We start from the raw sequence: 141821 nt of genomic DNA, 5'->3' as shown, positions 1-141821 counted from the left end.
TACTGTGTTTTGGACGCTTCTCATTAAACACATTTTCCACTCGAGGAGAACTAATGTTTTGGAAAACACTGTTAGATGAAACACACATCATGCCAACACTTGGCACATGTGGCTCATTAATTAAGAGACCTGCCCTCTGCAGGATAAAACAGGGAACTGCAGAGACTTCACTACTGACATGCACTCACAGGAGTTTCACAGGTAGGGTTTTATCAGCTGCTCGTTTTTCCTCCCAAATCTTTAGACGTGCAGTGACTGAATTTTTTGGCCACTCAGGGGACCATCTGAAACAAACTGTAAACACAACACTGACATATTATCACATTTGAAGTTGATATGGTCTATCGTCTATTCACACATCCAGCAATCAGTCGGCCTCATCTTGACTACATTTTTACTTGATCTCGGTCTCAGACAAAGAGGACTTGGGATTATATTTCAAAACCAGTCAAGAGCACAGCTGCAGGGATATCACTAAATCGCCTGTCAAAACAGGAGTGTTGAATAAACATGGTTAAAATACTTTTAGCTCCTTAGTGTTTGTTTGTACCTGTTTGCACATAAAAAAAAACAAATAAAAATTCCCAAAATACATTCACCTCTGCAATGCCTTTTCTCATGGCACACTTACATGCACACATAAGCATAAATGGCACTAAAAGAGGCGAGTGAAGAAAAATCTATTTGTTTTCTGTGGGTGTTTTTTATGGGAATGTGGATCTTTCATATCACCTTGAGGACTGCCTATGGTTAGCATGTTCCACATTTTATTGTAATTGTGTCCTGCAGTGTGAGACTTACACTGGTCTGGTCTTGGTCATGACTTGGTCTCAGTTTAGGCCGTCCTGACTAACACTGCAACTAATACATACCAATATTAACATTCATCTGAAGCTGGGTTTCTGGTCACCTGATGAATATGAGTGAAATATTCACTGTTTTTACACTCCCTGATCTCCTGAGAGAAATTTGGTTGTAGCTGCTAGGGATTTTTAGAGCATCATAGCTGAAAACAGCTGCCTGCTGTTGACGAAAATGACGCTATGGCTCTGTTTACACCTGGTGTTACCTTGCGTCTTAGGTGATCAGATCACAAGTGGACAGCTCTAACAACAGGTGTAAAGGCACCAAATGCATCCTCAATGCATTCTAACATGCAGTCGCTCAGACCATATTCGGAGCTGGTCTAGGCCCATGAACACATAGCTACCGTAATGTCACCCATTGGTTTGTGGACTCCTGTTTTGAAGCCTCAAGTTCTGCATTACAGCTGTCGCCATCTTGATCTTCTGGAGCCAGAAGTTACCATATTTTAGCGAGAGGCTTGCTGTGAAGGAGGGAGGGGTGGATCTTACTGAGAAGCCGAGGGCACTATTGGCAGACAGCCTGTCACTCAAAGCAACCTGCTCTCAATTATGCATAACTTTAGAGCTTCGTAAAATGTAAACCAGTGAGTTATATAAAAATTCAACCCCTGCACAGTTCTCATGAAGGGGGAAATTAGCTACAGAGGCCAAACCATATTTGTACCAGGCTTTAAACATGTTGTAAAGTTGGGCATTGTAACATGGGGGTCTTTGAGGATTGACTGGCTTCTGGAGCCAGCCTCAAGTAGTCGTTGTCACTTCTGTGTTGGCTTCATTTTTCAGCCCCGGGGGGTAGCCAGTTGTCTTGGCCGCAAATGGCCACATCCTTTTCGTGTGTCCTGGGCTATATTGAAGGACCATGTCCTCAGCTGACGTCCTCTATGTAGGCAGAAGTATTTACACATTTGCATGCCAACGGCTATGGATTATGTCACACCAGCGGGAGAAGGTTGTCATTCTTAGCTTGATCAAAACAACAATGCATTTGATCTTTGCAAACAGAAATGGCGTAAGTGTTTCTTTGCATACAGAGCAGGAAAGCAAGATCTGATCACAGGTATCCGATGTAAACAGACAGACTGAGAGCTGTCCACTTATGGTACCCTCACTGGCGCATGTTACACCACATGTAAACGGGGCCTATGAGCAGTGAGAATGAACCAAAATCGTAAAGTTGCAGGCCAGAAAACCAGAATAATGAGCCTGAACTTGGTATAAAGCTCCACACAGCTGTTCACATACTAATGTCATCCACTGTCAACATAAATATCTTGATTATAGCCTTTTTACTTTAAGAGACACAGAGATCTATACAATGCTATGTACATTTTTCAGCTACTTCTAACATCTGAGAAAAGTGATTTATGCCAGAAGGGGAAAAGAAGGGTGGAGTACATTGAACAATATATAAAGAGGAACAACATCAGCCTCCTCCCCTCCTCATCCTCCCCCTCTCCCCCTCCTGCTCCAGCCACTGAATGCCTCCTCACTGGAGTCCACTGCGGCCCTGGCTGCCAGCTGGAGTACCCCTAACCTTTAACCTCTGACCCCCAGCATCACAGAATTCATCAGAGCCGTCAGCTCAATGCACTCAGCGGGGAGCACATCCTGCGAAACACTGTCATGACGACAGAGAGGAGCAACACTCAGTGCAGGTGTTAACAGTGAGTACAGGTGTTACAGATGTTCTTCACTGCTGCCCCTTCCCTTGGTATTCACAGCACACTGTATCTGTAAGATCACAGAAATCCTCTCACTGTCGGTCACGCTCCAAATTTGTGTCTGTGTGTGTTTGAGTTTGCGTGTCACAGTCCCATCTGTCCTGATGCTCCTGGGTTAAAGAGAGGATCCTGCTGTTCCTTGATGGAAAGCTGCCTGCTACAGAGAGATCCGGTTACAAGAGCGCCGCGCTTTCATCCTTATTAAAGAAACATGTGCCCGCTCTGTGCAGTTATGTCGGCAGATGAAACTTTTTACTCTCCTCTCTGCTTTTAGTTTTTGCTCACTACAGATAGATACGATCTGTTGGCAGTACTCTGGTATTCTGAGGTTCATACACTCCTTTATGTTGAGAAGAAACAAGATCAGCCTATAAGAATATGTAAAGATTAATAAAAGTTATTTGTATGTCAGTTATGCCTCCTTTTTGTGCATCTTCATACTTTGAATACCAATAGCTTCTTTGTTACACACTGAAAGGATAATTACAGGCACCCTGGTGACAAAGAATGTGAAACCCAGGGGATTCATTTAAAAAGATTACTTAATCTTTGGTCTTCATCATTTATCCACGACTAATCGGAGCACTGCTTCAAGGGTTGCTCTCATATACAGACGTGGTATTAGAACAATGCTGTTTTCCACCATAGAAGAACAAAATTGTTTTAAAATCTTAACTTCCTGAAAAATCTAATCTAATGTAAGTTTTCCAGCAACTTGAAAATCTTATGTGTCATCATAAAAGCAATTCCCAGCATCAACATACTGTCGAAGAGTTTCCCTAACAGAGGGACAATGATAAGTACCACCACTCATAATGTTAAGACAACTGTGTGTTAAGTTTAAAACACAAAGAAATTATTATCAAGCCGTCCCAATGTCAAGACGAGGACAGGAAGTGGACATTGACTCATCATTAGAGATACGGATAAAAAGATGTGTTTGATGTGTTTCCAGTCAGTATGGTCTGAATGTGAAGTTTTCAAACTTTATTTAGGTATGTTTCAGTGCTGCTTAAGAGCAAATGTGAGGCAAATGTTGGGAATATTTTGGACCTCTGTTCCAAGTTATATAAGAAAGTGCTACAGCTTGATTGATTTTAAATTCAAGATGAAATCATGGCTAAAATTAACCCAATCATGTACCCATCATTCATAAATGCTAAACACTTAATACTGTGAAATCTTGTTGCTGATGTAGTTGTTAGGGAAGCGAAGAAACAAACTACTGTCTTGTAATTGTGACTTTATAATGCAATTTTAATTTTTTTAACAGAGATGTTATTCTCTGTTTATTCTCTGACTCCAGATGTAAATTAGCTCATGGGCGTAGATTTCGGGTGGATGCAAGGGAAACATGCCTCTCAATATTTTAAAAAAAAATGCATTTTTCCGCCCAATAAAAACATAAAAGTAGTAGAAGATTTAACAGATTTTTTTCTAAATATAAATAAATACATTTACACCATAAATTAATGCCACAAATGCACAAATTAGTGCAGAAAATTTAGCAGGAAATTAAGTGTTTGAATGCTGAAATTAAACCCACACCACTGAATTAGCTTATAGCTAACTCTGCTGCAGCTAAGAAGCTTTGCATTGTTAATGTCAAATAAACAAATAAAATGAAAAACAAAATTAGAGTTGAAATGTCTCTATCTTAATTCCAGATATTATTTTTGTTATTATATTAGATAACTACATCAAACGATGTATCAACATTTATTTTAAGAAAAGGTGTCTCAATAATTTTATAAAATGCCTCCATTTATCAAGGAGTGCTATTTCCAGTATTTAATATAATTAAATTGTCTGTTTGACCATTTGTATTATTTCTACGTGTTCTCATGTTCAGTAACTGCGGTGCATCAAAATGACAAATTGTAATCGGATTTGAGGAATCCTGTTACGTGTAATGCATCGTTTCATCAACTATAGCCACTAAACAACCTCTATTCATGTCAGATTGCAAAGTTGGTCATTACACATCATTTAGTGCCACGTAAACTATCCTGGGCACAGTCAGAAGATGTGAGTCAGACCTCTGAATCGACCCCACTAACAGACTTGAGGATGATGACTGTCTCTAGATGTCTGTCTCCGTGGCTGCCGTGCAGCCGCTGCGCTCCCTGACCTCACCTCCCAGACCCTGCTTTGTTCCCACGCTGTGCCCAGTGGAAAGTCTGGCTCCAACCTTTTCAAACCATAATTACATACCTGCAGAACGCAGACAACAGGGGAGCAAAGACAGACGCAGCATGAAAGGGAAAGGGCTTACCACCACTGATATATGATAACTTGTTGCTGTGGTCTCGCTGCTGTATCTAATTTGAGTTAAAGGACAGATCTAAAAATAAGTCTATTGAATGCATTGCTTATTGGTTTACTGTCAAACTAAACTAAAATAACAGTAATGCTGATTCTCTCCTGAGTTCCTCTGAATCCCACCAGCCCAATGTATAAAATAAGCACCACTGTTACATATGTCTCTAGTGATCAGATTGTTTCTGTTGGACATGTTTAGATGGCTTGGATGAAAACTATACAGATACTGTACAGTCAAACAGCGAGATAAGAAAGAGATAAAAATGGAGTGGAAGTAGAAGGAAAAACAGACTCCATAAAAGGAGACATGCAGCAGTGATGTTTATACCAACCCATTCTCATCCCAGGTCGTCAAAATACCAATGAATTGTCTCACCCCTCGTTGTTTTATGGTGCCACACATGCCACACAGCTGAAACACATTGTAACACATGGTAAGTGTTGTGAAACGGTCACAGTTAGTTTCAGAATAAGGATCATAATTTGGGTTAAAATAAGTACACTTGTAAGGTAGCCTCACATAAATATGTCATCTGAGCGGCATCAGTGCACGACGACCATTTGTAAATTGTGTAATATTATGTCAAAACAGCATTGACTTATGGTTGAACTGTGGTCTCCTGGCTGAAAGTCCGTGTTTGTTTGACCCATCTACCTCTTCTCTCTACTGCTCTACCAACACGTTTTCATCCCAGCTCATTAGACATCCTTTTTGTCAGTGGACTTTCACGGCTACATATGACGCGCAAGGTATCCTGTCTGTTGTTGACATTCCAGGACAACTCAGTCTTACTCTGAAGTCGTCAAAATCTGGCGCGGTGAATTGGAGCAACAGACGCTGACGAAAAAAGCCGCCCCTTAACGTCAGCATGATACACGGCCGGCCGGTCGCTGTTATGGTTTAATTGCGCTCGTGACAGGACAAGAACGAAAGTTAAGGTACCGAAACTCCAAATACGGCGGGCAGGAGGGTTGGTGGATGGGTCCAACAAACACTGCCCTTCACCCGGGAAGGCGACGTTTGCATCCCTTAAGATCATAAAGCCAAACCCTGTTCTTTTTACCTGAACCTAACTACGTGCTTCCGTTGCCTAAACCCAACCACATGCGTTAGTTGTTGGAGGAATAAAAATGTCAGTTTGTATTATTGTACTGACGCAGTGTTTTTATTTTGAAAGAGACTGTATGTTAACTGTAAATTTCCTGTGAAAACGGAAGTGTATTCTGAAAGAAGACAATTCCTATAACAGGCAGAACTTGACACGGCATCCCAGAACGTCACCAACCAACCAACCAGGGTACCTTTCATGTCGTATCTTGACCTGGAAGATCCATGACCAAAAGTCGATATGTGACAAGGTCAGAGTGAGAATGTGTTGTCCAGGAAGCCGTGTCAAGTTATGCTTATTCCAGGCATTGTGTCTTTTCAAAATACACTTCTATTTTCACAGGAAATGTACAGTTTCTGCTCGTTAAATGCACTATTTTTTAAAAATAAACTTACAACATTGGTAAAACACCTCGTATTTATACGCATACTGCTGCAAAAGACGTGTTTTTGCATTTATGTCTGACAATGAAATCACCAACAAAATGGCAGTATTTGAATTTCATTTCAAAATGAGAACAGGTTAGCCCCACATGGACTCTCACTCTTTATATCACATCAGTCGCTCTCAGCGTTAAGTATTACAGCAGACTGGTTTACATTGGATTTAGCTGAAAGCCCAGTGTGTCTTATAAAGGTGTGTCTGCCTTTGGGGTTGATATCACACACCGAGAGCTGTAACAAAGTGGCGGTATCTTACAGTGTACGCCCTGGGAATGAGAATGGTCTGTTTACAGATCTTCTGCACTATTTAGAGATTATGAGATGAGATGAGATGAGATGAGATGAGATGAGATGAGATGAGATGAGATTATGAGAATAAGATTGCTGAGGTTAAACTAAACAGTGGAGATTATAGAATTTAATTATAATGCAAGTTTCATTACTTTAGTTCCTCATGTTACTTGGGAAGAGCCTAATAAAAATCACACACTTGTTTAAATTGATTTCTGGTTTTAAATTTCTCACTAAGCTCAGATTGCTTTTTGATGACATAATCAGTGACTCATTGCTCTAATTATTTGGATACTTAGGCATGCATTTACAAGCTCTCATAAAGTGCAACGTGACAACATAGCATAACTTCAAGAAGTTGATAATGTACGAGTGTCAGGTGTGTTTTTTAGATTTACATTTTATTCAGCAGCTGGTTCGGGAGGAGAGAATTTTGATTGTGTGTCTAGTGGAAGACATAAGGTCTGAGAGTCATTTTTAATCTCTTCTCCCCTGGTCTCTTCATCATTAGTTATGAGATGTGATGAAAGTCAGAGATAAAGTACTCAAACAAGGTGCTGAGGGGTGCACAGACCAGTTAATACTTACAGACATGCTATACTAGCCTGCAGGCACACAGCAGGAGCTTTTTCACAGCTCACATGAGCAAAAGTGTGATTTCTGTGCAATAATACAAACATAGCCCACTGAGTGGAGGGCACTGTACTGAATATTGTATGTAAGCACTGCATTGTACTGTGTTTCAGGATCTATTAATACATGTCAGCAAAGAGACAGACAGAGGTTAAACTCAAAAGTCACAGCAATCTTTGCAAATTAAACTAACACAATAATGATGCCCACTGTGTCCTCTCCAAACAAGCCAACACAAGATGAGTCTCAGTAAAGAGGGTTACTGTTACATTATGGTTTATATAGCCCTATGAACTTATCCCCGAGGAAAGACGCTTGCCAGAGCGGGATTTTACTAATGTCACTAAATCACTCCCAGCTGGCCTGACTGCAGGAAATGCTTCTTTCTTCTCAAAACCTCAGAGCAAATAGTACATGAAGCGTGGTGCATTCATGAGCATGTCTGTCCTCGGAACTTGTGTTGAACTGTCTGTCCTGGATTTCATAGCGTTTAAAGTTCTGCAGGGCTGCGGTCACAGTCTGTCTGTCTGCTCAGCCCTCTGCGCTGCCATGAGAGCCCCTATTCACCACTTAACCTTTCAAAAGTGGTCGACTAACATCAGAGGGGAAAAACTATTCCTGGTTTAAGAAGGTGAGAGAAACGTCAGATCAGCGAGCACTGATTCCATAATGATGGAAACAACCGCCGTAAGGTCAGCCTCACAGTGACTGCGGGTCTAACGGGTCTAATAGACATTTGAGGAGGCTTTGGTGTCATGCTTGTGAAAGCAGTTTAGCAGAGAGGTAAACAGCCCGGGGCCAGCAATAACAGAGTGGAACTGATTAGAGGAGGAGAAGGATGGAGGGAGAGGGAAAGAAAAGAGAGGAAAAATGAGACAGGGACTGATAGCATCTTCTTACCCAACTTAATTATATTAGCTAAAGGCTCCGTAATCTCTCAGACGACTGTGTGTTTAAAATCTCATGTGAATTTAAACAATAACAAAAGAATATGCAGTAGAAATATTTCCGTATTTTGAAGCAGGGGCGGGTAATATGGGCAGAAATTAAAATTACCATCATTACTTTGATAGAAATTTGACGTAAGTGTTCCTAAACACATGGAAAAGATTTAACCTCGTGCTCATGCTATTAAGTCACGAGGGTTTTAGTGTTTTACCAGAACAAAATCACAAAAGTTTCAGAAGAAATATTTATCTTGAAGTATTAAGATTTCATCATGAGATCGGTCTGCCACTCTTCAAAAATGTCCAACAAATTCAAACACATAATTTGTTCTGATTAATTAAAACACAACCCATGTAGCCAGCTTTAAAACACCTTATTGAGGCAATGGTTATATCAGATTTTGCTCCCCATACATTTCTGGACAGAAAGGAGATTAATGCCAAAATAAAGTTTGATACAATGCTGTATAAATTTTTAACTCATTCTTCTTCTTGTTAGACAAACAGCCACTAACACTTTATAGCCTCATAAGTGACCTCAGCATGTATTTTTGTGATCGCACAGGTGTCAACTGACAACGTCTTTGCTTGAAATCAACATTTAAATCCAGTATTTTCACAAATTGTGCACGACAGAAACAAAAACATGGCCTCTAAGCACTCCTATCTAGCAGTTGCATCACACTTTCCTTCTCTGATCTCCAAATGCTTGCTAACGTGCAACAGACATCAAGAAATTCCCCCCAAAATCTGTGTTTGGTAAAAGTTGTGCCTCTGAGAGTATTAATGAGACTCTTGATGAAATTTGTAGACATAGCTTTCAGCAACAAAGAGAACAGTGGGGTCATGTTTGGAGTTCTGTTTCTTTCGCTGGGAAAATTCATTTGGCGAGCTAATGCTACAAGGCAGCTGCATTTTACAAAGTCAACAAATAATCAGGCTGCATTTTACTATGCTTGAGAGTCTTGTGCTCAAAATTCAAATGAACTAGAAAAGACGGGATCACACCAGCCACGATACAGCAATCCACGACTCAAAGCAAACGGCGATCAGGGGTGTGAAATCAGGGGACCAGTGGCCCCTTCCCTACTTCCTAACCTCCTAATTACGGCCCCCTTGCTCGGATCCACACATCTTCAAACTTGAGCTTCATTTTGATCTTTTCACACCTGTAAAGTTCCATGACTGCATAAGGTTATCACGTTGACAAAATCTGTCCACAGACAGACATATAAACACCTGACAAAATACTCAAAACTGCTTATGTGGTAGTTTCCACTATAACTGGTGTCACCAGCATAACATTTTGCCATGAGGACACACACACACACAGACTCATGAGATGGAAGACCAGCCGTCTCGATGTTGTTGCAGTCAGTAAAAGTGACAAATTTTTATACAAGTTTAGTTTACTATTATATATTTAGACCTCAGCACTCCAGACGTTACACTAGGATTCTGTCACATAGCGTTTAACCTGTATTCAGCAGCACTTTGTATCTTTCAAGCATTTTTTTGTAATCTTAAATATTTCAACTTTCTGCACCGAATAATCAAATGTTTGGGGCAAAACCTGTGCAGGAATGAACGGACATATGTTCCAATGAAGGCACACAGCAGGACACAGTCTGTGGAAGTGTTGGCTTTAAACGTCTCGCCCTGAGCAAACATTGTATCAGTCCAGGCAGACAGTCTGTGAGATAAAAAAAATAGCTTTGAAGACACAATTTGCTGCTACATAACAGGGAAGACATTTTGAGTTTGACCCTAAGGTTTGCAGTCTATGTGATCAAATCACAGAGTAAGCATATGGACTGCTAAGGTCTCAGATCGCTTAAATTAACCTTAAGAAACCATTAGATATGGAAGAATTTTCTCACAATATGATTAATTGTATTCCTGTTTTTTTGTTTTAGATTGACAGGATGTGGACATGCTGCAATCACTGACAAAGAGAAAGGAAAACCCTCTTTTCTGTTCCTTCATCGCTCCTTTCTATCTCCACACTTTTAAACCCCCTCTCCATCTCTCATCCCCTCCCTCGCCGTGTCTCTCCGTTGCCAACTCTTCATATGTCAGTTAAAGCTGTTGCTAATAAAAGTTAAAAAAGCAAACTATGAAAAGGAGGTGAGAGGGAGCAGAGGGAGGTGCATTCCTTCCTGCCTGTATGGGAAGAGTTTTGCCGAGTTCCAGCGGTCTGAGATGGGAGGGGTGGAAAGAGGGGAGATGTGGATAGGAGCTGAGTGTCACCCCTGTCACCCCAGGACATGGAAAAAACATTTTGTTTCATCAGGTTTCAAAGGCACAGCAATTACACCAGAGATGCAGGATGACAGGACACCCCTGCTCTGCAGTGGCAGAGAGTTACGCAGGAGAAAGAACCACGCCTTCAGAAAACTTAACAGGGGGAACTCATCCTCTCCTCTCTTCTCTCATCACCTCTCCTCGACATGGCTATAAGCAACACTAAAGCAGGACCCCAATAGCTCATCTCCATCTTCTCTGTGTCTAGAGAAGGCGGCCATTGTGTGCCCGTTCCTCTCTCCCCAAGTCAGTTTCCTATTGAGGCTCTGAAAGGGCCTTTGAGGGGCCCTGTTTTGGCTGTGCAGCTCACCTGCAGAGGGGAAACTATGGGTCTATTCTAAAGCCCAGCAGCTGCCAGGGCAGAGAGGCTGGCACCCAGTGGGAGAGAGAATAGCGGCCGCAGAGCCTTTCAATATGAAGCCACTTAGTAACAGAAGGCATGTGCCAAGCCTGCAAAGCCAGAATGAAGAGTCACCCTTTGGAGTTCACTAAATATCAGAAAAGAGTGAGACCCATCTCCTCTTTGCTCCCGTTCTCCCTTATGCACAATGTTGCATCTTCGTCTGTCTGTTGTTTGTCTGGCCTGTCTGTTTATGGAATAAGAATCAGGTAGCAGGACACAGAGAAATATAAAAACCCGTAGGTCAGGAGGATGAAGGGAAATAAGGTTTTTGGCACATCTTATAATCTTACCTTGATTTTTTAACACAAATCAACAGGTAAGATCGGGAATCACATCAGCAAACGCCACACAGTTCCCAGCTCGTCCATGTTTAAGAGTAACCGCCGAGCTCCATGTCGTGCGACGGATCGAGCCATGACACCGCTGTGAGGATCCCAGTGGCTGCAGGCCTGTGAAGAAGCCTTCGCCACACAAAGCCCCTTTTCTGTCAGCAGGCTAGCTCCCACACTGGCGCTAATTTACGATGCCCTCACAGCAATTTCCACAGTCAGAGAAGTTCAATTGTGTTTTCCAGCTCATTAAGCATCAGCACAACAAAGCTTTCATCTTCTCCTTCATCCCCCTCTTCTCTCCCTCCACCCATCGTCCTCGCTTTATCTGGCTGTCCACTAATCTGCCTCTTTTTCCAAGCATCCAATCTAAAAAAGATTAAGTAGTAAAGGTAAAATGGGCGTCCTCATTCAAACAATTTTCTCTTTCTCTACATTTGAGTCTGTGTCTTTGTGGTCTCTCGTTTTGGTTTGTTTAAAGCACAGCCCCGAATCTGAAGGTTCTCCTCATACAGGCGCAGGGAGAATTTAATGGTTGTTTATTCAGGGGCCTCTGCAGTGCCCTCCCATCTCTTTCAGAGCTTCATGAGACGACGTGGAATCTATTGTAATCTCAGAAGAATCAACTCAGCGTATTTGTTCAGGTTGTCACTGCGCTGAGATCACAGGCGCACACTCACATTCTCACAGAAACCCTAAATATACTTTAATTAAACAATATTTTTTATGCAGAATCAGTCCTCACATGTGAGATTAATAGACAGTTAAAGTATTTAAAGTTAAAGAAGCGGGAGTGTGATGGCCTGAGACATCTGTGCGAGGGTTAGCAGATGCAAAGGGATGTTCCCACCATCAAGAGCTAGCACAAAATGCCCCTGAGCAAGTCATGTGACCCTAATTTGTTCCAGTTTTGGCTCCTCTGTGGTCAACATTATCAGAGCCATGGGTATAATTAATGACTGTAATTTATTGACATCATCGACATGCCTAGAACATCTTTTGAAGTCGGCGTGAGTCACAAGCTTTGAGTAAATATGTATTAGAAATACAGACAAGTCCTCGCTTAAACTGTGTGATACTGCTTTAAAACAAGTCAGTCTCTCATCATTAAGTCATTTGTTCTGAGAAGGAGGAGTATTATGCTCTAACAAAGACTGAAAATGCACAGCAAGTTCTCATAAATGTCAAATGAATTGTTTTTGGCCCACAGTTTTGCTCTGGTGGATAATAGAATAAGACATCTTGTACTTAATATCTTATTTGGATTTAGATTTACAAAGAAGTAGAAAGCATTAGAACATGGTGCCTTTATCTGCCATCCATTAAAGGAGTAGTTTGATATTTTGAGAAATATGTTTTTGCTTTCTGTCTCGAGATAAGATCAAAAGCACTCGCATGCACTGATGAACTAAAGCTACAGCCAGCAGGTTTCAGCTTAGATTAGAGCAAAGACTGAAAACAGGGGAAACAGCTAGCTTGGCTCTGCCTAACTATTGTTGCTCAAAGTGTGACCCGCATGACAGCAGCGGCCTTTAGAAACATTCTGTGCGGCCCGCAAACATGACATAAAATGCATGCATTATATTTTAAACTGCAGTCCAATTCAATACTTTCACTTTCAATAGTGTTGTGCAGGAATGAGTCCTTTTGGTGAGATGACTAAGATAAGGTGATTCACGCAAGCTTAAGAGACTTTCACGTTTTGTTCTACAACATGAAATACATCAGTAAATACCCAACTTGTGAATTTTGAAGCCTTTTTGTGTCTTTAAAAAAGGGGTTGCTAGCAAGTGGTTAAATGAGTCTAGAGAATGTCATCATGCCGAACACAGCTTTACAGCCTCGTTGTGATGGGGACTTTAAGTCATGCACCAGTAGTGTAGTTCGGTTGTAGCCTAATGTTACTTTTTAACGTCAGGCGATTGCATTTATGCTTCAAAACTCATAAAAGTGGTGCTAATTTGTGAAGATTATCTTGCCGAACAAAACTTGTTAGCATCATAAACGTTTGTTTGCCACAGAACTTATTTTCTGCAATAATCCAAAATCCAATGGAAAAATCCCATTGGCTTTTTGACAAGGGAACCAGGGTGACACTAACTTCCATATCAGCCTACAAAAAATATCCCTGGAGCACTCTATGACTTACATTTAATAAACCACTAGGAGACTGCATCAAACTGCACTGTCCATGAAAGTTAGCTGTTTTGGTGTTTTGGGGCTCTTAATCATTTGCAGGCTAGATTGGCACTCAGTTATCAACACTTTAAGCCCGCCTGGTCTAAAGGCAACAAAATCCCCCTACCAGCCCTCTGAAGCTCAACACAATATATATTGTTTGTTTATTCTGTAGAAAAATTGAAGTATAAAAATGACACATTATGGTAGGCATGGTGAAAAATGTCCCATTGGACCAAAAGCCCAGTTGTTGGAAAGCCTGTTATCCTGAAAACAAACTGCCATTGCTCTGAAAAAACACATTCTCAAACAGATAATTGGACCTTTTCTGGGTACCAATTTTTTCCTATGAGGGCGACGGTATGACCTTTCCCACTCTGCCTTTGACTATTACTCATTGCCTTAATCACTGGGATTGGTTGGGTGTAGACATTTGGAAAAAGACTGGTTAGGGTAAGAATATCAGGGTACATCAGGTCCACTGTAGGAAAAAAAAAAGATTGCGGCAGGGCCAACTGATTACAGGCCATGAACCTTTCTAATGACCTGGAGAGTTTGTATTTTTAGAGTAATGGGCATTTGTTTTCAGGATAACAGGTTGTTGGACAAATCAGCTTTTGGTCAATTGGGACATTTTTCTAAACATAGCGTCTTTGGAGTAATGGGTCGTCAGAACAATGGCATGGCACTGAACCAGGCTAGCTGTTTTTCCAGGTTTCCAATCGTTGTATTAAGTATTAATTAAAATGTGTACCTTTATGTAGTCATAACTTTTCAGACTTAGTTAACACAATCCAGTTTTCAGCTCCATATTAGATAGTGTCACGCTGTAGTATTCCAATATATTGTGCCAGGACATATTGTTACACTTATTAGCTTCTTAACTCAAAGAGGTGTAATAAAATTAAAAAGCATGCATGATGAGTTGACTTCTTTGTGTCTCAGTGGACCAGTCATCTCCCAACAGGTGCTGCTGTGTGATTTGTCACAGTTAAATTGTCACAGCATGTTGCAGTGCAGCTGCCATCACTTGAGCGGTTTCGGGGAAGTCAATTGTCATATTGTTGGGAAATGTTTAACCTAATTTGCAAATAGTCAATCGGTAACAGCTGTCACAAACAGCTTGACACAAATCAGTGCGCCTTTCTCAGCTTCCAGTGGGCCTACATCAAACTGTGCTCAGTACAGTCTCCCAGTGTGCTGCGGTCTGACCTCATTCTGCAATTCATTGAGAGGCAAAGTGGGAAACTGATGCTGTGGCAGAGACATTTGTGAGATCTAATTCACTGTAAATCTGCAGTCTGTGGGGGGAAACTGGGGAACTGAGACAGATAAGAAACAGAGAGTGAAGACGATACAGTATTATATGTCGTGGTAAAATTCTCTACTAGTTCATCTGACCACAAAATAGCTACAAACAGTGCAAGGCCATCCCAGTCCTCTGTATCCCACTGTAAACCACTGGAATGCTGCTCTTATTACACTCAGAGTTGTTCAGTAGTTTACAGTTTAGCTTCTCTATATTTCAAGGCTCAGACACTGCATGGGTTACCGAGTGTGTGAGTGTTTATGTGAGTGAGTGTGTCAGGTTTCCCTTGCCTCCATTAGTCCTGTGATGTCCCCTGCTCCTCTGCTGTCATCACCCTCAAACTAACGACGCCTACATCTGCCATCATGGCCAGACAATAAAGGGCCTATGATAATTTGACATCCCTAGCCTCTGTTAGTGGGTCACTCTCCAACATCATCATCATCGTCGTTATCATCGCTGTGTGCAGGCTACCATCTGAGGTCCCCCCCTGCTGTCAGCACCGTCACTGAGCTCACCCTAACCCCCGGCTCGCTCCAAGTCCAGAGAGGGTGTCCGGTTCCCTTTGTCCCCCTACGTAACCAAACCGCAACAATACAGCAACAATATCTCTGTGTTCGCCTGTTAGCACCTGGCACCGCGTGCAAGACTCACTGCCGAGTCCCCGTCAGCCAACCACTCAGCTCGTCTCTGTCAGACGCCATGTGGAACGCGCCTTCCTGTCACCAAACCCAATATCCTACATACAAAACACACAGAGGCATAATAACCCGCTCGCTGCTCGCCTGTCAACGCTTTCCCCCGGCAGCCGAGTCATGCTAACATATAAAGGATAAATGGAAAGCACTTAACCAATCAACATCCCATCACGTAATTACAAAGGTTTCAGGCATCATCTGCCATGTGAGTCCCCAATATGTCATTTGAAAGAAGGAAATTACTGAGATATCCTCATAATAAATGCTTCAAGCAGACAACATCAGCTTAGGCTGTTGAAAAATTAAAATTGGAGTTAATGGCTGTGGCAGAACTGTAATTTGTGTTTCAACTGTCTGAATTTGCACCATTCTTGATCAGATAATTGCTTTATAAACAAGTGCAACACCATGAATTCATTCAAGGGCAGACTGTCTGAAAGAAGACCCCATTATTCCAGTACGTACAATTATTGTGTCTCAACTGTCTTTATGAAAGAGGGCTTTTTTTTTTCTTCAGACATGGTTGTTTTCATAGAGCAACAGCTTATCGTAACTGAGGCTTATATTGTTTTGGGAATTTGGGGCAAATATTGCATAGTTTGATCCTGCCTTAAAACTACAGCCCAGTAATGCCCATATAGCTTATTTGCAATCACGTGACTATTATGACACGCAAAATTGAGATGGAGGGCAGGAAGTAATAAACCCATACTGTACGAATTGGAAATAGAGGAATTGACTACATGAAAGGTCTGGATGAACCTGCAGGCAGAGGGTATCATCAGAACATGGAGACATGTTGGATATGATCAATACAAACTTTTCCCACAACTTGACCGATTTCCCCTGGGTGGATGCAGTCATCATTACAACTGACCTCATCCTCCAGATTTCCCACCACAAAGCAAGCCAGATAAAAGTGAAGGCTACAAGAGGCTAATGGCCTTTAATTATTTTGCGTGGGTCCACAACCTCGGCACCAAAGTTGAATGACTGGCATCTTGTTTTTGGTATGTCTTTTTTCATTTTAGTTCTGTATGTGAATGCACCGCTGTCAGGCTAACTGATTGACATTAGCTACTATTTTCTACTTACTAGGTCAACAGTTGCCAGAGAAACCTGGGCTGTGGCTAAAAAACACAGAGAAGTTTTCACAGCACATTATAATTGCATTGTAATACCAACTCAAGACAAGGTTTTTTTATCCCCATCTACTGCTGTTTCTCTGTACTTTCTTTTTAACTTCTAATTTCTTTATGTGCTACAAGTTTCAGCACTTAAAAGAAATGTTTTCTTCCAATCATAGGCATGTGTGCAGTGTCAGCAGATGATGCCACCAGTTGTCTGCCCTCCATCTGGAAAGCACGCAAATGTATGACATATGCAAACAAGCTATTGGCTGTAATAAGTGAAGGCATGGGTATCAGATAGGTAAAGCCATAAGTATCAAGGTAGGCAGAGTGGAAAGTGTGCTGTTACAAAGAGGGGCTTGATCTGATGATCACATGGTGTTCAATGGTGCATTTTTTTGAGTCTTTCCTGAAAGGCATTCCTGCCCTTGTACACACAAAAGTGACGGCAATTGTGTGAGGACTGAAAAAAGAAAGCTTGAGAGAGAAGTCCAAACATCAGAAAAGCACTTTTCATTGAAGCATAGTGACGCCTTAAGTATTTCTCAGTAACTCCTGTCACATTTTACTTCGTGACCCCCTGAGAAGGCAGGTTGGAGGAGAAAATGTAAGTGTGTCACGGTGGTGAGCAGGTAATATGATTGACCTTTTTTGCAGTTGTCAAGTGAGACCTGACCTTGAGTGGCAGCTCACATGACACGATGTGCTGACGGTGGGAAAGATGAAACAGCTAATCAAAGCTGACGTGTTGTTGCAGTTCCCTTCGAGCTCAGATCAGATAAGGAGAGACATCACTGGGAAGACCTCAGGCCTTCCACATCCTCTGAGGCATGATTGGCATGACTGGGCCTGAGTGAAGCTGAGCTGGAGCCAAGTGAGCTTGTATGCTTGACTTTATTATTCCAGTAATTAATGTAACAGTCATATCAGTCATGCCAATTTATAGTGTGAAGGCTGCAAGCATGGTGTATAAGCGATAACTGGTGCTTTATAAGAATAAATAGTCCTGAAAATCTATAGTAAGTCTCATGGAAGCATGTTCGAATTAGCTTTGCTCATATTAAAGTCCTCACTATGTCCCCATTTTGCCTTGTGACACAGTCATCATGTGACGGCAGGAAATTAACCAGTCACAGAAAAAGAGAGTTAATATTCCTCAGTGATGGTGTCATGATATGCAAACTAGATGAGGCTCTGCAGTGACCTGAACTCAAGTCAGACTGCAATCCCAGTTGTACAAGGATTTTCCTTGGGTGGTGTATAAAATGAGGATGACACAGAAAAGCTTTGATTCTTTTCACAACATGATATACCATTAAAATGTCAAGATATGTTTTATTACTGGACACTAATGATATTTACATTTGAATATGAGACTTGAGAGAACGATTTGAGGACACGCGCAGAGCTGACTTGGTCACATCTCTGCATGAAATGAGCCGAATCGCAAATATGATACTTGTGCATACAGAGATCAGCACTTCATTCTGTCTGTGAGGATGAGGAGAATTCATAGAATGTGAGTGATTGTAAATGTCAGTGTGGAAAGGAAAGTTTGTGATCTCACATCCATTGACATTTTGACATACCAATGTTGGCAGGTCCACTCAGACACAGGATAATGTTCTGTTATGCTTCACCGGGCAGGCCTCCTGTCTCTTTTAAAGACGATACACTTTCACCACAAAGTTCCCCGCTGTGTGTTTCATAAATGTTTATCCCACATGACTCCGGCCCCCCTCCCCAAAGTTTGCTTAGCAGAGCTGTAAGCTGTGCCAACTTTCATGAAAGAGACAGATTTTTTTTTTTAAAAATGAAATATATAAAGCCTGCTTCAACATGTTTGGTTCGAAAGGAAAACTCTTTTGGAAACCGCAATTACCTCCTTAAATGGTTCTCCACTTCTCCACAAAGCAGCAGGGTTCACAAAGGTGTGTGTTAATGTGTGTGTACAAGAGACAGACAGATAGATAGGTCTGTCGCTCCACCACATTTAAAGACTGAAATATATCTATATATCTGTTGGATGGAATGCCATTCAGTTTTTTCAGAGTCATGCTGGCCAGAGGATGAATCCTAAAGACTTAAAGGTCCAGTGTGCAAGATCTAGGGGGATATACTGGCAGAACTGGAGTGCAATAAGTATGTTTTCTTTAGTGTGTAATCACCTGAAAATAACAATTGTGTTGTCATCATCTTATAAAACTTTCTCATGCCAACCTCATCACATATCGTTGCTTGGTCGTGGACTTTCCACATTGATATATGATGTGCAAGGTAGCCTGGGTGCATCTGTTGCTGACGCTCTAGGACTCCGTGTCAACTTTAGCCTGTCACATGCATTGAGTCTTTTCAAAATACACTTATGTTTTCACAGGAAATGTACTGTTTGCATACTGCCTCTTTCAAAATAAACATATTATATCGGTACAACACCACAATTTGACTTTGTTTTCCTCCAACAAACACATGAGGTTACCTTTAGCCAACACACACATGTGGTTAGGTTTAGAGAAAAAACAACAGGGTTTGGTCTCACATTTATATGGGAAGTGAACACCAGCATCCCAGGTGAAAGTTTGTGATTGTTAACCCCTTCTACCCACCCTACTTGGACATTTCGCCCCCTTAACTTTCATTGTTGTCCAGCCGCGTTTCCCCCTGACACTGTCAGGTGCCATTACACACTGACAGCAGCCTTGTACATGGGGGCACCTGCTCTACCACCAAGCCACCGACGCCCCGGGACTGGCTTGGTTTATATCTACATGGAGCAGGTCCTTGTCCACAGAGTCCGCCATGTTGCACTGCCATGTTTCTACAGTAGCCCAGAACAGACAAACCAAACACTGACTCTAGACAGGGCTATTTGTGTTTGCACATCGTTTAACGCTAATGACTTTGGTGACTAATCAGCTTGTGCTGTCACCAGGTCAATGTTTTCATTTATCTGCGGGATGAACTGGCGTAAAAATGTAAAATAAATAACATCATGTTGTTTTTCTGTATTGAAAAGCAATTGTAATGACAGTGATACTTTGTTATAGAAAAAAAACTGTAGTGCAGCTACTGCTCTATATATAGGTTTTACTTTCTCAAACCAAAACACTCATTGTTGACTCTTCTGGCATGTGCGTGCTACTTCGAGAGAAGTAGGAAATATAATTTACTCACTCATTATGAAACAATGGAAGAGAAACAAAACATTACAGTCAGCCCTACATCCCTTCTCAAACAGGAGCAGAGCGAGAGTGGTAATATTCACAGTAAGTAGAGGAGAATGTAATGTTGTTGGGCGCTAAATTACAGTCATTGAAAGCTTGTATGGTTACCCAGCGATCTATCACTGTCACACAGAGAGGGAGAGGGGGAGAGAGAGCAGACAGGCGCCAGGCGCAGCAGGATCAAAGCAGAAATGTACCTCGGGGAGAGCAACAGTTAATTCCATTTAACCAATTGTCCTACAGACAGGCAGTCAGTGTGCTGCTGCTGCTGCTGCTGCTGCTGCTGCAGGCACTGCAACAGTTCCCATAAGAGAGAAGAACTCTAACATATTGGGTTTCACTGAAAATGATTTGACTTGATTTGAAGAGCTGCAAAACCAGGCCAATTTGGACGGGCCTCTTCGACGGGCCTCTGCAACATTAGTTGGGGTTTTACTGTCTCTCAAAGGGATTACAGACAATGAACACAATAGGTTGAAATATGGGCAATACACAGCCATAGATAATTGGATTACAGGACACAGGATGGAAATTTATGGTGATAATAACTCTTAAGACTATAAAAAGTACTGTGAAGCACAGCCTGTCTTACTGCTTTAATGAAACATAAACTACTGCAACATATTCTCAAGCACAACTTTTCAGACAAGGTCCTACAACAATAATGGCACTATAATTTTGGCAGCACAATGAAAAGATTTCACACTATAAAACTTTTGTAAACTCTTTCATTAAGCCCTCATCCACCGATTTTTTTCACCACTTGGGGGCAAGCCTTAAACAACATTTATGAACATATAATCATCTTATAAAGTTGATATTGTGAACACATTAGGAATTAGTTGTTTATTTACACTTTCAGATGACACAAAGCAACATAAGTATTCATTTTGAGTGATGCTTTTGATCACCTGATGAATGTGAATATTCAGTCGCCTTTTAGCTTTATTTTGGTCTGCTCCAACTCCCGAGAAAAATATCTGCCCCTTCAGCTGCTAAATGTTCCACTATGTTCACCAGCTAGTTGCAAACATTGGGTGCTGGGCAGGTAGACCACAGCGGGTTTTTGGGGCTTAAAGGAATACTTCACCTGCAAATCTGCATGTTAGTTACTGTTTTTGTTTTTACTATCATTGTTTTTCTTGCATGCCTCCATGGTAAACGGAGAATCCAAGAAAAGCGAATATTCTCTATGAACTGAAGTAAACTGGGACCCTGTTTAACAACAGCAGAACTATAACAAATCTGTTTACAATCTCTCATGCAACTCGAGTAGTATAATCCAAGTGTCATACTCGGTTGTGCGCTCAGGTCTTGCCATACACATGCAGTTTCATTAATCATTATGATTTAAAATCCGTCAGTACAAACAATCTCATGTAAACCGAAAATGCATGTGTATGGGAAGTACCGAGCATACGGCTAGATAAATGAGGCTGCGTGGGTCTTGTGAGAGTTTGTAAATTGATGGTTTGATAAAGTTTTGCTGTTGTTAAACGTGGTGCCCACGAGGGGACCCGAGGGGAACTAGTCGGGTGATAATTCTCTGTGAGTTCTTTAACACATGAAACACTTTTGACACTACAGTTTGATTCACTGATATAAATATTGATTCAAGCATCTTTATAAACAGAGTCAGGTATTTAATAAAGAGTTTGAGAAGGTTATGGTATACCTTACCATACATATGATTAACATGTCATGACATAAAAGTTTTGATAATGAAAATAACAAATAAATGTTTAATATTATTCATATTATTGATATGAGACTATAAAATAAATGTTTCAGGTGATATTAAGACTGGGCAAATAAGTTTGTCCACTCGAATACATCCATGCAGTAACTGATGTCATCCTGCGATGTTTAAGTGTGCCCAAATTAAACCCATTGATCCCGGTGCATCAGCACTGTGGAGGAAGATGGTGCTCATGTAGGAGCCCACAGCTGGAGAGGGGCAATAAGAGAAAATCCCTGTATGAATGGAGAGGGGGACAAGGCAGCATGGAGGGGGGCGTTGGGTATTTCACTTTTGGGGACTCCGAACTTAGCGCCACGCCCCTGATCGGAGGTTTACATATGTCAAATGGACCGCAACGCTGTCATTACAAGCCTGACCTATCAGAAACCGCTTTAACAGAGTCACGTGGGAACATCGACAGACTGATAGGCAGGCGGAAAGATGAGAGAGGAACTTATGGCACTTCACTGAAGGAGAGGCAAGTCCGTGCGTAAAAACTGAAGTGTACCACGCAGCTGCGCCACACTGGCGGACCCTGGGCAATAACACAAATTTCCTCGAGTAAAAGAAGGGAGAAGCAAAAAAACAGCAACGGAGAGAGCGGCAGGAAAATTGGTTGTATGGCACCTCAGTCGTGCGTAATGAATCCTGCGCAGGGATCACCGCCCTCGGCTGCTTCGGGGGAGACCTCACCAGAGGACCGAGTCGCTGGCGGGATGGGAACTGACGAGCTGGACCTGTCATCTGTCAGAAGGTGTAAAAGCAAAAGTTTAGAGCTGCCTTTCAGTGTGGAGTCGCTCATATCAGAGAGGACGCCGGACAGGAGCCTCCACTCCCCGGAGCCTGGGTCTGGATGCCTCCGGACAGAGGAGACCGAGTGTGCGTCACCGAGGGGACTTTATCGATCCAGAGGAGAGGCGGTGGACCTCAGCGACAAGGAGACGAGCACCTGGTATCAGACTCCTTACGCATCCCCTCCAAGTGAGTGTAGGATACTCTTTCTTTCTTAATTTTAAGCCACAGCTATTTTTCAACTTTGCAACAGTTTAACTGTCTCCAAATGAAAGCCTGGGTATGGATGTACTTTTGTACTATTTGGAGAACCTTGCAAAATAATGAATAGGTCTTTTACAGATGTTAAAAGCCATCTTCCCTTATTGGTTTTATCTTTAAAGAAATCTTGAGATGATGGAGATGGATTTTTAAACTTTAAAATGTTGCCAATAACAGCTCAGACTGCCTAAATAATCTTTGATATTTCTTTAATTTGGCTTTACTTTTATCCGTGCATGATGTTAAATGGAAACATATGAGTAGATCGGTGAGTAATATCGATCACATATTTTCTATTCCAGTTATCTGACTCTCTAAATATGCTTCCAGGACTTCCCAGCCCGTCCGCCTGCAATCTACGGAAACACAAGAACAACAGGAAACCCAGAACTCCATTTACAACCTCTCAGCTTCTCTCTTTGGAGAGGAAGTTCCGTCAGAAACAGTACCTCTCCATCGCAGAGAGAGCGGAGTTCTCCAGCTCCCTCAGCCTCACAGAGACCCAGGTCAAGATCTGGTTTCAGAACCGCAGGGCCAAGGCCAAGAGACTGCAGGAGGCCGAGCTGGAGAAGTTCAAGCTGGCCGCGAAGCCGCTGCTGCCGGCCTTCGCCTTTCCCTTCCCTCTGAGCGCACCCATGGGCGCACCGTCCCTCTACGGGGCCCTGAACGGGCCGCGGCCCGCCTTCCCCGTGCCGGGACTATTCAGTGGACCTTATGGGATGTACTACTTGTCTTAACCCTCGCTAACTTTGAACTGCACCGTTGGGACAGCTGCCTTTTTAAAATGCCTTCATTCAGCAAATAACCAAGACTGAAACAATGTTATGAGTCAACATGTCTCATGAGATCTTATGCAATTTTTTTCCACGCAAATATGTTCGTAGGCTATAAAAATCTGTTTTAATTTTGAAATAGTCGCTTCATTCAAGGAGCACGGGGACAGAAACAAGTTTTTGGCTTTTGTCATCAATTTTCCATTAATAATAATTAGATTTATTTCACAGTAAACTATCTGTGCATTCTCATTTTTGCAGCTTAATCACTAAAATCCTTATTTTTGAATTTTAAATTTGACTTTTTTGGACTTAATTTCCAGATTTAATGTGTATTGTGAGCTTTTCAATTTCAGTAAGTATTTTAGTAAACGATATTCTAAAGTTCTAAGACAATACATGATTATTTAAAGGCCCGTAGCTTTGGGTTTAAAGCAATAACTCGTGATGACTCACTAAAGTGACCAAGTGAATGTTTTATTTCCATTCCAGAGGCCTTTGAATATTTCTCACCTTTAAGGGACAGTTTGAAATCTGTGGTTAGGAAACACTGAAGGCCATCAACATTTAATCATCCACATTCAGTCAGAGCAGCGATATTTTAAAACTTGATATTATAGCTTGCAGACTTTTTTTTTTAAGCTAAAAATGGAAAGGAAAAGTTACCAAACGAGTCTGATTGGTATGTAAAATTATGATCAGAGGCTATATAGAGGAACTTTAAAAAATAAATAAATAAAACACACACACACACACACACAATTAGTCCAAAAGTATAACCATGTATAGTTATAATATATGTGGGTTATTTGTAATAGCTTATATTCAGTAACAAGAACCATCATGAACAGACTATGAAGTGCTCATTAGTGCCTTTTCATCACTGCTGTAGTAAAATCAAATGCCCATAAAAATGTTTAGAAGTTTTATCTTCCAAAATATGTTTACCTTTGGCATTTTAACGTGGAGCTGACATATTGCACAGTGACTTTTTTCATTTTAACTACGAGATCTTTCTACCATATCTAAACCACACAGCTTGTTTCTAACTTTTTAATCATTCTTGGTTTCAAAAATACGAATCAGCTATGAGATAAATCTGCTTTACTTTTCTCATCTAAAAAAAATTGTATTATCTTTTTACATTACCTCAAGAGGAGAACTTTTTTGCACAGATGTTCAAAGAGCTCTTAAAAGTCCAGTTTCATTATTAAATGTAAATAAAAGTCATCAGCTATTTTTGCAAACACTCAAAACGCTAAACGTGACTAGTCGACTCGCGTCAGTCATCACAGTGTATTTTATATCTGATGGGTGAAAAGATGTTTTGTACAATTATTAAAGATCTATTGTTATTTCTGATATCCGTCTTATTTTTCTCTTCAAAAACATCCTTATCACATGTTGTTTGAACTTTGCCTTGACAAACGTCTACAGACATCATATTTTTTTCTTCTTATAAAAACATTTTATTTTAAGTCATGGACACATATGATAGCAAATAAATTCTTTTACAAGACACTGCTTTCATTTCCTCCTTCCCCGTCGCCCTCTGAAGCCTCGGACGGAGCCGTGACCAAAGCACACAGTTGTGGGGACCCTGAGAGACAAGAACACGGCTGTTGCTTCGTATCTCAGATTGTTAATTGTCTAAATAAGAAAAACTGGATAATGGAAATATCAAATCACACACATTTTAACTATATAATATTGCATGTAAATGATTAAAAAAATCCTACAGTTTGCTTTACCCAGACTAAACTACATAATTGCTTAAGTTTAACGTTAAAACATCCCAAACATGGCTGACTTTGTCTCTTATAGTAGCAGGCTACACTGTTTAACTTGTTTAAGACTAACCTGTAGGTGTATCGTGGTTTTAGTGGCTCTGTGCTTGTGTTCTCTGTGCTGTGAGCTGCAGCAGAAAGATCCACAGGCTCCTCAGCAGAGACAGACTTCGCCATGCGATCAAGTTCTTCCTCGGACACATGCGTCTCCATGGATTCTCCCTGCTCGGGCTGGTCGGACGGGACATCACACATCACCTCACACACACCCTCAGACTCACACACGTCATCCACAACCTCCATGGCTGTGTCTTTCTGCGGCTGTCTCTTCGTCTGCCGGGTTCTATTAACAAAGATGATGATGATATTAGAAATGCACATACAGGATTATTTACTGATGATATGATTGAGCACTCATTTAAGCCAGTTTACTGTTTGCTGCATCAGAAAAATAACACAAAAATAAGCATTTAAATTCATTTACACTGTAGCTGAGCTTTTATAGGAAAGTTTACCAAAAGTTATACAACGGTTTTAATTAACCAGCAAAGTAATCATAGTGTCTAACTTGCCTTGTCATGTTAACAGAAGATAATTAAATAGCCAAGTAAAAATAGAAACACTGCATCAACCATGAGAAAATTGAATTTAAGAGGCATAAATCATGTTTACTAAAACAAACATGGACTCTCTCAGACCTAAACCATGCCTCTACTGAGGTTTTGCTGCCATCTGCTGGACAAAGTATGCGGTCTCACCCTCTGTCCTTTTTGGTTTTGTCAAATCTGAAGTCTGGAGGATACTTGTGAATTCTGATTAGATGGTCCTTCCTGTGTTTACTCGTCCTGAACTTCTGTCCACAGCCCTCCACCAAACACTGGTACTGAAAAATGTAAAGGAAGCATCAGGAAAACCCTTTAAAGACTTAATATTCATCTTCAAAGACTGTTAAAAAAATAGAAGTTACAGCCAAGGACACAACCTGAGACTCTGCCTTACCATGTCTTGCCTCTCGGCGAGGATAGTGAAGAGAGAGTCGTGCCACTCCTGAATGTGAATGTCCAGTAGCCGGGCACTTGGCAGGGAGCGACGGCAGGTGCAGCACACGTTTCTGTGTAGGGAGTTGTAGTGGTGCTCATACTCCTCCAAAGTGCTGAAGACTGCACTGCAGCCAGAAATGTGACAGGCGAACTCGGACACACTGAGAAAAGACAAGAGGAGGAAGGTGACTGACAGCCTGACCCACACTGACATTACAATGGGCTGCAGTTAAAGAGGAAAGAAATGATAATTCCTGGGGCCAGTTTGTTGTTTGGTTGTTTATTTGTTGTTTGTTAGTAAACCATGTCTGCAGTGTCAGGGGGCTACTTTAAAAGTGTAGCTTTGCAAGCTACCAAGTAATTCACACTGGAAGAACTACAGCTAAGCTCCTAGGGAGGATGTTAGTGAACATTCTCAGTCATCCAGGACATGGTAATCTTAAGTGCTATATCGTAGACAACTGGACATCCTTGAGTTTCTTGGAGACGTTTCAGCTCTCATCCAAGAAGCTTCTTCTGTTCTAACGGACAGCTTTTGTCTAGGTGTTTTGTCCTTCGTTTGGACAAGCCTCTGCCTCAGTGTATTGCCGGGTTTGAAGTGCACAGGGATGTGATGTTTGTTGAGGATCCTCCTAACTCTGTAAGGGTTCACACTCACACAGAGTTTAAAGCCTGGTACTCCACACCTGTCCTTAAGTACTTTAGAGAAATGTAGTTTGGTTAGCTAAGGCTGCTTAGACAAAGTAGTTCAAACTACTAAGTAAAGAAAAAAAAAGACAGACAGAAAAAAAAATCAAAGTGACAATGTAGCCTACATATGATAAAGGGATGCACGATAATGTCGGCACGTCATAGGTATCGGCCTTTAAAGTGAACTAAATATTACAACATACATTAAAAAGCATTGTATTTAATATCTCCATCTGCCAGTGTGCCATCATGACAAGAGTATGCATGCATAATATGATGTTAACAGTTATTCAGTCTACAGAAGAGACCTGATAATCACTAAAAATGAGGTGGGGAAAAGAAGTGGATATATTGCGGGATATCGCCAGAAAAAAATCCAATATTGTGCATCCTTAATGTGATACAAAATCATAACGAGATAAAAAGAAAAAAAAAATCACTTGCCAGTAAAAAAAAATGCCACTCAATTGACTGTACTGGAAAAAAACCCTACTTGTTCACAGGTAATATTTGGTTCTGTACACAATGTCCATCGGTCACACACCTGCCTTCAGAAGCTAGAGTCCAGGTTGGGATGATCCACAAAGCACGACATCTCTGTTGGCCAGATAACTTCTAAAATAACACCCAACAACTTCTCTGAACATTTGTTGATGTTTGTTTGTTTTAAGAAAAATAAAAAATAAGTCTTGCTCTTTATGGCCCCAAATATTTGGAGTTTCAGTCATTAACTGCACAAGAAATGATGGCAAAAAGTAATTTAACTACTTTAATAACTATGTAAATATGACTACAATTGAACTAGCAGCAAGCTAATGTAGCTAGTTATATAAATGTAGTTAAATTACTAGTTTAATTACATGTAAGTAACTACTCCCCAACACATGCATGTGCAAACTTTTAATGTGCTTTGCCTTTTACTGAGGAACATTATCTGACCTAATATACTGTCATTGGCACAAGTTACTTAAGTGAATGCAGAAGTCTGTACCACAGCCACACACAGGATTACATTACTCACCTTTCTAAAGCTGTATTTTGTTCACTGATATGACGTCAGCTGACTGTGTGTCCATACCTGAGTGTTGGTTTGTCCTCAGTCTCTGAGATGTAGAGGTCCTGCAGGTACATGTGTCTGTGGATGTCTCCGTCCTGTGAATAATATCCACATGCTGTATGTTAGGTTAATTAATGTAACAGTAAAGTAATGTTACTTTATCCAGGTGCTTCATGTTGTCACCTCAAACAGCTCGTGGTCCTTGTGCAGGTGGATGAGCTGCGGGGTGAAGCTGAACAGGTTTCCCTCATCTTCCTCACCCTGCCTCGGCTCCTGTGTGTTTCCTGACGGAGTATCTTCATCACAGCTTTTAACTAACAGGTGTCCCTCTGTGAGGAGTCGGACCCAGTCTGTGTGCGACATGTTGTCCAGGTTTTCATGTGAAGAAGTTTAACTGCCGCCAACAGTCTGTTTTGATTGGAGCTGTCGCGGAATGACGACGTCATCAAATAGTGCTGGTCGGTGCTCTGCCGCCACCTACTGGCCAGGCCAATGACTGCATTATGTATATTTATAGTGATGGATGAGGTACCTGAAAGGCATGCATGAGTGAAAGTACAGATTTCTTTCCAGAAAAAGGCTTTGGTGGAAGTTAAAGTCCCCCTTTGTTTATATTATTTGAGTAAAAGTCTTAATGTATCTAATAATTACTGTACTTAAGCATCAAAAGCAATTGTGTGATGTTAAATGTATGTAAGTATTGAAAGTAAAAGTAGAAAAAAATGTTGATTAAAAAGCAGGCAGTCAGAATTTTGAGAATTATTTCTTTGTAAATACACCAATTTTTTTTTTTTTTTAAGGACCGTACATTACCCTTGAAGAAAAACACGTCTTTCTCACAACTTAAAAAAATTTAAAGAATAAAATCCATTTTTTTCCTGTCTCCCATTCCTTCATTCGTCCATCCATCTATCCCCCTCTCCTTCCTTGCCATTTTTTCCCCCAGGTATTGTTAGGGACTGTTTGTCACTTATGAGGGGGGATGGGGTGGTACAAAATGGGGTATGCATGTCAAATAAATCAAAAGAAATTATTGTTGGAATTTCAAATTTCAAAATCATATAACTTAACTATGGTGGAGGGATGGCCATGCATTTTCCACCAGTCACTCAGAGTGACTCAAGTAAAAGTATCTGTGGCTCTGGGGACAGTTAAAATTGAAAAAATAAATAAATATATAAATCATGCTAGATTTCTCAACAGGCCAAAAAAAAATTCAACCTGAACTGACCCATATGAGCTAAAGGTCAAACTCGGCCCATCTGAGATCACCATATATAATACTGAACTGCCCGACTAAGCCTGACCCCCCAAAAAGCACTAGTTGACTTCTAATGCCCAGGACACACTGGCTGTGTGGTGGCACAAACCACTCGTGTCTCCGGCGGAAAGTGAACCAGCTTGGTGGATCACCGACTCTCCACATTGTATCACCCCAGCAGAAAAGCTCCCTGCTCCAGCTGAGAGGAAGGACAGGGCCTGGCACGGTGCCTGGCTGCTCCCTCTCCTTCTCACTGCCTACAGGGCGAGAACTGACACTGACAGTTCTCTCACCCAACTTCCTCTGTTTTTTCACGTGGCCGGTCATTGGTCAAAAACCACCAGGCTACAGCAAAAGAAACGAGAGATTATAGGCGTTGCTCAGTCTGCGTTCTTGCCTGTACTTGTGTTCTTGCAGACTTGTGAAACGTCATCAGTCGCAGCCCAAGTACTGCTCCAATTCAAAGTCCGCATCCAGCCAAGTACAGTCCAAATGAACTTGCTCTGCCCGTTCCATTGGGGATGCATTGGGAGGTGACTTGTGTGGACTTTTGATAGCCAGGTATCCCAGAATGCATTTCTCACAGACCAGTGGCAATGGCAGCCATCCTTGGGAGTTTGTACTCCCGAGCCGAACTTGCCAAGTCTGAACTCCCAAGTGCGCAAGTCCGAACTTGGCGTACTTGGAATTGAAAAACACTTTATATCAATCAATCATTCAATCAATCAATCAATCAATCAATCAATCAATCAATCAATCAATCAATCAGTATATATCTATAATATATATTGGACTGACATTTAAATAAATAAGCACAGAGTGCTCACTTTTAATATTATTTATCTATTTTATTTCATTTTTTACTTATTTATTTATTTTTCCCCACAGCCCAGTCCAGCTATAATCAGTGCACATTTTCGATGTGTTGGGCTTTTCGGGACCCGTCGGGCTCAGGTTGAGATTGAGTCAAGTCACACCCCAGCCACTCCCCTTCTCTCACAAGTATAGAACAGTCCCCAAACGGCAAATAACTGTTAAGCAGGACTCTTTCTTTACAATATGAAAACACCAGCTCCGCCATCACACCAGTAGATGGCGACAAAGGCAAGCAAAGGGCTTTGCTGGGTTTGCTGTCTGCTCATGTGGAGGAGGCTGTTTGATATATTAGGTACTGGGCGTTTTTTAAAAAAATAAGGAGGTTCCCATAATTTCGTACTATTAATCTCCCCAGTAAAATCTGTCCACATGCATCTGTACTACTTCAGTGTTATTCTAGATTTCATAGAAATATGTGTGATGGGGGAAAACAATATCTGAGAGGCAGAAAAAGTTTCAAATGGGCCTAGAGGATCCTAACATTTTTATAACAATGAGAGAACGAAACTGAGGGCTGAGCCGACTTTAATTTTTCAATAAACTGCTAAATTAACTTTCACACATTGTCTGAGCGCGGTTGATCACAGTGTGTGTGTAATCCCACGTAAAACAATGCTGGCGCACTCAGCACCTCAACACAATTCATTCTCATTTTGTAAAGAACAACGTTTAACTTTTTTTACAGGCTCGAGTTGTGACTCATGTGGTTTGTCAACCTCAAATGGTAATTTTCAGGATATTACACAGCAGAGAGGGGCGGAGAGCTGAGGAGCCTATTTCCTTCAGACTGCCAAGCACACAATGACAGAGTCGGTCCGGTAGAGCAACATGCCAGATACTGGATATTTGATATGGATTTTCTTCTCCTCATGGGGTACGACTTTTCTTTCTTTCTTTCTTTCTTTCTTTCTTTCTTTTTCTTTCTTTCTTTGTCTCATGAAGCATCTCTGATACTTGCAGGAATAATTGCGGGCAGTGTGAGGACTCTACCTCATGTGAAGAAGTACCAAACTGTGATACCTCAGAGGCTGAAGGATTCATCTCTCATCAATGATGCTGCTACACATCAGGTAATACACACCTCACTGTACCATCTTTTAAAATCATTTTCAACTTTATGAACAATGCATTAAAGTCTCCTCTTTGTGTGTGTGTGTGTGTGTGTGTGTGTGTGTGTGTGTGTGTGTGTGTGTGTGTGTGTGTGTAGACATTCCCCGATGTACTCCAGTACTCTTTGACGGTTGCAGGGCAAAACTACACACTGCACCTGGAAAAGAACAAGTGAGAAACACTTTTTTTTTGTAGTGTATTTTTTCTGACTGTGCCGGATCATCACATACTGTACTCTCTGTCTCACTGTGTCAATATTATTGACATAAAAAAAACTGTGCTCTTTGCAGGGATCTTGTCGGGAAAAACTTCTATGTGACACACTATTCTGATCAGGGCACCCAAGTCACAACTACTCCAGATCTTAGGGTATGTTGCATCCTTTCACTAGTATTTCTCCAACAGTTATCTGATCCCTGTATTCATAATTAGCTTGCATTATAATGAGGTGTATCAGAAACAGATGCCTGTGTTACAAAAATGATATTGTCATAGAGTATAGTAGCCTGGCAATCAGACAGCAGTGCCATTTTGTTCCACTTCATTTTTTTAATCACTGAATAAACCAAAGATGTGGGCGATTCAGAGGTCTGGAACCCAGCTAGTGTAACACTACCAATGAATTTCTAACTGTATACGCGTGAACGAATGAAGTACAGGATATCCTGTGTCACCTGCCCGCCCAGTTTCAGTGGTTTTAATGCACTTGCTCTCCTGTGTTTGCTCTTTTCTGTAAAACACAAGTATTATCATTTTATCGTCAGTCTAAAGGAAGTCAGCTCTGGACTTTTAAGATAAGAAACAGTGCCGGTAAAATGCAGGTCTTTCTGCACGTATGCGCAGCCGTTCCAAAATACAACAAGTTTTATATTCTTACCAGATAATTTTTTAAACAGTGGCACCCCCTGAAAGCTTTTATAGGGGTGACCAGGTGGGGCCACTGGAAATCTTGGAGTGGCGCATTGAAACAAAGACATTACTGAATTTCAGGAATTTGATTGTTGAAGTGTCCAGGCTAGTTGAAAACTATGCCAGTGCTGGTACAATTAACATTTTGAGGTCCACAATCCTGTTTCAATGTGTTAAGTATCTGCATGTGTGAGGTGATTCATTGTTCTTCAGATAGACTGGATGTTCTTTTCCTGAAAAAGACAAACATGCAGCTTCAAGGAACAGAACGTTTACTGGAAACAAGCCTTCTCAAGTTTATGGGAGACTCATGGGTCCCCATTCATTCAGTTATCTTGAGGTGGGAGTTCAAGGGACCCCTTTGAAAATGGCCATGCCAGTTGTTCCCTTCCCAAAATTTAAGTTGACTTTGGAGCATTACTTAACCAACACATTCTCATCCCAACTTGTCAAATACTGCCGCTTTGTTAGTGGACATACATGTGAAAATATGATGCGCTAGGTACGCTCCTGCGTCTGTTTTGGACATTCATAGATGGCATGTCAATTGTAACGCCTGTCACATACATTGTGTCTTTTCAAAATATGCTTCTGTTTTCAAGGACATGTTTCTGTTCGTTACATGCATACATCAAATTAAACTTACTAAGTAGGTAAAATATTTTGTTTTTAAGTTGATTTCCTTAGGTTTAGGCTACAAAAGCATATAGTTACGTTTAGAAAAAAGCATCATGGTTTGTTTGGCTTAGATTCACATGGGAACTGAACAATGGGCTCCTGGGTGAAAGTCCAGAGTATGTTTGACCTGTCCGCCTCCACTCCCACCCACCCTATACAGACTTTGTCGCTCTTTATATAATGGTAGTTGCCAGCGGTGTTACAAACTGCCGCTGACCAGAGCATACTGTACCACCGTGAAGGGTGTCTTTCTACATCCTTGTCTCATGCTGTGATCCATTAATGAAGTGGAGGTATTTGACAAGTTTAGAATGAGAACATGCTGATTAAGCCTCCTTCCTGACAAGCTATGCCAACACGGTTGACGATTTCAGTTGTTGCCACTGCCTCTAAAACTGACACACCCGGTGCATATCATACCGCCACGAAAGGTGCCCCTCTGCGTCGATCTCTGATGCCGAAATCACTGATAAAGTAGCGGTATTTGACAAGTTTGAAGTGAGAACGGGCTGATTTAGCACCCTTTTCTGTCAAGCTATGTCAACGTGGTTGGTACCAATGGATGCCTTTGGTTATCTAGTTTCACAAGATACCACTACCTGAAACTCTGTTTTTAGATGCTGTGCAACACAAATACCAAAACACATGCAAGCAGTTAAACCTCACCTTCAACACTGTCACCTAAAAACGTCATTTTAACTGAAATTTTATGCAATACTTGCTGGTAATTTCTGATTTCAAAATCTCAAATGACATACTTAAACTTAAGTTTCTCAACCATGAAGTTCCTCAATATGAGAGGTGACACCACCCACTGCAATCCTTGAATCAGAGGTGGAAGAGGAATTGACATATAAGGTTTTCATCTGACCATGACACATCCAGTACAACATTAACTTCTGCAAATTAGGCCGTTACTGTTTTTGCACTGTGCTTAAGAATCAAAGTAATTGTGGGCTGAAATCTCTCCTTTGAGTCTGTGACGAATAATGGATGTCTGTTCAGGTTCACTGCTACTATCATGGGCACATTGTGGGAGTCGAGGACTCGTCTGCTAGCGTGGGACTGTGCTCAGGAATAAAGTGAGTAATGCTGGATGTCAATTCTTTTTCATCCTCTTTCTCTAATTACAAAAAAGTTATTGTTTCTCAACGTGCCAGATTTAATTTAGCCCGTGGTGATAAGAGACTGCGAGTTTCCCGCTGTGACTCATGACCTGTGTGTGCAATCCAAAGAGAGGATCAGTCTCTTAGCATCCATTTCCTCCATCACGAAGACCATTAAGACTGCATGTAGCTCTGTGTCTGAAAACCTATAACCCAATCAACAAAGGCCATGTAAAGCTGCCTTCTGTCTGCTATATAGGACACGACTGTATCTGTGCAAACTTTAAAGCATGATAAACAAAGACAGGTCTTGTAATCAGTTTAGTTGAGATCTGTTTTAGAGTTAGACATCCTGACGTCTTCTCCTGTGTCCACTCTGAAATTCCTGTTTTGCTCTTCAGGGGGTTTGTGCGTCTCCAGGACCAAATGTACCTTATCGAACCTCTGGCCAGCGGTGAGGCGGGACAGGAGGAAGACAGACAGAGCTCAGAAGCTGACGGTGATGAGGGCCTTCATGCTGTTTACAACTACAAACACCTGAGGAGGAAGAGGAGCTCCTGTTCCCATGGAAACACAACCACTTTCTATGATCACGGAGCTCGTCCGTCTGGACTGTTCCAGCTCGGCAGCCTGGTAAAGACACACAGCGTGTGGACACGTACAGAAATACACCAGGGTTACCAAGCCTGCAGCTGATATCCAATACTTTGTGCTAGATTCTTACATTTCACAATTTTATGCAACACTAGAAAAAAAGAACAGGGATATGAAGCATATACACAGTTCTTTTATCAGCTTTTTATTTAAAAAAACACACTTCCATCTTGATAGTTAAAAAATCTAACAATATAAGAGGCAAAAAAGGAGTTGATATTATTAAATAATTGCAAAATTGTTGCACTTCACATTAGCATTCAGCTCAATATAACAAATCATGATACAACAAAGGGACGGAACAAAGGGGAAAATAGACAGGAGATCAATAAAATGAGGAAGACACACTTAATAGATCCTAATATATTTGGAAAACATTCCTTGGCTTGATGTGCAAACATTATTTTGCATATTTTAATAGATCAAAATTAGCATCTAATTCATCCTACAGGATGATCCGGATCTGTAAATAATCTGGACTGTGAAACACTAAAACTTTATTGGGCTATATTAAATATCCTAAATAGATTTTATTCACTGTACTTGTGTTTGCTGTGTCCTTTTTATAGTAACGCAGATTTGTTTGATCTTAGTTTTTCAACAGCTTATTAGTTGAGATTTAACAATTAAACTGAATTGCTTTATTCTGTAGTTGTTAAACAGATTAACTATAGAGCATATGTGACAGCTCAGGATATGGAGCCTATGATGTCTTGAAACAGGCCGTATCACACCCTGTTGTTCTGGATGGGCTGGAGTTAACAGAAGAAGAGAGGAGCATGCTGATAGATAACATCAAAAGGCGACTCACTCCACAGGCAGCCAGTGGTTAAACTCGCCTGCTTGAAAGAAAGGTAGAGCGGGAAGGCCAATGTCAACTGTGGGCTGAGATATTTTGGACCCATTGCAGGAACTGGAAGACTCTTCCATGGGAGCCAAACAGGAGCAACATTCCATGAATCCACACTGGGCATATCTGGAGACGGGCTGGAGCTCTCTGGATGGGTTCCAGGACTAGATTACACCCCTTCCCCCTCCAGTTGATATGGGAATGAGACAGCAGGATAACTCACATGGCAAGGATGTGCATGAGCACCTTGGGAAATACCTGAACCATGAATGTACCAACATAATGTCAGAATGATTTAGCTGAACCGGAACTTGTCACTCAACCTATGCAGCACAGGTTGAGTGCGAGGAGGCGGGAGCCAGCATGATCCTCATGAGGACAGTTCCTCTAACATGGAGGTGCACCCTGGCTTCCATTATGGCTCATCCCAAGGTGCTCATGCACAGCCTTGCAGTGCGAGTTATCCCTCTGTCTCATTTCCGTATCAATCAGAGGGGGAAGGGGTGTAATCTAGTACTGGAACCTATCCAGAAAGCTCCAGCCCTGCTCCAGATATGAGTAGTGTGGATTCATGGAATGCTGCTCCTGTTTGGCTCCTAAAGAAGAGTCTACGACTTCCTACACTGGGTCCAGAACATCTCAGCAAACACTTGACATTGGCCTTCCCGCTGCACCTTTCTTCCAAGCTGGCAAGTTTAACGACTGGCTGCCTGTGGAGTGAGTCGGCTGTTGATGTTATGCATCAGCAGGTTCCTCTCTTCCTCTGTTAACTCCAGCTCATCCAGAACAACAGGGTGTGATACGGCCTGTTTGAAGACATCATATGCTCCATATCCTGAACTGTCACATATACTCTACAGATAATCTTTCAAACATCTGCAGACAAAGCAAAACAGTTTAATTGTTTAATCTCAACTAATAAGCTGCTGAAATGTTACAAACACTCTGTAAACTGTAGGGGGACTATCCAAATAATGTGTTACCTTCTTTTATTAAGCCCTTTTATAATTGTTTTGAAAGGTGCTGTGTAAAAAAAAAAAAAGAAGCTTATCGTGATACAAAACCTGTGTCCAACGATAACACACACATTCAGTAATATCTTTCATATTTTGTGTTATTCAGAAAAGCCGAGCCCAAACCAAAGACCGCACAGGAAAACCCAAGACAGTGGAGCTGGTAGTGGTGGTCGACCACACAGAGGTTTGTAAATGTAGCGTATTAATGATAATGAATTTCCCTTGATTATTTTCTATATTTGAGATGCTGTTGATTGTATTTCTAATTTAAGTAATAATTTCTTTCTAGTATAAGAAGTTTGGCAGTAAGAGGACAATAGAGGCCAGAGCACTTGAAATAGCAAACCACGTGGACAAGGTATGTTTGTTTCTTAAAATGATACAACCCTGAAATGCTTTTGCTCAGCACAAAAAAACACTGATCTCAGGAAAAAATAAGCCAAGATTGAAAAATAAGTGTGTACTACTGTTCAAATGAGCGTAAAAGCTTAATTTTGTGTAATTTTGTGCAATTTGTCTTGTGGACTTAAAGCACTCCTACTTTTACCAGTAATTTAGTAATTAAGTGCATTTTCATTGGCGGCTGATAAGACTTTAAGCTTATTTCTTACAATGCAGCAAACCAACGTGTGCGGCACGTCTTCAGCCTTCATTTTCACTCTGAATTTAATACAGAAATCTGTCCTGCTACTATCTGCTCTCAACTGACTGGAATCTGACCAATAAAAGGAAGGGAAAGTTCTCTCACTGTGAAAATCTAACTTTAACTGTGAATCTTCACACCAAAGCTGATATGTTTCACACATATCACACACTCCTTACTGCATACTCTGAGAGAGTAGGGCCAACTGAGTGCCTCATCAGACGGCAGTAGACCCAACAGTGATTTCCTGTGACAGCATTAAAGACAACCTTTGGTTCTGTCATTTGTAGCGTCACATGTTTGACTCCTTCGCATTCAGAAATTTGACTTGACCTATTTGCTTGGCAATTCATGCAGTTTCAGGTTAATTTCCACTTTCCAGTTTGTGCTAACATGTCGCTCTGTTTCAGCTGTATCGCCCTGTGGGTGTTCGCGTGATGCTGGTCGGTCTGGATATCTGGTCATACAGAGATCAGATACAGGTCAGCAGCAACCCTGAGGTCACCCTCGGTCGCTTCCTCGAGTGGCGTCAGCGGAACCTGCTGCCGAAGACCAAGCACGACAACGCACAGTTCATCACGTAAGACGCAGATGTTTTTAACTCCCCACTAAAAAGGTGATGCCAAGATGATGTGTTGAGCTGTTAGAGCTGGCATCTAAACATTTTTTTCTCATCTTCACTCAGAGGTGTGGATTTTGATGGTTCCACTGTCGGCTTGGCCAACACCAATGCAATGTGCACGTCTAACTCTGGAGCAGTCAACGAGGTAATATATTTTTTTTTTAATCAAATGTAACAATATAAAAAATAAAATGAAATATGGGAGTTGCATGATATTATATATCTACTGCACACACAGGACCATAACTCTAACGCAATAGGAGTGGCCTCTACTATTGCACATGAAATGGGTCACAACCTGGGCTTGTCCCATGACTCTGAAAACTGTGTCTGCGGCACCTTAACATCCAAAAGAGGCTGCATCATGGCTGAAAGTGTTGGGTAATCTCCGTTTCTTACTTGCACATAAACTCCCTCCAAATTTTTTACCCTTAATTAATTTTTCCTTTGTTCTTGTGATCTCTTCGCTAGCCTTGTGTATCCAGAGCTGTTCAGTAGCTGCAGTCAGCAGCAGCTCAGCAGGTTCTTGGAGGAGGTCAACCCTGCCTGTCTGCTGGATACACCCTCGACTAATCGCATCTATGGAGGGCCAGTGTGTGGAAATGCCTTCCTGGAGCCTGGAGAGGAGTGTGACTGTGGCACTGTAGAGGTTTGTGCACGCCGTGCTGACACAGGTTGCAGACACATTATCACACAACCAAAGCAGAAGAAAGGTGATTGTAATATTCTGCACTCCTCTTTCTGTCTCATAGGAGTGCAAGAATCCCTGCTGCAATGCCACTACGTGCAAACTTAACGCTGGAGCCCAGTGTGCAGAGGGGCAGTGCTGCCACAACTGCCAAGTAAGTAATACTCACTATGTCCGCTCTACTGTAGATGAGCGAAGTCACACCGGTACTAATTGTGTTACCATATAGCCAGACACTGTCTGACTCTGCCTTCTGGCTCGTTATGTGTGAGTGTTATTTCAGTAGTCGGTACATCGCCATCTGTGTCTCTCTCTGCTCTGCAGCTGAAAGCGACAGGCAGCGTCTGCCGACCGAAGACAGGAGAGTGTGACCTGGCAGAATACTGCACTGGCTTCTCTGCCACCTGTCCGACTGACGCCTACACCCAGAATGGCCTGTCCTGCAACCGTGGAAAAGGATACTGCTACAACGGACAATGTCCGTCACGGCAGGATCACTGCAAGAGACTTTGGGGACCAGGTAAAACCCCAGTGAAGTACAGTTTGGTGTGGTCGCTCATCAATTCTGATGCATCACAAAGCTTACGTCTGCATCTGTCTTTGTTATGATTCTGTTAAGATGCTGAGCTGGCTCCAGAAGCTTGTTTTGCCAGGCAAGGAAACTGCAGAAAGGCTTTGTTTAGCCCAAAATGTTCAAACCGGTATGTAATCAAAAGCCAAAACAGCCCTTTAATCGTGTATATTAACATTGTGGTTTTGTTGGTTTTTGGGATCATTGCCTTTTGATTTTTGCTTACAGAGAACAATCCTGTGGGACGCTTTTCTGCACCGGTGGCTGGGAGTTTCCAGTGACATCCAGGAAGTCGTTCTACAAAGTAGGAACTGGAGACATATGCAATGAGGCAACGATGAACCCTGAAGACAACTACCCTCCAGATCTGGGCATGGTGCCTACTGGTACCAAGTGTGGCCACAACATGGTAAGACAACTGTTTGCTGTTAGCTGTTAACTGTTAGCAGTTAGCGTCAACCAAACTTCCGTGGACTCCAGATCTGTGAACTGTGTCAATGTCTTTCAGGTGTGCTACAATCAACGGTGTCAAGACGTCAAAAACATCAAAGTGTATGGAACAAATGACTGCTCAGCCAAATGCAACAACCACGGGGTGAGAAATATGTTGTTGTGCGTTGTCTCATGATCTGCTCATGGCAAGCGATATGTTGTTACGTCAGAGTGGGAGAGTCAAATGGCAATTATGCAGTTGGGGGTTTAAACACAAGATTAACCACTGTCACATATCATGTGAACTATTTATGTAAAATCAATAGTGCTCTGAGAAGTGATACAGTATCACAAAACGTTATATCACAATACTTACGTATTTCCATCCAAACTGACTGTGAGTGTGACCTCTGGCAGGTTTGTAACCATGAGAATAAGTGTCACTGCGACCCCGGTTGGGCCCCACCTTACTGCGATGTGGAGCACTCAGAACTCCCCGAAGGTATTGTACAACTCTTTAATATGCTTGACCTTTAATGGCCATGCTTCATACCCGGCTGTTTGTGTCTGTTTCATGTCTGCTCTGCTTGTCACCAAGATTTAATACTTGAAATAGATTTCTCATGGACTCTGAAACAACAGTGCTCTGTTCTGATGAACACTGACTTAATGTAATTCCCCAGTCAGTCGGTACAAATGCAGTAATGATGTTACAGTGCATTCTGTTTCCTGAGCGGGTGACGTACTTTCTTACGTCCTTATCCTTGAGCAATATAAGGGAATATTGTCACAATCAATGTGTGTGTTTGTTTGTGTGTGCAGAGACAGGTCCGAATATAATGATAATTGTGCCCGTGGGTGTTGGCTTACTCCTGCTGTCCGTCTTGGTTATCGGGAGTTTGATGTGTTTCACCAAAAAACGGCGACCCAAAAAGAGGTACAGAAAAAATGTTTTCCTTTCTTTAACTCTCTGTTTGATTAGTTTGTACACTCAGCCACATAGCGAACACTGTCCATCTTGTCCATCTTTAATTTTAACTTCTGTTTGTGTTTCTTCGTAGACGCTTCCAATCTACCTCAGGACAAACCAACCCGTTGTTTCGGACAAGCGGTGCTCGAGGCAGCCCTCGTATTGGATCCACACACATCAGCCAGCCTACATTTGTGGAGTCTTCAGCCACTCAGGCCTGTAAACCTCTGTCCTCTCCTACTGTCAGACCATACACTGGAGCAGTGAGGCCCAGTAGAGCCGCTCCAGAGGTAAGCGTAGTGATAGATAAACACTGTATGTCTTCGCTTTTTTTGTCTATATCAGACATGATATTTGAATCTATGGCAACTGTGAAATCATGTCATTGTGGTGATTAGTTTTGGGTGACTGACCTAAATTTGAAGCTACAAAAGCAGCAAACATTTTCCTGCTTAAAGCCACATTTCCACCAAACACTTTTGGTTTAGTTCCCTCAAAACCAGTACATATCTCATAAACCATTGATCTGAAAATCTAAATATAGGCAGGGTTGTTAGCAGATGATTGCCGCGTCACTGCTTCTCCCAGCTCCTGTTGCATTTCCTCTTCCAAAAAGAACAGGCTGGAGTGTTACAGTCTCTTTCACAGTCAGCGGAATATTTGGGTTTGTGGTTGAGTCCTTGTAGAGCGTGAGGATTGTTTCTTGATCAATGGACTGCAGTGTTTCTAGCTCCACCTTTTAGTATCACATCAGTGTGCTAGGTACCTCAATAAAGGGCATACAAAAAACAGGACTGAATGGATCTGTTCTGTTGATACCATTCACAACTTTCGACTGAAAGCGCAAAAATAATCGAGACCAAGACTGAAGCAGCCTGTTTGGTGGAAATGAGGCTTTAGTGTCCCTGAGCCACACACTGACAACCAATGAGCTCTGGTGATGCTTTCCTAAATTCATAATGAAGCCATTATTGTAATCAAGCTGCAATACCCAGAAAAGATTATGGTTAAAAAGACTAATCAAGCTTCTCTCATCTCTGCTTTCATCCCTTACAGCCACCTAAGAAAGTGTCAGCTCTACCGCAGCCTTCAGTGATTCAGCAGGTAATCTGAGCTACTGTTTTGTCTTCATTTCAATGTAGAGTTGTTTATTTGTAGTGTTGCTGATGTTATTGTTTAGATGTCTAGTGCTTCGACCACTAAATAAATGTTTGTCTTTAGGTTATGAGGCCGTTCATGCAGCCTGTTTCAAGCAAGCCAGTCTACACTGAGGTAAAACTGCATACAGATATGTCTCATTTCCTTTTTAAGGATGCTATTTGCTTTGTTAAAGTGAGTGTTAATGGTTGTTTTTTTGTCTCTTGTTGTTAGACTAAGCCTCTACCTCCATCCAGACCTCTGCCACCACTTACAACAAAACCTGTAAGTGACATTACTTTCTACCTACAGTTTTCATACGTTTGCAGTCACACATTTAACTGGTCTTTGCCACGTCTGAAATGTGAACATCTGCTCTCTTAAGATCACAAAGCCAAAGCCTCCGATGCCTCCAGCGAAGCCGAAGCCCTCCGCAGTCCGGTCTCCACTGCCACACACTCAGCTGGTAAGTATTCAGTCAGCAGCAGAGTCAACCACACTTTCCTAAATCCTCCAAAGCCTGGCAGTTGGTATTCAGACATTCCTAATGTCATTCAAGGCATTCACGTTTATAAAGACGTCTGTGGTTTTGGACATTGTCCCAACATAGCAGTGTAATGAACAAGCAGTGGCTCAGTGTTAGCAAGTTAGCGAGCACATAAACTTCTCCAGGCCACTGCTGAATACCCTAACTAAATAAAGCTTATCAGTTGTGTGTTTTTTAACAGTATTTATTTTTCTAGCTTGCAGGGAGATCTGCCCTGATGCCCCCCACCAGGCCCAGATGACAGAGGGAACAATTCAGCTTCATGTAAACACTGAGATCCTCTAACAGAGGACACTGTCCCACCTAAGAAGGACCAAGAAATCCTCTCAGGAGACGCTCATCTGCTTTAAAGTGGAGACAAGATCCACTGATGGATCAGCAACAATAAGTGACAGAGCTTTTCTGTCAGTTATGGTCTCCCTGAGGATTACCGCCGTCTCTGTCTTGCTTATGTAAGCCTTCAGTATGTTGATGACAACCTGAAGCCGTGATTGACAGACTCAACTTCTGTGCTTTCTAAATGACAAATGGCTACGCTGCCACGATCATGTTTTTTTTTTCTTTTTAAGGGAAATGTCTCTCTGCCTTGATCCTTGGATATGTGAAGACTTTAAGAGGCAATTGCACTATCAATGCTGTAACTGTTTTACTAAATGTTACGATTCCCTCACATGGGTTTTGGTACTGCTTTTCTAAGAAATAATGTTGTTAAGGGATTTTAAAATGTGGCACCAACGTGGGCACTTTATAGATTGTTTTAATTAAGGATGACAGCAGTTGTGACTTTTTTTGTACTAACCTAGGTATGCTTGACTTTGTGAGACTGAATTATTACATGATGGTGTTTTGTTTTAAGTGTTGACTTGATACATGTTGATTGTAATTGTTCAAGAGATTTTATATTGCATATTCTATGCAGCAGACTTTCACTCATAATGCCAATGATTGTGGTCTTTCCTTAGCGACTGTTCTTTACTTATCAAAGGAGGTTTTTTTACCCTCCCTGAGGCTACAAATATTTGTCCTTGAGCCTCCCTGAGTGACTGGCGGAAAATGTATGACCCTCCCTCCACCAAAAATTAGTTATAAGATTTTTTAAAATTTGCTCTTAGATGTTTGAAAGTTAAAAGTTAGACTTTGAAACCTGGAGTTGAAAAAACGCCTCAGTTTTTTACTCTTGTCGTACACATTTTTTAATTAAATTTTACATGAGACATATAGAATAAAGCAATTTTGATGAAATATGACTATTTTAAGCTTAGATTTGTTTTTTGACGTGTTCAAGGACAGTTGGATATTTGAAAATCCAATGATAATTTGGGTTTTTACAGTTTCTGGCTATGATAAATGGTGACATTTTGGCAATTTTTAAAGGAAGCATGCCTTCCAAACGAAGGCGGATTGTTTTCGCGTATTTTATTTTGATTTTTAAAGAAAACATGCCTTCTGTGTGTTTGCAAGATAACCTTCTAAACATGCCTTCCAAACCCAAGGCATATTTTCTTTAAAAATCATTAGTTAAATAAATCCAAAATACAGCCATTTAAAGTTAATATAACCCTACCATCAGCCACCCCTCCCCCCTCATAAGTAACGAACAGTCCCTTACAGTGAGGATTCTGCCTTGATTTTTCCTGCAAACTTTGAACTGAAAATTTATTTAGAACCCTTTCCTATTTATTGAGAACTTCTTTTGTCTGTAAAATGGAGCTTACAATAAAAGAGAATCATTAAAATCAATGTTTCACTCATTATTCTCCTCCTTTTATTACACATGCAGGCGCCATCATCTTTGTTGCCGTGCGCGGTTGCCTAGCAACGCCTCAAACAACCTGTTGTCAAGGGAAGCTAACAAGCTAGTTCATTAGCTTTGAAAACTGTCCAGAAACCGATGTCGCTTTAAGAATAATGAACCAAGAACTGAACGAAGAAGAACTTCAGGACTTATACGCATGGATAGACAAAATATCTCTGTCCCGGCCCAAGAGACACATCACGAGAGACTTCAGTGACGGAGGTAGTTAACCTAGCTTTCAGTTTTGCTAACAGCCGACAGGGACGTAATTAACTAAACAAAGAAAAAGAAATGTGTCATGTAATACTGTCTCCAGCCACAATAATCTTGTTTGGCTGTTTACATACTTTATCATCTCAAATGTGTGTTTAGGCTATTTATTTTTATTTACATGACCTGACTGTGTCTCTCTGGTGAACCCTCTGTAGTGATGGCTGCTGAGGTTGTCAAATATTTCTTCCCAAAGCTTGTTGACCTGCACAACTATATTCCTGCTAACTCCACACAGCAGAAGCTCAGTAACTGGAACCTTCTCAACAGGCAAGATACAATCATTTTTTATGCATTTGTTTGTTTAAATTGCATGTGATCTAATAAAGGAGGCTGCACCCATGACGTGGAGACTTCCAGATAATAGGCTGTGAATAGCATAGAAAGCGAGTGCATGAGGGGCATGTTGCCTCTGAGCTGGAAAGATTTCACAATCTGACTTGGTCAGTATGTCCACATCTCCCTAGAACATTCTTACACAAACACACACTCAAGAAAAAGCAGTGTTGGGAAGCTTCTTTGAAAGCATTTGCAAATTGAGTTCACACTGGAAGAAGCTGAATTACAGCAAAGTTTGGTTAACTAAAGCTACAAAGAAAAAGTAGTTCAAACTACTTCAAAAAAAGTGCCTACTTGTTAACGAGTCATATAAAAACCCACTATATATAAAACATATAAATAAACACCAGTATTCATGAGAACGTGCAGGAATGTCGTTGAAACTAGAGTCCAGGTGAGGGTATTGTACCAGGCAGGATGACTCAGTTAGCCAGGTTACTTCTAAAATAGCATGCAACATCTTCTCTGAACATGTAATAATGAATGGTAGTAATCAATCGTAATGACAAATTGTGGTCAAAGGGAGTTTAATTACAGTAGAGATGCAATGGTAGAATAAAAATAAAAAGAATAATTCCTGCTATGGCCCAAAATTGTTTGTAGTTTCATGGGTAATCCAGGGCACAACCTTACACGTTTTAGTTTGGGCTGAATGTCATTAAAAACTATTTGAGATACATTATTTTGTTGTTTTATTCTAAAAACATGCACATCTCTGCTACAAATAAACGGTTGTTGTTTTTTCTAGAACTTACATATCTTCTACAATTGCAGTGAGAAATGGTGGAAGTGAAATGTTACTACATGTCCCATGGGTGGGGTTAATTGTAACAGGCAGACAGTTAGTCATAACACTTGCTGGAAAAGTCTGTTTAACTTGATTAATTCAATACAGTTCTATCTGTATACTGTAGGTCTCCATCTGCGTCAGGGGAAGGACAGGTATCCATCCATCTGTCAGTTTATCATCGATACTCAGTGGTTGGACCCATATATGTAAATAGATTGGGTAACCTAGTTCACATGTCAAAATATGAGTATTGAATGTATGAATATTGACAAGATTGTGAAACTGTGGGTCAATAAGTTACCTGATGAATTAAAAGTATAACTCATTTAATTAAGGACATTAGTTCAAACTGAACAGAAGTTTGAAGTGTAAAAAAATAGATATAAAAATAGAGAAAATGTGCTATAGGAGGGTTTCCACTGTGTGGAAGTTTTATCAAGCCGAGCTAACACTTGCTGGGAGTTGGTTACATAAAAGACGGTGCTATGTTTTAGACAACAGGACAGTTATTACGATGATACATGGTTGGATTCGGTGACTTACATAGATAGCTCAGTAATCAAAAAACAAAGTATGACAAAGGATTTACTTAAACACTCTTTGTAACTGAAGTCTGCTGAAACACGTCCAATCTGTGGAATTTGGTGGTATTGTGGTCAACTGGCCTGATGCACAAAAAGAACGACCCTGTGTAACCACTTAAAAAGTCCATGTTAGAATTCACCCCTCGTTAGGTTGTGCCCCGTGCTCCCCTAGATAACCACACAAAAAATGGCAAAAAGGTAATTTAACTACTTAATCGTTCGCAAATATGAATGTTACTGCAAGGTACTGCAAAATGTAGTTGAACTACTAGTTTAGTTACATGTGGTCACTTGTTCACCACTAAAACAGACATACAGTTACAATCCCAATTGATCGTAATCAGCAGTGAATGCTTTAACTGTTCAATAACTCTGCTACAAACACAGAGTCAGAACCTTTGTTAAGCACGACCACAGGCCTCTGCATCTGGTCGTGAGAACCAACCCAACACACACCCACTCATCCTCTCCCAGGCCACTGATATGGCTCATAGCCAGCTACAGATTTATGGGTCTTCACTGTAAACACATTGGCCCCTATGGTGTTTATCATCATCATCAGTTAAAACTTTCAACCTGCTGCTCCTATTGTAACCGGTTTGGTTGTATTCTTAGTTATTTAATAGCTTTATTAGGAACATCTGGATTTTTTTTACTGTGGGCAGGAAGGTGTTTTCCAAGCTGAACTTCCACGTGCCCGAGGAGACAGTGAAGAGGATTGTACTGAGCACTGCCGGAGTGATAGAGCCTGTGCTGAGCGCCCTCAGGGAGAAGATAGACAAGAAACTGGAGCACACCACAGAGAATATACTGGTGTGTTCTGTATGTTTAAGCATGTGTGCGCTTAGAGACATACATACTATAAGTCCCTTTTTGTCTGTTTAAATGCTAATGACAAACTAAATAGCCCTCTGACTTCCAGAAAAATAACCACATTTTTAACAAACCTTTCTTTTGAACCCAGGATTTGGAATACTACGACACCAGAAACCAGGAAATACCTCACACAGGTAGAGTTATTCTGTCACTGCATTTACACAAACCCTACCCTTACTCCACAAATTTGTGAAATGTTATCTTTAGGCTGACATGTCTGTCGTCATATTTGACCCTACTTCACAGGAAATACAGATTTCTGCAAAAGCTGCAACAAGCAGTTAGTGTGATTAATGCTGCATTCATGTGTCCCTTGGATGGCCCCACTTTCTGAGCTGTGAAACTGTTGCTCCGACTTGTTGTGTTCATGCTAATAAACAACTTTTCTAACTAATCTAGGTCACTCAACACAGACAGCAACTTACGGTTGTAATTACATATGAGCAAAAAACTGACACAAAATGTGAATTAGGGAAAAAGGGAAATCAATCATAGACTGAATTATCAAGAATGTGATGACTGTGTCTTGACCTTACGCCTTGAGCATGATATGTCCTTATGTAAGTGTCATTTGGGGAGCGTATTAGCTGACACAGTCCATCTGTAACTTTGACTACTGAGTCTAAAGTTTGTCTTTTTTAGCACAGGGAGGGAAGTGGATGTGTAATTTTAGACTATTTTAGACTATTTTTAACAATGCTGTATCTACTGGTCAGCTGACAATCACAAAATCAGCATATTTAGGACAAAGTGATGTGTTTTTTTTGTCTAAGAGGACACTGTTGATGCTGTTAGGGCTGATTCTGCCTCTGAAATTACATTATTTCCAGGATCTTCTCTGCTTCCTGCCCTGATATTGTCAGTGTGTGTCCTGCTAACATCTCTCAGTTAGCACTAATCTCTCACACAGATAGCAGCGACCACACAGACACAAACATACCTACGTTTAACAGCATCAGACAGCACTGATTAGAGAATGCCACAACCTTTAGGGAGTGAATCGGCGACATGTCTCTCTTCCATTTCCCACACCTCATCTGTCCCTGAAACAACCCTGTTAGGCTGACCTCAGGCCAGCGCCTCCTCCCTGTGCTCTTTCCTCCTCCATCTACACCCCATCCGCTATCAGACACACAGCTCAGGTCCTCATATCAGCTCCCAACATCACCAGATGGCCTTTATCGCCAGCCTGAGCTCAGCACTGCAGGACTTAAAGGCCTCCTCATTTTTCTCTTTCTCTGTCTTTTAATCTTACTTTCCTGTTTCTCCCTCTGTCTGCTTACGGTCATCGTCTATCCATCCCTCCTCTGTGTCCGTAAGATTTATTGGATGAATCCCTGCAGGTTTCTAACAGCACCAGAGTTTCTAGTCATCATGCGCTCCCATTGAATTTGAAGAAATGTAAATAGCTTTGTTTTTTTGTCCTCAGAAATTCCTCAGGCTGAAGCGAAACTTGTGGCTCAGCTGGCAGGAGAGGAGTTGAGAAAAGATGAAAAGAGCAGACTAAAGCACGGGTATGACCAAAATGTTACTTTGAATGTTACTACAGTGACTCAAAAGCAGTGTTTACAATAATTATATGTTGTTGTTGTTTTTTATTGTATAGAAAACCACAGCACGCAGCGCAGTTTTACTCAAACATGGACCCTTCTTTACGGCTATTCCTGCAGGAAAAAGAACAAGCGGTCATGGCTTTGCAGGAGACCGTGGAGGTATCACACACACACACACACACACACACACACACACACATATATGCTTGAATCCTGGAAACACTCAGCTGACTGGCTGAACATCAGCAAACAAAGTTGTTTTTTTTCCGTTTTGATGCCCTGTAGGGCAACAGCTCTGTCATACATGTAATATTGTTGCAGTGTGTGTGTGTGCGTGTGTGTGTGTGTGTGTGTGTGTGTGTGTGTGTGTGTGTGTGTAAGTGAGAAAGAGGCATTTAGGTGTGTGTGTGATACATATGCGTCATGAGCTGTGTCAGCAGTGGTTAGTGAGTCAGTATCTGCTCAGCGGATATAACTTTTTTCCTTCTCCTCCCGTGGCCACATCTGCACGTTAAGAAAGAACAAACGTGCAACAGCTTCTTTTACCTCACCAGGATGTTTTCATCAATGAGATAATTCACAGGTTTAGAAAGTAACCTTAACTAATTAACCACATCCTGCTGCATCTCTGTGTGTGTAGATCCTGCAGATGAAGGTGAACAGGTTGGAGCATCTGGTCCACCTGAAGGATATGCGTATTGAAGATCTGACACGGCATCTGGAGACGTACAAAGCAAAAGGCAACACACGCTGATACGAACACATACACAGAGACTTTGTGATAGTAGCTCTGCGTTCTCACCCTGTCACTTCAACTCTAATAAACTCTTAACTTCTTAAAAGCTTTAGTCAAGGCAAAAGATCTTTTAATGTATAGATTCTGAGATTATTGTCCTACCTGCTAAAATACATTACACCTGTTGAATGCACGAGTGGGATTACACGTGTTATGTCTTAATACTTTGCTGTTTTCTAAGTAAAGTATGTTTGGTAATTTATCTAATTTGGCATTGAAATATTTTTAAAATCATGCTTTAACAAGGGCAGTGCAACAACTCTGTATGATATAAATATTTTTGTAGATGTCTCTGTGTTTAAATCGTATCTATTCAGATTCTATGGTAAATGATTTATGAGAATTTGAGTTGTTTAATACAGATAGTTGCTTCTTTGTGAGGAGGAGAATGTGATTTTCATGTGTTTATGTATCCACAGTCATCTCTGACCTTCTGTGCCTTTACACAGCCTATGACCTCTGACCTCCAAGTGCTCAATAAATCAGCTAACCTCTGTAACTTTCCAAACTGTGTTTTCAATCATGAGCAGAATCTAGCAAATCAGCAGTATCAGAGATCTGAAGCATTGGAAATAACCAAATTACGTTATATATGAGGTGTAAGGTTTATACACTGTGACTGTCACTTCCTTTCAATTCTAAAATGACATCATTCATTTTCTTTGTAACTCTTGTTCCTTTGTAAATGTGAAGGTTGGTCAAATATGGAATGTAGTAATGAATGACTTCATTTTCTAGTTTCAGAATGCATGCACAACGACGCTGACAGATGACCAAATATAGTTAAGCGCAGCTGGTACACACACCGCCTTTGTTCCACTCAAATATAAAGTTAACTTCCCTTTCTGAGTATTAGGTCATGCCAGTGAGATGGGGCTGGGTGGGTCGCTCCATATTGTGTTGTCTTTTATCTTAATCCCCCTCTGCAGGTGTAGAATAATAAGAGATAGGCGACCTGCTGAGCTGTATCAGGAGCTGCTCATCTTCTCCAGCTGCCTGCTGCTGTAACTGAGTTCTGTCCTGTTGATCACCTCCGCATCACCTAATCAATCACCTTTATCAAGCTTACAGCTGTATAACACTGAGGTACAAATAATAACATCACTTAGTTTATTCAAAAGACATATTTGTACCATGGACTCCTGTCTTATAACTGTCTTCAAACTGTTCTCTTTTGTGAAGCAGTTTAAACTTCAGTAGAGTGTGTTAAATGAAACTAGATGGAGACTAACAGCTAATCAGCTACAATCAGTGGTGTAGTGTTAGTTGAAGAGGTGGGTGTATTACTGGGTGGATTACTGAGGAGGAGGTGCTTATACTCCTCTAAATATTCAAATGGCTTTTTGGCTGATATGTGGGTATGCTGTCAGCAGCCAGAAAAAGAGGAGGGTATACCACATATACCTGTATATACCTGCATATACCCTCCACTACACAACTGGCTACAACAGCTTCATTCATTTTGGACTCTCCAGCTCTCTGTCCCCTCAAATGTCAGCACTGTGGATGCAGCTTTCTGTTGGTTAACAGTACAAATTTAGCTTTCTGTGTTCACCAAAGTCGAAAAGTGGTATGTGCCCCTGCAAAAATGATCACAAAAGGTACCCGTTTTACATGGCATAACCAGGCCTAAACTCAAGGGCCTTGTTCGGACTGCCAGCCCAAATCTGTTTTTTTTGGCATATACAGATTGTATCCAGATTGATTTTATAAAATCTGTACAAGAAAAAAAAACACAGGAAACCCATGAAATTTTTGCAAGACGGATCCAAAACACATTTGGAGATGAATTTCTACAGATGCATGTCAGTCCGGCTGGTCAAATCGGATTTCAAAGTGTCTTTGAACGCCACACACAATTACAGTGTCAAATCCAGAGTGACGTAAGAGTTGAGCAGAATACATGCTGCTGCTAGCAGAGCGCCAACAGTCCATGGAGAGACACCAAAATAAATTGAAATAAATAACCGCGATTTGAGGGTGAAAATAATGAACCTCCATTTATCATGCCTCCGCACTGGAAAGCCTTGTCACCATTATTGTAGATACTGATGCCTACATCGTTACCATGGCAACCCATACAGATAAGTTGGTGATGTCTGGACACACAAATCCAATCTGATAACTTGCAGGTAACAGTGTGGTCTGATTTAGAGAAACATCAGATATGCCTGCAGTCTGAATGTAGTCAGAGTAACCCTGATGACATCATCAGAGTTACTTTGTCAGAATAAAGCTCCCTTCAGAGCCACAGAAGACTAAATATAATTGTTTCACTGGCTGAGTAATACTCATTATGATGAGTAAGCTGACCTTTATGTGTAAAATCAATGGAGTGCCCCTTTAAAGTCTGACTGATAATTCCCAACAGGAGGTTAATCAAGAACAAAGCACTAATAAGTTGATGAAAACATTCATTAGTGACACATACGCAACACAGAATCAGCTTTAGATTTTGTAGCTGACTCGAGTAATGACTACAAAATCCATCCTGAGAGTCACCAAAGATAACATAGAGGAGTGCGGAGAAAAGTGCTGAGAAATAGCAAAGCTATTGCTCTTTGTATGAGTGTGTGTTTTGCACCAACACACACACACAGGATAGGAATGTGAGAGAAAACTGCAGAACAGAGCAGCTACTGATGATAGCGCTGACTGCAGCTGATGAATCATATTCTGCTGTTTGGGGAGAAGATTTACAGGCCGACACGCAGAGATGAGGGGCCACACCCTTGAGTCTCGGGGGAGGGACAGATCCAGGCCGGAGTCATGGCCAGATGGAACCTGCAGGATCTAATGATCAGGGACAAAAGGAAGGAAAGAGAAGTGCTGGCTCATCCAGGAAGCAGAAACCCTGACCTTGACACCACTTCCTGGGAGGGGGAGGGCTTTAAACTCGCTGGCTGTGCACCCCTGACACTAAATCAGACCACCCATTAAAATGAGCCCAGACATCCACAAAAGAAACCCATCCAAAATAAACAAGATGAGGATGAGCGAAGTTTATTTTCACCCACAAACATGCTTTATGATCGTATTTCTCACAAATTCTGACATCAGGGAAATCTGGAGTCAGACTGTAACTAAACACCCTCCTTCAGAGAGCAAAGACTGAAAGTTTGGCTGTGAAAGGATCTGTAAAAGGACGGAGAGTTCATAAGAGGAAGCTATCCCTCATCTGGTCATTCCGACAGTGGTCACACGCACTTTGAATGCTTCCTGGAAAGCCTTTGTGAACAGCTGACTGGCCTCACTGAGGGCAGGACTTGAGGTTTGGAGTCTGTCTCTTGGGTGGACTATTTTACAGACTCAACAGACAAACACGTCTTTATTTGTGATGTTTACAACACATTATGTGGGTTAGAACAACAGGGACTGTGATAGATTGTGTATGTATATTCAGTTAATGTTCACTGAATCATCCTCGTGTCACCACAGTCACCCCGCCGTCTAAATAAGTGACTCGCCAACACATGCACATTGTGTGAAGTCTTACTTTTTTGACCACAATATTTCGTTTAATCTAAATGACAGTGAATCTGTATAGGCTCAAATAAGATTTTGAACTTGTGAAGCAACGTTCAGAAGTAAAAATAATAATTAATCACAATTTCAAAACTTGTGAAAAACTTCTAAACCAGAACCGGGATTTAAGTTTGTAAATGTAAAGAAAACAGTTGTCAAAACCAGGGTCAAAATCCAAACTTGTAACTTCAGTATGACTGCATGCAAGGTTAAAGTGTCCCACAGGGAATCGGAACTTTCACAGAGTTTACACTGCGATTATGCTGCCTCGATTTTCTGTCTAAAATGTTCAATCACAGAATGGGAGGACAAAGTTTTCTGGCCTTTAAAGCGACATCATAGGTAGTAACAGCACTGAAACTAGCTCTGTATAAAAAGGACAGCCATCAGGATGGGTGTGATGTGTCATGCATGTGACCCGCCACGGGAGATTTAAAAAATAGCTGTTAGCAGTTAGCAGCTAACTCAAAGAAGAATAGCAGCTGAAACTGTGCGCACATTGGGAAAACAATGAGGTTCAGGAGCTCCTTACCCTCTGAGCAGAGGACAAGATCAGCCGCGATATAACAGGGACGGTGATTTTTATTGCCATGTTAATGTCATTGTTATTGTTTATCAAGTGCTGCGGTTGTCTATGTTATGTGTCACACTAGAGGCTGATGCCAAGGTGTTACACGTCATGCCCGTCACACTTCTTTTGCTTCCATGATGCCAACATGCTGTCTAAAATCTGCTACAGTGGCTAATGCAAAAACACAAATGGCTCTGTCTAGAGCCAATGTTTGGTCTGTCTGTTCTGTTTTAGTAGAAAAAACATAGCGGTTCAACATGGCTCCCTGCGTAGATGTAAACAGCTCATTCTAAGGTAGTAGTGAAAATACACAAGGAAACATACTTATTTTTGTCCCATTTCTGCTAAAATATTGTCCTAAATCTACACTTGACCTTTAAATTTGTGCTCAGATACTAACAGTGCTTTTCCTCATTCTTTGTGTACATAAATCCTGACATTCAGTGTATTTCTACAACTACAGGTATTTTTTACACATTCACACACATTCCCTTATTTGAGCCCATACCTTGGTGTTTATTCTTTTTTTACTATGTTAAATTCATCTTATTTGTCACTCAATCACCACCTGGTAAAAATCAGGCTCAGAAATGATACCAGAGTATTTAGTATTTAACATGATGTTAGGACTCCCCCTGTTGGCAACCAAGTGTACTGCACAATGTCCACACAAAGCAACACAGCTGGAGAAGAGAGATACCAAAATAGGTTTTATTTTACATAAGAACATTGTCAAAACTTGAAAACATTTTTGCATATAAACCTTTTAAAACAAGGAGACAATGTTTAAATTTCACAGATTGTACAAAATATCGACAAAAAAAAAATCATTTTCATGAGTGATTCATACCCCTTTGCATCTTTATTTGAGCCCACCACCAAAGCAAATGCCGAGTGCAACCTTTCACTGTCATTCATAGGTCAAGTAAACGTCACAACATCTTCCAAACACTCATAGTGTCCACTGCTCATTCTGTCTTTCTCAGCTAGAGTCTATGATGAGGCCGTACAGTTCAGTATGTACAAACAAGCTCTTAAATAATCTCACAGTTAAGTTCAAATGGAGCTTTTAAGTTTATTAGAATCACTGAATCTTTAAGTCTGGGGTGACCCATTATTATTTAAGGCTTGCATTCTGAATAGTGGAAGTATCATATAGTAGAGCCGAACAAAATACAAAAGCTTAAACACAATAAAAACTAGCACCAACTTGCATCTTATTTAAGCCCAAGCTCGATCAACATTCATTCTTTAATCAGAGCAAAGCTTGTTGTTGTGTTGTACTGGAATTCATATCACACAAAACTCATCAAAGGTTAAACAAAATTCTCACTTAACAGTAAGTCACCGCTGTATTTAGGAGCTGTGTGTTGCCAGACTAAAAACTTTGCCGTCGATCAATTCTTTAATTACAGAAAAATGTAAACATTGACTGTGGAAAGGAACTTCATATTATTCTGACAGACCGACATGCTCATAATATTCAATGTCACAGACACCCACTGTAGATAGATGGTGCAACACAATGGTTACAGCGCACTAAAAATGTCACCATAAGTATTTCCAGAAGACACAAAGTTTCATTCTAGTGAAATTAAATCATTGCTTTGCTTATTTTTTAGTCAAATAGTTATTTTCTTTTCACTGTTTCCATTTGTGTGTCACCAGATTTAATTAAGAACTTTTATTTTTTCTGGCACAATTTTTGATTGACTTTTAAGGGCATACGCTCTGTTCAACAGGGTGCTGCAGGGATGATGTTTATTTGTAGGCCAGCCTGGAAGTTAGAATCGCCCTGGTTCCCTCGTCACAAAGCTACTGGGATTTTTCAATTGGATTATTGCATTAAATAAGCTCTGTGGCAAACAACCGTTTATGATACTCACATGTTTTGTGCGGCAAGATAATCCTCATAAATGAACACGGTTTTATGATTTTTGAAGCATAAATGCAATCGCCAGAAGTAAAAAGCTTAAGTTAGGCTATGACCTCATCATCACTACCACCGCAAGGCTGTAAAGCCGTGTTTGGTGTGATGACGTTCTGTAGTCTTATTTAGTCACATGCTAACGAATCCATTTTTTAAGACATGTAACAGCTGTTTACTGACGTATTTCATGTCATAGAACAAAATGTGAAACCGTGTTAGTTTGAATTAACCACAGACCTTGTTTCAGGCATTTGACCCAACCACCACCACCACAAAAAAAAACCTATTGACCTCAAGACGAGGGAACTGGAGGTGCTAAATGCTATCTCTTCCTGGGTTTTAGGAGTCATTCCTGCAGCACTCTACTGAGCAGCTGTTTTAATCAAATGAAAAGGCAAATTTCCTGAGAATTTACATTTCACCACATCCAAATAAGCTGTGTAACAACAGAGTTGGCAGACAATCGCAGGCACTACTGATCATCTGAATCAAGCCACTACACACTTCCACATGCATGGGCCTAATAATCAAAACCAGATGGAAGAAAGAAAGATGTGCTGACTTCTTGACAAGGAATCCAAATCATGACTTCCCCCTGTGGCACTATCATTATACTGCTTTACTGTTACGCTCCCATATTAAATAACTTAAATTCACTTTAAGAGGAGAAAATCAGATTTTCTATTGGCAGCACTAGAACCCTTTTTTCTCACAGTAAACGCCACAGCAGGTCTCTGCAGCATCTCAAGTCTTCCTGAGGCGGCTGCACTCGCACCCACAACTACTAACAGCAAACTATCACCACGCTAAAAATAATCTACATTACCACCAACCTGACACCACTTTATATTAACTATAGAAACTGTGATCACAAAGACAGCCCTCCAACGTCAAAGACTCCAGTGTCTGTAGGATTGTGTTAAACTTTATGCAATCTCAGGTGAAAATTTAACAGCCCACTTGTCTCAAGAACGTTATCCTTTAAAAAAAATTCACAACTCCTTTGTAATGATTGATGATTTCAGCCAGCTGGAAATGTTGTGAACGACCAATGTGTAATGCTCACTACTATGTAACCTGTCATAACTATGTTTAGTTCATCCACAAGCAGCATTTGATATGAGGTGTGACTAAACAGTCCTCACACTGACTCATGTTGAGAGAGAACTAGTGATTTAGTGGAAGAGAAGATGGCACGGAGATGACCTACCCACGTTACACACTTACACAAACCATACCGCTTTTAATTAATTAGTGTCACCTGTTAGATTCCAGTTCAGCTCAACTAGAAATGAATTCTCAAAAATCACTCCTCTTGCATACAACAAACAAAATTAATGCAGATCCGACAGCAAAGTTAAACAACGCACTGGTTGCAAGCACATGTAAATTAAGGCGACTACTTGCAGTCGCCTTCCCAGGCATAAGCATTTATTATGCTTTTGATTTTTAACTGTGGCATCATTCTCATTCCTAAAACTCGTATTCCCCCAAAGAGTGGAAGGTAAAAAAACTTTCCCTTTTATCTTGCCTTTCCCCGCTCTCACTTCTGCTTGTCCTTTAATTTTCCCACTCTTTCTTTGCCATTTAGATTTAAGAGTGAAGTGCATTATTCACCAAACTAGCCGCAAAGCTATCCCACCCTTCATCTTCAGTTCAGTGCTCTCCACCTCACAGACAGTCCCCATCAGGTTCCCCTGTCCTGTGCAGAGGCAGAGATGTGGGCTCACTGTCCCTCTGGCTTCCCTCTAACCAAGTCTGGTTGAGTATTGGACAGATGAGCAGAGCGCCCAGACTTAGGGGGGCTGGTGGTTCCCTCTACAAACATGTTCGGGATGTCCTGGCCAAAGTAGATCTTACTGTTAGCTGCTATGGCCTGGTACTTCATCAGCTCCAGGTACTCTGGGGTTAACTTCAACTGTAAAGATTCAAAAGAAAGACAACAATGTGTTCATGATTAGATTACGGTCACTGTTCATGACACTACTGGTATGAATCTTAATGTGACCTGATGATGTACAGCACGGCTAAACGTGAATGTAACATTGCTGCTGGCTCGGCTGTGGTTCCAAAAAAGGAGTAAATTCAGTAGTGTGGAGGAGGCTGATAACATCAACATTCAGAGAAAAGACCAGAGGCGCTACAGCACACAACAACAGCCACACACTCCGACACAGAGATGATGAGACGAGTCGCTTCACGGTTGGAACGGACAAAGATGTATCGATCATGACATCAGAGTAATGCATGAACGCACTCAACAAGCACATTCATTGAACATGCTCATATTTTGGTGAACAGGGAGTGAATGCAGTTTGCAACTTATGAACTCTCGGAGCAGATAACGACGCTCATGTTAGGGCATCTGAGGACTTACAGCACCCGGCATGCCAACATGACACTTGCTGTGTATGTTTCTCTCCTGTTGGCTGGTGCAATTACAGCACTTCAGACAATGCAGCTACCAGTTCTGCTGAAGCCAGTTCATTTGAGTTTAAGACAGAGTTTTATGAACAAATCAATACAGAGTCTACCCCTAACAAGATCAAATTTTTATGCAAATTGTTATGCCGCCAGGTCTTAAACATCAGCCATGACGGCAAAAAATCTGAAACGGCACATCGAATTGAAGCATCTGACCAGTCTTGGTAAGTAGTTTGAAATTCAAACTATGAAACTAGTTTATTTTAATCTGTGTGAGCTGATATTTGAGCTAGCTCTTCTGAGGTGTGAACATGCACGACACTGAGTAACATTATGCGCAATACAGTAGGTAATTAATCGAAGCAGCTCATTGTTATGTCACCCCCCAAAATAGTTGGGGAAAGTGAAGGGAAACAACGCAGTCAGTCACATGTGGATGCCGAAAAAAAACCCTGCTGCAGTTCATCACAAGTCAAAAGTCCATAATTCCAACATGGAGTTACGATCTAAACGCATCCCAGTACATCTGCTGGGGGGAAACATGGACGTACGCAGCAAACTGATGTTTCTATGTCGAGTCTATTTGCTTCACAAGCACCTACAGAGGACCTACATCAGATACCAAAGCACCATTAGTGAAGACAAAAAAAGCATATAAAATAAGTCAACTGTCTGGATTTCAGGGAGTCACCAGTTTAGTTTGATCTTCACCAGCTGAACACGTTTTCCCCAAGTACGGTCTGCATGTAATCAAAGTTAGCTTAAAGTTTGATATTGATCAGCTGGTCTAAGATGACTAACGTCATTACAGCAAGTCCATTTGCACCAACAACTCTGATGAGAGAATGATTTCAGCCACAGCTCTGCCTCTACCACCACAGACAGAATACATGTACTGGCTGTGTAAATCTGACAACACCTGCTGAAATTGTGTTATTAAAGTTAGATTATTATTACTGTTGTACTATAACAATAATTGTACTGTAGTTTGTAGACAATGCAATTAGATTAGATACTGTATGTGTGTTTGTGTTAAATTGTGTCACCAGCATTTCGTACCATGTTTGCTTCAGCGAACTTGGCAGCAGTGTAATATTCTGCATCAGCCCGAGCCTTCTCCCTTGCCATGAAGGCAGCATCTGAAACAAAGAGACAGTGTTGAATGAGACAGACACAAAACAGACCAGTCCCTGCCGCATACGGGAACACACATATCCATCTCACAGAAGGAAACAGAAAGCAGCGAGGCTGACCCTCTATTTCAGAGATCCTCTTCTCCGTCTCTTTCTCCATCACCTTCTGTTGGAACTGAATCTCTGCTACCTGGGCCACTTTCTGAGCCTCTGTGTGACAGAAAAACATACGAGCTTTAACAGCTGTGCACAAGGTGGAGGAGGATAGTTTGTTTAAACGTTAGTGACTGAAAAAGGGAAACAGCTAAAACTATGCAAATGCAAACCTAGTTGGTGGATTTACTGTAAAACACCATCACATTTACCAATAATGGCCCTCTTCCTTTCAGTCTCGGCTTCCTTTTCCACCACCCTCTGAGTCTGAGCTGTTATTAAAAGACGAGTCTTCTCTGCTTCCCTGCATATACAACACACATACACAAAAAACGGTTCTTGCAAATATCTTTTTCTTGTGTGGTCTCATTTGAACTGAGTGGGTGGGTAACAGGCGAGAATTTAAAACATGCACTAAAACTTCGCTGGTTAGTAAAGATTTACAAACTCACATGAGTTCAAAGTTCCTCCTGATAGATTCAGGGATCTTTGGCTTGGTAACACGGACTGCCTTCATCAGGATGTTGAAACAGTGCAGAGGGGGGGCAAAGAGAAAAGGAAACTGACCCTTTGCTCACAATCAATCTGCCAATACATTTTACAGAGAGCTGGTTATCAGACTAGTTAGGCTTTTTAAGTTAAAATTAGTCTATTGGCATCTGTTCAGAATTTGAGTGGAAATCATGTGATGATGTGATGGTCATTGTCTTAAAGGGACAGTTTGGATTCTTTGAAGTGGGCTTGTATGACATACTTATCCATAGTCAGCGTATTAGCTACAGTAGATGTCTGTCTGCACACCCACAGTTTGGAGAAGCAGCAGGAGTATGAAAGCGGAAGTTCCGCTTTGATACTCCTGCTGCGGAAGCTAAGCAATGTACTGCTGTGGACGGGGGCAGCAGGAAAATGTTTTTTACCCACCTGAAAAATTCTCAAACACTTTATGTGTACACTATTTTAAGAATATTTTCGCCTCTTAAACTTTCCGTCAGACAGCCACTCCGTTAGCATCTTCAATTCCCTATTTGTATTATTGTTGAAGCTATCAGACTCCATCAACAAAAACAGTAATTTTGGCTGGCTGAACACAGGAGCTCCTGGTTTAATGCTACCTCAATCACTTAGTTTATCTGGATTATTGTGGGACTTTGGTGAATCCAAACCAACCCCTTAAACTCCGAAATCACACACTAACAAATAAAATAACTGATGGAGGCAGCAGTAGATCAGCTGCTCCTGTGTTCAGTGACATTACTAAATTACTGTTAAACTCAACGGAGTCATGGTCTGAAGAGAGAGAGATAAAGGCTTCAGTGAAAATATTCTCAATATAGCATACACACACTGAATGGGACTTTTTTTAGGTGGCTAAAATACCTTTTGCTGCTGACCCCCATCCAAAGCAGTATATTGCTTAACTTCCGTGTTGCACCCCAGCCTGCAACTCCAAACCGAGGGCATGCTGACTGACATCTACTGTGTGTGTAATACACAGATTATAGATAAGTAACTCATACAACCTCACTTCAAACTATCCTTTCAATGATGTCTTTCAGGCCACATGTTTCAATTTTACCCAATGTCATTAAACAACAGTTACAGAGAGTAAATTGTTATTGGCTCACAGCTCAAGCTGGATTTATAGTTGCCGCAGGGGGTTAATGTCAGTTCCACTACATATACTGTACCTTTGCTGTAGGTTTTGATTTATTATTCAATATTAGATTTCACCATTTGATAGCACCAACACAATACTGTATGGATGTATTGTGCTTTAGCAATAGTATATTCCCTGGAGTAACTGTGTTTCACATTCATTCATGTCAGCTGCTCACACACAGTATAACTGGAGTTAGATTCAGATAACTTATATTTCGCCTTGTCAAATTAGGAGGCTACTGCAAATACTACGATGTACAATTGCTGTTTACTTTCTTTCATTCACCGTGACAGAGAGCTGGCATTAAATTGAGTAGATGGTTTGCAGTATGAACAGCTTTGCTCGATGTGTGATACTGATAAGGAGAGAATGCTGAGTCTTTCTTCGACTTCCTTAATGCTGTCTTCACTTTGAACAATTTGCACCAGCATCAGAGACTTGTTGAAGAGAACACAAGCCCCCTGAGCCGACCAATCACAGCTCTTGCAGAGGACAAGTGGTATCTCTAGCTACGGCGTAGTCTACAGCTTATACATGCTTAGGCTCTGTGGCTTCATCATAACCCCAGTATGCACAACTACAAATCCAGCTTCAGTCTTCAAAAGCCTTTGCAAACATGATTTGTATTTAAGTTTTGTAACTAGTACACTGCCACCTTGAGCAAGCCAGATTCTTCTGGCTGTCACTGTAACTTGAATCCAAGTCTTTCTATTTACTATGCACCTCAAGTCATGCCTGTATGTGCTTAAATACCTGTATTGTAAGTCCAGGTGCCATAGCATTAAGATCTTTCTGCAAAGCAGTCTTCAGGTTTTCATCTATAATGTCTGCGAAACAAAAAAACAGCCATTGTTTGAATACACAGCATGCTGTGCGTCACTTTTTAGGAATTTTAAGAATGAACAGGCAGCACAAGTTGCCGTCTATGTATCGCATTAAAATGAAACAACACTGCCTGTTTTGTTATGAAAGCAAACTCACCAAACAACTCAATGTAGACCTCTTGTAGTGTGTGTACACTGCAGAACTGGTTGAGTTCATGGTGAATCTTGTTGAAAATTAGAGTTTTGTCATAATCAGCTGTGTAGTTCCTCACAATTTCCACCACTGCAAATACATGAACAAAGGCAACAGCTGTTGTGAGGCCGGGCAGCTGGCAGGATTTACGTTTCAACCAAAAAAAAAAAAAGGAACTTTAGCAATAAAGGAAATCAGAGCATGTTGTACCTGCTGTAGGGACCAGCATGTTAACAACTTCTATTCTGTCAAAGTAGATCATCACACCGCCACTGTGAAGGAAGGAAATATCTGTTACAAACACAATCAGTTTTATGAATGGATGAATTCCTTAATAGATACATCAATAAAACTCATTCTTACCTTGTTCCACAAGGCACATTCTTGATCTCATCAGTTTGGAGAGTAGTCTGAAACACAAAAACCCAATGATTTTCTTATGATCTGATGATAATAAAGATTGTTCTCCTACTATGCAGGTCCTTTCATGAACATGTATCTGGATGTAACATGTGACATGATCATTTTTCCAAGTTGTGTGTTCCTAGTTTAAAAAAAAAAACCTACTACGCAGATAAAGTAGTGCTTTCTTATTTCAAATTAAACTGTTTCAATAATGCACACAATATATATAATACATTCATCACGTTAACTTGAACCTGATACCTGTGAAAGTTCATTCTTGCCCTTAGAAATAGTACATTTGACATAATAATCTTAATTCAAGTTACGTTTAAAGTATACTATGCAGGATTTTACTCATAACAATGTATAAACTCATACAAAAGTAATGCCTCACAATCATTACTACACCACTAGAAGTGTGTGGTGGTGTATTTATCTGCAAAGAGCCTGCCCTCTGCCCGTATTTTCTAATGTGCCCAGGACGTTTATGGGCAGAAGCTACGAAGCTATGAAAATCACTGACACAGCACTTTAAAAATAGCTGGGTGAAACGCCAAGTGGACTTTCACTTTCATTGGCGATACTTTTTACAAACAGTAACCAAGCATAATATACCTTTAAATTCAATCATAAGATGCAGTTGAAAGCTCAGGAAAAAGCTAGTAAGTGGACACTGAGTTAAATGACAATCCAAAAAAATTAACAAGTAAAGGCTACAACCCTCAAATAACACTAATTGGTCAAAAATATCTCTCAGTGGCATAAGCCCTGAAAAAAAGGTCCAATATTTTTATTTGATTATATTTAGTTTTTCATACCAAATATTGCGTCTTCATTAAAACAGAGAACATCTTATGACAAATTCAAATGATTTTATGCTAAGCATATTTAGTGGTAAAACTATCGGTGCATAAGCTTGGTGCAAAATAAAGCCACTGCAGCCATGGTTGAATGGCAACTGTTTGCATGCTGCAGTTGATGTATTTATAGAAGATCCCATTCTGGTTTTCATGTATCAGCAACTTCTGGCTGACTCTTAGATTGCACATGTCTCTGCTAACAGGCCAAACTTCAGAGCTGAAAGGTAAGTTTACCTGCACTGATCTGTAGGTGGTAATGAAAGGCAGCATAATGTGGTATCCAGGACCGTTGGGAGAAGTCAGCAACGCCCCACCCCTGAAACAAATACAAACAAATTATTTGGTCTGACGCCCCAACATCAGATTATCTGCTGATTATATTTAAGGAGGGTGGACAAAAGAAAAGGACTGAAACGTGTTTATTCAAGTATAACAGTCATTTACTAGGGTGTAATTATGTTTTTGTTGAATAATGTTGCATGATATCAGAGAGTGTTGTTATTTTGTCCAACTCATGAACATAGTCATCAATTACAATTTAATATCTACATCGTGTCCCATATTTTAGACTGTAGTGCGATGTGCTCCTCCATTTAATTTCCCCCATGGTTTAACTTCCCTGCAGGGACCAGTAAAGCTTATTCTTAATCACTGTTGTGGATCAGTCTGTGTTGCATTTCATTTTGTACAAACACTGGCACAGACACGCTCCATGTCTAGATGGTGCCACGCGTTGCAGATGTCTTTGCTTGCTCCTTTCGTCAAACACTGTGTGTATATTTGTATAGATTTGTTTTCTTTATTCTTCCTTATATCTTTAACCTTATTTCACATTCTTGTATTTATATTTTTCACCTTCTATAACTTGTGTTTAATTGTTAAACAACATTCAGAGTGGAAGGCAAGGGAAAAAATTCATTGTACATGGAAACTTGTTTTAATTGTGCATATGACAATAAACACCCCGACTCGACCTTGACTTGACAGAAGTTGTACGACCATGCTGTGTAATGATGTCCTCTCCTTTTCCTCTCTTTGGTCAAACAGGTTTGGAGCATGCACACCTCAAAATGTATTTGCATCATTATCAGGTCAGGTCACAGGCCTCTTACAAAAGATAACACACCATCCACATTCTTCACATATATTTGTTATTTCTGTCATGCAGGGATATTATGGGTCAGTGTTCCGATACCTGTAGTACACGGCAAGGTGTCCTTCCTCAATCTTATGAATCGAGGAGTGCAACAAGATGGCCATCACTCCTGCTATTGTTCCAAATACTGCTCCTACATGCGGCATCGTCATCCTCACTAGTGCTCACCTACAGCAGGCAGAAAAAGAAGGGTAAACATACCGAAATATTTATACAACACCATGTATCAGGGTACCTTTAAGCCTGTGGAGAGACCTTCATTGTTAATTGTCAGCAGCAGCACATTCAATCCTACAACTTGTGGTTAGGTAAACCTAGCTAAAACTACAGCCATCTCACCGACAGCCCTCCACTGTTTTGGAGAGATGTTTAGCAACTTTATGGTCAAAAACTTTATGGTCTTTGAGACTGTAGTTTGTGGAGCTGTTAAACTGCATTGCATTATATTGAAAGGTGAGTCTAAAATTGTATCTACCTGCAAATGGAGTGGACAAAACATCGCAAAATATTGCATATACTCCTCTCAATAATCAAAAAAAGCTATAAAAGAGGCAGAAAATGCATTTTAAAGCATTTGTACTGAGCTTTGGCAAAGTTAGCATGGAGTGCAACTGCAGAAAGACACTGTAACTCAGGTATTACAGAAGTAGATGTAAAATATGGAGCTCTTTACTGCATCATCATTTGCAAAACAAAATTTTGTAAATGCTCTGCTCTGAAATGGTTGCTGGATTGTTAACTATGTGGTTTGTTTGATAAAGTAAAAATAAAACATTTCACATAGGCTACAAAGCTTGTGATACTGTACATACACCCTGGCATATTTAGGTGACTGTGTCAATTATCTTCACCAGACTGAGGCTCAGTTAGGAGTTGTATGTATCCTGGCTTTAACACAGGTGCACCCTGGCCAACAACGTTAATTGAACGCAACCCATAGTCATTCAAAATAGTTCCCTTAGACCTTTACGGGCTTCTGCAACACTCTTATGGTTTATGTGTATGTGACAGCAAGTTTTAACCCCACAGTGAATGCTTTATGTCACGCTGAGCAGTGCGTTATCGTTGGCTGCTTCAATTAGAAAGTGCACTTCACAAGTACGTTAGACAGAATGAAAACGCTAACGCTACACGACTAGCTTGTAGAATTAACGTACATGTGAGGAAACTCTTTGTAAACGCATGAAGCGACGTGTTCGTACCATAACTATGTCTCCTTCAGTATAACCCTCATACTGGACGACTTATTAAATTAAATTCACCAACAGCAAACGCTGACACACCATTCGCTTGGGTAACGTTAACCTAGCTAGCCGGGTTAGCGAGCGAGCTAGGATTCGGAAGTGTGCCACTCCGCCCGTTTCTGGTTAGCTTAATGCTAACATTAGCGTGCTAGGCTGCTAGCGCAAAGCAAACGAGTTAACTCACCTGACACGACGCTGAAATACAATTATCAGCAAGCGAGCGGTAGTAGAAATGACTGGTTAATGATAAATGAAATTACCACTGTATCGAACCGTATCCACCTCTGGTCTTATCATTCAACGTCCCATCCCCCTCACCCCGCCTCCCACAGGTTTCACTCTCGCCTTTACTTGTTACATTATGCTGCCTTCAGGTGCTGTCAGAAATATTAGCGCTGTTATGGCAGTGGTCCAACTGTTTGTTTAGTGCAAATAAAATAAAATCAGTCAGTCAGATAATCAGATAGCAATGATGTCCAAGAGCTTTAATTCTGCCTTGTGCTCATTTTCAACAGGGAAACACAGATTCCAAAGATTATGTATGACTACATGATGCATGTGAGTATTTCACAAGATGTAAACCTAAATGAATGTCTATGGCATAATGGGACAACAATTGATGGCAAATGGGGAATTGTTTAATCTGGATCTGTTTCACATTATATATATAAAATTACTATGTGGGCTTAAATACAAGGCTACGTAAAAATTAAAGATGCCACATGAACTACTACTGGTAAAAAACACATCAGTGGTTTAAACAGAGTCATCTCCATAACTATGGTATTTAAAAGGGAGCTATGGAATATTATGTACACATTAGTCACATTATGTGTCACATCGCACCATTAAGATTAGTTAAAATAAAATTGAAAAAGTAAGGCAGACTGCCATGTGCACCACCTCATTCAGATGTGTCTAACACTTGTCTTTTTAAATCAACTTTCAGTCTTTTCTTAAAGTTAAAGACATGGCATGTCAGCAGTTAAACTCTCATCTTTGAGTACTTTGAATATCAGAGATTATTCACGTCAATAAAATAAGCAGCCTGCAAAACTTAAGTCGTAGTGTATGCAGTAAACCCCCTGCTAACACAAACAATAGCACCCAGAAAGCTCACATACATCTGTTAATCTCACATTCATGAATACGCTCATGCTTAAAAAAAATAAAAAATAAGAAGCAGTTTTATTTATTTAAGATCACCCAAATGGATTTACATAAACAAGATTAGTAGTTAATCTTAAATCCACTACACACCCACTGGTAGCTCTTGCAAAGTTTCTGGTCACATGAATGTTAAGTATAGGTAGTAATACCACAGTATAATCTGTCACAAGAAAAAGCCCTGCATTTAAAATCTTATTTAAGTAAAAGTACAGAAATATTAGAGTACCAACACTGAAAGTAGGCTACTCATTATGCAGAGTGGTTCATTACAGAATAATACACTACATTCTATAACTGGATAAGTAAGGTGGAGCTACTATTTCAACTACTTTATATATTGCAGTAAGCTTAATACGTAGTAAATACATCATCAATGATTTATATTTTGTATTAATAATCTGAATCTGAAAAGGTAACTAATTGTAACAATCGTGACTAATGTCAAATAAATATAGCATGAAATGAAAAATACTCAAGTAAAGTAGGCCTACATGTGCCTCAAAATTGTAAGGTAAGGTGGAGTAAGATCCCCCCACCCCCTTAATTTATCTCCTAACCTATATATGGCACTAAGTCTACTCTCAACACATTATGTATGTATTGAATGGCCGAGCTCCAGTGAATGGTGACTTTACATCTGTTGCATTATGGAGATTTAGTCCACCAGAACCAATTTAAACTGATCCAATTGTTGTCACTGGAAAACAGTGATCCATGAATTTATATTAATTTGTTAAGGGACATCCTGCCTCAAAATATTATTTAGTTAGATTATCTAGTATGTAACGTTAGTCATATGTGACTTTTATTGTTCGTATACATTTAGCAGTAGTATAATATTGTAGTTTAAACAGCTTGCTAGCAACATTCGCTAGCTATATAGCAAGCATTAGCATTGCTTAGCATTTTTAGCAAGCTTGCTGGAGGAAGACATCCTGAGATGAAAATAATAGGCCAAAAGGAAAGGCTACACGACTTTACATAATCCATTACTGGGTTGGGATTTAGTTTGTTTTATTTAGCTAGATAGCTCGTTTTGTAGCTCGGGAGGGTCAAGCCTTGGGCAGGGGGCATCATAAAAATGTGTAAATTTATAATATCTAATAATAATAATATAAACGTCTCTGTTCTTTATCTATCTAAACAATTACATTCTTTAAATTGATATAGTAAAAGTAAGGCAGACTGCCACGTGCAGCGCCTCATTTGGATGTGTCTGACGCTTGGAGCTTAACTTCCCTACGTTTCTCCTACAAATGGGCCTTGAGCTTGTTTGGAGGTTCTAGCAGGGGAGCGCAGCTACTGGTACACCGATGGATGGTCGTCCGCCGAGGGGGACCTCGTCCTCATCGACCGAGCGCGGGGCTTCGGGAGGGACACACATGGAGCGGTGAGGGAGGAAGGGGACACCCGCCTAGCCAGCCAGATCAGCCGAATCAACCCTAGCGATCAATGGGGTGACAGATGTCGCAGCCAGATCGCCCTCACATCCAAAATTTCGCAGTTTGTCGACACGTATATATAGAGGAGAAAATAAATCCTGTTCACTATCACGGTGTCTAAGGGAAACATTTCATGACTACGTTTACTTCGTTTCGTATACGTACTACACGCAAAAGACGTAAACGTTTCAATCGACAAGACGTGACGGCGACTTCTTCGTCCAAGGTGAGCAGTTATCCGTTTTCCCATGATGCTTAGCGACAATATGTTAATAAGCAACGTTTCTATTGGCTGAACGAACCGTTCGCAGTCTTCGGATGTTTTCCAACGTTTACGCATGCTCAGAGCCGTAGAATTCAAGAGTTCTGCGCATGCTCCGCCCCAGTGTCACACAGCTCACTATATTGTGTATGGGTGTTAAGTGCGATAGGTACATGAATGCCTCTGCTCTGTGTGTATATATTATATCTTTAGAATTGCTGTATTTTATCTCTTACCTAACAATCAAATAAAATGAAAATAAACACAGTAAAATGTTACGAAAATATTGAATAAAATGTTACCATGGGTTTCATAAATTTGCAAACTGACTGCGTGGCACACAGATTAACAGCTGCAGATTAAAACAGCAGGCATAAAACTAAATAGTGGGCATACTGTACATTATTTATCATATTTAATTGAAATAAGCAGCAAATATAAATAAACCCATCACTACAAATACAATACTGCTCAAAAGTATCATATTTTATCACCTTTATGCATAATTTGTGTGAAATTAAAAGGAAGATAAATTTAGTGAGTAAATGCAACCATAAGATACATAAAAGGAGGTAAAACCAACAATATTTTCCACTGAAATGTGTTTTTTATGGACACTTATAAAGGAAGCATATCTAAAAATACTTGCAATAGACTGTTTAATAAATATACATTTTTACTATCAGGATGATTAACATTTAGGGATTAAATTATTGTGGTGTTATTTCAGAGTCTGGTATTTACCTCAGATTTTGAACAGATGATGCACTATTTACCAATATATTCACTAAATTATAAAATGCTTGCCTGGATTGCCCAGATAATGGTTTAAGTGTGAGAACTACACCTTAAACTATGTTTACTTGACGACGAAGGCCAGTGTATGAGTAAAACAAAACATGGAGATGCAGCATTGCATACTTCGGAAACTTTACATTATAAAGAAATCTTCCACCCAACAAGAACGAGCACTTAAGTTCTTCCTCCTTTCAGAAATAATATTTTAAAAAAAAGATTAAAGATAATATTCTGTTGAAATCAGTGACATGTCCTGACTAAACGCACTTCGTCTTATTGTGTCTGTTACTTGATTCTTGTCGCTTTCGATTATATTCTTTCATGCAACTTACTGTTGTTTTGCCTCCGTGCTGTTTGGATTTCAGCAGCTGCCAGAAGACTTTTGAACCCAGGGTCTTATAAACAAGCAATTTCCTGTGTGTGTGCAGGCAGTTGTCTGGTCCACTGTGTGAATGTAAATAACCACAAACTTAATTCCTTCGACAGTAACACTTGCAAAGAAAAGACAAAACATGGTATATGTGCCACACATTTATAAAATTTATTCACATTCCACCATGCATAGTTTCTCAGCAGCAATGTTTTACTCTAATCAATACTATCAGAAATATAAATAAGTCTTGGTTACAGCTAGAAGTCAATAATATACATTTAAGTTAAAACATGAATAGCTTACCATATCGCGCTGTTTCACATGTTGTCTTACAGCATTACATGTATGTTAAAGACACGGTATGGAATCACAAAGCTTTCAGATAGTGTAACTCTGATAAGGCACTTGTTTACAGTAAATTGTCTTTGACTCATAACAGAGTCTTTGGTCAGTCTCTACAGCTTCTGAGCTTGGGCTTTCTCTGCTCCGTACTGAGTCCAGCTCCAGTCCTGATCCTAGAGAGAGTCAGCATATTAATATTATACTACTTAACATAGCAATCTCAATCTACCATTAACTATCATGCCATTCTCCCATCTTACAACTTGACATTGATTAGGTGAAACAGTATGAACTAGTAAAGACTGAATGTATGGTTTTAAGCAGGAAGAAGAGTGGTGTACTGGTGTCAGTATGTGGTGACTGATAATATTTCCATCATTTAAGTCAGTCAGCAATGATCAGTGAGTTGCTTTAGGGATCTGTTTCATGCATGAACACACTCCTTTACTCCTGTATACATACCATAACACTTTGCTCCATCTCCTGGGTGGCGTCTTGCAGCAGGGAAGTTAGTTGACTCAGATAACGCTCATTCTCGTCCAGTAACTGGTGAACAGTTTCACTGAAACAGACAAAAGACTCTAAATTAAGAATATGAGTGTGCTTTGTAGGGCGTACCACCTCTGACCCAATGACTGCCAGAGTTTTGCAGAATAAAATATATATATATATATATATATATATATATATATATATATATGTACATATATAGATTACAGGGGGTCTACAGGAAGCATTGCAGGAAACTACAGAGTAGTATATACAGGGTCCCGTGCAGAGGTACATCATATGTAGGAATATAGTTATGAGAGTAAGTTAGGTTAATTTACATTTTGCCAACAGCTAAGTGCAAGTATTAGTTTCAGTGGGAGGTTTAAAGATTTCTAACATCAGAAATGTGGATTTGACACAGAAGAGCTTGACTCATTTTGACAAAAAAAATATATTAAAAGATAGATAAATAAAATTGGATCAAATGTTTGTGTCAATTAAGACCTCACAAATTCATATTTAAGACTATTTAATGACTTTAAAGCCAGGTATTTATTAAAATTGAATATAAGACAGTAAGACTTTTTGAGGACCTGCAGACACCCTGGATTATTTCAGGACTCTGGGGCTCCATATTATTGTATTATTGTTGTACATAGGAATTGAGGAGATTATGAGTCCTGTTTCTTCTACAAGCTACTAGGCTCTGAGGGGTATAGGGTGACCTCTAGTGGCAGCTTTGGAATTTGTACAAACTCCACCAGCTGGTTTCATTCAGGTTCTTATGCATGGTGTAGATTTAAACTAATCTTATAAAATGCAGATAAAGTAAGAGGAAACAGCCACATGATGTAACATAAATAATTTCCCCTCGGGGATCAATAAAGTATTTCTGATTCTGATTCTGATTCTGATGTTTAGAGTGGCCGCTCTCTTTAACAGTGTTTTTTAGGGATAGAATTGTAATGTGAAAACTCGTGACTTGTACAGATCTTACCTGTCAGTGGGTCGTTGCACAAGTGACTGTGATGGAGAGTTGCTCTGGGCCTACACACGTAACCACACACTGTATTAGCTATAGTACGATTTGACTTTATACATTTAATAATCACTGAGAATACTTTCTGTTGAGCCGTCTGTTGTAAACTCACACAGGCAATCCTTAGGAGGTACCAGAACTCTTTCTGTCTCTTCATTTGCATCTGCATCACTGCTGCCTCTGCCGTTTTTATGTTCTCTACCGCTCTCTCCAACTTAGGAAACAAATCAACGATGCGTCGCTTACACACCAGAATTGTACTACGGAGGAAAAAAAAAAGAGAAAGATGGGGAAAACCACAGAAGACACACAGGGAACTGTAATATGATACCTCAACTATGCTGAACTTTGCATGGTTATGTGTGTGCACCTAAAGTACCTCAGGTGAGTGTACAAGTCTTTCAGCACTCTGTCCTGGTTCTGAACTGTTTGGAGTATCATCTTCACCATGTCTTGGCTGTCGCTGTAGCCATGTGGAGGGTCAGGACCTGTACGAACACATCCTCCTCTGATCATCTGTGTACTATCATCTGACACAGTCGTGTAAACGGATACGACATACCATTCTGATATTACCATTAACACCCATGCTGAGGAATTAATTAAACAACAGTGACCCCTGCGACACATTTGTTCAGTGAATCCTTCTGCACATTTTCTCGGCCAATTTATTTATTTGTTATATAACTGATTTGTATCCATAGCAACAAGCAATATCAGATGCCACTGTAAAGCAGGAGCCCCGATAACCCATGTCTACTTTTTAAAATGTGTAAAGATTTGTACTAACTTTTGCATTTAGCTTTCAGTTGCTTGTAGAGTTCAATAGCCTTTGCTTCACTGAAAAAAAGCAAAGAGAGTGAGTTAAGTTTTGTATAGCACAGTTATTTTTGAATGATAGGTTCACATTTTCTCAAGTCTGTCTTAAAACACACAATAGCCAGATGCCCATGTTTACATTGAAAGAGTTTTTGGGGTAAATGCTAGAATGTAGTCACCAAACAAGTCAGCAAACAAAACAGCCATACTGCGCAGGCATCAACACTTAAAAGTTAGCTTAAAGCAAAAATAAATGTGTTCTGAGTTTGTCACACCACAGAAAAATATGTTACTAACCACCCAGTCAAATTTCAATGATTAAAATTGGCAAGTTTGTAAAATAAGGTTTCAAAATCATGAAGAAATAAGCTATAATCTGAGTTCTGAAAAGCTGGGGACATGTCTGCTGAAGGCACTGAGCTGCTGCGCAGCTGCAGATTCTTGCTCAGCAGCTAACAGCAGCTAACACCCACAGCAGTAAGCAGTGACTGCAAGAGGGCAGGGTAACTGACTCGACTGAAAGACTGAAAGGTATGTTGGTGACAGCTGTTTTGATTGTGTTTATATGACTTTGCATTGAATAGAGTTCTATATCCATGTATTTATTACACTGAAAGAGCTAAGAGAGCGTGTTAAACGTAGCAAACTCGCCACTCACACACAGGAAATGAACCTAACAACACTGATGCTACGTGCTCTGACATTAGTTTTTATGTAGTAGGGAAGGGGTTATGTTAAGGATGACTCCAGTGCGTCTTTGAGCCGTGATTTCAGGCCTGCCAAAAAATTCTCGATCAGTTTAACGGTCTGGCTCCACACCGTATAGTTCAGTCTTTTAACGTTTTCAGCAACTACTTTCTAAATTGTACAATCTGTTTAGAAAGAAACCTATTATTTTAATTTACGCAGACTTTAAATTAGCATGTAACCAGCTTAGGTAGCTAGTTCGCTGGCTATGAAGGGTTACATCTTATTACTTATAAGGTGAGTTATACCTTCACATATAACGAATTATAAAGTAGATAACTACTAAGTCTGGCATCATATTTATTCACTACAATGTTGCATTGTAGCAGGGTTAAAAATAACTGTCTGTTGAATTGTGTTGAAGCCCAAGTATTGACATCTGCGCTGTATGCCTGTGTTGTCATCCGGTGTCTACAATCTAGCATCTACCAGTTTTTGCTTGCTATAATCATTCCTTCTGTTTATACTGGCCATTATAAGAGCCCTTCTTAACAGGCATCCAATGGAAGCTTTGGAGGACAAAACACAGTCCTTCTTCCATTATAAAATACATTCTGAAGTTCATCTGAAGTTAAATGAGGGTTTAGCAATCTGACCTGATCAAATCGAGTAGGTATCTCCTGAAGTTACAAGCTGTTCCAAAGTCTTTGTGTTTTGAATAAGGGCACCTTACTATTGTTTTAAGACAGACTTGAAAGATGCGATCCTTTCTTAGTGTAGAAGTAATATAGATACTGACAGCTGTTCCATTACATCCCCTTGTCTCCTTGCAAATGGACTCCTCTGCAATTCCACGATCTCAGAATGTAGAGCCACTATCTCTTCATCCAGATAACCCACATCTGCAACCTATGGCAGAAAACACCATTAGCATGTAGTGTCTTTAAATAATTATGAGTAAGTTTAAAACTGTAGGTGAGTACAAGCTGTTCCACCTTTGTAAAGTCATCAGCCTTGTCTTCATTTTCCTGCCAGGTCTTCAACATCTTTTCTGAAGCTTCAAAAAACACACAACAGCAGACAGTTCACTAAAGGCTTGAGTAAATGACTTTAAATTATGTATGAGCGCAGGAGATTAACATCCACTCACAGATACCGATGTGTCTCTGCTTGGTGTACTGCTCAAGGTCATGCTGGATGCTGGTCTTAAAAAAAGCCAGCTTGGCTCGGAGCTGCTGCGACTGGGAGAACAGCAGGTTCTTGTACCGCGTTAAGTTGGTGTTGTAGCGCAGCAGGCTCAGCCTACACATACACAAACACAAGGTCAGGATGGTTCAGTGTGTGGGTGTATGTGTATGTGTGTGTTTGTGCACCTACATGGCGGCCCTCTGTCCCTGGTACAGGCGAATGTAGTCCTCTTTCAGTCCGCAGATGTAGCTGACTGCTTCTCCCCACACCTTCCTCAGTGCAGACAGTGGCAGCTGTGTCTTCGTCTCCCTCACTGAGACAACACACGATTACCACATTAACTTGGACGACCAGTGCAAAGACTTGGTACAACTTTCAAAGTATTTTGGGGGTTAAAACATGTAAACTGTGAACTGAGAAGGAGCTATAAATCATTCATGATGTCGATTACTTTTATTCACTTTATCCAATTAATAACATTTTTCTTTTCTAACACTTCATTCTTTCAACTTCGTCCAAGGCCAAAGGACACCTTCCAGAGAGCAGCAGCAGACACAGAGATTGAAGAGTAACTTTTAGGACATCATTTTACAGCTCAGTATACAGTTATATATCTCACCTATAAAGTTGACACTGTCTGGCAGAGGTCTGGCAGTCAGTGGGCCAGAGTACTTGGTCAGGCTCTTGTCGAACAGGAAGACTATGGAAGTGTCCCAGCCTCGCTGAAAGCAGAGAATAAATATAACTGGAACATTTTCTTCCAGAGGAGCCAGAAAGGTTGGAAACAAAAAACCTTAGTTAGGCTACATGGTATCAAGTGTAATATAACCGCCATATTTTGTTGGAGAGAATGTAGCATTACCACACTGAAGCCATACAGTCACACTTCAATACTTTATTTAACATATAACAATAACTTATTTCACATGTCACTTGAGAACAAACTGTTAAACACAAAGACAAAGGTCCACTAGATGGCAGAAGGGCACTTCACTTTACTTGTAGATCCTTGGTTTACATTCACCTCACAAGCCTACAAACTTGTTTTTCTGTCCATGACGTGTTTGTTTTGACTCAAAGGGAAGGCACAAAGTTTGCCACACTGGTAACTTCAGGGAAGCAGGAGGATTTTCCAGTTCTGTTGTTTTTCCGTCATCTCTGACCCTGGCAGTGGCCACGATTTCTGGCAAAGTGCAGCTGAAGGCTACTGGTAATTACTGGTTGATTTAGAATCGCAGTCATGACCCCCCCTACAAAAGACCCACTGGAAACTAAATGTTAACTGCACTGTTGAAATATGAGGGCAAAACACAGCAGTAGGTCGTCTGCTGCGTATGTACTTGTGGCTGGGTCTGTTTGGCATTTGATTTTTTTTTTATGTATGTGTGTCACATACCAATCCATCTGGTAGACAGTGTGCGGGCGGTCTGCGTGGGTCGAGGGAGATTCCCGTCTCCAGCAGCAGCTCTTGACTCAGCGGGGAGATGTGTGTCTGAGTGTGAGTCTCCAGACGAAGCTGCAGGGAGTGTAAGCTCTCCTCAGCACCCAAAACCAAAGAGTGCAGCTGGGCTGACGTCATGTCCAACACATGAATCACCTGAGGAAGGAAAAGCCTGCCTCAGCTGGGAAATATAAAACCATAAATGCACTCAATAAAATCTGGTTTAAGTGAAATACAGGCAAGGTTAATATAGTTAACCTTCATGTTGAGAATGTTCTGCAGAGCTGTATAGCAGCAGGGCTTGTTTGTGTCAGGATCCAGCCCTCCACCACGCGCCCCAGCGTCCCAGAGTAACAGCATCTGCAGAAGAGACTCGACTGGTTCCAGCAGCGGCCTATGAGCACACACATACACACACAGATTAGACGCAAGTTAGAATAAGGGATGCTTGACTGGTCAGTTTAAAAACATATCTTTTTGTTCCTACCTGCTGAGATTGTTTGGATATGGGAGATGTGTGGAGAATCTGACTTCTCCATTCATGTCCTCTACTGCCATGATGTCTTTGGGACCTTTGTTCTTGACTTTACTTGTCCTACAAAAACAAACAACCCAGAAAGAACCAAAAATCAAGCCAAATTTACAACTAGACCCACTGCATTGATACTGTGTAGACATTCATCAAGTTATTGTGGATAATAAGACTGCATGTGCATGTTTTACAATATAAATTTGATACATAGGAAATTCATGGAGCGCTTACTTCCCCAAATGTGTGTTTCAAGGTCATGTGCATGCCAAGGTTCTTCCCAATACTGACAAGTTGCATTGCTGCGATGTTGACTCACCACTGTACGGGCTGCATGTGGTGTAAAAAAGGGCGAAAGCCACATGTGCATTCAAAGATGACTGTCCCAAAGCTCCAGTAGTCCACAGTTACAGTGTAGGGTTTGCTCTCAAACAGCTCTGGAGCCTGGACACATACAGATGGATTCATAAAACGGGGATGATTGTTGTCATCTATTAAATAAAACAACATTGCTTGCAGAGGAATGCATTACTGATGCAACACTTACCAGATACTGGAGAGTTCCAACAAAGGATGTACAGAGACTGCCCTGATCTAGGTCTTTTGCATAACCCAGATCTATGATTTTATGGACAAGCTGGAGGAAAACATAGTTTCATAATAATGAGTGAAAGGCACAGGAAAGCATATTATATATGAAACTGAAGATGTCACAGGCTGCATGCATGTACGAAAGAAAAAAGTTCACCTTCCCACCCACGTCCTGCAGAACTATGTTCTCTGGCTTTAGATCTCTGTGAATGATCTTATTCTCATGGAGATATTGGATACCAGAACCTGTGTATGTAAAAAAATATTTTTATAATCCATGCACATTTATGCATCCACATGTGATAACAGTGTTAAAGTGAGGAAAACCTTACCAATGTCACTGAGCAGTGAGAGGACTTCACTCTCCTTCAGCCCACAACAATTTTCTGGTTTATTCAACACCTAAATAAAGAGGTATAAAGGTTAACAGTGCACTGTTTGATAAGACAACAAAGTGTTTGGGGTCTTTACAAAATACCCACTTTGTACCTTGCGTAGGTCTCCTCTTGAGCAGTACTCCATCGCCAACAGAGGCAAGTCATTTAAAGCAATGGAGCTTAACTCTTCTGGAACCTCTCTGGCCTGAACAACGTTCACATGATTCAGCCTACAACAGGAAGAGAGACAAATATGCTGTAATGGTTTGACAAGAAACACATGTATGGTAAAGTTTGTTAGTGGGTGATTTACACTCACTTCTTCATGATCTGAATCTCTCTGCCCCAGCGGTCTTTGTTCTTGGAGTTCAGCTCCAGGCGGCAAAGTTTCACCGCAATCTTCTCCCCAGACTCCTGCTCCAAACACAAACAGGAATTAAAATTCAATTCAATTTTCAATTTTATTTAAAAAAGCCCAATATCACAAATCACAATTTGCCTCAAAGGGCTTTACAGCATACAAAATCCCTCTGTCCCTGGACCCTTACACCCAAAAAACATCCCTTTAATGGGGAAAAAAAGGTAGAAACCTCAGGGAGAGCAACTGAGGAGGGATCCTTTTTCCAGGACGGACAGACGTACAATACATGTCGTGTGTACAGAACAGATCAACATAATAAATGTACAGTAATCCATATGAAAAAAAGATATATAAAGAGAGACAGAGAGAGATGCAGGGCACGCAGTAATGACAATAGTTGTAATAACATTACTTTTAGTAATAGTATTATAATAATAATAACAGTAATTCTGGTAGCATATGTTGTAAGTAGATTTAAATATATGTTAGTATATGTATGTGACAATAATAAACATATGTGTGTAATAATGGTAGAAGCATGACTAATAATGACAGCCATAGTAGGAGGCATCAGGCACCACCACGGCAACAGAGCAACCATGACAAACTCCCAGGTGTGGCTGTGATTCGATGGAACCTGCGTGTCTGGTATGCTACATTAGCATACAGGTGGATGGCAGAACTTACAAGGTGCTGATACAGGTAGACGTGCCCAAAGCCTCCCATCCCGAGTCTTTCCTTCATTTCCCAAGAGCCACACAGCTGGCTCTGTTTGAGTGTTGCCCGCTCCATAGTGTCAGGTCACCTGGAGCTGCAGGGAGTCTTTTGGGGACCTTAGGTAAAAAGAGGCAAAATACAAAATCTGTAACTGTCAAGAAACATTATGGACTACACTGTAGATCTCCATCAGGGCTTCTGTTCTTGTAACATTTTTATTAATGCATTTACACATCTGCCTCTTCATCTGCAGGGGGAACAGTTTGTTACTACTTACTTATTAATATGTACTATATTTTTTCTTAATTATAAAGTATCATAAATGTTAGTAAACCACTTCAAACTTTACTTATCATGCTAAATATCAGGCACATATTGAAGCCATTTTTAATATATTCTATTTGTTTTCTAGCTGCTTTTAGTATTATTGTACTGGTTTGTTTTTTCTGTGACTCCAGTGTAGCTCACACAGATTTTTAGTTGTACACTGACCTCATTTTCCCATGAGGGACCAGTTTAATTTAAACTTTAGTAACATTTATTGCTCTTTATGTTGCACCTTGCTCAAACAGTAGCATTAGCTGTCCCAGTAAACCCTGAGTTAAGAGCCTGCTGTTGTTATTGGATTGTTATTACTGAATTGTTAAGTTCAGTTCAAGTCAAATAAGCCAAAGACAGGCTGACTATGTTGAACAAAAAGTCTACTCAAAGCAACTCACTCCACAAACATGATGTACTCACCTGTCCAGGAGGTCAGAGCCGACAGATGACTGTTAGCTTACTTTAGATGTCAGAACATTGTTGCTCCGGAGTTAGCTAACCGTGTTGTTTACGGTTGGTTTTCTTATTCTGTGAATGAGCACGAAGGCTGAGCCGGCGAAATTTTACCTTCACCCTTTACAGTCCACCAAATGCGGCTTCAATGTTGAAGTTTCAGTTGTGTTTTTGTTGAAGTTTTGGGGGGAAAGCGGCTCGATATCTGCCTGCGTAAAGTGAAAGTGTAGACTGACAGGCAGACGTTGCTTCTGCGCATGCGCGTCCGGTGTAAGCGCAGCGGACAGCACACATGAGGCTTTCTGCAGGACTACTCCCTCTGCCGGGGATTTCCCATCACACCCACACCCAAACAAGCTGACAAAGTGTAAACCACTGGATTTTATATCGACAGGGAGTCAGATAAGCCTACTCATTGTTTTTCTCCTCTTTTGTGTGTGTTTTTAGCTGCTGGCTGCCCACCAGTAGTCACCACCAGCTAAGAATGAATATTTGCACAACTTTGACAGGGGCTTCATTTGTTCACTAGGTGGTGCCATTTGCACAGCTTCAGTCATGATCCGAAAGTCATTACAGTACACTACAGTTCCTGTCCTGCGTTAACTCACATTAAGATCAAGACCTCATTTTTCAGAAAGACCTATGCAGAGGCGTAGCATCAAATTATGGGCCCTCTGCATAGCGCCTCTGTGGGCTCCACACCCTTTCTCTGTTGATCCATGTCTCTCTCACACACCATTTGACTTTTTTAAGTCAGTTTGCTGTCTTTACCTTTCCTTTCATTCATCCTTTTGTCTTTATGGAACCCAAATTTCCCTTTCTTGGTGAAAGGCATGGCAGTGTACATTGGTGCCTCAGCCCCCAGTTTAGGGTACTTTCAGTTCAGTTGTCTTGATTTGGTCCGAATCAGGGACTAATTTTGTAACATACTTGCCTAGAGTCGGTTTGTGTTTTCACGGAAGCATTTACAAGCGGACCAGATAAAGCTGCTCTTGATTGGTGAGAATTTTCATGCGATAAAATCCAGGAAGTAAACAAAACGTTGAAGAAGAGTACACTTGCAAGATAAATGCGACACTTCCTAATGTCACAATGGAGGGACAACTACGCAGGTTGATTTTAGCGCTGGTCATCGTGGACTATATTGCTGTCATTGTTCATTTTAGTCAAACCATACAGTTTGAAAACGAGGCGCGGCTCCAACTAGAAAACAATGTTTTGATGCATTGGATGTGCTGAATGTGCATATTAAGGCAGTACAGGAGGAGGTGCACATTAATAATCCTCCAGGACTGTAACATGCTCATGTTTAACCCAAACAATGTGTCATGTGACTGCAGTTGGTTCGGATCAAGGTCGGAACATGTCTCCCCACAAACGAACCGCACCAGAGTTAATTTGTAACCAGACTGAGACCGCCTCTTCAAGAAGGTCTCGGTCCGGTTATTTTGCAGCGCACCTGGGTGCGATTGCTGTGTTCACACCTGCCTAAACGAACCACACTTAGGGGGCAAACAGAGTAAAGATTGACTGAACAAAACCAAACAGGGCAGGGGTGAAAGCACCCTTAGAGACAACTTCTAGTGCGGTGCAGACAAAACCATTTTGCACCTTCAAGGGGTGAGAAGGCTCTTAGAGAGCTTTTTTTTTAGCTATTTTTTTAGGTAGGTAATGAGGCAGTTTTTTATTCCAGTACTGTCTCACAGATAAATAATGTACAATGCAACCTCCCTCTGTTGGCTATAGAAGAACATCCCACCTTTTCATGTATGATGCAATGGTGAGTCAAGACTTTATCACTTGTGTTTAAGTGTAACGCACTGTGATCACAGCCAAGATGCTATAAGGTGGAGGGCGAGGCATGCATACACAATAAACAATATAACATAATCAAGTGCAAACATAATTGTAGGTTAAAATGGTCTTCCAGAGAAAAATAGGACATGTTTGTCTTAAAAAAATCCACATTTGATCTTCTGTTTGCTCGTCAGGTGTTTTGCATGGTTCTTCAAAGTGAGTCTGTTCTCCAGTCAGATTCCCAAATACTTACAACATTCAATAAATTTAAGATCCTTGAGTGTTGGTCCCAGTCTTACAATTATTAAACAGAAATAGTTTTGAAAGGGTACTTTCTCCCAAGCATTTAAAAAATTCTGATGAGCTCATTAATATTAAAAAAAAAAGATCTTTCATTTTTTTAGATTCTGTGTCAGGTGGTTTAAGGTTCCAGGCGATGGTGTAGTGGAGGGTATACGCAGGTATACAGGGTATACCCACCTCAATTTGTGGCTAGTTACAGATACCCACCTATCAGCCAAAAGGCCATTGCAATATAAAGGAGAGTATACCCACTTCCTCCCTGGTAACATGTCCATCTTCACAGTAGTACCCACACCTTATCAACTACCACACCACTGGTCCCAGTGGTTTACTTATCAGGGAGAAATCATAATTTCTCAATCTATTAAACAAAAGATGAGCTCACAGCAGACCGTGAGAAATGCGTAATCAGTCAGGAAATGTGACAACATGGTCAAAGCGGTGATGAAGGGCTGATGCAATAAGGCCCAGTGCTGTTGTGAGTAACCGTTGCTAACAATCTGCAACTGATCTATGTTTTTATTGCATTTGCTCCCCTCTGTAAAATAGGGTTTGTGAGGACAGATTTTATACAGTGATCAAGTTAAAGACTTATTAACAAGTTCTTTGCTTTGCAAATGTTCAACCACCTTGATTATATTATATATCTCTTGTATCTGATATCACCTTGCTTTTTTCCACAAATAAAAAGTCAGTTCTGTTTGTCTGGATGAAGTCCAGGTGAATTCATATGCAGACTGAATGGAAATTAAACAGTTGACATATACGCATGCACACCAGCCCTAATAGTTGCTTCTCGAAACTGTTTGGCCTCATAATTTTCAGTTTTATTTAAAGGAATTCTTCTTTTTCTCAGTAGACTACACTGAAAAGGGGAAGCAGACAGGTGTCTTATGATTAAATAGAGAAGCTGAAAACTCATGTGATCTAAAAATTCCTATCACTAGAGTGTCAGCATCATGTACGTGAGAATGGAGCCTGAAAATCATTAGTGCCTGTTTTACCAGGTCTTTGTCCCGAATGGTAGGGTTTGAGTTGTTTTGCTCATGTTTTTTCTTTAAGTTCTAATAATCAGAAAATGAGGCACTTTTTGTGGCCAATTCTACGAAGTGTATTTAAATATCTGATCTTATCAGGCTAAAAAAGTAATATGTGAATCACACTCTTTCTGCAGACTGCTCTTTCTCATTCGCTCCTTCCTCTTTTTGTCCGCACTGATGTCACGGTGTTTCATTCAAAAGCCCACTGTCTAGAAAAAACATATAGAAGCATGTCCTGCACGTTACTGTGCAGGCTGTGACTCTCATGTTATAGATGAATAGAACAGTGGTAATTGTACTTCAGTGGTTTTAAACTGTATTTCTATTAGGCTTGTCATATCAAAAACTACTGTGAGCAGTATAAACATATGTATCCTGTTTTATATTGTTCATATATTGGTTATATTGGTTCACAGCTAGCTCATGCCTGAGGCCTGTAAGGAACCTGAGACAGTATCATCTACACCTCTACAACGATCAGCCTCAGCATTAAAGCCACTGACAACAGGCTTTCATGTGGATGCCATTTGACACACACCACCCGACCAAACACCGTGACAGACTGAGTACAGCCCCTCATGGCAAAAACATTCCCCAATGGCAGTGGCCCCCCCAAACAGGACAATATGTCATACCACACTGAAAAAAACTGCTCAGGAATGGCCCGTGACAAAGAGCTTGAGGTGTTAACCTGGCCACTAAACTTCCCAGATCCCAACCCGATCAAGCATCCATGGCACGTGCCATTCCACAGAGGGGCCTCCTTGGATTGGAATCAGCTCTGACCTGTGGCATGGACACAGGTCCTCTGGGGGTGCTCTGTGTTGTGTGGCATCAGAGCGTTGGCAGCAGATCCTTATATGGAGTCCAGTGGGTTGTGAGTTGGGGTAACATCAAGTCCCCCGGATGCTCAATCACACTGTGCTCTGGGGAATTTGGAGGCCAAGTTGATGCCTTGAGCTCTTTGTAAGGTTCCTCGGGCCATTCCTGAGCAGTTTTTACAGTGTGGCATGGCACATTGTCCTGTCATTGAGGCGTGCCATTGGGTACTTGATCTTCAATGATGTTTGGCTGGGCGGTGCATGGCATCCATATGATTGCCAGAACCCAAGGTTTCCCAGCAGAACTTTGCATCATATTGAGATGATCAACTTAATTTACTTCACCTGTCAGTGTTTGTAATGTTGTAACTGAGCGGTGTAGTGCAACTCAAATAGGTGAGTTTTGAGCCTTTAGGGGAGGGAGTGTGTGGAGGGTGACTGGTGTCTAGACTGGACAGACGACTTGAGTCAAAATCAAACACTCCAGGTTGCAGCTGGCTAGCCACAAATATCCTGGGTTTCCCTGGGTTGGGTAATTTCTGCGTTACTTACTTCTTCTTTTGGTTAAACACCTGTGTGAATTGTTTATCAGAGAAAGCGACATGGAGTCAACAAATGAATTCATTAATGTTTGCTATCTAGAATGCTTCCTGACTTCAGACTTCCTGACTGTACGCGTTTATCTCATCCCTTAATAGCTTCCGGTCCAGAAACGCTTGTGTAAAGGTGTCATATCTGGCTATTGTTACCATCAAAGAAGAGGAAATATGAGTAACACAGGCGTCAGAGTGCTTAATGATGAAACATTTATAGTGGGAGGGAGATTTTAGTTGAAAAATCCCCATGCAAAATCTATAACAATGCCTATTCTTTCAGGGGAATTTGTGTTACAATATTAGAATAAGATGTGCAAAGAATGTTTTATTGAAAAACAGCTGCTCTGTCATCTGAACCACATTAAAATCAAGAAGTTGATTAAAGTCACTATTCTGGTAAAAGAAAAAAAAAAAACACAGTATCACGCGCTGTTAGGGAGTCTTGATTAATGTTGCAGCTGTAGTCACTGGCGGATGATTCAAGAGGATGTCCACATCAGAATAGATGCACGGCATGGTTTACTTATTGAAGAAGTGAGATCACTTCATCTTTTACAGTATAGCTTAAAACCAACACCTTCAGTTGCCTTAGTTTTCATTTATTAATGTTTTATACATGTTACAACACATAAATGATGAGTGTCTTGATATATGTTTAAGAATAACTATAAAGCATTTATTTAACAATGTCACAGGGTGCTGCACATGTGACAGCATTAAACAATAACATTAAAAACAACAACTAAGTAAAGCTTGAGTAAGTACTGTATGGGTAAATCATCAGATAACACAAGGAAGAATCACACATAATATGAATACATAAAATTAGAGGAGAAAAACCAAATAAAAAAGATCACAAAATAAAATAAAATAAGATAAATTAAATTAAATTAAATTAAGGTAGACCTTTGGCAGGGGTCAGTAATGTAAGATGAATTAGAAATATTACTCTAAAAATAGAACAGTTATACTTGATCTGGTTGTATTTTGTATAAACTTTAAACTAGAATATCACCACGACAATCCAGACAAAACAAAATTACGTAATTCATGACTACTAAATGGATGATGAATGATGATAAATTCCTGAGCTCCATTGTGATGATTAAAAACACAACTACTTGCAGTACTTCCACCACTAATGTTAAAGAGGAAATATCTCATCCCGTTGATCTAATTCAGTCTGAATTATCTGGGATTGACACAAATGACATCAAGAAAGTTTTCTTTACTACGATGATGCAGCCATACCAGTTCAATCAATTCAATAGAGCATTGCATCAATACTGAATACCCCTGTAATTGCTCTATAGTGCGGGAAAATGTTTGTATTTGTATTGTTTTTTCACAGCTTCTTCAGGGGAGAGTGAACATGGGAAACTGGGTATTAAACACCAGTTTTTATCGGGGTTTTTTAGACTTGCTTTTATGTAATGTCATCTCTTTATTTTCCTTTTTTGGTATAACTTGTATTGCTTTTATTTGCATCTATTTGTTTTGATATTTTGCATTTCTGCATCTTTTGTCTTCTTGTTTCAACTTTCCTTTTCCTTTTCTTCCTTTTTTTGCCCTTACCGTTTGGCTTTCTGTTGTTGTTAGTATCCTCAAAGCACTTTGTAATCTCTGTTTTAAAAAGTGCCGTACAAATGAAGTTATTATCATATGAAGTTATTATTATAGATTGAGATGAAGACCACTTGAGTGTGCTTAGATTTTAAAAGAGACCACAGTTGTATATTAAGACATCATGTTGTGCCTATGACACAGTATTTTTGTCCAGGGGCGAAAAATTTGGGACAAGTGGCCCCTGATGAAGGTGCTCTACAGTACATCATCGTTGCCCCCCTTAGTGGGCAGGGCCTTGGTGGGCGTCTTTGCCTGGGGCCGCCAGTAATCTAGGATCACCTCTGTTTATGTCTGACATGCATGTGTTGTAGTGTCTGCAAACCAAACTTCTGTTTAGGGTAAAAAGAAATTAACAAAATTTAGTTAATTAATAACACTGATGGATTTCAAACCTGTCATTCTACGTTTGTGCTCTTCCGCATTCACAGCTGCAGCAGTTGACATTGTATACATGACCAATTTTGGATGTATAATTTTGAACAGTACCGTTGTGGTTTGAGGGGAAGGAGGGGGCGTTACGTGTGTGTGTGTGTGTGTGTGTGTGTGTGTGTGTGTGTGTGTGTGTGTCAGGATGTGACAGAATCTTTGGTCAAGAATTTGCTGATCAGCAACTGAGCCCCAGTGATGTTTTCATCTCCTCCCTAACTCCTCCCACTTGTAGCCTGTGTGTTTTTAAATAGGAGGTAACGCAGGGAGGATCAGCACTGCAACACCAGAGCCGGTAACAGCGTGAGTGCTAGTCCTACCAGAACACAGGTGCATATCAGAGGGAACAGAAAGGAGATAACAGTCATCTAAGCTGGAAGACATAACAAAGAGTTTCATCAGGATTACAAGTTTGGACAGAAAGGTAAACAAAGCTTCCTAAACTGTGACATGCAGCCAAAATATAAGACGTTGTTTTACTTTATTGTATGAATGAAATCAGTTAAAGTAAATTCAGATTTATTTATATACCTCGACTCTTAAATTGGAGTTGTGATACTGGACCTGGAAAGAGGACACATTATACAAACACACAAGAGGCAAAACGTGAAAGTGTCTGACAATCAAAAGAAAGGTTTTATCCATACAAACATTTTCTTTTGTCACTATAAAGTTGATACTGTGTCTTAGAAATATCTAGAAATTCAGTGTTTGAACTGTAAGCATTGCAATGAATGTGAAAACAATCGACTAACTTAAACTGATATTACACTGACTGTACAGATAGAGACTGTGTTTAAAGTACAGAGCGCACACAGTGAGCGTGCTCTATCTTTCATTAAAACTTTCCCAACGGTTTTCCCTCTGCAATGAATGTACGCATGCAATCACCGGACACATAACACTCTGTGAAACCCAGACAATTATAAGCACATGTCCATTCAGTAGTCGCACTTGTTTCTGTCTGGTCACGTGCTCCAAGATAAATTCCATAAACGGGCACAGGAGCTTTAAATACAGTCTTCAAGTTTGTTCCATTTCTGTAATTTTGTTTCTTTTTTCAGTCCACTACCAGACAAAAATATCCCAAATAAGGAGAAGCGAAACCAGAAATGAAGATGAACCTGTTAGTCATCTTCGCCATCGTAGCAGCGTGCAGCGTTGATGTGGTAAGCAATAATTACAGGAAGTAACTTCAGCTTTAATAGTCATGCCGAGGGGGGGTCTGAGGGGTTTTGAGGGTTCTGAGGGTTCATAATGTCTCAACTGAGTTTGCCTGTGCTTCTTTCAGGCTTTTTCACGGAGAGGGTCCAAAAAGAACTGGTCACCAAGAGCCACTAACATAGGTAAGACAATAAAAAGCCCTTCATCTAGATAGGCAGCAGGTCCCCTTCTACTGAGCCCGCCAGGTCGCACTGCTATGTTTCTACAGTAGCTAAAACCAAACTGGCTCTAAAGAGGGCCATTAAAGTTTTTATGCTACCTAAATGCCACAGTAGGTTTCTCTACTGGCTTGGAAAAGGAGGGTCAGAGCGGAGGGGTAGCAATGTGCAACCACACCACCAGATGCCACTGAATCCTTCACACCGCTCCTTTAATATTCTGCATTTGTTACATCTTGTGAGAGACACGAAATGTTCTCATCTCTCCTTGTAATGTGATCCTCAGAGATGTGTAGGTCCGGAGATGGGAGCAGTTACAGGGGACTTGTGTCCGAGTCGGCACGCGGCGGCAGATGTCTCAGCTGGAACAGGTTTAGAAATCCCTCAGGAGCTTCAAAGGGACTTGGTAACCATAATTACTGCAGGTATACTTTAAGTCACCAATATGGGATTTATATGTTAAGTTGTGGTATCATGTGTTTAATGTTATATCACTTGAATGCTAGGAATCCTGACCAGAGCTTGATGCCGTGGTGCCATGTCCGAAGAGCAGGGATGATTGTGAGAGAATTCTGCAACATTCCCAGATGTAAGGTTTGACTGGCAAATTTAAAAATCATCAAAGTGTTATATGTTTGATTTGGATGTTTCTAATGATCTCTGCTCACGTACAGGTTCTACACCAACAGTGAATCCCAAACCCGCTCCAGCTGTGGACACAGGTATAGCTTTGTTGTTTAAATGCACATTTTGCTCAGTGTCATCTTGTGATTCTCGTCATTATCACTGACTTACGCCTGTCCTATGTGTCCCTGCAGAGCTGACCTGTGGTGAGCGGTCTGAGCGGAGGATGTATAAGATTGTGGGTGGGTCTTTCACACCTATAGAGTCAAACCCTTGGGTGGCTGCTCTCTTTCATCAACGCCACGGTTTCCTCTGTGGCGGCTCTCTCATCTCACCGTGCTGGGTTCTCACAGCCGCACACTGCTTCCCTGAAGGGTGAGACAAAACACACACAAGGAAAACACAATGCACTATCATTTTACTCCACTACAATTGTCATACTATAATGGTAATGTGACTCATGTGGGTATGTAATATGTTTACACACTTATGCTTTGTTTTTGCTCAGTGAGGGGACTAACCTCCAGCATCTGTCTGTATACCTGGGGAAGAATGCCATCAATGAGACGAATGAGGACAGGGAGCAGACGTTCACTGTGGAAAAAGTGATCATCCACCAAAGATTCAATGAGTCCAACTTAAACAACGACATAGGTGTGCACTGCTGTTCTGTGTGTATGTGTACGAGTGAGAAAGATGAAGAGCCTGTCTGCAGGACTCATAGATGTGTTTGTCTTTGCATTTCAGCACTGGTGAAGATCAGAAGCAGAAATGGAGGATGTGCGGTGAGGTCAGCATCTGCTCGGACGGTGTGTCTTCCTCCATTTCACTTTGAACTTCCTGCAGGGTTTCAGTGCAGCATCGCAGGATTTGGGAGGGAGAGATACAGTGAGTGCTGCAGAACTTCTGACCTTCAGATTCATGACTGATCTCTGAGTCATTTCACTGATTCTTTATAATTGTGTTGTCTGCAGTGGCGTGGTATTACTCACAGTACCTGAAAGAAGCTGAGGTGAATCTGCTCTCCCAGACTGACTGTAAAAGTAAAACGTACTATGGAGATCTAATTACCAAGAACATGTTCTGTGCTGGGAGCCCTGACTGGAGCACTGATGCCTGCAAGGTGAGCAAAGAACACAGCGTATGAGTGAACAGACTTTTTTGGTGCCCTAAGCAGGAGTTGGTTTGGGGGCCTCACTTATTTTAATGTCTTGCCACTTCACGTCTCATAGCAGCCCCAAAAGAACAGAACTTAGAGGAAATTGTAATCTTACATCCAAATTTGCCACATATTTCAAGCTTTAGCAGAATAAAAGGAACAGTGTGTAAGATATAGGGGAAAGTGTTCATTGTTAAGGAGGTTTTCTACCAGGAGCTGAATTATCTGCAGAGGACATTAAATGTTAAGACAGAAATGTCTCACAAATTAATTTTACTTTATGATACATCAAAATAAAGAGATGGCTGACCTTTTCTGATAGTCAGTATCCATATGAGCCTTTTTAATAATATACTACATGACCAGATTTTTATTCATGCTGTGAGCGCTGACTGACTGTTGCCTCCTCCTCTCACAGGGTGACTCTGGTGGTCCGTTGGTGTGTGAGGCATCAGGTCGAATGTTCCTGTTCGGCGTGGTGAGCTGGGGTGAGGGCTGCGCCGCAAAGAACAAACCAGGGGTTTACACAAAAGTCACCAACTACAACAAGTGGATCGCAGCAAAAACAGGACTCTCCAAATTCACCCAAGGGTTCATGTATCCCACAAAGTGAAGCTGTGGCAAAAAGTCACCTTAAAGGAAAATTTGTAGCTGATGTGTGTCGCTGTTAATGTACAGTTAAGATACTTTTGCACAGTGAAGATTTACAGAAACAGTTCTAAGTATTTTTTTTAAATATGTTTTGCTATATATAGTGTGTAATACTTTTGTATTATTTGTGCATGAGCTTTTCATACTAAGAGTGTGGATTTTTAAACAAGCTATTAGAAAAGAAGTTTATTTATCTAATTTAATTTAAGAAGCATTTCCTGTTGTAGAAGGCTGGCCCTGCTGTTGAGTATTTTTTTAATAAAATATTTGTACTACATTGTCATTGTGTTCATCAATTTCCAAGCCATAAATGTTTCTGTTTCACTTCTGCATTCAACACAAGTAAAAATGCACTTGCTGGCTCATTGTGATCCCTGAGCATCTCCTACAGGACGTATATGTGTGTCTAATAAGTGAAACACATTTTAGATACAAGAACTGCAGACATTTTGTAATCTAAAACAACAGGGTGTGGTACTCAGTTTATGTGAGTTCAATTCAGTACAGTCTGTCCTTAAGTCAAACACTGGAGGGCACTGTGCGGTAAACAGTTACACACATGCAGCCTGCTACTCTCAAACATACTGAATATCACAAGTATTTTAATGTAAACAACAATGACATCCAATGTACTGACAACAGCTGCAGGTTTAATCCACTTGTTACACTTTGTAGAGACAGTGAGTGCAGCAGTTTGGTGATGCAAATTAGTGAAGCAAGACTTTATCCGCCAAATTAGACATACTAAATATAAGATATGTGTTCTAATATAAAAAAAAAAATTTGTTAGCACTATTTTATGATTGTTAAAAAGAATAAAGTTAAATAAATGAAATCAATTCTATCCAACAGACTACGGCAGATTTATCTTTATATACTGTAGCTGGAACAAAAAAGACATTGTTGAGCTTGGACGACTGATGAGTCAAGCTGTTGATGACACAGAAGAAAGCAATCTAGTTTTTTCCTCGCCTGACTTGACTTCCACTCAACATTTGCATTTTATGGACGCTGCAAATAATTCTCACCATTGTTTAAAGTTTCCAGTGAAGCTCCCCTACAAACAAACTTATGTTGAGGGAGACTTCAGGTCAGAATTGAACAACAGTGTTCATCAGCGCAGCAGAGATGCCTTTTTTAAAAAGTTTTTTTTTTTAATTGATATGCACAGGATTACAGATCAGTGTGGTTTTAACAAAAAAGTATTTCAACATAAAAACCTTCAGCAAACGATAAAAATAAAGCAGATGATTGGGTCAAGAACAGGAAAAAAAGACAAAAGAAGAGAGATGAATAGAAAATAAAGTTTAACGTGGTGAATGATCAGAAACATGCTGATGTTTAGCAGGTATGAGGTTTACTGTGTTCACCATATTTTGCTAGTTAGCACAAGGTAAAAAGTGGGCCTACAGCTGAGGGCACTGAGGCCATATGAGGACCTCACTTTTTGGGTTTCCTGCACCTTCATTCTGCTTAACTTAGACCTGCTGTCCTCATTTATGGACACTTTATGTTCAGTCTGCAGCTGATCTCGACACAAAAGTGGACAAAGTACAAAACCTGATCAAATTCTGTGGTTGAAACTTGATTATCTGTGCTAAATAATAACTGTAGTTTCATATGGCATACAAAGTTGGCCAATTTCGGCAAGAGTGTCAAGCTTAAATGCTGTGAATTAGGAAGTACTTGTTTGAGGACACTAGGACTTTATTATTGTATTATCCAGCATTTCATGGAGTACAGAGTAGGGAAACTTAGATACAGAGTTACAAAACGAACAGTTCTTTTAAATATGTTGCATTATTTACAATTTTGTTTTGCACAGTCATGTTCAGGCATTGAAATGAACAGTTTTGAACAGTTTTAGACTTGAACAGTGACCTCTAACCCATAAAAGTTATAACACATTAAACAATTTGTGATTTTGTTTTTGCGCATCAATGTCCAGGCGTTGAATGAACGGTTATAATTTATTACACACTTGTTACTGTTAAAAATAAACCCATTGTCCCCATATGAGGACATCTTTTTTTTTCCCCAAACTACTTCCTGTTCAAAGACAATGCTTAGTTTTGTATAGGCCTACTTATCAGGTCCTACTATCCCAAAAAGAGAAATTAAAAATGAATTCCAAACAAAAAATTACTAAAAGTAACTGTACCCAACTTTATGGCAATCAATCTAACAGATGTTGAAATGTTTCTCTCAAAACCACAAACGTCAACCTCATGGTGGCAAGAGGAGAAAAGTCAGGCGATCACTTAGGTCATAGGTTTCATCCTCTGGGGACCATGACTGTCTGTGCAAAACTTCATGGTAATCCTTAGTAGTTATAATATTTGGACCAAAGAGATGGACTGACCTTACATTGCTTTCCCTAGTGCCACGCTGCTAGCGACACTAAAAATCCAAAGAGCAGTTCTTATTGTCACAATCATTGCTGTTTATTAATGCTTTATTGTGATATTGTGCTAGATATGAAAGTGGAGAGACCTGAAGCAAAGGGCCCTGAGCCAGACTCAGATCCAGGCCACTGTGATAAGGACACAACCCCAATGGCACACACACTTCCCAGCGAGCTATCAGGACACAGAATCATTGCTGTTTTACTGTATTGTCAGAATATAATCAATTACCAAAACCTATCAAACACTGACTTTTGGTGTACAAACACTGGCTGCACATAGTTTCTATCCAGAATCAGCTCTAATAAAGGCAAAGCCCCATTCTACACTTTTCGTCTTCATGGACTCATTAAGAAACTATTGTTTATATCCATATGCAGCATGGTGCAAATCAAAGTGGTTCTACTAAACATGGTTCTGTGGAGAAGAACGAGCGTCACCTCTTGTCAGACATCTTATGATTCCCAGGAAAATCTCAATGTGGAGCAGCGAGTGTTTACATCTCCAGTCGTCCGCTGACTCACACCTCTCAGTCTAGTACCCCATACCTCCAACGCCCACACCCCACTCCCAAAAGAAAAAGAAACATGTCACAGGAATGCTGAGCACCACTGCTCCAATCATTACAAACAATCAATCAATGCAAACACAGATAAAACAGCAACACAGAGATGAAAGAAATAAAAAAAAGTGGTGTAATCATTTAAGAGCATTTTGTTGCACTGAACAACCACAGTCTAGCAGGTCATCGCGTCATTATTGAAAGCATACTTCAAAACCTCTCCAAGCAACCTGCGGCAATGCTTTCTATCAAAGTCTGTTTGGACAAGTCCACATACACAGATAGTTCGCAGCAGTGCTACTGGAGCCAATCACAGTTCATCCTATTCCCGCTCGATTACTCACACAGAGCAGTTTACTTTACTGCTCCTCTACTCTGCCTCCATCCATATATGGGTTTGAGATGCAGCGAGTACGAAGCTTACACCTCTTTAAGGACAATTCCTAAGGACGAGGAGAGGAGAGGAGAGGAGAGGAGAGGAGAGGAGTGGAGTGGAGAGGAGAGGAGTAACAGGGTCTGTTCTAACCAGATGGACCAGAGTGTCCAGTCTCCCTGGTTGGGATAGCAGCCGCTTGTCTTCAAACACACACACATACACACACACACACACTTGGCTCTCTTGGTCGACACCGGGTCTCAGGGGTATAAATACCACTGTTCTTGCTGCTGGGGTCTCCAGTTTCCCCAACTCAGATTCAGATCTGAGAAATATGAACAACCCTACCGGCAATCACACACCCATAAGTTACAGTTAAATCAGATTTTTCCACGTTAATGCAAACAAAATTTCAAGTGCAACTGTCAGGTGGGTGTTAAACCAGTGGGGCAGCTGCTCATTCAGGATCCTCTGTGTCAAGAAGTTGTGTGGGTGTCACGGTGCAGGATCTGTGAGCCTCCTTCTGCTGGACAGACTCCTTCTCTCAGCTGCAGCCGGGAGCAAGTTGAATCCTGTCTTTATTTAGACCTGGACATTTAGGCCCTGAGACATGAACTCCTGACCCACCTTTTAATGAACATAGATCAGATGTCAGATGAAGGTTTGAACTTGCTTCATATAAACACAGCAGCAGTGTATTCATCACTGTGGTGCAGCTCCTGGTCTCATCTTCAGTGTCCTCATGGATGTGGAGCTGACCTTTACCAGGCTGCACACAGCAGCTCATTTATTTATGTTTACAACCTCCCCCTGTTGTAGATGTTCGCCCTCTCATCTGCACACACCTCGCATGGCATATCTTGGAATCACAGTCCCATTAAGTTACCCCAACACTTTCCTTTTTGGGGCCACTGGCATGCATGACGTAATTTGGGAAGCGCTTTCACTTGAAATGTGTGTGTGTGTGTTTATGCGTGCGTGTGCATGCAGGGAAAGCGTCAGTGCGCACCAACACCAACCCGCTTGGCAGCTGTATTCCTTGGCTGTGATTGGGCGGAGGGCGGTGATTCCTTCTGTCACGATTTGGGTCGCTCCCACCGGAGGACACCGACCGTCTGAGCTCAGCCTTCACCGAGGTGCACACCAGAGGAGAAGGTGCACACCGGGAGGGGAGACGCATGAGGGTTTCGTCTCAGGAGCTGGACTAACAACTCGGGGTTTGTCCTCCTGTCGGTGTCGGTGAGGAGAGGAGAGGAGAGGGAAGGAGAGGAGAGGAGACAGAGGGGGGATCTTCAGTGCTGGAGCGACCAGCTGCCTTTTCTTCTGTCGGGGCTGCGGTAAAAGTCGTTCACGATGCCGGTGTTTCACACCAAGACCATCGAGAGTATCCTGGAGCCGGTGGCCCAGCAGATCTCCCACCTGGTCATCATGCACGAGGAGGGGGAGGTGGACGGGAAAGCCATCCCAGATCTGACGGTACCGGTGGCCGCGGTGCAGGCGGCAGTCAGCAACCTTGTGCGGGTGAGTCCTGAGTTTGAACCAGGGCGTCAATTCAGTGTGTGCATCCAGTGGCATTTAGCATCCAAAGTTTCACATCGACATTTTTTTGGAGTCAGACTGGTGCAGTGACTGGTCAGCTTTTATTTAATCAGTCATAAATGATTACAATAGTAGGTCATCAAACTGTCCAGCTCTGCACATGGAGCAGTCATTTCTTCTTCTATATGGCTTCCTAATAGATTTATTGCAATCCCATCTTGATCTTTGCTCGCCATTAAAATGATATAAAAACTGCCACACACCCAGCTGACGCTCATGCGTGTTTCACGAGCTCCTGCAGTAGTTTTTTTCTTCCTGTGCGCGTCTGTGCACAGCAACACAACATGTCAAACTTTGCCCCGGTGGGTAATCAGATGGCCGCTGAGCTCAATGAAGTTTGTGGGGCGGAAGAAACGAGTGCTGATTGAATTAACAGGATGCTGTTTCCCTCACACGCACACACGCACACAAACACACAGTGTGTGATCAGTAAAGAAGGAAATGTCACTTGAGCCAGAGGCTTCATTAAACTCAGTTGCAGCATTTGCAGTTTATAGAACAATGAATTCAAGCCCAGTCATAGTAATAACCTCCATGGAGAATATATACACCCAGTGGTCATTTATTAGACTCCCACCTCCTCCCTTCATTACTCCAACACTTTCCTCCCTTATCTCTCTTTCTAGAACTCATCTGACTCCACTCTGTTTTACCCAAATGCTCATTTTGCACAGGAAAAGGCAAGCTCCAGTCAGATGATGATGTGCCCTCTGTATGCACTGAGTGGAAAAATCAATACGGGCCACACTATTAATGTTGATCCAGGGTCGCTGTTATTGATGCAGGGGTGACCGGGCTTCACTCTCTCAGGAGAAATCAGCAGCAGACAGGAGGAAACATTCCCTTGTTTACACTTTTATTATTTCGTATGACAAGAATTTGTATCACACAGTGTGGGGTGCCGCACAAACCTTTGATGCAGGTTATTGTGGCAACTCTTGGTCAAGATTTAAGCAGGCTTTGTCTCCGTCTTTGTTGGGCACCTTGGCAGTTGTATTTTGCTCTCAACTTTATCTAAGTTTTTATAGTATTTTGAGGCTTTTGCTGACAACATCACCTTAGTGCTGCTCCTCTGACCTTGGCTCCTCTGTGCTTGTCTTCCAGACTGGCTTTTTGACATACAGTTGGAAACTGTTAATTTAAAATGATACCAGAATGCAGGGGCCATGATTCCTCCTCTATATACTAAACTGCTGACTAAATACAAAAATATGTGTTGGCTAAATGCATTTTGTGATATTACTCAGCATGTGTGAGAATAGTCCAAAAGGATTTTAAAGTAAGATCTGGATTATGCAAATACATAATAGGAAACTCATTAATAATTTGCATGCTCCACCTTCACTTTAATGCATGACTGGACTATATTACATTGTTTTCTATTGGTGTGTCATTCTAAGGCTGAAAAAAAGATTACATCAAGCCATGTAACTTCAATTTATGACATGTTATGATATAAAAAGCCACCTTGCAAAATCTTTGAGTACAAACTGCGGACAAACTTAGTTTTTCTCTTACTCAGAGTATAGTCTATCCGCTTCATGATCTGCACAGGTTTGGAGGCAACACAAGTAAACTATGTGATTGAATAGTCTATGAAAAATAGTTTTATGATGTTTGTTTTGTCAGTTGTTCCTTTGTAATAATTTACAGTGAAAAAGGCTTTTATTGTTCTCACCGATGTCAGTGTATTGGATAGTTCACACATTAGGTTGCTTCCCTGCGCAAGGACGCACAAGATCATTTAGATAAATATCTCATTAACTGATAATGAAAAGGACTATTGAGTGTGAACTCAGACACAGCGGCCGGTCTTAATGAAAAGTCCCCCTTTTATTCGATACCATCCAGCTGCACCGAGTCCTTGATATCCCATTGCTACCGGGCTCCATCTCTCTCACTTTCTCCGCTCGTCCTTGTTGATCCTTTCAGTTGATCCGTCTGGACATTGAGCAGAAGGAGGCTAATAACAGCCTCAGGCATGTCGCTGGGTCTCAGATGATGGAGATGCGAGGCTACAGGGAGAGATAAGGGCGGAGGACACAGTGACACTGGAAGGTGTCAGACAGGGGGAGTGCTGTTAGAATGGAGGAGTAAAAGTGTTAACCCAATAGAGGAAAAGTTGTATCCAGTAAAAAGTAAAAAAAAAGCCCTTACCTCTTCTCAGACAGCCCAGTCACCAGATTAAAATGTTGGCATTGTATGTTTCTGCAATCCACAGATATGTTACATTTGTACATTTCATACACATGACGTAGTTCAGATTGCATATGAGCTGAGTTTCTCATCAGGAGGAGGAGGGGGTGGTAGATGGTTTGACACCTAGGTGAGACAGATGCTGACCAGCAGACCACTGTCCAGACCAGCAGAGGCAGGTGTTTTTTAACAACAGTTTGGGACATGTTCAGCTGTGTTTGTGGCAGCAAAAGCTTGTATCTTTCAACAGGAATTCAGGACGTGTTCAGCTGTGTTTGTAGCGAAGAGAGCGTGTGTTTTTTAATGGCAATTTGAAACATATCCAGCAAGTGTTTGCAACATATCCAGAGTCACACTGGGTAACATATCTGATGTTCGTGGTGACAAATCCAGGTATAGCCAAGCATAATGTTTTTCGAACCCAAACCAAGAGTTTTTTTGTGCCTAAATCTAACCACACATTAACTACAGCACTGTCATAACATACAGTTAAAAGCCTACAAACGTTACGTGTTCTGAGTTTGCATAAATGTACAATGCTGTTGCTGTTGTATTCTGTACTCTCAGACACTCTGGATAGCAACACAGCTAAATGCCTGCATGTGCAGTTGAAGAAGAAATGATGAGTAGCTGTGTGCCTCACTGATGGAGGGGTGAGAGCTAAGAAGTGGCAGACAAGAAGGTGTTGAGAGAGAGCACAAAGGGTGCTTGACAACAGAGCTTGTAAAGTCAGCGTTGGCTGGTTGCTGGGCAGATAAACTTAATTGGATGTAAAAGACACCTAAAGCTCAAACACACACACTTCTGAGCACATATGCTTTATTTTAGAAAGCTGATTCATTGCTACACTTGCGCAGTTCGAGCTAAGATATAACACACTATACATGCTTCCATCGCCACAAGAGTCCCACTGCACACTGATACAATTACACTGTTAACCCCGTCCAGGGTGGGCTGGCTGTGGGGGGTACTTAAAATCTAGGTCACTGAGACACTTAGACACACACATAAGATGGTGTCAGTCTCAATCTGTCAGAGGTTGTGCGTGGGCTGACACTGATTCGACTAAAGATCTGAAGGATGCTGTTGGTGTGTTTGGTTGAAAGTGTGAGCTTGCTGAAGTTGTGCTGATGACGGGGAGCTGCCTCAGTGGTGTTTGTGAAGTATCTGCTCCTGAAGGAGTCAACAGAGATCCTGAGTATGTCTGGGGGAGGGGGAGGAAGGAATAAATAGATTTACTGTTGAGTGAAGTAACCACACACTGGAGAGAGATAGAGAGGGAGAGGAGGGATGCGGGGTGGGAGACTATCGACTGAAACTGTCGTCAAACAGTGTGATGCAGAATGAGGGAAGAAGAGGAGGGATGGAGAGAGGAGGAGAAATAGCCACTTTCAGTCAGACGCTGGCACCATGTGAGGGAGGGAAAGTGTCTCTGGCGTCTTCAGACCAGACTCTGCCAAGCTTCGTAGTCCACCCTCCCACCTCCAAACCCCTATACTGTACACACACACACACACACACACACACACACACACACACACACACACCAACTGTCCTCAGCCTGCTCTATCATGTAAATATGAGCCATCTCTTCTTGTTCATTGGCAGGCCCAGGGTGAGTCTTAGTTTCCGGCTGTGTCTCAGTCTGCCTTAAATCTACTCCTGGCTTGTATTGTATGACAGAATTATATCAGTTTTTATTGTTTTATCAAGAGCTAAAATGGTTAGTGACACAATTTGCTTTCAATTGACAGAATGTCGATTAATTCCATCTTCATGTGATTTTCAATCAAATAAATAACTTTGTCTTTAAAGCTGCACTAACCATTGTCAATTATTTGAGCATCTTTCAATTCTTTGTGTTGGTTTTACGACCTTGAGTCTCATTTTTTATGTTTTTGTTCACTCTCACAGCGCTTGTCAGCTTTGTTTTCAGCAGTAGCAGGCAGCTGTTTTTAGACATACTGAGTACCTGCTCAGCACCAAACAGCAGAAAGACAAAGCAGCAACTAACTGGTCATACATACTGGAGCATTAAGCAGCTAAGGAACCATATATTTCCCTTGGGAGTGGGTGGAGACCAAAACAAAGCTAAAAAAGAGAGTGACTATGGGAGTAACATTCATCAGATGGGCACAACCATGACTCCAAATGAATAATAAAGTTGCTTCATGTCTTCTGGATGTGTTAAATGGCAACTGTTTGCCAACACGTTAGCTTTAATAACTTTACAAGGCCATGATATGTCGAAGGTGTGTGATTTTTGTTTTGTTAATGCCTGCATCCAGACCTTGGATTCTGCCCTCTTCATCGAGGTGACTGATTTGTCTGGCATTGTGACAGCTGGTTTCTTGGTTAAAACAAAAAACAATCCCATGAGTGCTGCACAGGGACTAACAATTAGCCAATAAGTGCCAGTGGGCGGGACTTACACCATTATCAAGCTGTTGTCAAGCAGTGCGCCGAAACAATGAGGAGCAATAACAAGATTGGTGTCTAATATAGATCAAATAGACGCTGCTATTGAGGCTGCTATAAATCGAAGTGTCTTCTTAGTATTGCCAAACATCCTAGTGTTTTTTTTTTTTACTTTAATCTAAAACCTCTGCAAAACTTAAACATTAGATTCAAGCAGATATGTTGGACGCCAGTGATTGGTCAGGGAAAATCAAATCCCCCTCCCCCACGGAAATTAGTTGGAGTGGATGCAATGTCTGACTGAAGACACAAGGAGTTGACAATTCTGTCAGAAGTGGCCAAATAAAAACATTTTGCAGCTTTAAGAAACCAAACATTAACTTTGAGTGTAGTTTCTCATATGCGCAAAGCATAGCTTTTCTCAATTTCTTAAAACTGTGAACTTGTGTCTCCCTTCTCTGGCAGTGAGAGTAAAACCATAAACACCATTGACGCATGCTTAGAACCACTTCTCCACCACCCCCGAGAGCGCTCTTTTCAAGTCTTTTTTTGACTTGAATACTTTCTCTGATCGCCAAGTTCCCTTTTTATCTGGAGCATCTACTCCATCTCTCCCAGCTTCCTTTTTTTGGTTTTTCATCTAAATTTCAAACTGTTAGCACACACAGTATCAGAGGTATATAATTTAGAATCACGCACAAATAGATGAATCATTGAGAAAACAAAACAAAAAAGCATTGCCAATCAGAAAAAGACAATAAATTAGTCTCTCCTCCCTTTAGCTTTGACTTGTTGACGTAAAACACATAACTTCTGGCTAACCTGTGCAGGAAAGTCACCACAGGCACCTGACACAAAAGCCTGGTGTACCTAGAAATACAGAGAGCTTTCCCTGGCAGCTGTAGGCTTCATCAACAATGTGCAAACTTGTTTGGCAAGAGCTTGACTGTAACAGATGTTCATTTATATGTAAAAGTCCCGTACTCCAGCTTCAACAGCATGAATTCTGTATCCTTGACTTTTTTGGCTGCTGGCAGAAGCAATTTTGAGACTTAAGATATTTGTCACAAACGCTATAAATCATCATCATGGACTGGACTGTTATGTGAAATCCATACAATGAGCTGATAAAGACAGAGTATGAGAGCTGGACCCATATCAGCGCTGATGCCTGTGGGTCTGAGATAACACTAATTGTTTTGTGTCAGCTTTGATTGGCAGCTGTCTGTTTCGCGCTGAAGCAGTCACACCTTTCACGCTGTACACACACATCACACTGTCAGCGTGTGTCCAGGAAACCACTTAACTTCTCATTAATTATGTATTGATGCAGTCGATGCCAAGCTCTGCTGCTTACAGGAAACTCTGGTGCTCACGCAGCTCTTTGATCAGTCACCTGATGTGACTCGCTGAGTTGGTCCGGAGGGTTTCATCAGTGTGCACTCTACTTGTAGAGCTGCATTCCTCACAGTTTAGAGTTGGGAATCTCCCTGCATTTTGAAACAAGGAAATTTACTGAGATACTTTAAAGCCTTTAAATGTATTTTTGCAGTTGGTGATCAATCAGACATCATACAAATTAGCTCTAAGTGAATTGAAAAATGGGGAAGGCGACTATAGTAGGATGCAAAGTATACTTTGATGAGGGTAGAATGATCATGCATCTTATTTATGTGTGAAAGTTCATTCTCTCAGTACTCTGATTGCTTGCTGTCAGGGTCTTTGTTGTACCTAAAGAATTACAGATATAAGGTTTGCTGGTGTTTAGATCAAGTTTGTGCCTTGACTGTGATCTTGACTGGTCCTTTCAAAGTAAGAGTTACTTTTTATTGCGCATTTTAGTTACACGAAGATAAAAACACTGATGAGACAGTAATTATTGACACATTACCAGCACAAAATAAAGAACCATGATACTGACTGAAATCGATTTCCCTGCTATGTCTTAGGAAGCAGCAGCATGAATGTCTATAATTGCAAAGAGGTTCAGCATTGTGTAGGTGAATCAGTGCTGTTTGAAGGCGGTGCGTGATGGCCGCCTCCTGAGTCTCTGGAGCCAGAAAGTCTATTAACGGACTTTCATCGACGCAGCAGCAAGAGACTGATGTCATCATCTCGCTGTAATTGCATCTCAAGTGTATGTGTGTGGGTGCATGCTTGTGTTGTAGGATGTGTTTTGTGTGTGAGAGCCAGTGTTTCAGAGTCATTCAGCCAGCTGCATCACCAACATCTGCGGAAGAAGAGAGCAATGTCATCCCACTGTGTATCTGTGTGTTAAGGTGTGTGTTTAAGTGTGTGTGTGGGTGTGCACGGATGTGTTCCCCACTGTAACTCTCTGTCTGTATTCGAGTGAGTTATGTAATTTCTGTGACAAAATTTGTAATTCATATTGGAATCACCCAAGTGTGGAAGTGATACTGTTTCTTTGCAATAGACAGAATAGGAAGGGGAAATGTTTTGATACCATATCTTGCACAGCAACGATTATTTTCATTGTTGATTAATCTGATTGTTTTCTTGATCAATTGACATGTAATTTGGTCTATAAAATGTCAGAAAATGGTGAAAAATGCACAAGATTATGTCCTTAAATGTCTTGTCTTGTCCACAACCCAGAGATTATCACTTTATTTTCATGGAGGGGTAAAGAAACAAGAAAATATTCAGACATTCACATTTTAGGAGATGAAATCAGAGAATTTTGACCTTTTATTAAAAAAGGTTATTACTCAATTATCAAATAAGTTGCTGGCAATCGATTAATTTTTGCAGCTCTTTTGTCAGTGACATTGAAATGTGTGACTGCAAAATATTAATATTCATTACATAGTTTACGTATTTGTGGAGTGAGAATATGAATCGTGTGCAACCGAATCTACAGAAGAATTCATTAAGGACCCTAATGTGCTGCAATATATTTGAGGGCATGAAAACATTTTTTAGTTTAAACCACGTTTGGAAAGAAAACACTGTGGGGCACAGGCGGAGGAAAAAATCAAGCAACTCTAATAGAAAAATCAATACTCATAGTTGCGACTGTCGAGTTCGATTTGCTCAGTGAAAATAAAGTATATACTTTTACATTTCCCAGGGCCCTGAATATCATTAGTGTCTGATTTAATGTGGAAACGCTATCCAACATTTTCCGCATCGCTGATGTTGCACTGATGACTCTATAGACCCACAGCAGAGCAGCACAAATGTCTCTCCCCCGATCTGCCCTCATGTAGAATAACACACGTCCGAGGTGACCAGAGCTCGAGCTACCTCCCCTCGAAGCTTGAAAGATATGACATGCACGCACTGTTGAAATGGGTGTGAATTGATGCACACCTGTTCACCCTTCAGACTATTAATAGTGCTCTCTTACTTGAATAGTATTTCCTGTCCTGCTGCAGCTAATGATAATAAAATAAATGGTCCACCTGTGTGTGTGTGTTGCAGGTGGGGAAGGAGACTGTTCAAACCACTGAGGACCAGGTGATGAAGAGAGACATGCCTCCTGCGTTCATTAAGTAAGTCTGTTTCTGGAGCACCATGTAAGAAAAAGCACTGCTCTTGTTTCTTTGTTTAGCTCCTTCTGTTCGTCTCGCACCCACAGAAATACCCAGTGACAAAATTATGGAAATGATCCATTTTTATCTCAGTAGACAGAGAACTTGTTAAAAAGAGGATTCCAGACGATTTAATGTCAGGAAACATGGCTGCGTTCCCAGCTGCAACAAAGAGCCACTTCTGAGGACGAGCCCGGGCGGCTGTCCGGCTCCCTGCATCCAGACCGCTGAGAGGCTGTTTGTTGTTTTCCAGCTTGCATCCAAAGAGCTGACATGAACTCTGGGTGCCGGCTGAGAGCTGCTACTCAGCAATCCTGGGACTTGGACATCTGGCGGTGTTTGCACGCTTGAATGTGTTGCATTTTATGCTTTTACTGTGTGTTAGATATCATCAGTTTCCAGTTTGTTCTCGCCCTGATTTCCTATCTCTGGTGTTTTCAGTGTCCAATTAATTTTTCAGTTCAAAGGAAAAGTTCCAGCAGATCCACACACTGCTCTCTCTCAGGCCCACTGGCACACACGCACGGGGGACTACACCATAAATCTCACTCACAGGGCTTAGAAAGGGGCGTGTGGGAATGTGAACCAGCCTAAATATAGATGAACCAGCAGCCATCGATACCCTGACCAATGGGGTCAGAGAGAGGAGGGCTTTATTCAAGTGCTCTTAAAATCCATCTTCAGGTTAAGCTGATCATTGATCTCTTCAAAATGGGCAAGCTGAAAAGGGAAAGCCCCAAACTTTTACCATTCTTGGTGAATTTTAAAGTATTAAAGGTAACCTTATCTCCAACACAACAAACTCAGATTTAACTACAGGGCATTCAGAGCTGTGTCATTGCTCTTTATATGGATGAGACGGACTTTCAGAACAGAAAAATGTCTTCAAATGTGGCACACTTCCCCATGTGTGCACGTTATGACCGTCTCTTGTTACCAGGAGAGCAGCTCTTTTAAGCGAGTGGCAGATGGTTTTCTTTTCTAGACATGAGATCTGATCTATTTGATTTACAAGGCGATAAATTCCTGTGATTGGTAACTGTGCTGCTCATCTCAAGCCGTGCTCGTGTATTTTCAGGGTGGAGAACTCGAGCTCCAAGCTCGTCCAGGCGTCTCAGATGCTAAAGGCAGATCCATACTCTGTTCCTGCACGAGACTACCTGATCGATGGATCCAGAGGGATACTGTCTGGAACGTCCGACCTGCTCCTTACTTTTGATGAGGCAGAGGTGTGTGCGTGTATGTGTGTGTGTGTGTTTGGCTCCTTATATTCATGACCTGAGAAACACTCTTACTTCAGAGGTGTGGTATCTTTCAGGGAAATAAAGCTTTATATAGCTGCACAGAGGAAGGAGGAACTCAGCTTAGAGCAAGTCTGTAATGGAGTCTCGAATGCAGCCAGATCTAATCACCGAGATCAAATGACTTCCCTCTGTCATAACTCAGGGTGTGTGTTTGTGTGTGTGTGGTTGGCACAGTGTATATGTGTGTGAGGATATGGTATGTAGCAGCGTGCATGATGTGTATGTGTGTGTGTGTGTGTGTGTGTGTGTGTGTCTGATGGCAGCTCCATAAGTGGAATCTCATTGGGCACGTGATAATGCTCACCGTGTCTCATCACTAGCCTCATTTTTGAAAGAGCAGCTTCTCACAGTCACAAGACGCACATCACAAGACCGTGCACACACCAACACAAACAAACACTCCCACACACACACACACACACACACACACACCACAAAGAACAGGGTATCTTCAACGCCATCTAAAAAAAGCTCAGGCACACATTGAATTTTGTTCTCACTATAAAGAAGTTTGTCTCTCATCATTATTATCAGCTGTTGTTTTACGTCTGAATATCTTTTTGTGACTATGTTTGTGTTGTGTCTTAGGTGCGTAAGATAATTCGTGTGTGCAAAGGTATCCTAGAGTATCTGACAGTGGCTGAGGTGGTGGAGACCATGGAGGACCTCATCACTTACACCAAGAACCTGGGACCAGGTCAGCAGGAGATTTCTTTTTAAAATTAAAACTTTAAAGCTGCTCTCAAGTTCTTAAAATGTCACTTTAGGGGTGAAGTTTCACGCGACTAAATCTGAGAAACACACATTCGAAGAACCCCCATCCAAAATGCATTTGAAAATATACATTGTACGTTAAAAAAGAATATTTAAAGATTATTCCTTGGCATTTATGCCTTTATTTAATAGTTAATAGCACAGTGTATTCAGGCTCAACATATTCCATTAACTTCCTGAAGCCTTTACCTTCAACACAGTTAAGTGGAAGCATATCTTGTGAAGTCATTGTCGTGATGAGCTGCATTATCTTCTCAGACCGGGCGGGGTCACAGCATCTCCAGGTGAACAATGTCAATTTGGGAAGTGTGTGGCTAGCACCACTAGCAGCAGCAGCCGCCGTTTAATCGTTTAGACGACTAATCGTGCGCATTCCTTGTTACAAGGGATCAAATCATGAGAATTTTTTCAGCCTTCATATGAAGTATCTCAGAAAATGTGTATGTTTTCACTGCTAACAATCCAAGTGCACAATGAATGGCCTCAGAATACATGATACAATGCACCTATGAGCAACTGAATCTTTATTAAAGTGGAAACAGACAATTTTTAACAACCCCACTCCCTTCCCCTGGTATTATTGTGCATTATATATACATAGAAATATTGTATATATAAATATTATACATTATAAATATTATGTATAAGTTGTATAAGTGGTGGCGCCACTGTCACAAAGGCAACCTTATTGGCAGTTTTCCCCAGAGCCTAACAACAGGGCTCTTTTATTTTTGCTGGGTAGAGTTTCCACAGTTAATTTGGTCGTTCCACTCTCCTTTTCCACGGCCGGGGATAATAACTGCAAAGAACTTACATTTATACTTGCTGGTAACTGGGGATAGCTACGCATAGCTGCCGGGGAAAACAAAAACACTATCCTCTTCCAGTTTTGGATTGCGCAATAGTTGACGTACTCACTTAGTGCTATATATCAAGTCTTCAAGTTTTCCCAGGAGATCGGACCCATTGCCAGACAGGATTACACAGTGAAAGCGAGGCTTATAGTGAACTAATCTAAATGCAGATGGTGTCATACTATAACCATTACATTGTGTAATCAGTATTTATTTCATAATGTTAAGTTAAAGCAAAAAGATGTGTCTATTTTCACTTCAAAATTCTTACACGTCTAGTAAACTGTGTCTGTAATAAGTTGTCTCATCACATGTGCATGACACTGTTTGACACCTGTGGAAGTGTTTTACAAGGGCCGCTACTAAGACATTTTCAAACAGTGCAATTAACCTTTTGTTTTAGACTCTTCTGTTCGTTAAAGGTCCATCTGTCATGATGAAAACCTAAATGAACTCCTGACTGCTCCTCTGACACTAAGATGCTGTGATTGAGGATCAGGCAGGAGAGCAGGACCATAAACAGGCTATTTATCATCAGAGGTAAAAGGTCAGTCTTGTTGTCAGAGCACTGTGGCATAATGAGCCGGAGGAAATCTGATGCCAAGGTTTTCTCACACTTGACTGATGCTGTCATTGTGCGAGATCAGTCGTTCGTGTAGTGATGATTTGTTTGGATGTGTCGGAGCTACTCAGTTGGTGAATACGCCGGAGGATGCCCTCGGCTTCTGATTGTTCGAGCGTAGTTAAACTGTGATGCTAATGCTAACAAACCCAAAGTCACAAACATTTGCTGCACTCTACCTGCTGGTTGGTTTTGGTAACCTCTAACTTCCCCATGTTTCTTCCAGGGATGACCAAAATGTCAAAGATGATTGAGGAGAGGCAGCAGGAGCTGACGCACCAAGAACACAGACAGATGCTAATAAACTCCATGAACACTATCAAAGAGCTGCTGCCTGTTCTTATATCAGGTGTGTATGTGGGACTGTGTGTGTCTGTGTGTGTCTGTGTGTGTGCAAATGACAGCACAGGTCACTGAGCATCCAACAGTTGTTATAGCAACGCTGATAATTACAGTCATTAGTTGCTGGGGATGTCAGACTGACTACGCACAATTCGCCCACTAGCTGCTCTGCTGGCATCTCTCATACACTGCACCAGCAAAGAAGAGAAACACTGTTACAGCTGCACAGTCAAACACACACATTCAGTGTGGCTGTAATGTCAAAGAAGTTTGGACACAAAGTTTGATCTGACAAGATATCGAGCTACTTTACAAATTAAAGTTGCATTAATCAATATTTTCAAATTAAAAACGGGTTGTACTTGTGAAAGACGTCAGTGGTGGTGATGAACTCTCAGATCATTATCCTCTGACTCCTCAGCTCTGTGGAGCGTTTTAGCATCTTTCAGCTTATCGTTTTGGTTTTGTGGCCCACAACCGTACTGTTCTGATTCACTTTCATTGCCCTTATCAGCGTCATTTTTAAAAAAGCTCTGACAAACCCACTGTGCGCTTCATGCAGCACCATATAGACTAAGGCGCCATGTCCACCAAAGGGTGACAGGACATTTTTGCAATGATTTGCAATGGGAGCACTACGTATTTACGCCATGCTACAAATGCTGAGCCTAAATTCTGCCCTGAACGCTGCCGATTGGGTGTACACTGCGCTCGTCATGGTCACTGCGGTCGCTCAGTCACAGTGGGAGAGAGACAAACCGTCACATCTTAAATGTACAAATGCTGAACGACAACAATGGAGAAGAAATCTGTTAATATGCTGCATATATATTTTGTTTCCTCTCATGAGCCCAAACAGACTAGTGGTCTGTCCTCTCTCCCTGCATGCTTCAGCTTTCCCCTCATCCAGAGCCGGTATTCTACTTTGTGCCGACATGTTTACTTCTGCGGATATTCCATATCATAGCAACCAGACGCAACCATCTCAGCTGAAAAAATGCCGCACCTCCAAAGCGCTCTCACTGGCTCCCAGCTGGGTATTTCCTGAGGAGCGCCTGGCATTTTTAGCTATAAAAAAATGCTTTGGTGGACAGGAGGCTTTCACATTAGGGACACAGGAATTCCATTATCCTGATGGAGTATATAGTTATGTTATTATGGAGAGTCACACACTGATATACTTTTGTTTCTTATTTTACGGTTAAAGTTACTAATCACCTGATGTGCATAGACTATGTATCTGTATATGTTATTGTATGTTATTTATTGTCTTCATATAAGCCGGTTGTCCTAAAAAGACAAATATACAGCTTTAAATTGGGGGGCTGTTGTTGGTTTTTGACATTGTGTCCAAAATATAAACCATAGCAGGCGTAGTGTGAAGGTCGGGAGATCTTGTGATTGCTGCTCTTTGCCACACTGTAGGGACAACATCAACAAATATCTTACAGATGATGTATGCACTTGGGTACGGGACAACATTACTGATGTGAAAGGTGAGCAGCAGGAGATGGGGGAGGGATTGTACTTGGGCACAGTACGAATCAATGGTACCTAATATTAAGACATCCCAAGTTAGTGACTAAATGGTGAACATAATGCATAAGCATCTAGCAGCAAAAGACATAGGTAGTTCCCTCAGGAGATGGTGGAGACCAAAAACAGAGTTAAAAAGAGAGTGAATATTAAAATTGCATTTGTAAAGTGGCCAGAAACAAGACGTCAAATGAATGATAATGTTACTTCGTACTGTTTGTTTAAATCTTAAGCCTCAGACCGCTCTAAATACTCTGTTTCCAATGATTTGTTTTTTACTTTTGAGAGCTGACATCAGCTGGTGACAGATTTCTTTTTAGAGCCATCTGCTCCAGGCATGCTACTGCAGGTGTTTACAATAGATACTACTACATACAACAACTGTTACATGCAACTAAATGCTAACATCAGGAAATATGTCATCTTGGTTCTCGATGTTGTTAATTTCTCCACAATTTTGTGTCATAAGATTTTGGTTTATAAGCATTTCTTGGTGATTTTTTTTTACGGTATAAAGTGCCGCCATACTCTGTTACAGTCATTTTTCGGCTGAATTGAGGGTATGGAGACACTCAGATGCGGAGGACTCACAAATGCTGACCAATCAGAGCAGACTGGGCTTTTTTTGGGAGGGAGGCTTAACAAGACAGGTGCTAAAATGAAGTGTATCAGACAGAGGATGAACACAGGTGTTTCAGCACAGACAGTGTGAGAAAGTGAGAGTGAGAGTGTTTTTTGATCATTAAAATGTGTAAACGTGTTTTAGTAGAAGCCTAAAATACAAGTATGAGCCTGAAAATTAGTGTGATGGGTCCCCTTTAAGTGATTATAGCAAGTTTCACATTACTCTGATCATAGTTTCTGTTTGTCAGTTATTTAGACATTTCTGGTGAAAACTCTCTTTTGGGGTTTTGCTATAGCAATTTTTTGTACTACACTACTATTAGTTGTTTTTTTTTAAATAAATAGTTGCCTCATTTGTGATGGATATATGCTCCTGTATGTCTGTAATCATAACTACTCATGTTTCTGTCCTCAGCTATAAAGATTTTTGTGGCAACCAAGAGCAGTCGAGGTGCCGGCCTTGAGGAGGCAGAGAGGAACAGACGGTTTACCTTTGAAAAGATGAGCGCTGAAATCAACGAGATCATAAGAGTCTTACAGCTCACCACGTGGGATGAAGACGCCTGGGCCAATAAGGTATGACCTGTGCTGCACATTTGACCCCTGATTTTCTTCATTTTTTACCTTAACCCCCCCCCCAAAAAAACAACTTAAAAAATCCCCACGTACCTAAATCAGATGATCACTTTTGCTTTGGAGTGCCTGTTTGCACACACATAGCCACACACTTCCCCACCCTGCTGCAGAGAGCATCTCTCAACAAAAAAAAATTCACTCTTTACTTTCTGTCTCCACTTTTTCTTTTGCTCGGTAGTATAACTCCTGGTTTTTCTTTTTCTTTTCTTTCTTTACCTTCCTCCTCCATTCTTTTCCTCCCTGTAGAAGGTAAGCCTGTTTCTCTCCCCCTCTGCAGTTTCCAGCATGCAAGTGTGTTTGTGAGAGAGTGCAGGAAATATGTCCTCATGCTTACATATCTGTCATGCTGGTATTTAACAGTAAGTGTGTCATGTGTTTTAGTCCACCGACTGTAACCTGACGTGATCTACATTGTTAAACGTGCATCTGTTTGTCTGTAGATGTCCATTTGAGTCAAATGGCTTGAAACAGATGACAGTTAAACGCTAAATATATTCAACTCATGTTCAGTCACTGTTTTTACTTCTCGTGCTGCTGATGTTTCCTGATTGATAGAGCTGTAAGTAGCACAATAAGGTGCTGTCTTAGGGCAGGATATACTCTCTTGTCAATGTTTTTTGGGCACATCAGTTGTGCCACAAGATCATTAACTGGCAAAGATCTGTTTCACTAGTCTAACCTGTAACCCTGCATGTTTCTCGGCACACAGCTACCTCAGACAATGATCTGTCTGTTTGTGTTTTTGTGTGTGTGTGTGTGTGTGTGTTTGCTGTGGACATACCGCATACTCTTGTGTATGAGCTGTGATAAGCACTTACTGTCAGTGTGTGGGGGAACCGCTGGCACACGATGACTGTCCTCCACTCAGGTCATGAATTATAGAAATAAGCTGGTTGGTGTCCAGACACATCCATAATAGATGGACTGTATTGAACGCTTCCACTTAAGTGGTTCATTCTTCTCTGAGCTGGAAAAAGGCCTTTTTTTTCCTCCACCTGTTATGAAGCAATAAAAGAGCTTGTGACATTTTAAAAAGAGAGATGGTGATCCCCCCTTAAATAAGTCATTTTAATATTACTTTTAATAATATATAAGTTAATTAGTTGGCCCGTACAGAATTTCTGAATACATAGATTTCACTTTACAATACAACCATAAAGACTTGTGTTGTTATGTATGACTTTAATTATGGTAAATAAATAATTTATTCATGCTTACAGATTAAGAATATAAATAAATGTAACTTTTTGGTTGCCAGATTGAGCTCACAATAAAGTAGATAACATTTGGCTGCAACGCCTTTCACCCAGTAGCCGTGTATTAATGACTAACTATCTAACTAAGTATGCAGCTAAATTTTTGTAAATAATAAATAATTGCACATTTCTTGGATCATTTACTTTAAAGGAAAAACGTTGGTTACATGCTGTATTTCTCTTATTGTCAACAAAGTGCACAACAAGATCAAAACCAGCAGTGAAATGTTCCTATACTAACAAGTATTACTTGTGTAGCCAAAGTCTGATAAAGTATAAACACGGCAGCTGAATACCAGCGCGGTAATTTATGTTAAATCAATCCTATAAACACACTCTGCTACTGTAAATACTGACTGACACCGCACATGTGTTTTAATCCGCTACTAATACAGGACGACCATCGCTCCACCCAGCTTAGTCTTAGCAAGGTGCTGGAAACATCAATGAGTTCAAGCTGGTGGAGAAGAATTCTGTGCACTTACATTTGTGCAGTTTGTGGAAATCTTTTCTACCAGTTTTCACTTGATTAATCCATAACTGAAAGTAGTCCCCAATGAAAGCACTATTTATTCATTTTTTAAATTGTGATTGATAAAAATTACAGTGCCCATCTGTTTTAGTTTTTTTTAAGTGTGTGTTTGTGGCCCATTTTACATCTTCGGTAGGAATGAATGGGTTTTGGGTCGAGTGGCGCAGGCAGGCTAGGGGAGTTTGAAAGAGACAGACTAACACGTAGTTGGTTTTAGTTTTTCTAGTGGCTTTGTTGACAGGAAGAAAAACATAAAATGACACCATCCTCTTCCTTTAAAAGGACAGTTCACCCTAAAATGAAAAACAAATTTTCCCTTCACCTCCTGCCAATCGTATCACCGCAAAGAAGGAAGCATGCATCTTCTGCTAGCTCACCTAGCACCACTGAGCAACTTAACATCACAGTTTAGCTTAGGAGGATGCCATTAATGTTAACACCTTGTGCTGTCATGAGCACGAGCCTCTCGTCCATGAGTAGATGCACACTTCCTTCTTGTGGTAATGTAGTTGGCAGGTGTAGTTCAGTAGAGAGAAAATAGTTCCCACATGAAACTGCTCACAACAAGGTTTGTGGATTATTTTGACTAACTGGGTCATGATTCCTGGAAAGAGACATTGCTGTTGGGTTTTTCAAATGAATTTTTGGCGCTTTGAGCACCACAAGTGGAGTGCCATCTAGTAGACATCTTTACAGCTGATAACTCCAACAATCAGCAGCTCACACCAAAACAGTCTAGGTTGATAAATAGAATGAAAGGTGAGAGGAAAGATCTGTATTTTTTATTTGGGGGTGAACTGTCTGTTTAATGTGGGCTCACAAACTTGCAACCCATTATAGAGTTTAAATAGAGGCCATTTTAGCACATTATTGTTGAATAAAAACTACTAAAGTCATCACTATAACTCTTTATTTACAGTACATCATTATGTAAAGCACTGGTTATTTAATACCCACTGCAGTTTTGATAGAGCTATACACAATGCCTTGTTTCCTCTTTCCTTCAGGACATGGAGGCTTTGAAGAGATGTCTGGCTTTGATTGAGTCAAAGATGGCACAAGCTAAAAGCTGGCTCAAAGACCCTCATGGACAACCAGGTAAGGGCATTTTTAATGCTTTCTGCTAAAACACTCAATTTAGAGGTTATCTCACAATGTGACCCTGAGGTGTGGTGTCGTCATCCCCAGGAGACCCCGGTGAGGTCGCCCTGCGTGTGATACTGGATGAAGCCGGTAAGGTGGGAGAGCTGTGTGCTGGGAAGGAGAGGAAAGATATACTGGCAACCGCCAAGGCTCTGGGACAAATGACCGACCAGATTGCAGATCTACGAGCCAGGTAGTGTGTTTGTAAGAGAGAATGTGAGTAAACTGTTTTCTTTACTCAGCCGTGTTCATGTGAAGTATGTTGACATCAAGTGTGTGTTTTTCTTTAATGGCAGAGGCCAGGGCCCGACCCCAGGGTGTGTGCAGCGTGCAGGCCAGTGCTCACAGGGCTTAGACTTGTTATTTGGCAAAGTGGACGGTGCTGCCCGCAGACTGGAGGCTCTAATCAATGCCAAGCAGGCCATTGCCAGGAGGCTGGATGCTGCGCAGGTCAGATAAAACAAGAAAAAGACTGTAATCCATGTTAACCCTCTCCCCAGTGAATGATACCTCCTCTCTGTATTAGATTCAGACTATTTCTGTCTCTTTTCCTCTATTTGCTTGTAATTTTTAGTGAATGATTTAAGTTATAAGGCAATGTGAGTAAGAGCAACAGCTGAATATTTAGAATTCGCAGTGTTTAGTGACTTTTTCCCATCATTGAAGATACAGATCTATGTTGTTTAGTTCATCAGATGAGAACAAAAGCCATGTATGTGCATTTTTTTAGGCCTGGCTGGCCGATCCTAACGGTGGTCCTGAGGGGGAGGAGAACATCAGAGCGCTACTAGCAGAGGCCAAACGCATCGCCGATCTATGTGAAGACCCCAAAGAGAGGGACGACATCCTGCGCTCCATCAGTGAGATCGCAGGCCTCACTGCCAGACTCGTGGAGCTACGCAAACAGTACGCTTTTCTTCCTCTGACACATGCAGGCCTAATGATGTTTTGTGACTTCATGTAATTCTTAGACCCTCTTCTTCTAGGCTCAAACTGCAACCTCATGCCATCAGTAGGTGGCATATTTTACCCACCTGGAAAATATGTTGTTGCCTGTCAACCCTGGGGATCAGTCCTACAATAAGGTTTCTCTTTGAATCTAGTGGGGGACAGATGGGGCTATGGTATTTATGTGGAGGGTCAGTAATGATTTGAGTCAACCTTAAAGGGAAATACAGCTCAATATAAGGATCATGCCGCTGACTTTCATTAATGAATTGTAGACGGCCAGTTTGTTGGGTAAGAAACAGTTCATTTACTGAATGGTGCTGTGGTGCAGTGAATCATAGCAAGATGAGTCACCATTGAGAATATATTTTCTCTACTCCACTTCCACTGCACGTGTTGACCATAAAAGGAAACCAGAGATATGACAAAGTGAGTCAAACGGCCCGGCTGGTATTAACATAAAAACTGTGGAGCTGAACTTTTAAAGGAGAAAAATGTGACTGCGCTCATACACAGGAAGATTTTAGGCATCATCGTACATTTTCATGTCTAGGAATAATAATTGGCTGTTTTCATTGGTAAACACTGTGTGGTTTTATAAGGACTGACACACAGCCTCAAAGAAATACTACACACAGAAACAGTTTGAAGCTTTGCAGCATCATTCATCATTTAGACACTGGAATTTTAAATCAACATTTGAATGTTGTGCTGCCATTTTAAAAAAAAAAAGGGTTTTGGCATGTCTCTTTATACCATTTGTAGAAATTAGATTACAGCGGTGCCTGATTGTCTCTGATTCGTGTGATCCACAATAACTCTCGAGCAAAGTCCAAAGTGAAGTCCAAAAATCTAATCTTTGAAAAATGAAAGATGTGATTATTTCCAAAATTTACAACTTGTTTTTATGTAATGAAATGTTCTGCTTCAATATTTGTTGGCATTTTGGCCTTTCAAAAACAACATTTTCACTGGACAGCAGTTTAACAGCACCATAAATTGCATTTATTCATCAAAGAAAATTGATTTAATAAAGACTAACTCATTTATCCATTAATGTCTTTATTCCTATTGAGGATATTGTTTGGGGATGGGTTTTTTTTAGGTCGAGGACATCATAAAATTTGTAATATTCAAAGCTTTCTTAGAAAACCTCAATAGAAACTTAAAAAAAAAGTTTAAAAAAATGTAGAAAATAAATAAATTAAAAATAGGTACAGTCTGTACAGCTTTAGACGTAATATTTCATTCTTCTGGATGAATGAAACTCATGATAATTTTTTTTAACTGTTCTATAAGAGTAATTGTCCTGGATCAGAAGTTGAGCTTTTGTGTCTGTGGAAACACATATGCTCTCAGTACGAAGCAGTAATGAAAACATTTTATCTTCATTTTTGGCGACACAAGACAAAAACTAATGTTGACAAAACAGATGAAAAAGTGGCATCAGCCTTTGACAGTATTTCCCTTTAAGGTGGTGTCTAACGGGGATATGGTGAGACATTGGGTGGCATGTAACGGAGAATTTCAACACTACATCACACCTTTTTGTTTCCCCCTCAAATCATGTCTCTATCTGACTTTGTCTCAGGGGTAAAGGTGACAGCCCAGAGGCCCGCGCATTGGCAAAGCAGATTGGGGCGGCGCTGCTGACCCTGCAGTCCAAAACAAACCGGGCTGTGGCCAACATGAGACCGGCCAAACCTGCCGTCACCTTGGAGGGCAAGATGGAGCAGGCCCTCCGCTGGGTGAACAACCCGGGGGTGGACGACAGAGGAGTAGGTGAGCGGGGTTGGATGACGGCTTGAGGGAGGGATGATGTAGCAGTTCAGAAATAAACACTCTGACCTTACATGTCTTTTGTCAGCCTGCATGGAGGATGGAGGGTGTATGAAAATTGTTAAGGCAGCACCTACGACTCTTTGTGATTAGCAGTTTTGGAAGATGTGAGGTGTTTGTGGTCCAAGCGGAGGATGTGAAGTGTGTCATTTTGAACGTTTTTGAATGTGGTACAGATATGACTGTGCTGGTGACTGATGCCATTTCCTTAAATGCCCACAGTGACTCACTGAATGACTAACTTCACTTACTTAGTCATTTAGGAAGCACTGTATTGTTTTAATGCTTTGTTTGATGCCCGTTGCTGTATCCCTGTTTTGTCTTTTGATTGTTTCCTATTTCCTCCCATGCTTCCCTATGGGAGCAGAGTGTGAGATACTGCAGTGGAACACAGGTACCTGCCCACGATACGCTGTCATAGAGGATATAACCAAACACTATGATATTAATCACATAGTGACTTCCTAGAAACCTTATGAGGTCAACATATACACAAACTATTTCTCTAATTCACAAGAAAAGGTAGTCATTTCTCAGCCTGGGCATTCCTAGTTATTATTAGACTATGTTACCAACAAATACAAACAAAACACTGCTGCAGTTGATGCTCCACTTTTTAATAAGCACCTATGATGGAGAATGATTTGTGCCCTGTGTCTCACCCCAGGTCAGGCAGCAATCAGAGGAATGGTCGGAGAAGGGAAGAGGTTGGCAGGAGGCCTGTTAGGCCCGTATCGGCAGGATATGATTGGACGCTGTGACCGAACAGAAGCTCTCATGGCATCGTTGGCAGACATGGCCGGCAGGGGCGAGGCTGAGGCTCCTCATGCACGAGCTACAGCTGCACAGCTACAGGACAGCCTCAAGGTAGCTCAGCAGTCTCACAAGCACACACATTCATTTATGAATGAATTAATCCACTGTCATTACAAAGGTTTTCTGTGCAGCCGAAAATCACAAAGTTTCCAAATATAACGGAGAGAATAGGCTAAATTTTGGAGAAATGTGAATAAAGTGATGCACAAGACATCGAGAATATTTCCATTTGATGGAATGGTGCACAGGGCGTCTGCAGATCCTTAAAGAGCCTTAAAGGTCCAGTGGGTCAGATTTAGGGTGATATGGAAATGGAAAATAATGCAATGAGTATGTTTTCTTTAGTGTATAATTGCCTGAAAATAAACTTGCTGTGTTTCATCACCTTAGAATGAGCCATTTATATCTACATAGGTAGTGAGTCCTCATCTATGGAGATCCCAATGTTGCACCGCCTTGTTTCTTCAGTAGCGCAGATCAGACAAACCAAACACTGGCTCTAGATTGTTCCATTAATGTTTTAACATTTTCATGTCAGCCACCAGAGTTAGAAGCCCCTGTATGGCGTGCAGCTTCACCGGTTTAAATCACTGGGGCCATTTGGAGAGGAAGAGACCTCTATGGATAATTCAGCTCACGATAAAAACCTCCTGACGTAAAAGCGTCTGGATCTTAAGTTATCAGATAACATAGGTGAGCACACATTAGCAGGTGCTGGGCTTACAGCTGTCTGCGACAGGCCAAACAGCGTCAGAGAAACACTGATTTGTAATTTGAAACTACTTTATTCTGTGTTTTTAGCAGTTTTAATAACCAGGTCTCACTCTGGGGATAATTCCACTCATGATAAAAGCCACCTGCAAAATGAACACTGATAGAATTTTAACCACGAGGAGTTTTCACCTGGTTTCAATCTGCAACCCCCACGGCGAGACACCACTAAATCTCCTTAAATCTTACACACTGTTCCTTTAAATTGTCTTAAATTCAATTTATAAATATTAGGTCTTAAAAGTAATTCAGTAATCTTACATTTGAATTTGTGAGGGCTCTATCGCCACAAAAAAGTATGTAATTTGATTTATTCATCTTTTCATTTATTTTTGTCAAAATTAGTTTGTCTCTTTTGCGCAGTAGTTCACTTTTCTGATGTTCCAAATCCTTAAACCTTAAACATAATACTGTCTTTTACTTTATACTTGCACTTACCTGTTGGCAAAATGTAGATTAATCTAACGCACTCTGATAACTCTATTCCTACATGAAGCCTACCTCTGCAAGGGACCACATATGCACTTACCTGTATACTTACTACCTGCAATGCTTAAATAAAAGATGATTTGTCCAAAAATCAGTCTTAAATTTGGTTAAATTATCTTGAAAAGTATTTAAAGAGCAATACATTAAGTGTCTGAAACCTGTAGACACTGGTGCATTGATAAAAAACATCTTGTGCATCTGAGTCTTTCCTGTTGGTGCAGAGCTCCACCTAGTGGACTGATCCAACTCTGTGGGCTTCTCCTAGGACCTGAGGCAACACATGCAGGAGGTGATGACCCAGGAAGTGTCTGATGTTTTCAGTGACACCACGACCCCGATCAAACTGCTAGCCGTGGCTGCAACTGCTCCTCCTGATGCCCCCAACAGAGAGGAGGTCAGTGACTCTGTGCTGAGTCTGCTCCATCCAGATGATCACATCTACGCTCTGACCAAACCAGTGTGAATGTTTGTTGTAGGTTTTTGAAGAGCGTGCAGGGAACTTTGAGACCCACGCAGGTCGGCTGGGAGCGACCGCAGAGAAGGCTGCTGCCGTGGGAACAGCTAATAAGAGTACAGTGGAGGGGATACATGCTGCTGTGAAACATGCCAGGGAGCTGACGCCACAGGTGATGATGTTTGTTTTGGTGTCCCTGATTTGCATGATTGCACACACTGGTTAAAACATGCAGCGGTCAGAGTGCTTCATACACACACTGACATGTTTGTTGATGTTCAGGTGACCTGTGCTGCTCGGATCTTGCTGAAGAATCCTGGAAATAAAGCAGCGTACGAGCACTTTGACACCATGAAGAACCAGTGGATCGACAATGTGGAGAGACTCACTGGTGAGGATTTTCTTAACATTTAAATTATCGACTATGTTGCATTTTGAAGTAGTTGCAGTGTTACAGTAGGATGCAACAAACAGCCTAAACTACATTAACAAACTAAAAATTTGATTTAGAGTTTGATTTCCGTGTGTGTGTGTGTGTGTGTTTGTTTGTGTGTCCGTGGCCTCAGGTCTGGTGGACGAGGCCATCGACACCAAATCTCTGCTGGATGCTTCTGAGGAGGCCATAAAGAAAGACATCGACAAGTGCCGAGTTGCCATGGCGAATGTTCAGCCCCAAATGCTTGTTGCCGGGGCAACAAGCATAGCAAGACGAGCTAATCGGGTCCTGTTGGTGGCTAAAAGGGAAGTGGAGAACTCTGAAGATCCACGGTTCAGAGACACGGTGAAACATGCGTCAGACATCCTCTCCCACACCATCTCACCCATGGTGATGGACGCCAAAGCAGTGGCTGGAAACATACAAGATAAAGGTACAAGGATATACAAACACATGTTCAAGATACTGTACGCGCAGGTTTAGTCACACAGGCTGCACCCTCTCCTCCACAGCTCTGCAAAAGGCCTATTTGGACTCGTGTCTGAGGATCCTGGCTTCAGTCGGAAAAGTGAGAGAAGCCTTCCAACCTCAGGAGCCTGACTTCCCTCCTCCACCACCCGACCTGGACCAGCTCCATGTAGGCGCATTCAAACACACATACTTCTTATTATCCACAGCTAACCTTCGAATGACTCTACACTTTCCTACCATTACCTACTAACAATGAACGCATTAATACAGATGGGTCATTTTTCATCATCTTTGGTAGCAGTGACCCCAAACTGTCACCTGCTCCAGTGGAGCTGCTCAGTGTCCCACGGCAGAAAGCTGGTTAGAGTGGGCAGCCCTCGGGTGTAATTATAAATGTGGAGCTGGATGTTGCTGAGTGCAGACTCATGAAGGGTTAAGACTGAATGAAATGTAAACAAATACCTCATATTGCAGGCCTGTTTTACCAAGTGTTAAACCCCCTGTAAATGCCATGAATACCTGTTTTCTCAGTCAGCTTCTTACAGTGAGTAATTGGGTCCCACATCAGTGCACTATTTTCAGTCGCACTTAATTTTACGGTATACTAATAAGCCATAATAAGATGTACTTTGTATCAAATTAGAGCAAAGCATAAAATAATATATTCTTCATTAGATAGTAAACGAACACAGTTATACCCTAATTAAACGCCATACATGCAAATTATGCTGTAATAGGAACTCGCATATTATGCCACAGTAGACACAAAATATGCTATATTTAGACCCTATTATTCTAACTCTAATTAGAAACCAAATATGAGATCCTAATACATAATTAGACACCATTGTACAAGATCATAGTCTAATTAGAAATCAAATACGACGCCCTATCAGACACAAGGTACTGGCTACATTTAGACGCCATTCTACCCTTATACTACCAAAATAATGCTGTAATTAGACATATTTAAAATTGTTTAGGTCATTTAATGAGAGAGATTTCTATTTTTGTGTTGCTCTTGCTGGGTTGGAGTGGGCGGGGCTCCGTTGGAAATAGGTGAAGTCACATACTCCGGTGTACCAATCAAGATTTAGCAGCATTTGGCTTGTTGTTGGGGTGTATGGCCTCTTTGATTTAAATCTGATCAAACCACAACCACACAAAGTTTAAAACTAGTTCTTAATATTAATGTTATAAAGAAATACTTTTAAAACCAGTTAATAATTCAATTTAAGCAATTGGATGTAATGCTAAACAGGTGATATTGGGACAAACAATATAGCCTAGGACAGAAGTTCTCAAACTTTTAACAGTGTGCACCAACTCAGAATATATTAGCCTCTCCAAGTACCACCACTATGATTGACGTTTAAGTACAGTAGCATAAACCTGCCATATTCAGCTCCAGATAGTTCATTATCATTGACTGTTGTCAGCAGCAGCCACGTTGTGCAAAGGAGTAACACTAGAACTGGCACTTCAACTCTTCCACACAACTCTCCTGCACCGGAAGGGCCAGTCCCTGTTGGGTGCTATGGAGACACTGGCTCACTGGCTCTGCCTAAGTAGCCACTAGCTCATGCACTTGGTTGATTGTCATTCACTTCAGTTTCAGCAGGCCTGCAGGAAGTATTCTCCTCCTTATCCGCACTTCTCTTACTCATAGCTCCTGTTTGGAGTGACAGTTGCAGTGTTTTTAAACCATTCATTTTACCTCAAATCTCTATTTTGCCACCACAGATTAGCCCTTAACTAATCATGGACAAATGTGTGTGTTATGTTTGTGAACGTGACTACTTAGCAGGCAGATATGGAAACAAAATATCACAGGAAAGGCAAAACTTATTTAAAATTACATGCCAGGGGTCTCATGGGCTCCAAGTATTTTCATTTGCAATGTTGTAATATTTTGATTGCAGTATATATACGATATATTTAAAATTTTAATATGTATATATTTCAGAGATTCCTTCGCATATCTCTAGAGGGAGCTTGCATACCAGCAATTGTACACGTACCATAGTTTGAGAACCAGTGGCCTGGGAGACTACACCAAAACCAAATTGGTATCAAATGTTTAAAAAGCAACTCAACATTCACCGGACATCCTATCTTTTCTGACTTCCAGTGGTTTACCTTCTGTACAGCTGTACTCAAGTACAATAAGACATCACTGTTGGGTGTTGTCACAGGTGCAACAGAGCACATTGTCATGTGATCAAAGGTGAAACAGACCTGAAACTTTCCCCCAGAGAGGGCAGCAAAACTCTGCTTTTCAGCCTGGTGTTAATTTACTCTTTAAAGCCCCAGTGTGCAGACTTTTTTCCACCATCCAAAAACCACACCCTCCTTTGTTCGTGGACTGCACATGTAAAGGTAACATATGTTGGTCTATGTGAATTTTTTCCAGGTTAGTGATGAGCAGGCGCCACCCAAGCCCCCCTTACCAGAGGGCGAGGTGCCCCCACCTCGGCCCCCTCCTCCGGAGGAGAAGGATGAAGAGTTCCCAGAGCAGAAGGCTGGAGAGGTGCTCAGCGAGCCCATGATGGTGGCGGCAAGGCAGCTGCACGATGAGGCACGCAAGTGGTCGAGCAAGGTTAGTTCACACAAACACACACAGAGAGTTTGCATAGTCACCACATCAAATGAGTTTAATTTCAGAGTCAGTAAAAGTCAGTAGCCGTACAGTATCATGTTAGTGCTTTGCTGGTCATAATACACTTGTCTGATGGTGAAGTGCCTTCTCGTATTCTGTGAATATCCTGAAGTTTTTCCTGAAATCATGTTGATGCTGAAATGTGGATATCAGTGGCTGGATTCCAATTTCAGAGGGGAAACTGGAAACTGTCATCTGTTCGAGGTGTTGGCATGTCAGGTTGTTACTGGCTTACATACATACACTTACATGCACTAAGAAAATATGAGAAAAACAATCATTTGTGGAGAGACAATCCAACCTCATGAGAGCAAGTGCACAATATTTGCAGTTGTATTCTTTGCACTCTTATCCTTGTGAATGTCTGTGTTCTGTATGTGTGTGTCCAAGTGTTTTTGTGTGGAGGAACTGTGTATAGGAGCATTTATTCTGTATAAATGACCCTTGATTATTCAGGAATAATGCCCTCTCGCTGTCTGTGTGAAGCTCGGAACCGTTCTCCCCTCTCTAGCTTTCCTGACACCTGTTTAGATCTATACATCAGGCACAAAATATCTGTTGTCTTATACACTAAATACACTAAAGGGATGCCAACCACTGTTTTTGGCCTCAAGTAGACTTTGTTTGATTAGGCAAAAGATTTACAAACTGTCAACACAGCCACTGTCTCAGAGTAAGGCATGTCATCCACCTGCTACCTGCCCAAACCAGCTCCTCTTTCTTCTTTTTTCCCCCATCTTTGCTTGTGCGTGCTGTTCCACCTCCCTGTCCCTGCTCCTTCACAGTGCTTGTACTCGTTCCTCCTCCCTCCTGTAAATCTCCTGTCCTCTGTTCTTCCATCCAGTGCCTCTCATACTGTACTAAATGCCTCCTTCTCCCATGCTTCCTTCCCTCCTGCAATCCTTGGCTTTCTCCTTCCCCTTCTCCTCCACATTCCTCCTTTTTTCCTCCCCTTTCTTTGCCTCCCTCCCTTCCCTTCCCATCCCCATTGATCCGCCACCAACAATCCCCTCACCCCGCCCCACCCAGCCTGAGGATGAGGAGGCAGTAGAGGAGAGAGAGGTAGATGATGAAGATGAGTTTACTGATGGTGAGGATGACTATGAGCCAGAGCTGCTGATGATGCCCTCCAACCAGCCTGTCAATCAACCCATTCTGGCAGCAGCCCAGTCTCTCCACCAGGAGGCGCGCAAGTGGTCCAGCAAGGTCTGCGCACGCACATGCTCATGAGTGCACACACAACCAGGCGTGGGTCAGATAGTACTGGTAAATGGCTCCCAGTTGTTTGAGCTGCTGGGAGGGATCATGCAGCTGTTTGACCCCCAGCACACAAACATCCACGCATGCATACAGATAGATACACCACACAAGGGAAGCCCCTCAGGAGAAATGTCACACCCTTCGGACTACTGGTCACTGTGGCCATGCAAACAATGAGCTCTGCATCTGCCACTACCATGGAAACCTCCAAGTAGCTGTGGCTGTTGCTGCATCACACTCAGACATGGTTGACACACTGTTATGCTGACGTCACACTAAAAGGTTGAACTAAAGGTTGAGGATTGTTGGAATGCCAAGTTTGTTTGTTGCACCACCTGGATAAACTGGTACTGGCCAGCCAGTGAAGCCAAGGATGACAGTTTCCCAAAGACTTCTGGGTGATGTAGTGTTGACATTAGACTGCCTGCTTGCCTGGTATAATCACCTGCATCTGCTTCTTAGTCACAGGGTGCCTACTGATCACTCCACATCATGGGTACTAACCTCACGTTGACTGTAAGATGAGGGGGGCAGTGGAACCTCAACACTGTTTTCCTCCAAAACTCGTGATGTAAATTACAGCATTATCTTCTCTCACATGAGGGTTGAAGAGTATGTGCTAACATGCACTGACACTGCATGCAGCTTTCTGCTTGTAAATTTAGTTTGTTTTGCTTTTGTACTTAAAATTAATTTATACAAAGCACCAGCATTCTTTTAAAATGTGGAAACATGACTCACGCTATGTTTCCATTGCATTCTCATCTCTTATCAAAAGCCATGCCCTTCTCCGGTGTCCCGCTCACAGCTCTCACTGCTTCCTCCTCTGCCCCTCACCCCCCTCTTTGCAGGGTAATGACATTATAGCAGCAGCCAAGCGGATGGCCCTGCTGATGGCAGAAATGTCTCGGCTGGTGCGTGGCGGGAGCGGGAACAAACGAGCGCTGATTCAGTGTGCCAAGGACATCGCCAAGGCCTCAGATGAGGTGACGAGACTGGCTAAAGAAGTGGCCAAGCAGTGCACCGACAGACGCATCAGAACTAACCTGCTGCAGGTAAGGGCATGCAGACACATACTGAACTGTCCTCTGGGTCTTGTACAGAAAATAATTCACATTTTTCTCATTCCAAAGGTGTGTGAACGGATCCCCACCATCAGTACTCAGCTGAAGATCCTCTCGACCGTCAAAGCCACTATGCTGGGACGAACAAACATCAGTGAAGAAGAGTCAGAGCAGGTAATCTAGCAAAACTGTATATAACTCACAGGGAACCAGCCTAAGCTGAACTTAACTAGCTAACAGCATACAAGGTAGTTAAAACGAGCATAACATCAACCAGCTATAACAGTAAAATGCTGCTTTTACATAATACGTAATAATGTGGAAGTTCATTTACTCTAGTAGGATAAAAAGGCAAGATCTGTAAGACATTATGATGAAAATAATGAGTTAGAATCCCATCATAATGAGAAACGTTATGAAAATAACTAGTTAGTTTCCCCAAATAATGAGAACCATAGTCAAAATAATGAGTTAGAATGTCAAAATACTGAGAAATGTACCTCCATAATAACTTTGTTACTTGAAATAATGAGAAAATGAAAATAATGAGTTAGTATTTCAAAGTACTTCAAAGTATTGCAAAGAAACTTCAAAAAACTTTCTCAAATAATGAGTTAAAATTTCAAAATAATGGCTTAGTATCTCAAAATAATGAGAAATTTTATAAAAAATAATTAGTTTCCCCAAATAATGAGAACCATACTCAAATAACAAGTTAGTATCTCAAAATAATATCATAGTATTTCAACATACTTCAAAGTATTGTAAGGAAATTTCAAAAAATAAGTTAATATCCTAAAATAGTATCTCAAAATAATGAATTAGTTTCCCTAAATAATGAAAACTTTCTCAAAAAACAAGTTAATATTTGAAAATAATGGCTCAGTATCTCAAAATGAGAAAATTTCTGAAATAGAAAGCTAGTATCTCAAAATGATATTTTTTCTTAGAATAATTAGTTAGTTTTCCCACATAATGAAAAGCTTTCTCAAATTATGAGTTAGTATCCTAAAATAAAAAGAAACCTATTCAAAATAATGAGCTAATATTTCAAAATAATGAGAAACATTCTAGAAAAAAAAGTTAGTTAGCTTTCTCAAATGAGTTAGTATCTCAAAATAATGACTTTGTTTCTTAAAATAAGAAATTCAAAATAATGACTTACTTATCTCAGTAACTTAATATCTTTAAATGATAAAAAAGAAACAATACTTAACCATTTTTTAAGAATTGTTCTCATTATTTTTACATACAGACTCATTATTTCAATAAAGTCTCTAACTATCATGACTTACAGGCTCTTTTTTATCACACTGGCAGAAACGGGCTCCATAATCATAATATATCAGTTACAAGGGACTTTTCTTGTTGACTTAAGATACCTTAGGAACATTTGCTAATATTAGTACTTTTACTCAAGTATGATTTTGAGTGAATGACTTTTACTTGTGATGCAGTATTTTTTCTTTAGTTTGTACTTAAGTAAATGATTTAAATACTTCTTCCACCACTGATAACTTCATCTTAATTTTGTCCCATCTCTGTTTTTATTTTACTCCTGACTGCTTTACTTCCAACTGTTTACCTCTACCAGGCCACAGAGATGTTGGTCCATAACGCCCAGAATCTAATGCAGTCGGTGAAGGAGACCGTCAGGGAAGCAGAAGCAGCCTCCATCAAGATCCGCACAGATGCAGGATGCACCCTTCGCTGGGTGCGCAAAACCCCCTGGTACCAATAAACAAACCTGGTCCTTGAATCTAGCAACAATCTTAACTTTGCACCGATAGCACACACCCTGGGGTAAAAGTAGCAAAGTGCAAACATGTGCACTTCTTCACAGAGGAGACTGATGGTGATGTGGCGTGTACCAGGAACCATCAGATTTGGTACCAAGCAGGTTTCATTTATCGGAGTGAGTTTAGCTTTGCTCTCCAGCTCTCCTTATCTGTAACTGTGGAATCACGTAGGCTTACGGAGACAGTTTTTAATATATATTTTTGGTATGTTGTGTTACAAGAGTTTATCCAAATCCCAGGTATATATTTTTTGCATGAAAATTTTTTCTATTTTCTAAAGGAAAATTATGACATTAAGATACTTATCTCCTAGAGAACATTTACTTTGAATTCTTTTCTTTTTTTCAGTGAGAGTTTCTTATTGTCTATTGTATATACAGTAATAATTTGTTTAATGGACAACACTCAGCTACGAGCTTTATACACTGAGTTTGACACTAAAGTGTGGAGTCTTGTGTGGGCCAACGAGCTCTCCTCTCTTCATGTTTACTTTTAACACTGTTCTTAAATGAAGATCTATGAATTCAAAGGTGATACATCATCACTGTTGTCCGGTGATGTCTGAAGAACCAGAAGGTCTTCTGGATTTAAAGTGTTATACTTATAGGCAAAAGATATAGTTTCAGAAGTGATTGTATAATTTAAAAAGAAATGTACGCTTGTCAATAAATAATGAATAATGTTGATTGCAGGAAGGTCGATTCTTAATAGAAAAGAGGTTTTCATGTGACAGTTGCAGTATGAGTGATAGACGTTAAGGTTTAAGTTGAGACGTTCTTAATGGGTGTATTGAGTTCTTTCTTTTAACAGTGAACAATGCCAAAGGATTTGTTTTATGGTACTGTATGTTTCATCTTAACACTTAAAGGGACAGTTCACCCCGAAATCAAAAATACATATTTTTCCTCTTACATGTAGTGCTATTTATCAGTCTAGATTGTTTTTGGTGTGAGTTGTTGAGTGCTGGAGATATCGGCCGTAGAGATGTCTGCCTTCTCTTACATATAATGGAACTAGATGGCACACAGCTTGTGGTGCTCAAAGTGCCAAAAAATACGTTTGAAAAACTCAACAGCAGTGTCTCTTTCCAGAAATCATGACCTGCTTACTCAAGATAATCCACAGACCTTGTTGTGAGCAGTTTCATGTAGGGACTATTTTCTTTCTCCTAAACTAAACCCACCAACACCGTGCATTTTGCGTGCTCACCTAGCATCACTGACCTGGCTAACGTTACAGCTCAGCCAAGGAGAATGCCATTAATGTTTAGATCTCACGCTGCCATGAGCATGAGCCTCTCATCCATGAGTAGATGCATGCACAGGCATGGATTTTGAGGGGATGCAAAGACACATCCCCATCAATATTTAGAGGATGTGACTTTGTCCCCCCTAGTAAAAACATGAAAGTAACAGGACTTTTACTTCGACAAACTGCTCAAACTCAACTCATAGTGGTGGCAATATACAACCTTAAAACAATGGTTGCAATCTGCTATAAAACAGGAAGAAGATGAAGCAACTATGCTGGATAGAAGAAAGGAAGTACCAACCCATTTTCACTCCTTGCTCTCATTGTGTAATATTGCCGGGGAGTGTTTACATTGGGGTCAACTGAAAGCCTGGGGATCATAATATAGACGCTAAAGGGTGCCTTTGGCGAAGGCATCATAAGCTGAAGGATGTGACAAGGCATCGGCATTCAACATGCTGGGAATGAGAACGTGCTGGAGAATATTTTCACCATACATTGATGCAGAAAAGACACAAATTGGTCCATCTTTGCATACAGGAATAAAGTGTTTGAAACTCAAAATAAATTGGAGGAAGGACCTCTAGACCGTCCCCCTCAAATGTTGACAAAAAACCTGCCCCCTTAGATGCAACACAACAAGGTCTGTGGATTATCTTGAGTAACTGGGTCATGATTTCTGGAAAGAGACATTGCTGTTGAGTTTTTCAAATGCATTTTTTGGTGCTTTGAGTACTACAACCCGAGTGCCATCTAGTGCTATTTTATTTTGGAGACAGCAGACATCTCTACGGTCGATATCTCCAACACTGCAACTCACACCAAAATAATCTAGACTGATAAATAGCACTACAGGTGGGAGGAAAAATATGTATTTTTGTTTTTGGGGTGAACTGTCTCTTTAAAATCCAGGTTATTACAAACGAGACAGACCGTTTTCTTTAGAGTCGCTGAGGTACTTTTTGAGGTCTGATATTTTTATGTTTTTTGTTTTTAGAAAAAAAAAAGAAAAATAATGTTTTCTCTTTTTTAACTAATTGTAGTGCTTTGTTTTTGCACTATCTCTGTAACAGTTGAGCTGTTTGGATATTTTATTCAAAATTCATCAGAACCAATGACATCAGACAGCTGTTCAACCTCCTGATTGTAGACTTCTCTCCATGTGTGAGCTCACTCATCCCACTCTGAATGCTCTGAAGCATCATCTTCATATAAGACAACCCCGGTGGTTTGGAAACAAAAACAACCTTTTTAAGTGATACCAGGCATTGATGTCAGTGTCGTTTTTGTTATAGGAGTAGAGTTTTGTCTGGAAAAAATACACAGCAGTTTAAAGATTTGTGATTGGTAAATTCAATCAGATCATTGAAAACATATTTTCATTCCCTACACAGTAATCCATTGAGTTTTATGACACATTTTTACAATGGCCGGGCAAATTTAACTATTAAATGGAGAATGTGTATGTGTGTGTGTGTATGTGTGAAACCTCTTCACTTAATCAGTATTAGTGAGCCGTGCCCTCGATGGTTACAGGGACAGAGCTCTAAATGTTAGCCGCATTTACATCTTTATTTGAGCCTACTGAGCATGTAGCAGTCACTGACCCCTCACTGAGAGCGACAGGGTGTACTTCTGTGTGTACTTGATGTGTTCATTCACACCCTGAATGTATTCTGATAGCTTCTCGCCCTGCCAACACATCTGCTGTGCCTTGGAAGAATAAAAGACTATAATAATGTTGAATGGAGTCACCCTCTTAATTTGCTCTCACACGTCACTGGTATCATAACATAAGATGAGTGAGTGTGATTGGGGAGCAAGACTTAAGGGGATAGTTCACTTGAAAATCAAAAATACATATTCACCTCTTGCCTGTAGTGCTCTTTATCATGTGTGGTTCCCAACTGGTGGGTTGCGGTCCAAAAGTGGGTTGTGGGTCCATTCTGAAAAGACTGCAAGTGACTTGCGAACGTGTCAAGTTTGTAAAAAAACACTTGAAGTGCCATTTCCTGCTGTAGAGTGACTAAATAAGCTACTTAACAGAGACAGCAAACTAGCTCAACAACATGGCCAAATGCAAGTATGAGGCTGAATAAATTTGACTGTGTGGACCTTGAACTAATGACTAATATCTGGACCCTGTGGGGAACCACTGATGTAGACTGTAGTGTGGATCTTCTCATGGATGGGAGGACATGCAAGTATAAAGACAACTCGCTACACCCTTGAAGGCAGGGCTTCGTTAATTCCTATGAAAGTTGCTCAGTGGTGCAGGAAGCCAAAAAAGTTTGACTTCCTGGGTATATAATTACCCTGATCCTGTGCCTCATTGGGCCGATAGAGCAAGCTCCTCAAGACTTCAAGCTGAGCGGCAAATTTCTGGTTGAGCACCCCATTAAAGTAAATGGTGATAAAAATGATTTAAAATGGTTTTCTAGGCTTACGAAATGTAACTGGACCGAATCGATTGAACCCGACAGTGACTTGAGTCATTTCCCAAGAGTGTGACTGTAAAAAAAACAAATGATCCAGTTATTTACAGATGTCCCTTTCACAATGTAAGTCAATTGGAAAAAGCATTTTTGGGCCCCATGGCATCATGTGACGGTTTCAGAAGTTGTATTTTCACTGATTGGCCAATATGAAAATTGACTTCAAAGCCTGGTGCACTTCCTGAGGAGGAGAAAAAAAGATGTATTTTGATATTGAGTCCTTTTAACTAGCAGTATTCCAATAGTGCAGTGTGTTACAACAAATGTACAGCCATGCTGAGGCAGTACGAGGCACAGAGACAAGTGGGTGTAACTGCAGCTGGAGCAGCTACATAACCCGACCTTCGCCTACATGACAAGCCATATCTGCACTTCAGTCCATGATCAGCACACTTCACTCCATGGCCTGGATGAGGAAGTCCCAACAAAATTGTGAAGTTGCTGAGCTATTAGCTAGCTACATTAATAGAGAGGTGGTTAGAGTAAGGGTAATAGGAAGGGTTACATCTTTTTACTTAGAAAGTGAATCATGTCTTCATGTATTATTAAGTGGATTATAGCTACATTAAGTCTCATTTATTCACTACAGTTTGGCATTGTAGCAGTGTTCAGATAGCTGTCACATTGGTAGGTTTGTCTTGTACATGTGGTGGGTGTGGTTTGTAGGGGCGTGTCATGTACACTACAAATGGAATGAGCCTGCAGCTTTACATGTCTCCACAGAGATGGTTTAAGGTATATGCTAATGTCCACATGCTAACATGCCTGCAGTGACAATGCTTGCATGCTGAAGTTGATGTTCACCATGTTTATTATCTTAGTTTAGTGTTAGCATGCGAGCATTTGCAAATGAACACAAGGTAAAACTAAGGCCATCGGGAATGTCATAATAAACCAAAGTTAGCCACACTGTTAGCATGGCAGAAAGAGCACACGTGAACACGTCATTTTAAAGCTTTTATGAGACATCTTAAACACTGACATACAGATTCAACTTCATACAAGAGCTTAAAGTAGTATTTTCCACGTGGACAACTGAGTGTGCAAATCTTGTGCTGAGAAAATAAGTTGCATTCAAGATTGTGTGAGGCTTTTGTAGATTTCTGAGTGCTTTTTACACGACTGTTCCCAACAGACTGCCTGAATCACTGGCTCGTTTCGAGGCTCTGCAGACAGTTGTACTCCCTTGGTCAAATGTACCTTGGATGTAAAGAAAATATACTTTCCCTCAGGCCTCCCAACCATGCAGTGTGTGCTGTAGTGTGCTATGCAAAGCACTGTAACCTACCTTACAAGGCCACATTAAGGAGTGAATGCGTGCAAAAATACCTGCTCTAAAGACAGTGACTTAAGACACTGCAGCTACTCATAAAGTAGACACAAAAGATTCTTCAAAAATAAACATATATATATATAGGTATAAAACTTGGTGCTACTGTAATTGTGTAAAAATGTCTTCAAAAGGCTTGGCAGCTTACTTTCAGGCAACATGCAGGTATGATTGTACAGGTGTGTTTAAGTTGTGAGGAGCAAGGCGGTTAGCTGCGAGTGTCCCTTTTCAAATCGAAATATTCCCCTTAGGCAACACTCAGAAGGTGTTAAAAGACAAAAGAAAAACAGAAACAGTACAAAAGAAAGAGGAATGGTTCATATAATGCAACACATTTAAACTAGATAGAAACTAACAGCACTTCAACAAGGTCACATTGATTATTAAGGCTTCCCTTTACAGGCCACACATACCATCCAGTCATTTGTAATGCTAAACACATAATAAATAACTCATTAATGACAATGAGCCAGAGGATATGTAAGACATTTTTGGAGCACTGATAACTTTGACGCCTATTTGGCACACTGGGTTGTTGACCTCTGACCTCTGACCTCTGACATTACTCAGGTCCGCACTTGGAATTTCCCCGCTTTGGTCAAATATTTGACCCCTTTAAATGGCTTGTACTTCTCTCCGTACATGTCGAGACGACTCACCTTCAGACCTGCACAGAGGGGAGAGAAGCATAGTGAGCAGAGACTCAAAATGGACTTTGAACTTGGCCCAGTTAAAAGATTAAAAGGTCATCGAGCAAGGGTTACCTGATATGGCCAGCTGCTGGATCTTCAGGTCGATGTTGAGTGGGGGGTTTTCTTCAGGTTTGGGAGCTCCTGCCTGCAGACTTAAACTGCCTCGCAAGTTGGGAAGCTTCTGGGGGTTCAGTTTCCCAATGTCCCAAACCAGCACCTATCAAAACACAGACATGCTCCACGTAAGGACAATAAAACAAAACGCTTTATCTATTTTCTCCGTAACACCACCAGTTCTGACCAAGATCACATCAGTTGCTTCATCGCAGAGCAACAAAAAAATCTATTCTATAATGTTATTTAAAAAATCTCCTGGCTTTAAAGAGCAGTTTTAAAGGGATAGTTTGTAGTTTTTTGAAGTGAGGCTGTATTAGGTACTTATTCATAGTCAGTGTATTCCCTACAGGGGATGGCAGTCAGCACAGACCGAGTTTGGAGAAACAGACAGGAATACCGGCACGGAAGCTAAGCAATGTACTGCTGTAGAGGGGGCAGCAGCAAAACATATTTTTGTTACAGAAAAAAAAAAAATCTGTTTAAGTGTGGTGTAAGACAGCCTTTTCCGACAGGGAGCTCAAGCTGTTGATACTAAGAAACATTCTTTTTTAGAGAGTGTCCCTCTCTAAATTCGGAAGTTTTTTGGGTCCATGAATGCAGCACAAGTGGAGCTCTCCATGAGTTATTTTTTTCCTGAGTTGTGGGGTGGATAATTGATCTATTGATTTGTTCAGAGCTGATCAGATCACATCGTTGGAGAGGAGCGGCTGCTGCAGAGGCGAATTAGACCCAGTTTAGACCCAGCAGAATGAACAGTTAAGTTTCACGTTTAATGCACCTGACACTCTGCTGCACAATCTGTACTCAGACAGTGTGGTGCTATGAATGACCAAACAGTATAAATATTTTAACAGTGCTCCTAATGCATGGTCCAGCTCTAAAAATAGAAAATATATTTGTGGCAGCAGATGTTTTGATCGTGGCAGGCCGCCATAAAAATAATAATAATAATGATAATAATTAATGTGTGAGAAACCCTGCATAGATAACAGGTTCAGTTCTCCGTGGGTAAGGGCTGTCTAGTGGCAAGGTCAAGTGGGAAAATATAAAGTATGCTTAAACTTACACTGATTTATTTTCTTGGTGGAATCTTTTTTTTAAGTTAGCTAAAATACATGTTGCTGCTACCGGCCATCCACAGCAGTAAATTGTTTAGCTTCCATGGCGGTACTCCTGCCTGCTTCTTCTTCTCCAATCTGGGGGCATGCCAACCACCATTTACTATAGGTAACACATTTACTATGTTTAAGTATCTCATACCACCCCACTTCACAAGATCTAAACTATCCCTTTGATGTTACTTTGGCTATTAATTTAGGGGTAGGCAGGTAAAATGTAAGTAGCTTTGTAGTGAAGCATTTGACAATATCGACAAAAACTGAGAAGTATGATGGACACTGACCGGACAAAAGGGCCCACATTTAAAAGAGGAGGCTGTTCTCATTTAACACAGACCTACTGTGCTGCTGCTTAGGACAGCTTTGTAAATGACTGGTTACCTTGGTAGCGAGGTCGTAGGTGTAGTTTCCCTGTGTGGCTGTGAGGTTGGCACTGAGCACAGCTTTAGGCATGTGGATGGTGACCATCAAGCCCTCCACTGTCTTTCCCATGGTCTGTTTGGGTCCGATCGTGATGTCCAGGCGACCACAAGGTCCCGACTCAAAGAAACTGATGTTCTGTTTCACGTACACTGGAATGGCCACGAGGCTGAGGAGGGACAGAGACAGAATTGAACGCGATGACAATAAACAGTTGGGTTCAGCAGGCAGACAGCAACCAGCTTGTGTTTACAAGTAAACACAGTGTGGATTGTGAATCCTTACTGGGGAAATTAAACAAGAATTTCGATCCACTCCTCCGCATCACAAAGATTTTATTGTTGCTATTAGATGCTGACTACCAAATCACGCACCTAAATACATTTTTTTAAATTTAATTTAACACATACAGATGTGCATGTGCCTACTTTTGAGAGCTGACATGGTAGTTCATGAGGGTGAAGTTTCCATCTGGCGGGATGAAAGAGAGGGCACGCTCCGACTCCCAGCGCTTAAACCGTACACACGGGTGGAAACTCACATCATCGAGAAGACGAGGATTCTGTCAACAACAACAACAACAACAACGATGGCGAGTGAATTTTATACTTAAGCACATAAATAAAAAACACAGAACTGAGAGGACGTGAACCCACCATGAAAGACAAAGTCAGGTCAGGCATCCCAGTGAGCCTCACACAGGCTTCAATCACACCCTGGATCTCTGCAAATACTGTCGTACCTGCATAAGAACAGATTTAAAGAAATGCAAGCATGTTTAAAATGTGATCACATCTAATTATATAATCTTCCAGGAAAAGTAAACACTTCTAACTGTCATGGACACACTCTTCAATTGTGGTGATCACACAAGTTTGTACCTGATTTGTCCATGATGGCATCTATTTCCTCAATCACATCGAAATATGCCTCATTATTGGTGTATTTAACACCAGCGCGCCTCCATGGGATATTGGACAATTGACCGGTTGGTAATGTGTCTCCAACGTTACTACCTCCTGGAAAACACACACACAAGAAGGGCAAAAATATAAATGTACACATAAACATTGTAGATGCTATGAAATTTGGTTTTTAGTAGACAGACGCTGGGGACAGGTTAGACTGACCTTTATCACCAGAGTCAGGGTGACCTCTATTTACCTGTGAGCGTGTTGACAACTGATCGCAGGATGGTGGGAGGCCTGATCATCTCTTTGAGTACGTTGGACTCTGTTGCTAGTGGGAAGCCGTTGTCCAGCATCTCCTCCAACAGCTCGTACACTGTCACCACATTGTCCTTGATAATGCTTTCTGAGCACTCTCCAAAGTAGTCCTGTCGACGAATGCAAAGAAAAAACTGTCTTCTCAACAACCTCAATTTTTAAAAAAAATTTTAAGATCCTATGTGAATCCCATTGTGTACAATATATATTTTTTGTGTGTATTGTTTCTGTAGTGAGTATACAAGAAATCCAGATGCTTTACTTTTACCAGTGTTGGGCAAGTTACCAGTTAATTTCAATTGAAACTAAAAAGTTAGATTACAATATTTCTGTCTGTGTAGATCAGCGGTTCCCAACCTTTCTCCTTAAGGGATCCCTTCTCCAATCATTGAGTAAACTGCCGACCTTTGACTAAGTAACATACATTTCATACTATATTCAATGCAAAAAAAAATACAACTGTATAGAACAACTGATAAATTGTACAATTAACCCAAATAGTGAACGCAACAATGGCAGGAAGTTTATGTAAAACAGTCTATTTGGATTCTTTTTTCCAGATTATTTCATTTGAATATGAGTTCTCCTGATAATTTTAGTAACTTTACACAATTTGCTGTCTGTTCTATGCTTTAGGGCTTCTTTTTAGACCTTTTTTTTCTTTTCCCTGATGCTTGGCCATTATTCTACTAGCTCTTGGGTCATTTTACCAGTGTTCTTTTTAAGGCTCTGTGAATAAAGCTGGTGCCCAGCTTTATTCACAGAGCCTTCACTCTCTGCTAAACAGCCTCACCCTGCATTAAAAAGAACACTGGTAAATAAAGCTGGTGCCCAGGTCTTCACCATGCCCTTATCTTGTCAGATTTATTTTAAGTTTATATTTTGACTGGGTTGGCGATCCTGACTAAGATGTCAGGACCCATAGGTCCCGGTACACTACCTCTGTGTTGGCCAGATTAGATAATGTGAAAATACCTGGGGACCAGCTACTTCTCACATCATATGGGTAATTTAAAAAAATCATATATGTGAGACAAACGGTACTTTCATCTTTCAGTGAAGAGTACTCAACTTCCCGAAAGCTTGGCTCTTGCTGTCAACTTTATGCTTTTTTGCTGTGGTCATGTCTGCTACCTAGCAGGAGATGTCTGTTGTTAGGTAACTGTTGGCTTGCTAGTTTACCGTCTGTTTATGAAAACACAATGATTCTGCCTGCATATGATAGTCTACCATTGTGAGGTGAACAGAAAAAATGCAAGTGAACTAACTACATTGTGTAACAGCCCACCTATGGTATTTCAGTTTATTCCATTTGAATTATTATTTAGAAGCGGGGTGGCTCTGTTCTGGGGCCTCTCTTCCTTTCCTAGGGCCCACACAGAAAGCCTAAGGTGGAGAGAACACACCTCTCTGCCCTTCCACTTGCAAGAGAGGAAAGCCTGAGGCAGACAGAGCAAACCTCTCTGCCCTTTCTCGTGCCCACATGGAAAGCCTAAGGCAGGGAGAGCAGCAGCAAAGACCCCCGGGAACAGAACAGAGCAGCATCAATGACAAACAGAAATGACATTGATAAGTCAGACACAGCATGAAAAGGAGGTGCTGGGGTGGAGGTGGGTTGCAAAGCAGTTTAAGTAGGGCACCCTGAATGAGATTCGCCAATTAGTTGCATAGAGAGCAATCTAGTGATCTATCAGCTGACTCTCATCCATCAGTCAGCTGCTCCATCAGTTGATAAGGCTGTTTAAAATCAGCTGAGGTAGCTGGGATGTGAGCTGTGCTTGACATCATGTCCTGCCTGAATGTTTTAAAAAGACATGCCACTGGCCATTTAAAACCAGTCAGGGGGCCACAATTGACCCCCAGGACTGATGTAGCCCTCTCTAGTGGCCTTAAAATTAAGAAAACATGATGCAGTGCCAAATAGACTGCCCTACATGCTAGAAAACTTTCTCTGCCCTGGTGCCCCCTTTATCCCCCTCCCCAAGCCTAAATCTACTACTGCAAGACAATAGCCATAAACATCTGTCTGACTTATAAATTCTGGCGTTTATTTGTCAATTTCAACTCAAAATTTAATCCCACCTGAAAAGTGTCTGCCACTCTGTGGAGGAACTCGATGACAAACAGTGGAGGGACCTCAGTCTGGATGACAGACAGGAAGAAGAGCTTGCCCCTGTATATGCTGATGAGATAGTGGTGTGGGGTCTGGAGGACTGGGGGAACATCCTCCGGGTCCACCGCCTTCTCCTTAGCCTCGAAAAAGTAATCACACACACTCCTGCTGATGACACTCTTCCAGTGTTTCTCCAGGAAGATGTCTCCAGAGTGATTGATCAGGAACAGACTGTGGATCATCTCAGCTGCAACAGTGAGGGGGGTGTTGCTGTTAGTGTGGGGGCAGATAGTTGATCAAATATTTGATTGCACCCAAATCAAACCAATGCAAATATTAATGTAAAGCAGTGTCACTTGGTGTCAACATTTACCTACTGTCACTCTTTGTTAAAATAACTTCAACCACAGGTAACTTAACCGGCTGGCTAGCGAACAGAGATTGGAAACTTCCGACATTTTTACCATCTGTTTCTTAATGTTAAAAAAATAAACTTCAGAGTGACAGTGCAGCAGCAACATGGCAGCTTTAAACAGCGGATCATGTAAACAAAGTTTCTGAGATTGCTTAAAAGTTTTACCTGCTAACTCCGGGTGCCTGTGCCAAGGATAGTTGGTGCCAGTATGGCAGACTAGTCCGAGTTACTGAGGAGACGCCTGCACATCTACTCACACGTAAACACAAACTAGTCACGAGTACTTATCTTTAAGGCAAAATAACAATGCTCAGACACGATTAGTAAAACATTACAATTAATTCCGGATTGTTTAAATAAAATAAACTCTTGAGTCAACCTGACAGACACTGTCAGAGCAAAGTTTCGGACTTTTTAATCAGGCACAGTTTGCGGGCAGCTAACACCAAGATCTGTATGGGAGAACTTGGGAGTTTGTTGCCCTGAGTGTCGCCTTGCAGGTGTGCATGCATGGTGAAACAAGTGATTGACTATTTCAGCTTCACATTAAAATACTTTGCTTAATAATTCTTAGTACAGTCATGCACTGTAAGTCTTAAATTGAGATCCGCCAGTGAGATCTGCTACTATTCACAAAGTGAAATTATAACCATGTAAGCAGAGCAAAGACAGTCTGCATGGCATGTCATTATCAGACAACAAATATGTATATATTAAGTTTAGTCGCTACTGTGTTCACCAGCTGGTTATACTCACTTTGTTATTCTACTGTATGGTAGGGTGGGGTTTTAGAGGTTTTATTTCCTTAAAACAGTTGTCTCTTATGTTACCTCAACTTTTTATTATCAATTAGTGACTATTTAATTATTTTATTAATTAATTCTGTGTAGTTCTCTAATGTCTTATAATGATCTAATGTTAGTTGAAAAGCTGCATATTTGCTTACATGTTCATTTGACCTTTTGTTCGTGTAAAAATAACGATTAGTACAACTTTAAAGACTTTACATGAGAAGTTTCATGAGTTTGTCCGAAGACCGAAATGTAAGGTTTCTGATTGGTGGATCTCAGTGAACATGTCACACACTCTGGGGGCGGAAACAGCTGCCTGCGAGGCTTCATTCCGGTCCCAGAGGTCCATTTCACTGTAAGCAGCGTGACCGCTCTTTCCCACCCGTTAAGGTGATAGCAACGTGTTAGCCATGGCTTCTGAAGAACCTAAAGCAAAGAAACAAAAACTTTCAGAGGAGGAGAAGACAGAGTCTCCGACCAAAAAGACCCCTGCCAATTTAAGGTGACCTTAAGTTTTAAATAAATAAATAAATGAAACGCTAACAGACCGCCTCTCTGCGGTGCGAGGAGCCACGAGCCTCCTCTGATTTGTGTGAATGCTAAGATGAGCGCAAATTTTCAGTTAACAACGTTAGTATGAATACTTTATAATTGTGTGCATGAAATGTGAGTGAGGTAGAAAATGTGGGTTTCTTGATATTGTTAAAATATATATAAAGCACCACAGTGCTGATAAGAAGTCTTCAGTTGATAAGGACCGGTGTAAAGTCCTTTGATGCTGGTGTCTCAACATGCCGCTACACGGCTAACCGTTAGCTAGCTGGCTAACGTTACGTGTAACGTCTGCCCGCGAGCGTGTAGACTGCTGTTGTCTTACAACCTCCGTTAGCTCAAGCTAGTGTGCCAAATGTAATCTAAGATCAACGTGACCACCACCTCCCCCCCGCGTGTTGAAAGGCTGCCGAAAGAAATACTTGGACCGATCAGGACACTGCGTTCATACAGTGCCAAGGATTGTTTCGCTGCTTGGTGTAGCAGTGGTTGCTGCAGAGAAAGCTTGCCTGAGCCACCATGTACCAGCTCCCAAAACATTGTGAGGTGGTCACATGGCCGTGAACATGCAGTGTTGTGATGCTTTTTTCCCTTGTGTAAATCTGACTCACTCACTCGGCGACCCCCCCTAATTAACTCAACGGACACCCTCTGTTGTCATATCTTGTATCTCAAGAGCTGCTATCATCTGCATGCTCCTCACGATGTAATTTAGCAACAAACGAGTGAGTGGATTGAGGTGAGAGTCGGCAAGACAAGCCAATCACCAGACAGAGACTGAGTGTTGTGGCCCTTCCTCCCTCGGATGCCTCCAATCACTCAGTCCCAAGTAGGAGGAGCTGTGGTTGCAGGGGAAAATCGATCTGCCCGCACGCTGAGCCTAAACTGTGAAGTTTTTGAATGCTTAGGTCTTTCCGAGCCGGTTTTAGGTTGCTCAACAAGTCTTCTAGTTTCTAGCAGGTACACATAGAGAGAGCCAGCATGTCGTCTGCAAGGTAAGAGCACGTTGATGTAGGAATATTGGAGCTAAAGGCTGGCCTGGGTTGTGGTTCAGTGTAATTGGCTGCACAAGCCCAGTAATAACCTGGCTGTATACTGGGAGATGTATGTGGTGTAGGAGATGATAGTAAGGGTGTGGTATCTGCTGGGTAGATGATGCTTTTCTGTCTTGCAGTGACAGAAACCCATCTGTGTAAATACGGCTCTCTACAATTCAGTCTTCCATGTTGCTTCTTTGTGCAACAAATCTTGTCCTCAGGCAAGTTTTAGAAAGAAAGGCTTGATGGGAAAATTTTCTAAGCACGTGTTCATGTGGAGATGGCATATGTCAGGGGCTGTGTTCAGAGACTTGCTCCATCTGGGGTTTTCCCAGAAACACTGACAAGACTAGTGATATCAAGGACTAGCATGTAGGCGACTACAAGACAGGTCTGAGTATACACAATATGAACACGCTGCCACAATCTCTCGGTGCTTTTGCAGTATTGCACGTACATCAGTTACTGTTTATAGAAAAACAAAAGCTGCAGACTAACCCCCCGGCTAATGGTTACTGATGTGTAAGATGATTTCCAGTGGGACTGTTAGGCGTTGACACAAAGGGAGTGATGTGCTCTTTTAAAATGATGTTTTTGGGCATCACAAGACTGTGGTTTGCTATGAAATTGAAGCCCTGTGTTCAGTTGTTTGCCACAGGACAGAACAGACTGTACAAACACAGAGACACACGCAGCTTACAGCTGTCCTGATGTTGTCTTGCTGTTAATGTCATAACATGGTTACACGCAGGACTGGCTGGGTCCTCACCACTACACCACCATATATTTAATTTGTTTGTTCATGAGTCATGCATGTTTCCAAACTTTGTTTCTCAGACATGTGCTTTTTCTGCGTCTCTACTTGTGAAAGTGGAAGGTTGAAAGTCATGTGGTTGAAGTCATATGGAAACAAAACTGTTGGTTTTGCAAATTATCAGTCATCACTGCAATAAAAACCCACCATGCTTGTGTGGTAAATGAAAGTTGCCTTTCCACACTGAGCCGAAAAGAAGGGCTATCAGCTCTTTTAATGAATCAGCCTGCCAGTCTAAAGCTGTAACTGATTTCAAATATGGTTTTACTATGAAGAGCAGCTTCAGGGGAAAAAAAGACACAGGACAAGACAACATGGACTCTGCAGTCAGGGTTACTGTAGATCGTCAAAAAGTTAAAAATGCATCAAATTCGTTAACCATAAAAAAGGGCCTCACTTGGTATTAAATGTCTTAAATCAACCTTTGAAAAGATCCAGATGCTTACACACGGGATTTATGGTGTATTCTTTTTAAAAAAATGATTTATAGAATGCGTGTCACATTAACCTCATGCAGCCAGCAACACTCGTATTCTGTTCTCTTGCTAGGATAGTCAGAGCAGAGAATCCGATGTCTGCTAGCTAGCTGTCACTGGCCGAAGTTTGTACAAGGCTAATAATCGGAGGCTTTTTGTATTTATTCAAAAAATCAAACTCTGTATGATGGGAATCTGGGTGGTGGAATCCCACACAGAGTGAGAAACACAAAAAGTCCAAGAAAACCAACCAATAAACGCGAGGGACTTCACAATAAAAGTCATGCTTCATGGTACAGAAACCTCAGGGCAAAATTGTCCCTAACCTGCTTTTGTTTTAAAAAATTTAAAATTGGTATTAAATTTCATTCAGAGTGTCTCTAAAAAGTGTTAAATCTAACTTGCCTGCCAAGAAGGCAGATGGCTGTCTGTGCTGTCTTGTTAAAGCCAAGCCATGTTGAGCTTTTTTGTTTTAACACTTTCTCTCACGTCTTTATGTTTCAGCCCTAATACACTCTTTGGGATGGGAAACCCCTTACTGGACATCTGTGCTGTGGTGGACAAAGACTTCTTGGACAAGTAAGTTCAAGCAACAAGAAAACATTTTTATGTCACCTAAAGAACGGGCTGTCATCTGTGGTTGTGGTGCTAACTAATATTTGGATTCCTTTTATTCCAATGTTGAATTAACTCTTGTTTGTCAAAGGTTGTGGAGCCTGAGTCCATCCTTTTGCTGCTGTAAAAATAAAGTACAGTCACAACCAGAACAAATGAAATATAGATTAGTGACAGGCTGACCATAAGAGACTCAGGCTGCATGATATAATTTGATCAATGGAGATACAAGATAAGGATTATACAAGGGAGCAGAGCACAGACTTCCTTATTATTTATTTACTTTCTTATGTATTTCCTTTTATAAATTCTTATTAGCTAACTTTCTTAGGTACTTACTTTCTTATTATTTACTTACTTTCTATGTACTTCCTTTTTAATCCACTTATTAACCAACTGTCTTATTTACTCATTTACCTACCTTCTTATTTACTTACCCATTAGCTTACACCCTTATTTACTTATTGACCTACTTACTTATGCATTTATTTACTGTGTACTCTTTGAAATAACAGGAGCCATCAGCACAGTCAGAGCAGCAGCTTTCTGGTTTGCCCGAGCTCTGTCACGCTGCGTTGACCAGGGCAAAGGGCTCCATTGGGTTCCAGCTCAGAGTCCACTCTCAAACCCCCTTGCGTAAACTCCACGATTAGAGCTTAACCAGCCAAACGCAGTCCTAATTTAGGCACATAGAATAAAGCAGGACTAAAGCTGTGCCTTAATCCCCAGACCACCTTAGTGTTTCAAGGAAAGTAGATTCTGTTTGGCTTTATTGAGGAACATGGTTGGTTTGGACTGAGTGGTGAAAGGCTGTAACAAAGACGCTTAAACAGTTTTGCAATGCCTCAGCCTGTGACTTAATGATTTCAATAATCACATTTTCCATAGCAGGGAACAACCCACTGGCAGTGCCACTATTGTGTCTGTAATGCTTAGCCAGTAGCCACATGAACATAATCCAGTTGCTTATTGTATGTTTTTTTGTTCATACATGTATTTGTGGAGTTTATGCAAATTAAACAGAGGCTGTTTTTTATAAGGGTAAAAGCAGCAGGGTTTGATGAAGCACAAACCCTGCTGTTACTGTTTACTGACGACTTGGAGAAAGTAATGCTTCTTTTTCTCTCCTTTAATTATTTGCAGGTACACCCTGAAACCCAATGACCAGATCCTGGCTGAGGACAAACACAAAGCACTGTTAGTATCTCCCATGTTGCGTCACCTCTTTGTCGGTATAGCTTGTGGTTTGTAGTCTGTACAGGGAGGGAAAATTAACATGTCTGGATCCATACAGAGTTTGCTCCTCTTCGTTCTGGAGTGGGCCAGTCAAAACAGGCATACACCAGAAATCACCACAGTTGACCTCCGTATCTTTGTAAAAGACCAATGGCAGAGCAGCAGATTCAGCACAGAGAGACAGTCTGAGCCAATAGCAAACCAGGACACTTCACCTCCCAGGTCCTCTGAGACAAGAGCCAGAAAGCAAACATTTAACAGGAGGCGATAAGAAGGTCGCGCGTTGCTGTGTGAGAGGGAGACAAGATTAAACTGATGTATTTTGACTCCCCACAGTTAGTCATGATACATACTTCTT

The 141821-nt window shown here is 41.1% G+C and overlaps 10 protein-coding genes across 22 annotated transcripts in view; 6 read left to right on the top strand and 4 right to left on the bottom strand.

The window, feature by feature from the left end:
• Positions 1-22097: 22097 nt before the first annotated feature.
• msx3 (muscle segment homeobox 3) lies at positions 22098-24805 on the top strand. Its single transcript, XM_050071852.1, has 2 exons — positions 22098-22629; positions 23032-24805. The coding sequence occupies exons 1-2, from the start codon at positions 22269-22271 to the stop codon at positions 23436-23438; spliced, it is 768 nt and encodes a 255-aa protein (XP_049927809.1). The 5' UTR covers positions 22098-22268; the 3' UTR covers positions 23439-24805.
• Positions 24806-24919: 114 nt separating this feature from the next.
• On the bottom strand, positions 24920-28495 carry znf511 (zinc finger protein 511). The gene is made up of 6 exons (XM_050071851.1): positions 28232-28495; positions 28070-28143; positions 26261-26462; positions 26020-26144; positions 25335-25604; positions 24920-25074 (listed from the first exon to the last, which is right to left on the bottom strand). The coding sequence occupies exons 1-6, from the start codon at positions 28409-28411 to the stop codon at positions 25002-25004; spliced, it is 924 nt and encodes a 307-aa protein (XP_049927808.1). The 5' UTR covers positions 28412-28495; the 3' UTR covers positions 24920-25001.
• A 2439-nt stretch (positions 28496-30934) lies between these two features.
• adam8a (ADAM metallopeptidase domain 8a) lies at positions 30935-43365 on the top strand. Its single transcript, XM_050071859.1, has 25 exons — positions 30935-31059; positions 31146-31255; positions 31393-31466; positions 31586-31664; positions 33888-33964; positions 34390-34621; positions 36615-36692; positions 36798-36866; positions 37562-37731; positions 37837-37918; positions 38012-38154; positions 38245-38422; positions 38526-38615; positions 38786-38981; positions 39081-39162; positions 39261-39441; positions 39541-39627; positions 39882-39966; positions 40287-40401; positions 40526-40724; positions 41491-41538; positions 41656-41706; positions 41806-41856; positions 41957-42037; positions 42315-43365. The coding sequence occupies exons 1-25, from the start codon at positions 31014-31016 to the stop codon at positions 42357-42359; spliced, it is 2649 nt and encodes an 882-aa protein (XP_049927816.1). The 5' UTR covers positions 30935-31013; the 3' UTR covers positions 42360-43365.
• Positions 43366-43924: 559 nt separating this feature from the next.
• spef1 (sperm flagellar 1) lies at positions 43925-49615 on the top strand. The gene is made up of 7 exons (XM_050071263.1): positions 43925-44135; positions 44342-44453; positions 46562-46709; positions 46861-46906; positions 48202-48286; positions 48379-48484; positions 48966-49615. The coding sequence occupies exons 1-7, from the start codon at positions 44027-44029 to the stop codon at positions 49077-49079; spliced, it is 720 nt and encodes a 239-aa protein (XP_049927220.1). The 5' UTR covers positions 43925-44026; the 3' UTR covers positions 49080-49615.
• A 4299-nt stretch (positions 49616-53914) lies between these two features.
• On the bottom strand, positions 53915-65562 carry erlin1 (ER lipid raft associated 1). 2 transcript variants are annotated; one of them, XM_050071343.1, is made up of 12 exons: positions 65460-65562; positions 63995-64123; positions 63034-63115; positions 61898-61944; positions 61745-61806; positions 61499-61624; positions 61271-61344; positions 59310-59368; positions 59070-59161; positions 58825-58914; positions 58631-58710; positions 53915-57065 (listed from the first exon to the last, which is right to left on the bottom strand). In XM_050071343.1, the coding sequence occupies exons 2-12, from the start codon at positions 64105-64107 to the stop codon at positions 56874-56876; spliced, it is 1017 nt and encodes a 338-aa protein (XP_049927300.1). In that variant the 5' UTR covers positions 64108-64123; positions 65460-65562; the 3' UTR covers positions 53915-56873. The 2 variants fall into 2 exon arrangements, with proteins under 2 accessions (XP_049927300.1, XP_049927301.1); XM_050071344.1 differs by having other exon boundaries at positions 65384-65515.
• Positions 65563-69389: 3827 nt separating this feature from the next.
• On the bottom strand, positions 69390-78839 carry LOC126407171 (inhibitor of nuclear factor kappa-B kinase subunit alpha-like). 2 transcript variants are annotated; one of them, XM_050071860.1, is made up of 22 exons: positions 78569-78839; positions 77798-77943; positions 77069-77163; positions 76862-76979; positions 76705-76774; positions 76530-76618; positions 76329-76418; positions 76101-76225; positions 75740-75847; positions 75511-75646; positions 75208-75408; positions 74431-74533; positions 74001-74124; positions 73774-73925; positions 73619-73680; positions 73423-73532; positions 71908-71957; positions 71497-71605; positions 71230-71377; positions 71076-71125; positions 70049-70148; positions 69390-69759 (listed from the first exon to the last, which is right to left on the bottom strand). In XM_050071860.1, exons 2-22 carry the CDS (start codon positions 77900-77902, stop codon positions 69700-69702), a joined length of 2205 nt encoding a protein of 734 aa, XP_049927817.1. In that variant the 5' UTR covers positions 77903-77943; positions 78569-78839; the 3' UTR covers positions 69390-69699. The 2 variants fall into 2 exon arrangements, with proteins under 2 accessions (XP_049927817.1, XP_049927818.1); XM_050071861.1 differs by lacking the exons at positions 77798-77943; positions 78569-78839 and having other exon boundaries at positions 76855-76979.
• A 6655-nt stretch (positions 78840-85494) lies between these two features.
• plaua (plasminogen activator, urokinase a) lies at positions 85495-89256 on the top strand. The gene is made up of 11 exons (XM_050071381.1): positions 85495-85634; positions 86275-86379; positions 86502-86556; positions 86879-87017; positions 87099-87181; positions 87267-87314; positions 87411-87591; positions 87725-87870; positions 87964-88104; positions 88191-88339; positions 88794-89256. The coding sequence occupies exons 2-11, from the start codon at positions 86323-86325 to the stop codon at positions 88986-88988; spliced, it is 1194 nt and encodes a 397-aa protein (XP_049927338.1). The 5' UTR covers positions 85495-85634; positions 86275-86322; the 3' UTR covers positions 88989-89256.
• A 4226-nt stretch (positions 89257-93482) lies between these two features.
• On the top strand, positions 93483-127756 carry LOC126407126 (vinculin-like). Of its 7 annotated transcripts, none has more exons than XM_050071808.1 (24): positions 93483-93890; positions 102027-102097; positions 103215-103365; positions 104029-104137; positions 105917-106039; positions 108608-108768; positions 111624-111714; positions 111805-111952; positions 112056-112209; positions 112490-112665; positions 112746-112844; positions 114299-114489; positions 114914-114940; positions 115214-115413; positions 116888-117016; positions 117099-117248; positions 117359-117467; positions 117643-117945; positions 118025-118149; positions 120397-120582; positions 121672-121848; positions 122754-122957; positions 123036-123140; positions 124561-127756. In XM_050071808.1, the coding sequence occupies exons 1-24, from the start codon at positions 93723-93725 to the stop codon at positions 124705-124707; spliced, it is 3504 nt and encodes a 1167-aa protein (XP_049927765.1). In that variant the 5' UTR covers positions 93483-93722; the 3' UTR covers positions 124708-127756. The 7 variants fall into 7 exon arrangements, with proteins under 7 accessions (XP_049927765.1, XP_049927764.1, XP_049927767.1 ...); XM_050071807.1 differs by having other exon boundaries at positions 114911-114940; XM_050071810.1 differs by lacking the exon at positions 112746-112844 and having other exon boundaries at positions 114911-114940.
• A 1683-nt stretch (positions 127757-129439) lies between these two features.
• Positions 129440-136381, bottom strand: ap3m1 (adaptor related protein complex 3 subunit mu 1). Of its 2 annotated transcripts, none has more exons than XM_050071849.1 (9): positions 136108-136381; positions 135497-135797; positions 133353-133524; positions 133070-133207; positions 132845-132930; positions 132617-132750; positions 132150-132357; positions 130606-130750; positions 129440-130508 (listed from the first exon to the last, which is right to left on the bottom strand). In XM_050071849.1, the coding sequence occupies exons 2-9, from the start codon at positions 135767-135769 to the stop codon at positions 130408-130410; spliced, it is 1257 nt and encodes a 418-aa protein (XP_049927806.1). In that variant the 5' UTR covers positions 135770-135797; positions 136108-136381; the 3' UTR covers positions 129440-130407. The 2 variants fall into 2 exon arrangements, with proteins under 2 accessions (XP_049927806.1, XP_049927805.1); XM_050071848.1 differs by having other exon boundaries at positions 135497-135774.
• A 685-nt stretch (positions 136382-137066) lies between these two features.
• adka (adenosine kinase a) overlaps positions 137067-141821 on the top strand; it is an 11485-nt gene continuing 6730 nt past the window's right edge. Inside the window, exons 1-3 of one of the 4 annotated variants that reach the window (XM_050070935.1) lie at positions 137067-137235; positions 140117-140191; positions 141371-141424. In XM_050070935.1, the coding sequence (XP_049926892.1) occupies positions 137144-137235; positions 140117-140191; positions 141371-141424 (221 nt within the window). In that variant the 5' untranslated portion in view covers positions 137067-137143. Of the gene's footprint in view, positions 137236-138132; positions 138281-140116; positions 140192-141370; positions 141425-141821 lie in introns of those variants that run through there. The other 3 variants (XM_050070936.1, XM_050070937.1, XM_050070938.1) reach the window with 3 other exon arrangements.

This window comes from Epinephelus moara, chromosome 19, assembly GCF_006386435.1.
Source record: "Epinephelus moara isolate mb chromosome 19, YSFRI_EMoa_1.0, whole genome shotgun sequence".
NCBI classification, from domain to species: Eukaryota; Metazoa; Chordata; class Actinopteri; order Perciformes; family Serranidae; genus Epinephelus; species Epinephelus moara.
The sequence above is the reverse complement of the archived record's forward strand: the minus strand, read 5'-3'. Positions and strand labels throughout refer to the sequence as shown.

Excerpts from the sequence above, each read along its gene's own strand:
- spef1 (XM_050071263.1), top strand. The coding sequence starts at position 44,027 with ATGAACCAAGAACTGAACGAAGAAGAACTTCAGGACTTATACGCATGG. Across the intron at positions 44,136-44,341 it reads GAGAGACTTCAGTGACGGAG|TGATGGCTGCTGAGGTTGTC; the intron begins GTAGTTAACCTA and ends AACCCTCTGTAG. Across the intron at positions 44,454-46,561 it reads AACTGGAACCTTCTCAACAG|GAAGGTGTTTTCCAAGCTGA; the intron begins GCAAGATACAAT and ends TACTGTGGGCAG.
- msx3 (XM_050071852.1), top strand. The coding sequence starts at position 22,269 with ATGGCACCTCAGTCGTGCGTAATGAATCCTGCGCAGGGATCACCGCCC. Across the intron at positions 22,630-23,031 it reads TCCTTACGCATCCCCTCCAA|GACTTCCCAGCCCGTCCGCC; the intron begins GTGAGTGTAGGA and ends ATATGCTTCCAG.
- erlin1 (XM_050071343.1), bottom strand. The coding sequence starts at position 64,107 with ATGACGATGCCGCATGTAGGAGCAGTATTTGGAACAATAGCAGGAGTG. Across the intron at positions 58,915-59,069 it reads AAGGAAGAGGGCCATTATTG|AGGCTCAGAAAGTGGCCCAG; the intron begins GTAAATGTGATG and ends TCTGTCACACAG. Across the intron at positions 57,066-58,630 it reads AGTTCGCTGAAGCAAACATG|TTGAAGTTAACCCCAGAGTA; the intron begins GTACGAAATGCT and ends GAATCTTTACAG.
- znf511 (XM_050071851.1), bottom strand. The coding sequence starts at position 28,411 with ATGTCGCACACAGACTGGGTCCGACTCCTCACAGAGGGACACCTGTTA. Across the intron at positions 26,145-26,260 it reads TCGCCGAGAGGCAAGACATG|TACCAGTGTTTGGTGGAGGG; the intron begins GTAAGGCAGAGT and ends TACATTTTTCAG. Across the intron at positions 25,605-26,019 it reads AAAACCAAAAAGGACAGAGG|AACCCGGCAGACGAAGAGAC; the intron begins GTGAGACCGCAT and ends CTTTGTTAATAG.
- LOC126407171 (XM_050071860.1), bottom strand. The coding sequence starts at position 77,902 with ATGGAGCGGGCAACACTCAAACAGAGCCAGCTGTGTGGCTCTTGGGAA. Across the intron at positions 76,980-77,068 it reads GAGATTCAGATCATGAAGAA|GCTGAATCATGTGAACGTTG; the intron begins GTGAGTGTAAAT and ends TTCCTGTTGTAG. Across the intron at positions 75,848-76,100 it reads CACATGCAGCCCGTACAGTG|GACAAGTAAAGTCAAGAACA; the intron begins GTGAGTCAACAT and ends TTGTTTTTGTAG.
- adam8a (XM_050071859.1), top strand. The coding sequence starts at position 31,014 with ATGCCAGATACTGGATATTTGATATGGATTTTCTTCTCCTCATGGG. Across the intron at positions 38,155-38,244 it reads ATCATGGCTGAAAGTGTTGG|CCTTGTGTATCCAGAGCTGT; the intron begins GTAATCTCCGTT and ends TCTCTTCGCTAG. Across the intron at positions 39,442-39,540 it reads CCAAGTGTGGCCACAACATG|GTGTGCTACAATCAACGGTG; the intron begins GTAAGACAACTG and ends AATGTCTTTCAG.
- plaua (XM_050071381.1), top strand. The coding sequence starts at position 86,323 with ATGAAGATGAACCTGTTAGTCATCTTCGCCATCGTAGCAGCGTGCAGC. Across the intron at positions 87,018-87,098 it reads GGTAACCATAATTACTGCAG|GAATCCTGACCAGAGCTTGA; the intron begins GTATACTTTAAG and ends CTTGAATGCTAG. Across the intron at positions 88,340-88,793 it reads GGAGCACTGATGCCTGCAAG|GGTGACTCTGGTGGTCCGTT; the intron begins GTGAGCAAAGAA and ends CTCCTCTCACAG.
- ap3m1 (XM_050071849.1), bottom strand. The coding sequence starts at position 135,769 with ATGATCCACAGTCTGTTCCTGATCAATCACTCTGGAGACATCTTCCTG. Across the intron at positions 130,751-132,149 it reads CCTACGACCTCGCTACCAAG|GTGCTGGTTTGGGACATTGG; the intron begins GTAACCAGTCAT and ends GTGTTTTGATAG. Across the intron at positions 130,509-130,605 it reads CCAGCAGCTGGCCATATCAG|GTCTGAAGGTGAGTCGTCTC; the intron begins GTAACCCTTGCT and ends CCCTCTGTGCAG.
- LOC126407126 (XM_050071807.1), top strand. The coding sequence starts at position 93,723 with ATGCCGGTGTTTCACACCAAGACCATCGAGAGTATCCTGGAGCCGGTG. Across the intron at positions 106,040-108,607 it reads GCTGCCTGTTCTTATATCAG|CTATAAAGATTTTTGTGGCA; the intron begins GTGTGTATGTGG and ends TTCTGTCCTCAG. Across the intron at positions 117,017-117,098 it reads ATGCCCCCAACAGAGAGGAG|GTTTTTGAAGAGCGTGCAGG; the intron begins GTCAGTGACTCT and ends TGTTTGTTGTAG.